The 144,179-nt window shown below is 40.7% G+C and overlaps 3 protein-coding genes across 3 annotated transcripts in view; 1 reads left to right on the forward strand and 2 right to left on the reverse strand.

Moving 5' to 3' along the window:
- The first annotated feature begins 12,525 nt into the window (after positions 1-12,525).
- On the forward strand, positions 12,526-91,437 carry LOC125454480 (polypeptide N-acetylgalactosaminyltransferase 5). The gene is made up of 10 exons (XM_048535305.2): positions 12,526-14,287; positions 26,836-27,002; positions 30,738-30,857; positions 37,479-37,614; positions 54,802-54,921; positions 56,537-56,654; positions 72,747-73,082; positions 75,675-75,755; positions 85,653-85,811; positions 87,056-91,437. The coding sequence occupies exons 1-10, from the start codon at positions 12,831-12,833 to the stop codon at positions 87,194-87,196; spliced, it is 2,835 nt and encodes a 944-aa protein (XP_048391262.1). The 5' UTR covers positions 12,526-12,830; the 3' UTR covers positions 87,197-91,437.
- Positions 91,438-93,747: 2,310 nt separating this feature from the next.
- On the reverse strand, positions 93,748-97,405 carry LOC125454219 (zonadhesin-like). Its single transcript, XM_048534766.2, has 2 exons — positions 96,140-97,405; positions 93,748-94,978 (listed from the first exon to the last, which is right to left on the reverse strand). Exons 1-2 carry the CDS (start codon positions 97,203-97,205, stop codon positions 94,608-94,610), a joined length of 1,437 nt encoding a protein of 478 aa, XP_048390723.1. The 5' UTR covers positions 97,206-97,405; the 3' UTR covers positions 93,748-94,607.
- A 41,090-nt stretch (positions 97,406-138,495) lies between these two features.
- LOC125454185 (cytohesin-interacting protein-like) overlaps positions 138,496-144,179 on the reverse strand; it is a 9,077-nt gene continuing 3,393 nt past the window's right edge. The window contains exons 6-8 of the mRNA XM_048534685.1: positions 143,692-143,758; positions 142,911-142,977; positions 138,496-140,992 (exon numbers count right to left, since the gene is read on the reverse strand). Coding sequence (XP_048390642.1) covers positions 140,547-140,992; positions 142,911-142,977; positions 143,692-143,758 — 580 coding nt within the window. The 3' untranslated portion in view covers positions 138,496-140,546. The remainder of the gene's footprint in view (positions 140,993-142,910; positions 142,978-143,691; positions 143,759-144,179) is intronic.

Raw genomic sequence — 144,179 nt, forward strand, 5'->3', positions numbered from 1 at the left:
TGGTGACCTTTGCTTGGGACAATCACTCTTGCTCCCCATAATAAAATACCATTCTCATTTATGATCTGGTCTCTCCATGTCTGGAAAGGTTTAAGTTCTGGTTATGATGGCCCTTTTGTTTCCCCATCACCACCAGCTGCTTCAGTTTTGCTAGGACTGGATCTTTCTGTGTTGAAAGTCTGCTATTGTCAGCTGTGACTGAAAGTCAAAATGGAAACTACAGAGAGTTGATAACACAGCCCAGTCCATCACACAAACCAGACTCCCGTCAATTGACTTCATCTATACTTCCTGCTGCATCGGAAAAGCAACCAACATATTCAAAGACCCCTCCCACCTGAGTAGTAATCTTTTTATCCGCTTCTGTTGGACAGAAGGTATAAATCTTTATGTACACATATGAACAGATTCAAGAACAGCTTCATCCCCATTGTTATCAAATTTTTGAATGGACCTCTTTCATGTTAATAGTGCAGAGAGATCAACTTCTTGACAGCTGTAACATTGTATCCTGCAGTCTGATATGTAATGCTGATGCACTTGTATTATATGATGTGCCGATTAAGCATGTAAAACAACATTTTTCATTATACCTCAGTACATGACAGAAAAAAAATCAAACCAAATCACAGTGTGTCCATAAAATTTAAAACCATTGCGGATTCTTCCAATGGCCACACCACCGGTGGTGTATCTGCCAGCAGGAGGCAGCTGAATTTATCCACATTTGCTACTTGTCCCCCTGGATGGTGTTCCAACTTGTAATTATATGTACTTAGTATTAGTGCCCACTACTGAATTTGGTCTGGAGCTATGGGACGCACTGCCTTGTCCTCTTTAAGTAGACTTAGCAGGGGTTTGTGATTCATTATTGTTACAAGTTTACATTCTTAAAGGCATTGGTAGAACATCCTGACTCCAAATATGACTGCCAAACCTTCCTTCTTTATCTGGGCATATTTACACTCTGCATTAGCCAAAATCCTGGATGCATACACTATTGGATGCTCATCTCCTTTGGGCCAGCTATGAGCTAATACTGCCCCGAAGCCGTATGGGGAGGCATCGCATGTCAATACCAGATCTTGCTTGGGGGTCATAGTGTGCCGACTCCTTAGAGGATGATAGCCGTTTCTTCACCTCCCTGAAAGCTATAGCTTGGCTACATGGCCATTTCCAAGGCTGCCGCTTTTTTAAGAATTGATGCCAAGATGCCAGGATGGAGGCCAGGTTATGTATGAACTTTCTGTGATAATTCACCAGCTCAAGGAAAGACCTAAGCTCTGGTACAGACGTTGGAGCCATTGTGCTTTTAATTTCCCATCACTTTATCTTCCAAGAGGTGTAACCCAGTTTTGTTGCTTCTGTTGCCAAGTAGGTCATTTGGGGTGCCTGGAATATACATTTCTCCCTTCTAAGGCATATACCCACCTTGGAGAAATGTCTAAGGACTACGCCCAAGTTTTCTAAGTGTCCTTTATTGGACTTCCCTGTTGTTAGCATATCTACACCTTAGATAGACCTCTAAAATGTTCTCCATTATCCATTGAAAAATTGCACAGGCTGACTATACCCCAAATGGAAGTCACTTTTACTAGTACAAGCCCTTATGGGTATTAATTAAATCATGCTTAATAAAAACCAAAACAACTTCAGATGCTGCAAAACAGAAACAAAAACAGAAGTTGCTGGAAAAGCTCAGCAGGTCTGGCAGCATCTGTGAAGAAAAAGATCAGAGTTAATGTTTCGGTTCCAGTGACCCTTCCTCAGATCCTTGTAGCACACTTCTTAGGATCCTCATCCAACTGCAATTGCCAGTACGCACGGCCCATGTTCAGTTTTATGAAGGACAATATCCCTACAAGCTTTGCACATAAATCCTCCATGCGATGGATGGGGTATTCAACTAGCTGCTAAAAAGCGGTTTACCATTTGTTCAAAATTTCCGCAAAGGTAAACTGACCCATTGGGCTTCAAAATCCATCCAACCAATGCTGCCCACTCTGTAAACTGGACTGGTTTGATGATTTGTTCACTTTCCAGCCTTCTGATTTCTGCCTCTACTTTTGCCTGTAATGCAAATGGTACTGTGGAGGCTTTGCAGAATTGTGGAATTGCTTCCTGGTCAATATGCATAGTGGCTTTTTCTCCTTTAAGAGCCCTTTAACCATTCTAAGCCAGGTGTAGGTAGATTTTCCAGGGTGTGATTTCTCCCTGGATACCAGCCCATGAGTTCTCTTACTCTATTTAGGTCCAGTGGGATACTTTTGCTGTCTCGCGTCTGCATACTGGCAGCAACTACTTTCCTTGGGCAGCTTGCCAGCCCAAATCCTGAAGAAAATTTTAAATGTTTGGCTTTGTTTTGGGATTTTGCTGTGAGGTGACCTCGAGTCCCACTGCTTAGAATATGTCCTGAGTGAGGCTATGCAATTGGCTTCACTCAAGTGGTGTTCCCCAAGCTCATTTGGACTGGTGAATCCACTAGATCAGAATACCTTGAAACTCAAATGCTCCACTTGCCACATTTTCCAATGATAAAGCCAGTTGTACCGCCAGTTTGAAGTCCATTTGGGCTTCAGCTAGTAGGCACTTATGCATGGTTATATCATTAATCCCACAAACCAAATGGTCCTCAGTATCTCATTAAGGGTTAAACCAGTCATATGCCTTTGGCAGTCATCTTCACCTCTTCAAAAATCCTGATACAGATTCCACTGGTTCTCGAATTGCCACGTAAAACCGATAGTGTCTCAGAAGTAGAGGAGGTTTCGCGTCTTAATATTCCTCAACTAAATCTGTCTGTTCTTGAAAGGTTTTAGTATTTGATACTTCAGGGAAAGTCAGGCTCCTAATCACTGAAAAAGCTGGAGGTCCACAAACTGTCAGGAGAATTACTCATTCCTTTTCATCCATCCCAATGTCATTTGCCCAGAAAAAGTAATGCATTCTTTCTACATACCAGGTCCAGTCTTCAGCAGCAGGATCAAACAAGTCAAACTTCCCAAATAACGGCATGATGCCAGAAATGCTTACCCCAATTAGAAGACAACTGTCACAAGCAAATTTCTTCAGGAGCATGCTTTTCTCTCATCACCACTAAAATAACTTCACAGAGGCTGGTTTTCTATCACCAAGTCACCTTTTATTTACTCGTGGAGAGCCCTTGGCATTGATCCAGCTTCCCCAAAGCCATCTCTAAGAGTGAACAGGATGTCTGACACTTGTGTTCTTACCTGTCAGCTAGAGCTCCCTGATTGGACCAGAATAACAGTGCCAATCAGCGAACTCATATTTCCATGAGGATCACCTAAATATGTCCGTGAGGACCACCTAACTGAACTTGTTACAGTCACTTCAGGCGACAGGATGTAAATATTGCAGAGGGTATCAGACATCAGAAAGGGAAGCAGATATAGTCTGAGAAAGCGATGTTCCATAGCTAAAAATGTCCTAATCTTAATCACTTTGCATGCTAGTGTTTAACTGGAAAGTTGAAAATAAACCTATACATACAGCTGCTAGCAAGATATAGGCCGATGATTGTGATGTTTTAAAATTTGTCATGTGATCTGCGTATCACTAGCTAAGCCAACATTTGTTGCCTATCCCTAGTTGCTAGAGAGCAATTAAGATTCAAACACATTGCTGCAGATCTGGAGTCACATGTAGGCCAGACCAAGTTATGTAAGGATGGCAGATTTCCTTCCCTAAAATTTATTCATGATCTAATTGGATTTTAATGACAATTAACAGTGGTACATGGTCACCATTGGGTTACTGTCTTACTTCAGTTTTTCTCTTTTTGACTGAATGTTACCATAGAAAATTCCAAACCATCTCCCGAGAAAATTAGCTTGGGATTCTGATTTTGCGAGTCCAGTGATTCTACCATTGTGGTATTGCCTCCCCAAATCACTTTATGCCACATAACTGATTGGTGTCATCTACTTTAAAAACGACATAGAGTTTATGACTTAGAATTATGGCTACAGAAGAAAATATTCAATGAACAGTCAGATGGATACAGGATCTTTTAGTAACATAACAGATCACTTTAAGTTCACCCAAGATGGTGACCTGAAATGAAAACCCTCAAAGGTATGATGTGCCAAGATGACAAATAGAGCTGAGTGCCCAATGCATTAAAATGACTGAAGATCTGGAGTTCCAGTTCTAGCTGAAACATGACTAAAGTTTAGACTGCTAACCCTAAACCTGCTATATGAGATTTGCTGAGTTTAATGGGCCACTTTTGAAAGTCTCGGATGCCCTCCTGGTGAATATCATTTCAAAATACATGGAAGTATGAGACCAACACAGCATCTACTGTGGAACACTCCAGCTGCCCTCGAGTCCAGCCTGAAAGATAAAATGGAAGGGATGGAAAAGAAAGGAGTAGTCAAGACAACATTTACACCCTGGATTAGTAGCATTATCATAAGGGTCTCAATAAAACTTTGAAGAGATCTTGCAATCATTGAAGAAATGTTGCCACAAATTGCCAATGAAAAAGTTCTTTACTACCCTTGATGCAAAGACTTTTTACTGTCAAGCAAAGCTGGGTGAAAGCTGTAGGTTTTAAACTACATTTTGGATGTTATTCAGGACATACACATCGTTTTGTATGCCTTTTAGCATTTCTGCTGCACCATAAGTGTATTAACACAGACAATACAATATAATTAGTGATCATCATGGTGCAGAAGCTGTTATGGATGATCTACTAATCTATGGATTTGGAGAAAGAATGTAAGAAGCCATCTCAGATCACAATTATAATCTGGTGCAACTACTAAAGAGAGCACACCAGGTGAACCTGAAGCTGAATAAGAAAAAGAAGCAATTGCGAATGCCTCATAAGTTGTGTCATGACAGCATAGAGATTCTTTATTGGATCTGACAAGGTGAGAGCTATAGCAAGGATACAACAACCAACAGATATTAAAGCAGTACACAAATTTGTTGGATTTGTATACTCTAACAAGGATTTTGCTTAATTTTTCATTGAAGAGTGAACATCTATGCAAGCTATATGTGGGGGAGAGCTTTCCTGCTCCAAAGATGCTGCTTGGCTTGCTGTTTTCATCCTGCTCCACACCTTGTTATCCAGATTCTCCAGCATCTGCAGTTTCTATTATCTATGCAAGTTCACTGTTTAGGACTTGCAATAGTACTGGGGCACAGAATAATAAGCATTGTTCACTAACATCAAACAATTGCAATGACTAGACTGGTATTGATGTACTAAGTCTTCAGTGATAAAATCGCCTTGCAATTTGTTGCCCGTAAAACAGAATTTGGAACAATTAGACAACCAGTTTCATTTGCATCCAGGATATTAATGCACACTGAGGCTATGCTCAGATTAAGAATGTGTCCGGCTATTCTCTTTGCTTGTAAGCATTTTAATTTAATACCTGCCTCGAAAAGGCAAAATTACAATGGAATCTAACCTCAAGGCATTTCAAAACATCTTCCTGAAACTACTTCCATCAGCTCTAAAAGTGTCAGTTATGAATTTGACTTTGTTTGCAGAGATATCATCAGGCTGTGGCATACAAATAAGGGGAACAGATGTACATATTAGACATGCTGCTGACAGCAGTACTTCCTATGTAGAAAGTTGAAGAAAGAGCAATAAATCTTCCAGATTCATCAAAAACCAACAGCTAAGTGCAGGCTCTGGAAGTCATAAACACAACAGAAACTGAATTTGAAAGATGAATGTTTTGAACACGATCTCTGATCCTCGCCAGTTGCAACCATCACTGAATATATTTCAATGAAGACTGGAGTAGGAAAGGTTCTGCATTGTATCAACACTCTTATATGTGGAGCCACATAAGGTTTGTGTAGTTAAAGGATATCAATAAACTTTGTGGAATTCTTTGACACATCATTTGGGATATTTGCAATGATAGCTAATCACTAGAAGGTGACACTGTAAACGCTTAGCAGACGCATTAATTAATCATTGGTGCCATCTCATCTGGTAAAGATCTATGGAATTAATAAGCAAAGAAGGACAAGCTGTTCTAAAAGGGACAATGGTAGAATCATTGGCAGTAAAGATTGAATGAGCTATTTAATCCATAGCTAGTAAACTAACGATCATAATAATTAGCCCATATTTGGCCCAGAACATGATGATTATTTTGGTACTTTGAACTGCTTGAAATTCCACATCCTTGGAAATTAACTTGATCAAGGAAGAAATCCACCTAGATGTTTCCCTCCCTACCCTTATCTGCTTTCCGGAGGGACCACTGTCACTGTGACTCCCTTGTCCGCTCCACACTCCTCTCCAGCCTCACCACCCCCGGCACTTTTTCCTGCAACTGAAGCAAGTGCTATGCCTCCTATACCTCCCCCCTGCCACCCATCCCAGGCCCTAAGAAGACTTTTCACATCAAACAGATGTTCACCTGCACATCTGTTAATGTGATGTACTGTACCCGCTGTTCCCGTTGTGGCCTCCTCCATATCGGGGAAACTAAGTGGAAGCTTGAGGACCACTTTGCAGAACACCTACGCTCAGTTCGCAACAAACAACTACACATCCCAGTCACAAACCATTTCAACTCCCCCCACCACTCCTCAGACAACATGTCCCTCCTGGGCCTCCTGCACTGCCATGATGATACCACCCAAAAAATGCAGGAACAGCATCTCGTATTTCGCTTGGAAACCCTGCAGCCCAAGGGTATCAATGTGGACTTCACAAGCTTCAAAACCTCCCATCCCCAGACCACATCCCAAAACCAGCCCAGCTAGTCCCTACCTCCGTAACCATTCCTCCCCCCTCAAGCCCCACGTCCATCTCCTACTCACTAACCTCATCCCACCTCCTTGACCTGTCCGTCCTCCCTGAACTGACTTATCCCCTCCCTAACTCCTACCCACATTCACCTTCACTGGCTCTAGCTCTGCCTCTTTGACCTATCTGTCTCCTCTCACCCTATCTTCTCCTTTATCCATCTTCTATCTGCCTCCCCCTGTCTCCCTATTTATTTCAGAATCCCCTTCCCCTCCCCCATTTCTGAAGAAGGGTCTCGAACCGAAACGTCAAAGTTTCCTGCTCCTCCGATGCTGCTTCGCCTGCTGTGTTCATCCAGCTTCACACTGTGTTATCTCAGATTCTCTAGTATCAACATTTCCTACTATCTCCATTTAGATGTTGTCATGTTCATAATTTCTCCTTCCTTTATGTTTTGTATCTCAGCTGAGACAGTGGTCTATGCTGTGGCACTTGGTGCCACTTGGAAAGAGGTGGGTGTGGATGAGGAATGGAGTAGGATACAGCTGACTGAAGGTCTAGGAGTACAACCTCTATCACTCAATATATTCCTGGCTCAGTTAGCCAGCCAAAAGAAGAAGAAAGCCTCTGATCAAACATGCAGCATCCTTCAATGTAAACTGACGATTATCCAAATCAATTGCAGAGAGGAAAAAAATCATATCCCGATACTAGTGACATAAGAAGTTTCAATCAAGCACTATGATCTGTCAATGGTCTAGTATTTCAAACCAAAATCATAGGGAATCACCAATGGCAATATAGGAGACACCAAAGGATCACTGATCAGACAACTGTGAAATACTCTTCGATGTTAAGTGAAATTAGATGATACTACCATCAACTAGAAACAACAAGAATCTGCCAAAAACAATCCATGTGACAGCCCAACTCTGGAGGAAATTGTAACTGCCATCAACTAGGTAACAATCGAAATCCCTGGAGGTGACAGAATTCAACCTGAAGATTTTAAGCATGTTAGCCCTACCCTACATTCCACGCTCTTTGAGTTTTTTGTGACCTGTTAGGAATTCGGCAGGATTCCACAAGATCTTCAGGATGCCATTATCATTATCTTATACAAAAACAAAGCCAGAATGATCCAACGACTACGCGATTACCCTTCTTTCTATTGACTGGGAAGAGCCTGGCTAAAGTACTTATGAGTAGTCTTGCGCCTATCACACCGCAAAAGAACATCACAAAAACAGACAGTCAGTGCAGTTTCAGAGCAAAAGAGAAACCAATGGTATGGTAATTGCATTCAGACAAAACAAAGTGTTTTGAGACTGCGCATCTGCACATCACTTTGTAGACTCACCCAGTCAATCAACACCATGAGTGCAGATGAGCTGTGAAAAATCTTTGAAAAACATGGATGACCACAGAGGTTCTTGGCCGTGGCAAAGCAGTTTCATGAAAATTACTACAGACAAATCAAGCACAACAACAATCTCTCAAATCTCTTCCAGATCTCCAGTGGTGTGAAGCAAAGATATGTGCTGGCCTGATCTTATTCACCATCTTTTTTATTATAATGTTTCTCTAGACATCAGAAGACCTCAAAGATGACAGAGCTTACGCACACCTCTGGACTGAAGGACGTGTTTTCATTCTCCCTTAAACATTTCAGGCTCACACAAAGACAGGAAAAACTCATGCATAAACTTTTTTGGTTGATAATTGTGCTCTCTTAGCTCATAATCAGTCAGAACTGCAAAATATTAAGTGCATTTTTGTGAAATGGCATGACCCTTCACACTAAAAGAAAACTAACATACTGCATCAGCCTGCACACTAGGAAGCATCGGCATTGAGGGAACCAAGACAAATGCTGTCTCCTTTGACATCAGCATACAGACAGAAGTGAACAATAGGCATTATAAAGCAAACAGTGCATTCAGCAAAATCTGCAAATGTGTGTCAAGCAACCACAGCCTTTACAGCACGGAGTAAATTCAAAGTGCACAAAATCATAGAGATCACCACTCTTCTGTATGGCTTGAGTTATGTACTGCTGACACTTATGCCATTTAGAGTGCTTTAACTAGTGCTGCCTCTGCACTAGTCTCGAGATGCATTTCCAGGTATGCATCATAAACACTGAAGTTGTGGAAATAGCTAGTGAAGTGCATGAGAAGAGTGGGGAGGGATCACATTACCCAGATGAAGGGTAGACATCTGCTGAAGATGGTGTTTTATGGAGAGCTGATCGCTGGTAAATAGAATACAGGGGCCCATACAAATGTTTCAAAGACTGTCTTAAGATGTTGCTTTCTATGCATTGCATCAACCACTGCCAATGGGAAATGCAGGCCACAGATTGTGATGCCTGGAGATGCTGTGTCAGGAGAACGGCAGAAGATCTTTTGAGACTGAGCAAACAGCAAGTCGATAGAGAAAAGGAGAAGGATAGATTTAATTGTGCCAAACCTACTAAAGTAACTAAACTTACTTGTGCCTGCTAAGGGAGAATCTGCTGACCACGGATATTCCTGACTACCCTCCAGCAGCCTGCAACCAATGAGTACACATTCATAAAATCTTCATCTACAAAGAAATGCTGAGTAGAGATAAATCACATCAAGAGCTTCACCAAAGAACTTGTAATTGACTTCTCAAAAGACTGGCATAAGCCAGTGGGTTAAGTTAAAAAAAATGCTTTAACTAACAGTATATCAGTAAAAATCTCTGAGATTTTTACATCGAGTCAAATACTTTTTGGAGGGTAGTCACTGTTGTAATGTAGAACAAGTAATGAAGACCCAAGAATGGCAATGAGAAAATTGCCAAAATGATCTTTTTAGGAAAACCAAAAGAACTGCGGATGCTGTAAATCAGAGACAAAAATAGAAATTGCTGGGAAAGCTCAGCAGGTCTGATAGCATCTGTGTAGAAAATTTAGAGTTAACGTTTTGGGTTATTTCTGAGTAAGGGTCACTCAACCTGAAACATTAACTCTCTCTACAGATGCTGCCAGATCTGCTGTTTCCAGCAATTTCTACTTTTCTCTCCTTTTTAGGAATATTGCTTGAGGAATAAATATTAGGCAAGGGTTCAAGGAAAACATCCTGTTCCTCTTAGTTTAATATGATCTTTTATATTCACCTAAATAGGGCTTCATTTTATGATTTCATCCAAAAGATGACACCTTCAACAGTGCAATATTCTGGGGTGGCACGGTGGCTCAGTGGTTAGCACTGCTGCCTCACAGTGCCAGGGACCTGGGCTCAATTCCACCATTGGTGACGATCTGTGTTGAGTTTTCACGTTCTCCCTATATCTGTGTGCGTCAATGCCAGGTGCTCCAGCTTCCTCCCACAATCCAAAGATGTGTAGGCTGAGTTGATTAGCCATGGGAAATGCAGGGTTACGGTGGGGGGGGGGGGGGGGGGGGGGGGCGGGGGGGGGGGGGGGGGGGGCGGGGGGGTGGTGTTTGGGTCAGAGTGGGGTGCTGTTCAGAGGGTTGTTGTGGACTCAATGGGCTAAATGACCTGTTTCCACTCTGTAGGGATTCTATGATATTTCAATGCAGCAATAAAGCATTAGTCCGGACAATTGCAGCATCACCTGTAAGATCTTTCAGGTGTGCCCAGACTCTCTGTGCCACTGCATGCTGCCCTTGAAGCATCAGTTTGGGGGGCAGGGGGGTAGAGACTATCATACATACTCTTCTGGAATGTGCCTTTGCAAAGGAAGTCTGCAGAGGGATACAGTGGTTTTTGTCGAGGTTCGTCCCAAGCAGCTCTGTGACCCAGGACTCTGTGCTCTACGGTCTGTTCCCCACAGTGCACATTAAACAAACATTGGCTGCACCTGAAAGACAGTCTTTGGTCTGCCAGAGCAAGGAGCTGACCTCGACTGTGTGTTTCAGACTGGCTCATTCCAAAGTCCAGGACTATGTGATTAGGGACACACTAAAGCTTGGGGCAGCTGCTGCGAAGGCACAATGGGGAAAGACAAAGTTAAACGGGGTTCTGCTCAGTTATTGGACTGTCCCAGTCTCGCAAACGTATGCAAGTATGGTCTTGTACAGGTAAGATATGAATGAATGAATAAATTAGTTTTATTTTCATGAACACTGGAATGAATGCAGTGAGAAATTTGCAATATCGCCACTCATGCCACCATCTTAGGTACAAGATATCTAGGTATAACTTAAGTATTTTGTAGAAAATTGAAAGAATAATAAATTAAAAGTCCAGCATAAGAATAAAAAGGAAAGTACTTTCACCCCAGTCTGTGCCAGCACCTAGCCTCCAGACCACACTGGGCCAAATCTCCAGACCACGCCAGGCTTCAAAACTCGAAGTCTCACCTCCAGTCTGCACAGGGCCTTGCCTCACATGCCGACCTCTGGTCTGGGGCTCGCCTCCCATACTGGCCTCCAGTCTGGGACTCATCTCCTCCATTCTCCTCTGAGTAAATTTAGAAAGTTAAAAGTTTTTTAAAAAATTCAAGAAAAGGAAAAAAATTGAAAAATAATGGGCAGAGCAGAGAAGCTCTGGCTGAAGTGTCTTCCTCTGCTGCCACCTTGGATGATATTGGAGTGTCTTGGATATGCCTTGGCATTGTTTACTGGATACAGTCATTCTCAATTTGTTTTTGTCTCTTCATGCTCCCCAGATTGACCTATTCCCTCCCTACCTCCCCACCTGCACTCACCTTTACTGGGTCCATTCCCGCCTCTTTGACCTGTCTGTCTCTTCTCCACCTGTCTTCTTCTCTATCCATCTTCTGTCCGCCTCCCCCTCTCCCCCTATTTATTTCAGAACCCCCTTCCCCTTCCCCATTTCTGAAGAAGGGTCTAGGTCCGAAACGTCAGCCTTCCTGCTCCTCTGATGCTGCTTGGTCTGCTGTGTTTATCCAGCTCTACACCTTGTTATATTTGTCCAGAACCAAACTGTTTTAGTGACTATATATGTATATAAAGGTTTTTTTATGAATAAAGTATATTTTTGAAATTTAAAAGAAATCAACCCAGACAATTGCTGAAGTCTCTGGGCTAATTCTTGAATCCACCACCCTCTGACAGAGGTGTGAGTGCTTTCAACAAGGCTGACAATGAAATTTAAAAACAAATATACCTGAGCCCTTACACTTCTGTAATTACCAATTGAATCTTCTACCCAGTTATATAATGAACCTTCATTATCCAGCCAGGAATTATAGCTCAAAAGTTTTGTCTGTTTAGCACCCGTTGAAATGAACTTGGGCAGGCTCCCTCCAATTCCTGTTTCACATGAGCATACTGTGTAAAAATCTCATAATTTTGTTGTGTCTACATGGCGACTGAAATGGAAACAGTAAAAGTGAGTAACCGGGCCAGTTTTCTAAGATTGAAAATGAGACAGGAAAAAACTGTGCACTGCACTTAATTGTGCTGTCGATAGTTTCATAGTGCATTATTTAACACAACTGACAATGGATGGTTGAAATTGTTTTTCTGGCCCAGACTTTAGACAAAAGGAACGGTCTTACCTTTCTACACTAAAAGTTTGACGAAACCTGAGAAGACAATTGTTAGCTAAAATGTTGTCAGATCAAACTAAATAGGGTTTAATAATAAGATCGCGTTCATATTTCTTTGCAGTAGTTCGGCATTTAAACTTTCGTTGACCATGCAAATACAAGCGACGCTTAAAATATCAGAAGAAACGAATATATTCAAACCAATCAAACTCCAGAATTACACTGCAAGTCTTTCCTTGTTCCCGAGAAGGATACAAACTTGACACGTGGCCGGTGCACCTTAAAGGCAGGAGTAATGACTGTATGGTTCGAACACCTGCTTCAGGATTGAAGTGGTTGTAAATATTTATTATTATACTTGAAGGTGTTAAGTGTCTCGATGTGTTATTGCAGCATTATCACCGCTGCACAGTTGGCTCGTTCCGGTGAAGCCGGTTGCTGAAATGCCACGCAGGCAGGCAGGGGCTGAGTGGATGAGACGCCGTGAAGCAGAAAGGGGCATCGCCACTTCATTGCACGGGTGAAAAGGGAGGGACAGCCCGTATTAAGGTCAAGGAAATAAATGGTCAATAAAATGAGGAAACTCTTTCGAGGCAGCGGCAGGATCCTAGCGATTATTTTTGCCGCCTCAATTATCTGGTTGATCTTTGACATGGCAGCGCTACGGTTTTCCTTCACCGAGATCAACAGCAGAGTTTCCAGGGAAGAGCTGGTACGGCTGGAGCGGCTGAGGGCGAAGGTGCTGCAAGACCAGGAGCTGCACAAGATGTTCAGGAAACGGGCCGGAGGCGTTTACGGGCTTGCCGAGGAGGGGGACTCAGGGCGGCGGGCTCGCCATGGAAACCGCTCCGTCCCGGCCGAAGATCTTGCGGCTGAAGCCGCCGAAAGGCTGCCGGCAGCCGGCGGGCGGCAGATTGAGGGGAAGCGGGCGAAACACTTCGTGCGACTGGGCACGCGCCCCCCGACCAACGGCCGCGCTCTCTCTGTGCCCCCCAGAACATTCTGGAACCGGCCAACGGCTCCCCAGTCTCGACACCGCGGAGATCACGGCCGCCTCCACACGCCTGCATGGCGGCCCCGGCCGGTACTCGCAACTTCCCACCCCGCCTCACTACCCGGGAAGGTATCCGACGTTCGGAGGCCCGATCTCAGCAAGCCTTTTCAGCACCCCCCAACAGGGGCGAAAGTGATGGTCCAGCCGGTGAGTCCTGCTGGTCAAAAGTCGCAGTTTCAGCCCGACCAACGGGGCAGGTCGGCCAAAGGAAGCCGGCAACAAAGTGTGAAGCCGGCGGAAGAAAAGCCCGATAGCGACCGCACGGTAGAGGCCACCCCAGGCTCCCCACTTCACCCACACCCCTTACCAACTGAAGCAGCAGAAAACGCTGAAAGTACCGCGCTGGAAGAAAAGCTCAAGGTCAATTTATCTGCCGTGGCAATCGAACCAAATACAGTGGCTATACCGGTCAATGATACAGTAAAACAATCCAATGGGAAAACAGCCCCCACTTTTAAAGTTTGGAACGGAACAAAAAATGAATCCGCCACTATTAATGGCATAAAGGGTCTTGTATTGAAACAGGCTGAATTTAAGACTGTTGTAAGCGGTTTATTAACCAATGCCACAAACACACAGACTGAACTTGAAATTAACGAAACGGCAATGAACAATTTAATAAAAAATCAGACGTATGCCATTGAAGAAAGCGATTTTTCGAAAGATATTACGATGGAAGCAACTCTTAAAATCAACGAAACAAACGAATTACAGAGCGATAGCAATATTCTAAACCATTCATTTACTCATTTAGATTCTGTTGTCGGAGTGCATAAAGTTTTGGGCATTGACATAACCATATCCCCTCGTGATTCCAAAGCCGTTGGTCAATTCGGGCATCGAGCAATTGTGCCAAAGGAACATGAAAAATTAGCAAAGGAGAAATGGAACGAGGGACATTTCAACGTATATCTCAGTGACAAGATTCCACTGGACAGGGCTATTCCGGACACCAGACCTGAAGGGTGAGATAGTAATTACAAAATCTGTGATCTGATCTGTGGCACTCCATGGCTTAATGACGTTGACGGGTTCAGATTTTATCCTCAGACTGTAAGTTAGAGGTCTGCTGTAATCATTCTACAGGTTCATTTGAAAACACAAGTTTCCAGAATGTAGCCCCTTCAGATGAAGTAACAAAGAAGCACACAGAACACAGAATTTATAAAGATGGAAAGGCTACACAACTGATGAGGATGTATTAAACAAACCAAAATCTTTAATTACTTAGGAGGTTTTAATTGATTAATAATAATTACTTAAATTCTGTGTTCAACCTGCTTCTTTCTCACTTCACCTGAGGAAGGAGCTATGTTATGAAAGCTTGTGTTTTCAAATAAATCTGTTGGACTATAACCTGGTGTCATGTGATTTCTGACCTTGTCCACCCCAGTCCAACACTGGCACCTCCACATCATGGTAATCATTCAATGCAGATGGATAGGTCTGATCAAATTCAGTGAAGCCAAACATATCAGTGCCTATCCTGATGAAGGGTCTAGGCCCGAAACGTCAGCTTTTGTGCTCCTGAGATGCTGCTTGGCCTGCTGTGTTCATCCAGCCCCACATTTTATTATCTTGGAATCTCCAGCATCTGCAGTTCCCATTATCTCTGATATCAGTGCCTATGACTGTTATGTTCTTTTTTGGAGACAATCTTGTGATACAATGATAGTGTCCCTATCTGTGGGTCAGAAGCCCTGTGTTCAAGTTCCACCTGCTGCAGAAGTGTATGTTTGAACAAGGTAAGAGAAGAATATTTATTGTTTGGAAAATGCACAATCAGTAGCATCCTTATGCACTGCAGTAATCTGATACTCACTCTGTGAAAGGCCTTTGTGCTGAGGTGGTGCACCTAACTCTCGGCCAAAAAATCGGGTTTAAGTCTCGCTTCCTTCAGAAGTGTATCTAACGTAAGATAGAACATAGGTGTAGAACATAGAACAGTACAGCACCATACATGCCCTTCGACTCACAATGTTGTGCCAAGCTTTTACCCTAAACCTAAGGTCTAGCTAACCTCCACCCCTACCTAATACTATTATCCATATACCTATCTAATAGCCGCTTAAATGCCCCTAATGAGGCCGACTCCACTACCTGTTCCGCCAATGCATTCCATGCCCCAACCACTCTGAGTAAAGAACCTACCTCTGAGACGTCTCCCCTATATCTACCTCCACTCACTTTAAAACTATGCCCCTTCATAACAGCTACCTCCACTCTAGGAGAAAGTCTATAGGTGTTCACTCTATCCATACGTCTGATCATTTTGTATACCTCTATCAAGTCACGTCTCATCTTTCATTGTACTAAAGAGATAAGCCCTAGCTCTGTCAACCTTTCCTCGTAAGACCTTCCCTCCATTCCAGGCAACATCCTGGTAAATCTCCTTTGCACCTTTTCCAATGCTTCCACATCTTCCTTGTAATGAGGCGACCAGAACTGGATACAATACTCCAGATGTGGCCAAACCAAGATGTCTGAATAAGTGGATTAATAAAATATTTAATCTCGCTTGTTTATATGCCAGTGTCTATAATATTGTGCTAAGTGGGTAGACATTTTGAATCAGCTTGTTCAGATATTCTATAATACACCTCTGGAGCAATTGGAGCTTGATCCCTAGGTTTCCAAGCACAGAAGTAGGGACACTATCAATGCATAATGACATGGTGTTTATCACTCACGTTAGTTTGTTACTTTTGCTGTACATCTAGAATTTAGCATTATTATTTTCTGTACTCTTAAATCCTAAATTTATATCAACCATTTTGCACATCAGAAGTTTTATTTTCCAAGATTTATATAGCTCCTGTTAGAATTTTTATTGGAACATTTCTCATGTTAACTCACCAATTTCAGGTGGTGGGAAGCAATTCAAATCACAAAACAATTTTCAAAGGCTGGAACTAATTAAATTTGTATTATGCTCAAAGAGAGACGTTGCCAAGTCATATTTTTGCCAGTCTATTAATCCAGAGACCCAGGTAATGTTCTGGGGACCTTGCTTCAAGTTCCAGATGATGGAATTTAAATTCAATAAAAATCTAGAATTATCATAATTGACAGAAAAAACAATCTTACCTGATCTACATATGATACCAGCCCTCTTTGAAATGGTTTAACAAACCATTCAATTGAATAAAGCCCTAAAACGGAATGAAAACACATCGACCTGAGTACTGACAATGGCAAAAACAACCAGGCCTTCCTTACTAATAGCTGGAGACTAGTGCTGAAGCCAGGAGGGCTGTCAAGTAACAGCCTGGCATAGTCATACTCTTGGAATCATACCTTGTTGATGCCCCAGATATCACTATCTCCATTCATGGATATGTCCTGTCCCACTGGCAGGGAAGACTCAGTGGAGATAGTGGCACAGTGGTATACAGTCATGAGGGAATGCCCGGGAGTCCTCAACATTGACTTTGAAGAAACTTGCCATCAGATCAAACATGGGGAAGGAAATCTCCTGCTAATTATCATGTACAATCCTCTAACAGCAGAGGAATCAGTGCTACCCGATGTTGAGCAATATTTGGAGGAGACATGAAGGGTGGGACATCACAATTTCTACTGCAAAGAGTGGCTCAGAAGCAATGCTCTTGATCTAGCTGCTCAAGTCCTAAACAACATTGCTGCTAGAGTAGTCTACAACAAATAGGGAGGGGAAAATTATACCCGATCTCATCCTCACCGATCTGCCTTCTGCAGATGCATCTATGCATGATGGTGTCAGTAAGAATGACCAGTACACAAACCTCATAGAGACAAAGTCCTCCCTTCATTGATAAACCTTATATCATGTTGTGTGGTATTATTACTAGGTGAAATGGTACAGACATGAAACAGACCGAGCAACACAAGACTGGAACTCCATGAGGCACTGTGGGCAGCAGCTGAATCATACTCCAATACAATTTGCAGTCTCATGCCTCGGAATACCCCGACCATTTCCATTATCATCAAGCCAAGTGATCAACTCTTAATCAATGAAGATTGCATGAGGCCATGCCAGAAGCAGCACCGGACATGCTAAAAAACAAGAGATGTTGTCCTGATGGAGGCTGTATGTCTAATTGCACACCAAACAGCATAAACAGCAACTGATAGACAGAGCTAAGTGATCTCACAACCAATGGATCAGTTCTAGACTCTGCAGTCCTGCCACATCCAGTTGCGAATAATGGTGGACAATTAAACAATTCACTGGAAGATGACAGTCCGCAAGTATCCCCATTTTCAATTATTAGAAGCCTAGCATATCACTGGAAAAGATAAAGCTAAAACATTCGCAACAATCTTCAACCAGACGTGTCCAGCAGATGACCCATTTTGGCATCTTCCAAAGTTCCCCAAAACCACAGATGCCAGTCTTCTGCCAATTTGTTTCAATCCACATGATATCAGGTTGGTGGCAATGGATCCTGACAAAATTCTCGCAACTGTATGGAAGACTTGTCCTCCAGAACTTGCTGCACCCATACTATGCTGTTCGAATATAGCTACAAAATCTACCTCACAGTGTGGAAATTTGCTCAGGTGTGTCCTGTGCACAAAAAACAGGATAAATCCAATGCAGCCAATTATCACCCCTTCAGTCTACTCGCGATCATCAGTAAAGTGATGTAGGGTGTCATCAACAATGCTGTTAAGCAGAACCTGCTTGGCAACAACCTGCTCAGTGGTGCCCAGTTTATGTTCTGGCAGAATCACTCGGCTCCAGACCCCATGATAGCCTTAGTTGAAACATGGACAAAAGAGCTGAATTCCAATGTGACGTGAGAATGATTGCCCTTGACATCAAGGCTGCCTTTGACTGAGTGTGGTGTCAAGGACTTCTGGCAAAACTGGACTCAGTAGGAACCAAGGATATAACTCTCTGCTAGTTGGAGTCATACCTGACAGGAAGATGTTTGTTGGAGGCCCATCATCTCAGCTCCAGGACACCTCGGCAGGAGTTCCTCAGGGTTGTGCCCTAGCTCCCATCAGCTTCAGCCATCCATGTCTAAATGCTGAAAGACCTGTAGAATATCCAGGCTTAGGGTGAAAAGTTGCAAGTAACATTTGCACTATACAAATACCAGGCAATGACAATCTCCAGTAAGAGACAGTTTAATCACCACCGACCCTTGATGTTCAATGGTGTTACCATCTTTGAATCCCCCACTGTCAACATCCTGGAGTTACTGTTGATCAGAACCTGAACTAGACTAACATATAAATAACAGTGGCTACAACAGCATGAGAGAGGCTAGGAATAATGCAGTGAAGAACTCACCACCTGACTTACTGTTCTGAGGAACGGTCACCGAACCCAAAATGTTAACTCTGTTTTCTCTTCCACAGATGCTGCCAGACATGCTGAACGTTTTCAGCAACTTTGTTTTTGTACCTGACTTACTAAAGCCGATCTACTACCTACAAGGCTCAAGTGAGGATTGTTATGGAATACTCCCCACTTGCCTGGTTGAAAGCTGTTTCAGCAACACTCAAATAGATTGGCACCATCAAATACAAAACAGCCTGTTTGATTGGTACCACGTCCACAAACAGCCACTACTGACAGTCAGTAACAGCAACGTGTACAATCTTAAGAGAGACAATGCATAAATTCACCAGTGGTCCTCAGACAGCACATTCCAAACCCACAACCACCACTGTCTAGAAAGACAAAGGCACATTAGGCACAGGGATGCCACCTGCAAATTCCCCCCTCTGAGACCACTCACCTGACTTGGAGCTATGTCATCCTTCAATGGGTTACAATCCTGGAATTCCCTCCCTCAAGGCATTGTTGGTCTACCTACACCACGTGGATTGTAGTAGACCACGAGGGCAACTGGGTGCCACCTTCTCAAGATCAATTAGGGGTAGGCAGTGACACCTACATCCCCTGGTGAATTAAATAGAAATATATGGTCATTATTATTTTACTATTGAAAGGTATAAATTGTATTTATAGTGCATTATTTACTTCAGATGCCTGAGTTTGGTTTACCTACTCTATAATGTTTATTTCAGACATTGGTGAGTCTGTATGCTGGATAGATGTATGACATATTGCATCGACAAATGGATACAAAAATTATAAGAAAATTAACATTGTAAATTCAGAAGTAGTTGCAGTTTCCTACTTAAGACTTAGAAGGAATCACCCACATTTTGCTGTAGTCTGAAAAAGACTATTTCAATTTAGTAGATCTGCAATTCAAAACTAGTTTCGCTTGTTAGTTTCTTTTTGTGAAAACTTCCAGAAGTTATATCGAAGGATCCTATTAATTATAGAGAATAAGCAATATCAGTAAGCATCAAATATATTTAGTTTTATACAGTTGGGACTAACCCAGGTATGATCAGTTTTATGACAGGAATATAAACAAAGCTTTTACGGTCATGCTGGTAATAATTACATTCCAGCACAGTGCAGACAATGCCTTTTGCTTGCGTGGGCCTCACCTGCTGAGACTTGAACAGGAATAAGAGTTTATGTCAAAAAGCACACAATTTTTGTGATAGAGATAACAAAGTGTGGAGCTGGATGAACACAGCAGGCCAAGCAGCATCTTAGGAGCACAAAAGCTGACTTTTTGGGGCCTAGACCTTTCAACAGATGAAGGGTCTAGGCCCGAAACGTCAGCTTTTGTGCTCCTAAGATGCTGCTTTGCCTGCTGTGTTCATCCAGCTCCACACTTTGTTATCTCGGATTCTCCAGCATCTGCAGTTCCCATTGTCTCTGCTACAATTTTTATGATAGCACAATTTTGATGTGAACATGGATTTTTCTTCAAATGGAACGGATTTTCTATTCTGATGAGGTCAAAGCTGGGAAAACATAATGACATTCACTGTGTTTAGAATAACTACATTTGTTACATTCCCCTCCTGAAGAAATCTGGAACTGGGGAACAGTTGAAACATGAGTCATGTCGCATTTAAGTCCGCGATTGGAAAGAGTTTCTCCTCTGTTAGGTCCGCAATTAGATCAGCCAGGGTCTACTTCTATCCTAACTTCGTACAATCTTAGGACAGCAAAAATATTTTAATCCATTCATTTGATCTTATCTCCTATAATTGTTTGCTTTACAATTCAAATCAGTATTGATTACAATATGGGCTGTTTGCAATCGGTCTGACTCCATTGAATAGTAGACAACATAGTGGGCTATGATTTCCTACAGTGGATCATGTAATGCTGTCAGCCATCTGCAGACTGTAGTACACCCAGTATCAGATTGTATGTATCCAATTAAAAAATGGCAGTATAGAAAATAGATGTATCTTTCAAAATTCTCCTTTTCGTAACCTTAAATGGTCACAGTGATTGGAAAATAGCAAATACAACAGTTTTATTCAAAAAGGAGACAGACAGAAACCTATAAGCCAGACAGCCTAGCATCTGTCATAGGGAAGTTGCTAGAATCCATTGTTACGGAAGTTGCAGCAGGATATTTAGAAAATTGCAATTTAGTTAGGTAAAGCCAACACAGCTTTGTGAGAGTGAAGTCAAGTTCAAATAATCAGTTATGAAATACAAAATGTTAGCATGCTGGGACAGCAATTAACTAGGACAGCAAATGAAACATTGGCCATTATTGCTAGGGCATTGGAGTTTTAACATAGGGAAGTCTTGTTGCAACTGTACAGGGTCTTGGTGAGGCCACCCCTGGAATACTGTGCACAGTTTTGGTCCACACATTTAAGAAAAGATATACCGATACTGGAGATCATGCAAAATAGATAGACTAACGTGATTTCTGGGATAAAGGGGCTGACTTATCAAGAGCACCTAAATCGATTAGGCCTTTTATTCATTACAGTTTAAAAAAATAGGTGGTGTTCTTATTGGAACATGCAAGATTCTAAGGAGGCATGGCATAGTTGACAGTGAGAAGACATTTCCAACAAAGAGATTGTCTAACTACATTTACAACAGTTTTTTTTATTCACCTGTGGGACATGGGCTTTGCTGGCTGAGCAGTTTTATTGCTCATTCCTAACTACCCTTGAGAAGGCAGTGATGAGCTGCCTTCTTGATCCACTGCAGTCCATGTGCTGTTGGTTTCCCCTGCAATGCCCTGAGGGAGGGAATTCCAGGATTTTGACCCAGAAGCAATAAAGAATCAACAATATATCTCCACGTGAGAATAGTGAGTGGCTTGAAGGGGAGCTCGCAGGTGGTGGTGTTGCCATGTATTTGTTGCCCTTGTTCTTCTAGATGGAAATGATTATGGATTTCGAAGGTTATGTTAGAGGACCTTTGATGAGTTTCTGCAAGGCATACTACAGATAGTACACACTGCTGCTACTGAGCACTGATAGTGAAGGGAGTGGATGCTTGTGGATATGGAATCAAAGAGGCTCTAGGGAGTCAGGAGATGAGTTACTTGTTGCAGTATTTCTAGTCTCTGACCTGCTGTTGTAGCACTTTGTTTTTATGTAGTTGACCTTCTGATCAATGGTAATCTCAAGGAAGTTAGTAGTTGTGGATTCAGGGATGATCACACCATTCATTAAATGTTGAGGGGTGGTGGTTGGATTACTTCTTTTTGGAGCTGGTCATTGCCTGTCATTTGTGTGGTGCAAAGAAATTTCTTCTCCCAGAAAATATCTGGAATTCTCTAAAGCGGTGATTTTTGGAGGCTAGATCATTAAAAGTATTTAAAGAGGAGCTAGATGGACTTGTGAAATATCGATGAGTTGAACGCTCTGAGCGCTTACACAAAAGAGGGGCTGAGACCTGGGGAAAATCAGCCATGACCTTATAGAATGCCTGGACAGATTTGAGGGGTTAAATGATCTGCTCCTACTCCTATGTCTTATGCTATTATTAGAGCTTTTGATAAAGCAACATCTAAGGTAAATAGAGATGGACTTGTTAATGTGGTGAACTTGACTTTCTAAATGGCATTTGATAAGTAGCCAAATCAAAAGTTCCTACACAGGATAATACCACATAGAGTAAGTTTTGATGTATTGGCATGGTTAAATGATTGGTTTGCTAACAGGAAACACATAATAGCGACAAATAGGGTTTTTTGAGTTGGCAAGCTGTCAACTGGTGATGTGCCACAGAAATTAATGGTAGGTCCTCAAATACTTACAATCTACATCAAGAATTGCTAAAATCCTTTCTGAAGAAGGGTCCGGACCCGAAATGTCAGCATTCCTGCTCCCTTGATGCTGCCTGGCCTGCTGTGTTCCTCCAGCGCCACACTGTGTGATCTCTAACTCCAGCATCAGCAGTTCTTACTATCTCTGACACAGCATGCTTGTCTTTATTGGTCAGTGAATTGAGTACAAGAATTATGATGTCATGGTGCAGCTTTATAAGATTTTGGTTAGGCCACCCTTAGAGTATTATGTTCAGTTCTGGTCAGCACATTACAGGAAGATTGTGGAGGCTTTGGAGAGGGTGCAGAAGAGGTTTCCTAGGATGTTGCCTGGAGAAGCCAGAAAAACTCAGGTTGTTTTTTCTGGAGTGGCAGAGGCAGCGGGGAGACTTGATGGGGTTGACAGTCGGAATCTTTTTCCCCTAGGGCGCAGACATTTAAGGTGAGAGGGGGAAAATTCAAAAGTGATCTGACAGGAAAGTGGTACAAATCTGGAGTGCACTGCCAGGGGTGGTAGTTGAGTCAGATACGATAGGGGCATTTAAGGGACTTTTAGATAAGCACATGAATATCTAAGAAATGGAGGAATATGGACCAAGGTCAGGCAGAAGAGATTAGTTTAATTTGGCATCCTGTTCGTGAGCTGAAATGCCTGTTGCTATGCTATACAGTTCTACATTCTATGAACAGAGATTAGTACCGTTGTAGCGAATAAATGTAAAGGTACTGTTAACATCCTCCAATCTTGCTCCATCCCTCCATATCCCTTCCCATTGTCTGTAGTGAACTGCTGTGGAAAGGTGGAAGAGGACAGCCATTGCATCTACTATAGTTGTTTGTGAAAGTGTAAAGAACAATCAGTAGGCTTGGAGGGCTTGTTGAAGAAAGGCAGAGTCATGTTTTTCATAGAAGCAATTCTTCACTCAGAGCCCCTCTTGCAGTGGATGGGGTGGAGTGAGGTAGAAAGGAAATTTGTGTCTAGAATAATACTGTTTTCAAGACTGATGCTCCTAAGGTATGTTCTACATTTTGCAATTTCCTGTTTTCAATTTGGATATTTTAGGAGCAAAATACTTGAAACACTCAGTATCTGTGGAGAGAATGGATGGATAATGTTTCTGCGTACGTTTGGTCAGATTTTCATTGTATTGTTTTCTTCTGAGCACGTTGCTAATCATTGATAAAAGAGCAAATTACTGCTATCGATTGAAATGCAAAATGGGAAAATTCTGTATATTCTCTGTCTGGCAGCATCTTTGGAGAGGGAAACTGAGCTAATGGACCCCATTTCCCAGCATCATGGGAACCCTGCACAAATCAGTGGGGTGCTGACAAATCAAGTCTTTGAGGAGTTGGCAAAAGTAGAAAAAACTTGAACAAAGGGTTGTGGGAGAGCTATATGGGATTATCAAAACAATCATCATGAATTGCTTCTGAAAACTTGGGGACAAAGGTTATGATTTGAAATTGTTAAAATAAGTTTTTGTCCAGAAAACTTAAAAGTGCTGAATCAAAAGCTGAGGTACTACTCTCAAGCTTAGCATTTATCTTCAGAGCAGAGATGTCAGAGTGGACGTGAAAATGAAGAATTTAAATGGGTATGATTGAGATACAGAACTAATCTGAAGTGGTTTGCAAAGTGATCTCCCAAATTGCATTAGAATGGCATCATAGAATTGTGCAGCATGGAAACAGACCCTTTGATCCAACTGGCTCACGCTGACCAGACAGCCCAGTCTGTATACTGTATCACCTGTTCCCGATATGGCCTCCTGTACATCGGGGAAACTAAGTGGAGGCTTGGAGACCGCTTTGTGGAACACGTATGTTCAGTTCGCGACAAACGACTGCACCTCCTAGTCGTGAACCACTTCAACTGTCCCTCCGACTCCTTGGATGACACATCCATCCTAGGCCTCCTCCAGTGCTACAACGATGCCACCCGAAGGTTGCAGGAACAGCACTGCTTGGGAACCTTGCAAGCCCAATGGTATCGATGTGGACTTCACAAGCTTCAAAATCTGCTCACCCCCCCCCCCCCCCCCACGCATCCCAAAACCAGCCCAGCTCATCCCCGCCTCCCTAACCTGTCCGCCCTTCCTCCCACCTATCCACTCCCTCCATCTCCACCCTCTAAACCCTTCCTATTCATATAACCATCTGATGCCTTTTAAATGTTGTAATTACACCTGCATCCATCACCACCTCTGGCAACTCATTCCAAACACACAACACCCTCTTCATGAAAAGGTTGCCCCTTAGGTCTCTTTTAAATCTTTTCCCTCTCACCTTAAACATATGCCTTGTAGTTTTGGACACCCCCACCCTAGGAAAAAGACTTTGGCTATTCATCCTATCCATGCTCCTCATGATTTTATAAACCTCTACAAAGCCACCCCTCAGCCGCCGATGCTCCAGGGGAAATAGCCCCAGCCTGTTAAGCCTCTACCTATAACTCAAGCCCTCCAGTCCTGCAACATCCTTGTAAATCTTTTCTACACCATTTTGACCTTCAAACATCATCCTATAGAAGGACGACCAAAGTTGTACGCAGTATTTTAAAAGTGGCTTCACCAATGACCTGTACAGCTGCAACATGACCTCCAAACATCTATACTCACTGTGCGAACTAATGAAGGCAAATGTGTCAAATGCCTTTTTCACCACAGATGTTTTTCTATGTTATACTCCATTTGCCAACATTTTACTCACTTACTTAATCTATTACTATCTTTCTGTAAATTGTCTGTATCCTTTTTCCACCCTGGCTTTCCAGCCGTTTTTGTGGGAGCAAATTACTGCAGCTGCTGGAATCTGTACTGAAAACAACAAATGCTGGAGATTGCAGCATGTCACACAACATCCATGCAGAGAGTGCAAGCTAACATTTCGAGTCTAGCTGACTCTCTTCACCAGAGCAGTTATTTTTGTGTTATTTTGTTTTATCCCATATTTCTGACCTCCACCCATATGGATTTTTCATCAAGTGATCCACTTCGACTGTAACTCAGATTTTGTTTACACCTCAGCCCACATCCCTGACTTGTGACTAAATGGTGCAGACGGGCTTCAGTTATATTTCGGACCTGATTGTACTCTGTGACCTGGCTGAAGTGTCAATAAACAGGTCTTTGAGACAGTCATTCCTCTTAACTGCTTGGCCGTCTTTTCTGTTTACATCTGCATTAAGGTGTCCTTAGAGAGAAACCATGCCATGTTCACCTGAATGTTTGATACCTTTTGTGACTTGTTGCTGTCTTAGGGGCTAGAGTGCATCATCAGTCTCCAAAATATTATTTTAACTAGATAGATTTCTTTTACATTTTGCCTTGTGTCTCTCAAGAATATCAGTAGTCACCTACATTTTTGTCTCCTTCTCAGGCTGAATAAGCTGGGCCTATTTTCTTTTGGAGCATCAGAAGCTCAGGGGTGACCCTTATAATCATGAAGGGCATGAATAGGATAAATAAGCAAGTCTTTTCCACATGGTGTGGGAGTCCAAAACTAGAGGGCATTGGTTTAAGGTGAGAGGGGAAAGATTTAAAAGGGACCTAAGAGGCAGCATTTTCCCGCAGTGGGTGGTGCATGTATGGAATGAGCTGCCAGAAGAAATGATGGAGGCTGGTGCAATTGCAACATTTAAAAGGCATTGGGATGTGTATATGAGTAGGAGGGGCTTAGAGGGAAGCAGGCCATTTAGGATATCTGGTCGATTATGGACGACTTAGATTGAAGGGTCTGTTTCTGTGCTGTACAACTCTATGACTCTATGAGGTAGCCTGAGCTAATATTGCTTACACTTAATATTTGAAATTGGAAATTTGGAAATTGTTGTAGCTGATGGTTAAACCTGTAACAGAAATAACTACATCTGAGAAATTAAATAAACAAAGATTTTCATTTGTTTTATTATAGGAATGTGTAAGATGAAGGTCTAATGAACTAACTACAGCATTTTAATAGGAGTGAAGATTGGATAAATTGAGGGTGTGTGGTTAACAAGCCTGCACAAATGATTGCCAGCAAAACATAAACTGGTTCACCCAGCTCCTCGCATACAATTATCGTTTTCTATGTATTGCTAGACAGGCACTTCCTTTCTGAAATCACGTAAACTCCTGGAATTGAGTAAATCACACAAAAATTCAGAAAATTTTGTAAAGTTGTTCTCCAATTCCTATAAGTGATTTAATCTAATTCAGGAGGTTACTTAGATTTGACCTGTATGCAGCATATTCACCTATGGTGTGAAGCAGATTCAGTTCTCTCATTTGAAGAAATCTTTTGAATTTAGAGAAGAATCAAGAATTGGTAGAACTCCTTTGTATCTAAACAACATTGCACATGCCATGACTCCACTGTTTAAACTTTATACCCCTTGGACATATTTCTTCCAGGTGTTCCAACCAGGTAGTTCACAACAACCTTCCAACGACCAGCATCATCATGTGCTTTGTGGATGAAGTATGGTCCACACTTCTGAGGTCAGTACACAGCATCTTCAACAGATCACCAGCTCATCTCATTAAAGAAGTTATCCTTGTGGATGATTTTAGCACCAAAGGTAAGAAAAAACTATTTCAGTCAGTGTAACTAAAACATATATTTCTCAAAAGACTCCTAGATATTATTACCTTTAAATGTGAGTGAAATGGAATGAATTGGTCTTTCTGAAACCTCAATAAAACACTTTTACTTGTGAATGTCACTTTCTGAATTATAAGAATATTTTTCTGCGACAGTTGAGGTCTTCTGAAATGTTTATATTTGCTGTGTAAGCACTGAACTGTCCCTATATTACATAGTAGGGGACGTGCTGCTTGAATTAGCAACAATCCTGCTGTTACAGAAGTAAACGTAAGAAGCTGCATTCTTTCCAAATATTTGTTGTGAAGAATTTCATTGAGCAGATCTCCTGATCAGCCTCCCAAAAGTTGGTCAGAAACTCAGTTTATCACTGGCATTTCATCCAAACTTGCACTGAAATTACTGCAACCAATTTGGAAAATTGCTAAGGAAATGCCTAGCTGTCCTATACTCTATCGGCTATACTAGTTTGAGTTTTAATTGTCTTTCATACAGTAATGCAGGCCCTTCAGCCCATCACATCTGTGTTGACCAACAAACACCAGATGGCACTGATCTCATTTACCTTCACTTGGTCAATAGCCTACTATGCCCTGACATTTTAAGTGTTTGTCTGGATGCCTCTTAAATGTTATGAGGGTACCTGCCTCCACCACCCTCTCAGAGGCAGTGCGTTCCATATTTCTACTACTCTGGCTGAGAAAATGTTTTCTTTGATCCCCTTTAAACTTTTTCCGTCTGGTCTGAGACACATCTGCCATGGGGAGAAGATTCTCATGATCTAACTTGTCAATGCCTCTTATAATTTTTATACCTCAATCAGATACCACCTCAGCCTCTTCTACTCTGGGGAAAATGAACGCAGCCTCTCCAGGTTCTCAAATTAACTGAGCTTTTCCATCCCAGGCAGCATGCTAGTAAATCTTTTCTGCATCCTCGCCAGTGCAGTCATGTCCTTCTGATAGTGTGGCAACCAGAACTACACGTATTATTCCATCTCTGTCCTCACCGATATTTTATAAAGTTGTAACAAAATTTCCTTGCTCTTCCATTCTACACCTCAGCCAATGAAGGCAAGCACCTCATTTGCCTTCTTCATCACTCTGCCTACAACTTCTGGCATCTTTAAGGATTTGTGGACTAGCATACCAAGATCCCTTTGTTCTTCAGCACTCCGTAAGGACCTACCGTTCATTGTGTAAATCCTTATTTTATCAGACCTCGCAAAATACATCACCTCAGACTTATCAGGATTAAATTCTATCTGCCATTGCTCTGCCCAATTTACCAGCTGATCAATATCAAGTTGTAGCCTGAGACGATCCACTTCACTATCACCAGTACCACCAATTTATGTGTCATCTGCAAACTTATGAGTTAAACCTCTTACTTTCAGACGTTAAATACACAACAAATGGGCAGGATCCCAGTACCAAGCCCCGTGATACATCGCTGGCCATAGACTTCCAATCATAAAACAACCCTCCAGCAGCACCCTTTAACTCCCATTTGCGAGCCAGTTTTGGATCCAATTTGCCAACTTGCCTTTGATCCCATGGACCCTTACGTTTTGGATGAGCCTTTCACGTGGGACCTTGTCAGAGGTCTCACTGAAGTCCATGTAAACCACATCAATTGCACTATATATTTAGCCACTTTTTCAAGAAACTCAATTAAATTAGTCAAACAGGATCTTCTTCCAAAATTATGGTGCCACAGTGGTTAGTACAGCTGCCTCACAATGCCAGGGATCCAGGTTCAATTCCAGCCATGGGTGAGTTTGCATGTTCTCTCCATATCCGCTTGGGTTTCTTCTGGATCTCCAAGGATATTTTCCTACAGTCCAAAGATATACAGTCTTGGTAGTTTGCCCCAGTGTCTCCAGAGATGTACAGGTTATGAATGCGGGGTTACAGGGATGAGGTGGCTGCTGGTGGGATGCCCTTCAAAGGGTTGGTATGGATTAAATTGGCCAAATGGTGACTTTTCACACTGTTGGGATTCAATCATTATAAATCCATGCTGACTATCCCTGATCAATCTCTGCCTTTCCAAGTGCTGACTGATCTTTTCTCTCAGAACTTTTTCCAATAATTTCCTCACCACTTACGACAGACTAACTGGCCTGTAATTTCCTGTCCTATGTCAGCTACCCTTCTTGAACAAAGGAAGCACATTAGTTAACCTCCAGTTATCTGTCATTTCATCTGTGACTAGTGAAGTATCTCCATCAGGGTCACTGCAATCTCCTCCCTCACCTGCCATCGTAGGCTGGAGTACATCTCATCAAGCCCTGGGGATATGCCCATTAAAAACATCTAACACAGCCTCCTTATTAATTTTAATACGCTCTACAGCCTCACCATTCTAGCTGAATTCTGGAGCTACAATGTCTTACTCCTTTGTGATTATAGGTAAGAAATATTCATTTAAGACCTCACTCACATCCTCTGGCTCCATGCATAGATTGCCCCTTCGGTCTCGAGTAATTTATTCTGTGTTTGATTGAACCTTGCTTCTGACTTTCCATCTACTCTGTACCCCATTCACGTCCCCAATAGCCAGGGCAAATCTCCCAGCAAGGATTTAGACCACATTCTGGTTCAGTTTATACAAGTCCCACCTATCCCAGAAACTGTCGCAGTGATCCAAAATTCTTATGCACTCCCTCGTACACCATCCCCTTAGCCACACATTCATCTGAGCTTAGCCACACGTTCATCTGAGCAATTTTCCTAGTCCTTTACTTAGTAGCAAATGACACTGTAAGTAATTTAAAGATTACAACCTTAGTAATCTTCCTTTTTAATCTATTATCTAAGTCTTTAAATTCTTATTGCAGTTCCTCATTTTTTTTTTTACCCATGTTGTTGGTACTGACATATAGTACGACAGCTGGTTGCTCACCCTCCCCCTTCACATTGCCTTGCAGCTTCTCTGAGCCATTCTGACCCTGGCACCAGGGAGGTAAAGAAGCAGTGAAGAATCTCGTTTACGACCACAGAAGCATGTGTCAGTTCTGCTGACCGTTAAGTCCCTATCACAAGAGCTGTCCCAATCTTTTCCTATTTGCCCTCATTATGAAGGTATTTAGTCCCTGTCTTTGTGTGGTCTAGAATGTTTCCAATGGTGCTGGGAACTCCTGCCAGTTACTTTTTAAAATTCTGATTCTGCAAAGTTCCTAGGGTTGCCTAGGAATTACTTCCACTATCCTTCCTTGAAATGGGTCATCCTCATTCCTAATGGCATTTTTTTGCTTCACTGTAATGCAGTGAAATCCCAGTGGAACCAATTTGAACTACCCATCTGGCAATTCCAATGAAGTTACATCCTTGATTGATATTTTGGAATCAAAGTGTGATAATAAATAGATTTTCTTAATTTCACTATTATTTCTAATAAATAATTTACAAAAAGATTCTGTATTATGCAGTGAATAATAACTTGGAATATTATATTGTTTAATGAGACACTAAATCACCTACATTGTCAGTTGCTATGTTGGATATATGGCATTGAATTATCATCTTTTCTTCCTTAACTTCTGTATTTATGTCATGAGAATACTTATATCGAAGTTCTTTTTGCATCTGAAGTAAGTAAGGTTATAAATACAATTTGATGTTTTTTAGTGTCCAAATGCAAAAATATTATGTAATTATTTCTTTGAGAAATCAGTTAACCAACAAATTCTGCTTTTCTACTTATATAGAATATCTGAAAGAAAATTTAGACAAATATATGTCACAATTCCCAAAAGTTCATGTTATTCACCTCCATGAACGTCATGGTTTAATACGTGCCAGACTTGTAGGTGCGGCTGTTGCTACAGGTATCGTGTGCTTATTTTTCTCTAATTTTATTTTATTTCTGTCATTTGTCTAATGAATCATTGAGATAAAGAGGTTCGATTGAACTTCTTACTATTCACTGAAATGATAACATGTCAAGATTTTGTGTTTAAAAAGAACTTCTATTGTGTAAATGACTAATGACAAAACATCATAAACCAATAATTTGTTTAGGTTTGCAGATGTTAAACATTTTAAACATCCATACAAAGTTTTGTACAACCCTTTTATATCTGAAAACTCTCATTTTTGTTATGCTACTCAGTCTGTTATGTAGATTATGATTTCTCCTGGAACCAGCCCACAATGCTTTTCCAGCACCCCAAGAGTTTTATTTCTGCTCTTTTCTTTTCTATACTATCTTCCACATTGAGAGTTTCCCTCAGGATTTTCTTTTTACCCCCAACTTGGCAAACATCCCTGCTTTGTTCCAATTCACCATGAATGTGATTTACAAACTGAGCATGAACTGCGAGCCACGTTCCATTTAGTGAACAGTAGAGCCAGCAGTTTCTCTATTTAAGGTGCAGGCTCGGCCAACATCTGTCTTTTGTTCATTTCCCTCAATTATCTGCACATCAACCAAGATTAAGACTACAACAGCCTCCTGTCAGTGATATCTCCAGATGTTCAAATAAACCTGTAATCTGATCTCACAATTTCCTTCTCTGTCCTCCAGTCCATGTCACCATGAAACTCCTTTAATTCTGTATGCAAGCTGAAATAGTGATCAACTATATCTAGTAACTGCTGCTTATCAACTTCGAGTCAAAGGAACAGGTTCCAACGTATCTATTTATTCCCCAATTCTCAAAACAATTTTTGGGTTTTATACTTAGCCCTCTGTTGCTGACTTGGAAACATCTGTCATTGTGTTAACATTTAACATCTCTCTTTCAGTACGACAGTGTATCTCTTGCTAAGTGACCTGGCGTACTGCCGGTCATATCCCAGCATAGGTCATATTACACCTTTTATTTTATTCTAATTTTGCAGTCCAAAGCTATGAAAAACCTTTGAATCAAAGGATTTAGAACTAAAATATAATTAGAATGTAAACCTCACATTTGTAACAAACCGCTTTGGCCATCAATCTCATTTTTCATTGATAAACCCTGTTTATCCTTTATGAATTATGTTCAGTTCTTGAAGGAACATGTTCAATGCTGTTGTCTTTTTTGTGCCTTCGTGTAAGTCGAATAAAATGCAGAATATCTCTTATTTTAAGACTCACTCCAGACTTGGTAACTGCTTGTACTAACTGATTGTGTTACGGAACCACCAAGACGAATGCAGATAGATTTAGGGTCTGGTTACCTGCCTACTTTTATCCATAAAACAATTGCCTAGAAAGAGGGAGAATATATAGTGAAGGAAATTTTTTTTTTAAAATGGCCAAAAGTTGTAAATTTCTGATATTGCAACTGAACTTGTACTGATGTTTATAATGGAATGGAATGGAACAATATAATGCAAAGAGCAAATGCTAGAAATACTCAGCATGTCTGACAGTATTAATATTCAACCTAAACCTTTTGAATATTACTAATTTGTTTTTGCTCTGAGCTGTTGGTACATACTTTGTGTGTTTTCTTTTTCTGTGAAATCACATAGACTGGGAGATAACTATGTCTACTCTGTTGCCAGAGATTTACTAGAAATATGGTGCAACCATCATTTAGGTGCATAAGATGAGCTTTACCTCAAACTTGTGCTGAAATAATGCTGAAGATGCAAGGGCAACTCAAAGGAATTTTTTTCTCTGTAGCCTGAAGGTTGATGCTTTTTCACAACTTAAGTTTGCTTATGTTCACTGACCGATGCTGTGAGAACTTTTAGAGAAAAATGTTTTCTAGCTAATTGTTCCTAAATTGTTTATCTTTAAAGGGGAGGCAGTGATGTATTGGTGTTATCACTGGACTAGTAATCTGGAAATTCAGGTTCATGAACTGGGGGACAGATAGTGCAATTTGAATTCAATTTATAATTTTGGAATTGGAAGCTAGTCTGGTGGCAACCATGAAACAATTTCCATAAAAACCCATCAGCTTCATTAATGTCCTTTAGGGAAGGAAACTGCCATCTTTGCCTGTTCTGGTTTTACATATGATTTCAGGTCTAGCCTCTTAGATATCCATGGCCTAGCAAACAACTTACTTGTCATGAACGGCTACAAAGTCTGATTTTAAAAAAAACAAATAGATGGACCATCTGGTATTGGCCAAGCCAGTTAAAACAACAGTTGCATATACAGCCATACAAACCCTGCAAACTCCTCCTTTCTGATACCTGGGGGCGTGTGCCAAAATTGGGAGAGCTGTCTCACCAATAATCCAGTCTTTCTCACAGAATCTCAGATTTTACAGATATTGTCTCAAACAACACCATCATCAACTCTGGGTATGTTCTCAGCATTTACTTTGGATCAATGAAAGCTGATGGCATCACATCAAACATGACGAGGAAAATCACCTGCTGACTACCATCACTCCCCATTTTTCCATTGAACACCACTTGGAGGTGGCAAGAGCACAGAGTATACTCCAGATGGGGGAGTTCAATGTCTATGGCAAGTGGTGGGGGAACCAACTGAAGGAAAATTGCATTTGACGTTGTCCTCATGTAGTTGCCAGCTCAGATGCATCATCCAAAACAGTATAGGTAGGCATGTTGGTTGTACAGTCCTGTGGAGGCAGACACCGTCCCTACATTTTAAACAAAGCCTCCATCTTGTTGTATGGGACAATCATCATGCTAAAATAGGAGATCTTGCATTGATCTCCAAAATCAAAACTTGACATCCATTACACATAGTGAGGCAGCAGCAGCAGAATTGTATTAGACTACAGTCTGTAACCTCATAGCCTGGATTATTACCTTTACTACTAAGCCAGACATCACCCTTGTTCAATGAAGTTTTCAGGTAGGCACATGAGGATTAGCACTAGTAATAACTAAATATGAAGTGCCATCCTGCTGAAGCTACCACACAGGATTGCTTGCATGCAAAGCTGCAAAAGCAGCATGCGACAGACAAAGCTAGACAATCCTGGAACCAACAGATCAGATCTAAGGCCTGTCAACAACTTGCAGAAGGAGAAGGCGTCACAAATACACCCGTCTGTAATGATAGGTGAACCCAGCACATCCAAGCAAAGCACAAGACTGAAGCCTTTACAAGCATCTTCAGCATTTTATGTCATTCTCTCGTATCCTCTCTCAGCCTCGAACACCCCACACCAGCCTCTGACTCTTGGCCTCTGAAGCTGTCTCAACGTTTGGCAGGAACGCTAGCAGTCAGTTGCTAAAGTAGGGATGATGGCGACCAGGGGGTCAAAGTGGGGATGTCAGTGACCAGCAGCCAAGGCGGGGAAGCCAGCAGCTCAGAGCAAGGACGCCAGCAATCAGTGACCTGAGCAGGCAAGCCAGCAGCCCAAAACGGGGACACAAGTGACCAGTGGCCAGAGCAGGGATGATAGCAGCTTGGTACAGGAGCATGGCAGCAGCCAGTGGTCAGACCATGAGGCACCCTGCGTTGGTCTGCTGCGGAGAGCTTTTGGAGAGACACTGTGATGTTTGTCTTTGCTCCTTGTTTTTTCTGGCCTTTAGTCATACTGTGTATAACTAATGTAACTTTTTTCTTCATTTCTCTATTCTGTACCTAGGTGCCTTTGTACCTAAAATGGCGCTGTAAGTGGCGACTTATAAACTTTTCACTGTACTCATTCGAGTACCTACGACAATGAAGTTAATTCAATTCAGTTCAGTTCAAATCAAATGGATAATTCATGTTCCCTCCAGAGGACTCCAGCATCATAGATGGAAGTCTTCAGCCATTTTGATTCATTCCATGTAATATGGAGAAAAAGCAGAAGGCACATGATGTTGCAAAGGCTATGGAATCTGACAATATTCTGTCTATAAAATTGAATACGCCAGAACCTACGCTCCCACAGCCTAGTACATCTACACCACACAGCAGCTATCCAGCAATGTCGAAAATTGCTCAATTATCTCCTGTCCGGAAAAAAGCAGGATGCATCCAACCTGGCAAATTACCGCTCCCTCAGCCTGCACAGTAGTAGGAAGTGTTGCCGACAATGCAATTAAGTCTTGTACTCTCAGTGACTCACAGCTTTGGTCCACCAGGCCCACTCAGTTCCTGATTTCATTACAGCCTTGGTCAAAACATGTACAAAAGGACCCTCCTTAACATCAAGGTAACATTTGACCTTAAAGGAACCCAATCAAAGCTGATTTGAATGGAAATGAGGACAATATTTGCTGGAGTCATAACAAGAAAAAAGATGGTTGTGGTTGTTGGAAGGCATACGTCTAAGCCGTAGAGTTGCTGCAGGAAGTCTTCAGCATAGCATCCTAGCCCAGTTCGCATTAGCTGCTTCCTTAATGACATTCCCTTCATCATAAGGTCCAAAATAGGGACATTGGCTGATGATATCACAATATTTTGCATAATTTATGACTCTTTGGATACTGAACTGTCCATGTCCTGATGCATGAAGACCTGAGCAATATTCAAGCTCGGAGTGGAATGGCTAGTAACATATGTGTCACAGAAATGACAGAGAATGACAATCCCCAACAACAGAGAATCCAGATATTGCCTCTTATAACATTCAGTTACAATACCGAAGCTATATCTCCCAGTATCAGCATCCTAGAATTTATGATTGATGAAAAACTGAACTGGACCAGCCAAATAAATATTGTATCTACAAGAGCAGTTCAGAGGTTCAACTCCTCAAAGCCTGTTGATCAAATACAGTGCACAATGCAGGAATGCAAAAAATATTTTTCGCTTACCTGAATGACTACACCTCCATTGACACTCAAGAAGCTTGACACAATCCAGGTCGAAGCAGTTTGCCTGATTGATATCCCATTTAACAACTTTGTCATTCACTGTCTCCACCACCGATGTGTAGTGATAGCAGTACGTAACACCTACAAGATGCACTGTAGCTTAGCAACTCACCAAGGCTTCTTAGGCAGCATCTTCCAAACCTATGACGTCCACCACACTGAAGGTCAAAGGCCATAGATACATTGGAACACCATCACCTACAAGTTCCCCTCCAAACCACATAAAATCTTGACTTAGAACTAAATGGAAGTACAGAAAACAGGATAAGGAGTAGGCCATTCAGCCCTATGAGCCTCCAACACCATTCAGTATGATCATAGCCGATCATCCGACTCAGCATCCTGTTCCCACCTTCTCCCCATATCCTTTGATCTTTTTAGCCCTAAGAACTATACCTAACGATACATTCTTGAAAACATTCAATGTTTTGGCCTTAACCACTTTCCGTGGCAGAGAATTCCACAGGTTTACCACTCATCAGGTGAAAAAGATTCTCCTCATCTCAATCTTAAATGGCTTACCCTGCATCCTTGGACTGTGACTCCTGGTTCTGGACTCCCCAATCATCGGGACATCTTTCCTGTGTTTACCCTGTCTAGTCTTCTTAGAATTTTATAGGTTTAATTGAGATCCTGTCTCTCATCAGGTCAGTCCTCCCATTCCGGAAATCATTCTGGTAATTTTTGTTGCACTCCCTCCACTGCCAGAATATCCTTCATTCGATAAGAAGACCAAAACTGCATGCAATTTTGTGTGGTCTTACCAAGGCCCTGTACAATTGCACCAAGACATTCCCGCTCCTATTCTGTAAACCATTTGGTATAAAGCCTAACATACCACTTGTTTTCCTCACTGCCTGCTGCTCCTGCATGCCTACATTCAATAACTGGTGTACAAAGACACCAAGATCTTGTTACACCATCCCCTTTCCCAATATATCATTGGTCAGTTAATCTACCTTCCTGTTTTTGCTATCAAAGTGGATAACCTCATGTTTATCCACATTATACTTCGTCCACCATGCATTTGTCCACTCATTCAACTTGTCAAAATTTTTAAAATTCATTCATAGGATGAGTGTGTCACTGACCAGGCAGTATTTATTGCTGATCCATAATTGCCCAGAGTGCAGTTCAGAGCCAGCCACATTGCTGTGGATCTGGAGTCACATGTAGACCAGACCAGGTAATGATGGTAGTTTCCTTCCCTAAAGGACAGTAGTTAACCAGATGGATTTTTCTGACAATTGACAAGGGGTTCATGGTCATCATTAGATTCTTAATTCCAGACGTTTTATTGAATTCAAATCCCAACATCTGCTGTGGCGGGATTTGAACCCAGGTCCCCAGATTATTATCTGGGTCCCTGAATAAGCAGTCCAGAAATAATACTAGTAGGCCATTGCCTCCCCAACACCCCAAAGCATCTCTGTATCCTCCTCACAGTTCAACCATCTACCAAGTTTTAGGTAATCTACAATATTGCAATTTCAATACTTCTGTTCCTGCAAAATCCTGGAATTCTCTCCCAACTACACCATATGGACTTCAGCAGTTTGGGAAAAGTTCATCAAAGATAATAAAGGATTGGCAGTAAATGCTGGCCTAACCAACAATGCCTACGTCCTGTGAATGAATGGAAATAAAAAGGTATTCATAATCATTTTGAAGACTGCATTATATGAATCAAAAGCTCACACTTCCTTTTTCACTTTTAGGTGATGTGCTGACATTTTTGGACTCCCATGTTGAATGCAATGTTGGCTGGCTGGAGCCACTTTTAGAAAGAATCTATTTAAAGCGAACAAAAGTAGCTTGTCCTGTGATTGAAATCATTAATGATGAGGATATGAGGTATATTTCTGGATACTTTGTATTGACTGTGTGACATCAATAGAATTAACAGTAGAGTATTGGGATTTTTTTCAGGTGCACTTCTAATGACCACATGAACTTAAGGAGAATGTTAGCTGAGACCCTAGATAAATACACTAATGTGGCTTCTGAAGTTACATTTACTTGTTAACAATGCTCAGTGGAAAATTTCCTACATTCAGTTTCTGCAACAAAGGGTGGAATTTTAGAGAGTCTGAGCAATGTGGACTGTAGAGGGATATGTGGCATGATCAGATGAGAAGTCCCAAAAGCCCAAAACATGCACCATCGTTTATGGTTTCAACAAGTAATTTGTCAAGACTTTCACTAGGCTGCAGTGTATTGACAGTCGATGGTGAATAGTGCTTGTTAAACACATCTTGATGGTACATCTCACCTTATTAATATTCATCCTGCATTCTTAACAAACTTGCCAGACAAGCTAGGGGTCAGGAAAGCTCAACATGGAGACAGGTGCAAGCAGCTGATGGATAGAGTTCACTACTTGCTCCAATCAACTTCCATGTTGCCAACAACCAAACCACAGACCAGAGCACCAGCCATATGTGCCTTCCTCTGTAGACATTGGCATGCTGCACCCAGCTACCACTTTGGACCATCTTGGTACCTCTCCGCTGCATTGTCAGTATACTCTGGAAACATAGCTTTGCATTGTAAGGCAGATTGGCATTGAAAGGCTGCAAACAGTGACACTTTGCACAGGCGTTGTGTTCAAAGAGTGGACTAGGCAAAATCTCAGGGCTAACAAGGTGTAGAGCTGGATGAACACAGCAGGCCAAGCAGCATCAGCGGAGCAGGAAAGCTGACGTTTTGGGTCTAGACCCTTCTTCAGAAGTGAGGGAGGTAAAGGGGATTCTGATATAAATAGGGAGAGGGGGGAGGCAGATAGAGGATGGATAAAGGAGAAGATAGGTGGAGAGGAGACAGACAGGTCAAAGAGGCAGGGTTGGAGCCAGTAAAGGTAAGTGTAGATGGGGAGTTAGGGAGGGGATAGGTTACTCCAGGGAGGACGGACAGGTCAAGGAGGCGGGATGAGGGTAGTAGGTAGGAGATGGGGGTGGGGCTTCCAGTGGGAGGAGTGGATAGGTGGGAGGAAGGACAGGTTAGGGAGGCGGGGACAAGAGGGCTAGTTTTGGGATATGGTCGGGGGAGGGGAGATTTTGAAGCTTGTGAAGCCCACATTGATACCATTGGGCTGCAGGGTTCCCAAGCTTCATTGTGGCACTGCAGGAGGCCCAGGTTGGACATATCGTCCAAGGAGTGGGAGGGGGTGTTGAAATGGTTCACGACTGGGAGGTGCAGTCGTTTGTCATGAACGGAGCGTAGGTATTCCACAAAGCGGCCCCCAAGCCTCTGCTTGGTTTCCCTGATGTAGAGGTGGTCACATTGGGAATAGCATCTCAGGGCTGCTTGCTTGCTGTCTTAACATTCACTCACATAGTTCTAACCACTATGCCTGCCACATCCATGTCTTGCATTGCCTTGCCACTTATCATGGTATCACAACTAAGCAGCTTGCCTTGCTGCTCAGCAGCATTATGGGGATCCACATCTTGTTGTACGATAATGTGTAAGGTCAGTCTCTTGCCTGCTTCGTGTGCTAATAATTTATGTAGCAGGGATACTTCACGAGTAGCAAGCAAGCAGCCATGTCTCAAAGTCTTAGGGGAATAGTCCTCATTGAAGTCCATGAAGGTAACCACTCATTCTAGGAGTCCCAGCACAGTAGGTCACGAGGCAGCATGCCATACCAGTCCAGAGGATTGGCCGTAAATAAACTTCCAGTTTGGCTTTTGTCAGTCAGGTGATCCATGCTTTCTTAGTCTAGGGAGTTAGATATGTTCTGTCCTTTGACTCCTTAGTAGCCAGCCAGGATAATGTAGAACCAGTCAATGGGATGGGCATATCTTGTCTACCGCTATCCGGTCACGTTGGTCAAATAATCACAATCAGTTTGTCAGATCCATCCCCAGAAAACAAGGGGTATTAATAAAAGAACATTTGGGAGTGTTGTAGAATAGGGAGGATGTTGATGCAACAAGTTATTCTTCTGCACTTTAGGCCCTGGAAACAGGCACAGTTCACTTGTGAAGGTTGATGGGGGGGGAGTGGGGGGGCGAGCGGAAAGTTATGATTAAGCACGGATTGGGAGGAAGAAATCGTCCACTGTATGGAGCATCCTGAATTAAGTTGGAGGTGTGCGAGGTGGGGAGGAGTGCAGGGCATAACTACAATTGACATGGTCACCCCATCTGCCATGGATTGGGTGGGAAAGGTGGGCAGGAGTGGGTACATGTAGATGAGTTGGAAAGGGACTTGGGAATGTGTGAATTACTGGATGTGATACTAATGAGGAGAATGTGGATGTTCGACAACTCACTGCATATTCAGGCTGAGGCTGGAAGGCACAGTAGAGGAGTTCTCACTGTCACCTTCTAAAGTGATGCAAATGAAAAGTGTGCATTAGTGAAGAAAATGGTTGCAAACCACACTTGCTTTGGGCAGGCTACGTGCCTCCACCTGTGAATGAGAAGGCTGCAGCAACCGCCCATCATAGGGTTTTTACAGGGAACGAACATTGGCCACAGAGCCCGGCAATGTACGTTACACAGGTATGCAAGCTGTCTGCTTCCAGGTGTTGACCCTCTCTGCGTGTTGTAGTTCCCTGACACAGCCACTGCTGATTATCTTATTGCTAGCTACATCTTTGCACACAAAAGGACCTAAACACAAGGGGCATCGTGCTAGACCTGCTGAGCTTTCCCAGCAATTTCTGTTTTTATCTCTGATTTATGGCATCCGCAGTTCTTTCAGTTTTTATTTAAATGAAGGATATTGGATGAGGAGGTCAGTGGTCCCAGCATGACCCATTGCTACATACACACATTGTTTCTCCTGCTTTCAGATGATGCACTAGGCACTGAGCACAGACTGAGAGCCATTAAGCCTTGACTAGTGGTCATGAGGTGATGCTAGATGTTGTAACAATGTGTATGGCACTTCCGCAGAAAACTAACATGTAAGGTTAAAGGACAAATATTAATGCATAAGCTGAGGATAAATGTACTAGCCATTGTAACCCAAGCCACCAAAGCACCTGCAATATTGCCTCCTCTTTCTCGCTGTCACGCTACATTGCCCATCAGTACTCCCTTGTTTTACTGCTGGTGGATCCTGCCTAGCTGTGGATCCCATTAGTCCTGCAGATTTGGTGAGCAATCAAAAGGGATCCTTGTCATGTTTTGCCCATCGACATACAAGTGTCTTCTTGCCAGAGGAAAGTTGACTCTCCTCAGCTTGAATTTCCAAGAGTCAGGGGATGTGGGTGAGCAGGATGGAGATGGAGGGCCCGCCACCAACGTTCTAAGTGAAAGCTATCGAAGGGCCTGTGTGTCATTCTTCCTTTGACAAGGTGCCTCCTGGCATTGCCCTGCTTCCTTGTGAGGAAAGGGCATCTGGGGTGGAGTCAAGATTTCCTGTCACCCTGAGGACAAATGGATGGGATAACGCATATCTGCAGCATGCTCTGAGGGTGCTAGTCTTGGCTCTTCATGGTAGCCGCCATATGGATTAGACAGATGATCACATTATTTGCTGCATTAATGCAACTCCTGGGCATTGAGATTTGTTGCTTCTTCAATGCCTGTCTGGATGCTGCTACCGCTCCTTCACCCTGTGTATTTTGAAGAGGTGCCTGATCACTTAACATTATCCAGATATTTCCTACCTGGGGCTGAGGTGCATGGTATCTGGCAGTCCTCGGAGTGGTAGTAGCCTGGGGCATTTCCTCTTCATCAACCTCTGAGCTGTTGCATTTAGGTGCTCGCCAGCATGTGCTCCTACACTTCCTATGTACAACTTTGAAAACAAAGCGTCATTTTGTTGTTGGCTGCAGAAGGCAGCATTGTGGATTCTTCCTCTCAGACCGCTGAACTGTCATCTTCAGAGATTCAGGCAGGCTCTCCCACATGTTTCTCCGCAGAGATCACGGGGAGTCTGCTGCAAGACACAAGAGAGACTGTATCGCAGCCAGTATTTAGAAGTTGTGTGCAATGAATAAGATTGTCAATACAGTTACTGAGATAGTGGCGGGACATGTATGTTTCTGCATCCCTACAGGCATAACCCCAGTCTTCTGCAAGGCAAGGTTTCTGTACTGTTGGTGGTTGATGTTCCGAATGTCAGGCATCCCCCACTTGTACAACTTTGCTGTGGCCTGTTCTGTAATGACAGAAATATTGGAAATGTGTGAGATAATGGTGGGTGACACAGCTGTTAGTGTTGAAGCATGCAGGGGAAATGTAGTATTCTGATTGGATAAGCATGTAGCTTGAAGAGTGTGCAGAGGTTATGGAAAAGGGGATTGAGTGAGGTGAGATCAAATGCGGGAGATTTTTGCATTCTATTGTGACAGGGCATGAACACAGGAGAGAGACAGACAGACAGGCAGACAGAAAGGAAGAACAGCAGTGTGAAGAGTGCGGAAGGTACTCTGGGCGAGCAGAAAAGGTCATTGACCTTATTGCACCACTGTTAGCTTTTCCTCCACACCCTGAAAATGGCTCTGACCTGCGTGGCAACCGTGGACTAGGCTGGCAGGGTCTGGCAGCATGAGCTCCACTGCCAGTCCTCTGGAAAATAGATGCATCCCTTCTAGACCACAACATTCACCGGACCTTCATGTCCTTGTTAGAGAATCATGATGCCATCTTTCCCTTTTCATCACGTTCTGACTCTGTCTTTAACCAAGCAGAGGAACTTCAGATTGCTGGTAATCATTCAGGTGCGCAGGAGTCTTTTAGAGTCGACATCTAAGAAAGACAAAAACTGAAAGAACTGTGGATGCTGCAAATCAGGAACAAAAACAGAAGTTGCTGGAAAAGCTCAGCAGGTCTGGCAGCATCTGTGAAGGAAAAAAGAATAAACCAGAGTTAACATTGTGGGTCTAATGACCCTGCCTCCGGGTCCCTTGAGAAGTGTCATCAGATCCAGAACATTAACTGTCTTTTTCTTCACAGATACTGCCAGACTTGCTGAGTTTTTCCGTCTATGTGCGCGGTGCCAGTCCTGCAGCAGATTGTACTGAGCGACCAGTTGTTCTGGAAATGGCCTGTGGAGTTGAAATTGGACGTGAGATGTCCTGGGGCATGGTAGGTTATTCACGCAGCAAGTCAAATGAGATATAGTGGTACAATGTGATAGGTCTCACTGGAAAAAAAACCTTCAAAATAATTTGATGTTGCTGAGACAGAGCCAAAACAAAATATGTACCCTAATACACATATAAGTAATACCCCTAACTTCTTTTCGACCTTAATTTGATCTTAGTGAGCATGGTTCAATTATGGTTATGATTCTAGATGGGACTTAAAATATTATTGGTTTGGTAGAAGTAAACATGTGTTTTCATTACATTCATGGATGTGTTAGAGTTTTTTTAATCCATTCATGGAATGTGAGTGTTGCTAGCTGGCCAGCATTCATTGTCTTTGGCTAAGGACCTTTCACTTTTTACTAGTATTTATTTTCAAAGCTATAAATTGCATGTGTACATCATAACAAACGATTGCTTGGACAACATGAATTGCCCTCAACAATTAAAATATCCCAAGGTGCTACACAGTCATAAAATTGGACACAGAACATGGAAGATGACAAGTCAGAGAAAGACATTGGTTTCAAATTGGTTTTCAAAGAGGACAGAGACGTGGAGAAAGAAAGAGAAGTAATGCCAGATCCTAGGACCCAGCAGTTGCATGTTCTGTTGCCAGTAGTGGAGGATTTTCTAAAAATTATTCATTCACGGAAATGTGGTCATCACTGTCAAGGGCAGTGTTTATTGACCATCCTTAATTATGCTGGAGAGGGTGGTAGTAAGCTGCCTTCTAACCACTGCAGACCTTGGGTTTTAAGGGCACTGACAATACTGTTTTAAAAAAAGAGTTCCAGGATTTTAACCCAGAGACAGTGAAGGAACAGAGACCTAGTTGCAAATTAGGATGATGTTTGACTGGGAAATTTGCAAGTGGCTAGATTTGGAAAAATGGAGGGGCTGATAATGTCTGGGAACCAGAGTTTGAATCCCACAAAGGGCAGATTTTGAAATTTGAATTCAATTTTTAAAAAATCTGGAATTAAGAGTCAATGACAACCATAAAAACATTGTCAATTGTCAGGAAAAACCCTTTTGGTTCTCTACTGTATGAAAGACAACTTATCCCTACCTGGTCTGGCCTATATTTGACTCTAGACCCAGAGCAATGTGGCTGACTTAACTGCCCTTTGGTCAATTAGGGTTGGACATTAAAATATTGGCCTGATCAGCGATGCCTATGTCCTATGAATGAATAAAAGAAAATAATGCCCTAGATTCTAGAACAGTTTCTGTGGACTGAAATACCCAAACAAAATGCCACTTTCAAGAAAGGGAGAGAAAAACAGGAATTATAGATCATTTAGTCCAACTTTAATAAATCAGGAAAATGATAGAACTCAATAGATGTGTGATAATAGGAGGTCTTAGAGAGAGTGGCAAAAGAACTAGTGAACAGTGTATATGAATTTTCATAAGAAAATTTGATAAGGTGCTAAGCAAGTGTTATAATTTTTTGTAAAAATGGCTTGTAGGATTAGGAACAATCTTTTTGGATGGATCACAGTTTAGTTAAAAGGCAAAAGGGAGAGAGTTCCAGAATTAGCAGGTAACTTTAGGTAGGTGGACTTTAATGTGGTACAGCAAGAATTGGAGTACGAGCTGCAGCCATTTTGTCCTGGTTTTTTTTTAAACTGTAAAGAGGTTTAAAAATAATTATGCCTTTAAAATAAAAAAAAGGTAGACGCTATCTCCTTGACAGGTTTTGAGAGGGTTTGGTCTAGTCCATGACGTGTAACATAGCTGGATATGTCAACTATATAAAGTTAGGTGGAGAGTTAGCTGTGAGGGTGTACAGAAAGTGTGGAGTACATAGAAATTTCATTTTGGCAGAAAATGTGAAAAAGCAAAATCTTTTTAAAATGATGAGTGAGTAAAAATTGTTAATATTCATAGGGACCTAGGTATCTTTTGTACAAGAATCACAGAAATTTACCACATTGGTACAAGTAATTAGACAAGCAAATAGTATTTATGCTTTTGTCACAGAGGGATTTGAGTGTAATTATATGCTTGAGACCATACCTGGAATACATTTTACTGTTTTTATCGACTTATTCAAGGAAGGCTTGGAGGGACTAAGATTCCATAGGCTGAATTTATCAATGAAAACAGTGAGGAGAGATTGATTAGATTGGGCTTGGAATCCTTTAGAATTTAGAAGAATAAGATGTAATCTCATTGAAATATGTAAAATTGTAAGGGATTTAACAATATGTGCTCGTAAAATGTATCACCTGGTTGAAGCTTATGATCAGGATTCCATTTGCAAACTAAAGTCTCTGCCATTTAGCATTTGTGTGAGGAGAAACCTATACAGCAAAGGGTTATAGATGATTGGATTCTGTACCCAAGGGAGCAGCAAATTCTCAAGATTGGATATATTCAAGACAAAGGTCAATAGATTTTTGCATATGAAGGAAATTACAGGTCGTGGGGAAAGTTCAGGAAGGTGGAGTTGAAAGAGAAGATCATCCATGATTGTATCAAATAGCAGAACAGGCAAGAAGAACAACTAGACAATTCCTGCTCCTGTTTGTTGCTTTCTTATCTTAGAGGATTGTACAGCTAGAGGAGGGTACAAAGATAAAGGGAAAGACTATGAAAAATTTATAAACAATGATGAAAAGTTTAAAATTGAAACATTGTTGGATCACAAGCAATGTAGGTCTTTTCAAAGAGGGTGATGGGAGATGTGATTGGTGTGAGCTGAAAAAAAGGGTCAAAATAATGTTTTTTCAACAGACTGTTGCAATTTTCTGTTGGTTTGTTTTATTTTCAGGGGCTCCTTTTTCATTCTCATCACCTCCTTATAATACATCACGCAGAAGCAATATCTTCCCTATTTCAAAACCTGCTATACACATGAGGTAAACACCACAAGAACAGCAGATGCTGTAGGTATTTGGACTCAAAAAAAGTGTAAGTGTAATGAAATGTCCCTGGCACTTCCAATGAATTTGATAAAGCAAAGTATGATGACAGCCACAAAAAAAAATTTGGCCAGATATTGGTTAAAGATGTAAATTTTGAGGAGTTTTTTTAAAGAATTAAACCGAGGTAGAGAGCTGAAGTGATATACTGAAAGCCCAGAAAAAAATGGAGCAATTAAAATTGTACATCCACAAAAGGCAAAATTGGAAATATATGAATATCTTAGAGAGTGCTGGGATTAGAGGAGACTACCAAGCCAAGGTGGGGCAAAACATTGAAGGAATTTGAAAACAAGGATGAGAATTTTAAGGTTAAGTCCAAGTAGAGGTGGGGCAGTGCTAGACCTAACGGTAAGGAATGAAACTGTTCAAGTGGTTAAAATGTTATGAGTGAGAATTTGGGGAATAGTAACGATAACTCTAAGAATCAAAAGGCATGGAGAGGAATAATGATAATACAGAAGTTAAGTGCATAAATTGGAGGAAGGCCATTTCAGTATCATGAGACAGGATCTGGCAACATAGTCTAGAAGCAGCTATTTGTAGGTAAGTCTGTACTTGGAAAGTGGAAGTCTTTTAAGAGTAGCGTTGTGAGAGTTCAGGGCCTCATGTTCCTCTAAGAGTGAAGGGGAATAGAAACAAGTCCAGGGAACCGTGGATATCAAGGGATATCAAAGATAAATATAATTAAAAAAGGAAGTATATGTTAGGTGCAGAGTATTAAAAAACAGGGATTCAGAAGTAAAGAGAGTGCAGGGGGGTACTTAAAGAAAGCAGGAGGATGAAGAGAGGCCACAAAATATCTTAGGATTAGGGAAATCCCCAAGGCATTTTATAAATTTAATAAGAGTAGAGGATTACCAGGGAAAGAGTGGGGCCTATTCAAGACCAAAGAGGCTATTTGTACATGAACACAGAACATGGGTGAGGTCTTAAATGAATATTTCTCATCTATATTCACAAAAGGAGAAAAACATTGTTGCTGGAGATTTTATTCAGAATGATGAGTTTCCAGAGATGTTAAGATTAATAAAGAGGATATAGAGGGTATTTTAGGAGGCATAAAGGTATATAAAACTCCAGCAACCAAGGAGATATATCCCAGTATGCTATGATAGGCAAAGGAGGAGATTGCTGAGGACCTGGTTGAAATATTGAAGACTTCACTGGCCACAGATGAAGTGCCAGATAACTGGAGGAAAGCTCCTGTGGTTCTATTGTTCAAGAAGGGTGGCAGGGATAGGATAGAAATTACAGACCAGTTAGCTTGATGTCAATGGTGGGAAATTATTGGGAAAAGAGGAACTGGATTAACCAACATTTGGGGGGGGGAAGAAAAAACAGGGATTGATCAAGGATAGTCAGCACAGATTGAAGGGCAATCCTATTTGACTAATTTAATTGAGGATGGTGCAGTTTATGTCATTTACATGTACTTCATTGAGGCCTTTGACGAGGTCTCACATGGAACACTGATCCAGAAAGATAAGAGCCTACAATATCCAAGTCAGCAAACTGGATCCAAAATTTCCTTGTAAATAGGAGACAAAAAGGTGATGGTGGGGGGTCGTTTTTGTGATCGGAAGCCTGTGACCAATGATAAATCACAGTGATCGGGGCTGGGGCTTTTGCTGTTCGTTATGTACATTAATGACTTGGATGTGAAACATAGAAGGTATAACTCAAGTTTTCAGGCGACAAGAAAATTTATGGTGTTGTTGATAATGAGGAAGATGGTCTCAGGCTACAGTCTGATATTGATTGGCTGGTAGATTAGGCAGAGCAATAACTGATGAAATTTAAGTGTGATGGGCATTTTGTGATGTCTATTAAGGGAAGGATTTACACATATGATAGGTCCTTAGGGTGTACAAAAGAACAATGGGACCTTGATGTACAAGTCCGTATAAATTTTTGAAGGCATTAGAACAAGTAAACAGGATAGCATATGTGATGCCTGCCTTCATTAACCAGGTGTAGAATGTAAAAGTAGGGAAGTCTTGTTTCAATTTTATAGAGCATGGGTTAAGCCACAGGTGGGAAACATGTGTACAGTTCTGGTCTCCACACTATCAGAAGATTGTGATCGCACTGGTGATGGTGCAGGGGAGATTCAACAGGATGTGATTCACCAGGATGTTGCCTAGTATGAAAAGTTTCGGATGTGAGGAGAGACTAGATAGGCTAGGTTTGTTTTCCTTGAAGTAGAGGTGGTGTAGCAGGTATTTGATTGAGGCATTACAAGAGACTTAAAAACAGAAATTGCTGGAAAAAGTCAGCTGGACTGGCAGCATCTGTGACAAGAAGTCAGAGTTGACACTTTGGGTCCGGGTGACCCTTCCTCAGAACTGGAGTTTTTTCCCCCCTTTAGCAGAATTGTCTAAGGCAAGAAGGCCTAAGTTTAAGGTGAGGAGTAAGCGGTTTAGAAGGGATTTGAGGAGACCATTTTGTCAGCCAGAGGGTGGTTGACATGTGGAATGTGCTACCTGAGAGGTTGATGGAGGCAGGTGGTCTTGCAATATGTAAGAAATATCTGCATGAGCACTTAAAATGTGAGGGCATAGTAGGCTATGGACCAAGTGCAGTTAAGTGGGATTAGTATAGTTGAGGTTTGTTGGTCAGAATAGACATGGTGGACCAAACGGCCTGCTTCTCTGCTGTATGAATCTGTAACTCTAAGAAATTGTTTGATTTGGAGCTAGTGTACTGACATGATTTGAGAATTGGTTAACAGACAGAAAAGATAATAAACCGATCTATTTTTAGTGGGACACCTCAAGATCAGTATGTGATCTCAGTTATTCACAATCTATAATCAATGATTTAGTGGCAAGATCCAAATGTTGATATACTTCAAAGTTTTTGCTGATGAAACAACAAGGTAGAAGTATATGTTGTGAGAAGGATGCAAAGAGGCTGCAAGAATCCTAGAACCCCTATAGTTTGGGAACAGGCTGAATAAGTCCATGCCAACTCAGTATCCCACCCAGACCCATCCCCCTATAACCCACCTAATCTACACACCCCTGAACACTACAGGCAATTTAGTATGGCTAATCCACCTAGCCTGCACATCTTTGGACTGTGGGAGGAAACCAGAGCCCCTCGGGGAAATGCACGCAGACACAGGGAGAACATGCAAACTCCATACTGACAGACAGTCACCAGAGGGTAGAGTCGAACCTGGGCCTCTGCTGCAGTGAAGCAGAAGTGCTGACCACTGAGCTGCCCACTTCTCCCCCCTCTTTAACAGAAGCCAAGACTTAACCAACACAGGTTGAGTGAGTGAGTAAGTACGTAATCAGTGTCATACTGTATGGAAAAATGCAAAGCTATCCACTTTGGTAGAAAACACAGAAACATCAAATATTTCTTAAAGTGAGAGTTTGGGCAGTATTGGTTTCCAAAGACACCTTTTTGGTCTTGTTTTAGTTGCTAAAGCTAAAATGTAGATACAGCAAAAAAAATTAGACACAAATGGTATATTGGCTGTTACTACAAGAGCATTTGAGTACAGGAGTAAAGCGGTCTTGCTGCAATTGCATAGTACCTATGTGAAACAGCATCTGGAGTATTGTGCACAGATTTGAATTGAATTGAATCATCTGTTGCCGCATGTATTTTATATTGAATACATGTGAAAAGTTTATACCATCACCGTGCATCAGTGCCATTCTCATTAACCTAATATAAAAAAAAATTCAAAAAGTCCAAATTTTTCATCGTCACTGCCACCGTCTTGCTCTGGGCTCATCACCCAATGCCACATTGCTGCCAGAGTCCCACTCCAGGCTGATCAGCACACAACTCTGCAACCAATCCCACTCCAGGCCATGTCATAACATTGCCAGAGTCTTGCTTCAGACTACATAGCCTATGCCATGAGGAAGCTAGCTCTGTAGCCATGAAGCTGCCACTGCACAGGACTCCATTGAAACCGCTTTCCTAATGAAATAGCTGTCTTTAGAAGGTAAGTATAAGTGAAAATTTAGAAAAAAACTAAGAGGAGAAAATAGAAAAGGGAAAAAGAGTGGACAAAAAAAAAGGACAAGCCTGGGCACTGGAGCCCAGATGTTGCCTAATCTGCTGCTGTCATCTTGAGTTTTGGACTCCTCATCTAAGGGAGGATATTCTTTCCTTGAGGCTTATCGGACTGATTTCTGGGATACTGGGATTGTCCTTTGAGGAGAGATTGAAGTGACTGGACTGTAGTCTCGAGTTTGGAAGAATGAAACATCACCTCATAGAGGCGTTCAACATTCTTTAGGTGAAGGATCACAGGACTCAAATGTTAACTCAGGCTTTCTTTTCACAGATGCTGCTGAACCTGAATTTCTCTAGCAATTTCAGTTTTTGTTTCAGATTTCCATCATCTGCAGTTCTTTATTCCATAGGAATTACAGGAATTTCATAGGTACAGGAATTAACGATTACCTTGACTGGCAGCATCAGAGAACACTTAAGACTCAGAATAAGGCGTGACGGATTCACTCAAAAGTGGTGAATACTGTAGCCTTTGAGGCTCAGTCACTGTGAACATACTCAAAACAGTAATGGGTAGGTTTTTGGAAAATGGTGTAGAGATAGAAGATCGACCATCTTTTCATTGAATGGCAGAACAAGTCTAATCCTGCTATTTCCTGTGTTCCTAAGTGACAAAAGTTACATATGTACATTGACAACACCCTGTTCTACCTCTGCTCAACTGTCAGTGTCATTGTCTTCTAACACACTTAGTTGACATTCAGTTTCTTCCATTTAAACATAGGAATGAAGCCCATGGATTTAATAATCCCAGACTTCTAACACTACAAATGAAATTCCCTCCCTCCCTGTTCCATCTCTCTCAGATTGAAGCCAACTGTTTGCAATTGATTTCCACCTGCAAAATATTAGCCATCTATAACTAAACCTGGGCCCTGCTTCTATCAAAACCTTGAGTCTTGTTTTTGCCATCTGCTACCTTTGACAGTTCTAATACTACCCTGACTAGCTCCTGCCTTTCACTTTGCAGAAACTTCTGCTACCTGCATAGTATTATGCATCAAGTTAAAGGAATGATGAAACTTTGTTCTCAGTGCCTGCTATGGCATTCAGCATTATTTTACGTTAACATAGCTTTACAAGTGTAAGTTGTGAAAATTGTTGTTCAAAAACAGTAGACTCAATTTGCTAATGCTACTTGGGGGTGATGTGAAAAATGTTTGAACAGAAGAGTTACTCTGCTTTAAGAGCTCTGGTATCCACTGGTAAAATGTGCTTCCAGTTTGCCTGACAAAGTGGTGGGCAGAGCCAGCAGTTAAAGTATATGGGAGCTAGTTAGAATCTGACATCATGAGGATGTCAGCAATAGTAAGACTAATCTATTATTCCTCAAATAGATGAACAGCTCATGTGTTCCATAGTAAATTTTCTCACATTCTGATAAATCACAACCAAGGTTGCATATAAAGCCCTTTGGAGTCATAGTCATGCAGCACTGAAACAGGCCCTTCAGTCCAACTCATCCATGTCAACTTGGTTTCCTAAACTGAACTAGCCCTATTTGCCTACTTTTGGCCCATATCCCTCTAAACCTTTCCTATCCATGTACTAGTTCAAAATGTCTTTTAAATGTAGCAATTGTATTCACCTCAATTACTTCCTGTAGCTTGTTCATAAATGCATCACCCTCGGTATGAAAAAATTACCCCTCAAGTCCCTTTTAAATCTTTCCTGTATAAAAAGTCACCCCCAGGCACCTACACTCCAAGGAAATAGTCTCAGCCTATGCTTATAACTCAAACTTTCCAGTCTCAGTAGTATCCTCAATTATTTTTGCATCATCCTCAGTTTAATAACATCCTTCCTACAGCAAGGCAACCAGAATTGTATGCAGTATGCCAAATGTGGCCATACCAGTGCCCCAACCCCTGTACTCAATGTTCTGGTTAGTGAACGCAAGTGTTCCATTCACCTTTTCACCCGGTCTATCTGTAAAGCCACTTCTGAGGAACTATGTACCTGCACTCATCAGTCTGTTTGACAAAAGAACATTTCTTCAAGCTTTGACTGCAGCAAAACCTAAGTACGATTTCTTATTTCTTTACTGTGGTTGTTAAAAAGAGAAGAATGTAGTTTTAGATTCATTGTGGTTGTGTCTGGAAATTAGTTTGCATGCATTTAAATGAAGTCTTAAAAATATTGAGGTGTATAGTTCACTGCTTTTAAAAAAAACAAAAGATAGAAGAGAGGAAATAATGGCCTATTACCGAACAAAATGATATCCTTTGACACGGAGACAAACCAGATGCCTTTCCTTTAACACTTTTTTAAAAAAGTGTAAAGAATGGTAGAAAGTCAGGGGGTGTACAGGTTTCTTCCAGTGAGAAGTATCATCTGCTTAGAGTTCTCACACCAGTCAGGGCAGAAGAAAAGAATTCTTCAGTGAACTGTTAGTTGTTTGTTCAAGAATTTCAAAACAAGACATTGACTAAAGATAGCATTGAGTATAGATGTTTGCCAAAAAGCAACCACATCATGTAATTTCCAGTGAAAAAGGAACTTCAAAGTGGAAACAGCGTTTCTCCCGAGTTTGAGTAAAGAAGCACCTACAGACTAGATAGAAGCCATTTGGTCTGTCAATTCTGCACTGATCCTCTGAAGAGCATCCCAATCAGACCCAGCTCCTTACCCTATCCTTTCATTTACCATGACTAATCTACCTAACCAGCACATCCCTCATCACCATGCACACTTCAGCATGGCCAATCCACCCAACCTGCACTTCTTAGCACGGTGGGAAAAAAGAGCACCCGGTGGAAACCCATGCAGACATGGGCAAACATGCAAACTCCCCACAGACAGTCACCCAAGTTTGGAATCAAACCCAGGTCTGTGGACTGTGAGGCAACAGTGCTAACTACTGAGGCAACGTGCTGTTGTTACTGAGAATAAAAAGAGATTGAATCTATGTTTTAGATATGTGTAAAAGAGTTTCAAGTAATTTCTCTATGGCATAGTGTTTGTCCTTTTTGTGTAATAAATTTTGATGTTCTTTTGTTGAAAGTACATTAGCAGCTTGTGTGAATATGTTCAATGACTGAAAACATGGAAAACAAATTAAAAACAAAGCTCACGGTCTGTCAAACTAGATTTCACTCTGATTTGAGTTGTCCAGTTTTACCATCACCTGAGTTCGTACACCAACTGCCCAGTTTGAAGTTATCATTATTTGGAAAGATGGTCTCAGTCAACTCTTTAATACAATCTGGTTGGATGATGTACTTCCATTTACTCCTACACAAATTACAGTGCACTTGAATCCATTATTTTTCACACTCAAGGTGGGTGGAGGTGATGTTTTCACACTGTATTAGTCTGTCAGCAATCATTGTTTCAAAATGCAAATGAATGGATTTCAGCTAAACTTGGTACACAGTTACAATTTGGGTCAAGGAAGAATCAATTTGTTTTTGGAAAAATTATGAATCGGAAACCTGAAATCTCAAAAGATCTACACATTTTAGAAGTTGGAGCAAGTTTGTTTTTCAAAATGTGGATTATTTTGTTTAGAATGTGGTTGATTGTTATAAAATCTTGTTAATAGTCTCAAACACCATGGTGCAATTTAATAGCTGTCAAATTACAAGCCGTTTTAATAGTAAACTGTTCAATAGGGATTACCCCAGAGTAACTGTTAGAAGGTTCCTTTTAAAAAATTCACTTCTTTAGAATCTGAATCCTTACAGCACAGAAGGAGGCCCATCAAATCCACACTGACCTTCCATTGAGCATCCCACCCTATCCCCATAACCCTACACTTACTATGGCTAATGCACCAAACCTGCACATCCCTGGGCACTACAAACTATTCTTCGTAGTCAGTTCACCTAACCTTTGGACTGTGGGAGAAACCGTAGCAGCAACCAGAAGAAACCCACACAGACACAGAATGTCTGTGAAGTTTGCAGTCACCCAAGACGGGAATCAAAATCAGGTCTCTGGTGCTCTAAAGACGGCAGTATTAACCACTATGCCACTTTGTCTGTTCCTTGTCATTCAATCTCTCCTCTTTGAGATTAAAATTAAGCTTTTTCCAGAAAGTAGAAGGGACAAATAACATTGATACTGACATTTCAAAAATCAGGCATGCATCTGTTACTGACTTGGAAAATCCTGCACAGGTTACTTGATTAAAATCTTGCATCTAGCTCCTTTATGGACCTCCTCTTATGTGGAAAGTGAAATTTCTTAAGTCTGGTAAACTCTTAAATGGATAGCTGGCATTAAAATATAATGCCTTTTGCTTGAACAAGTAGTCCTTTAGTAAGAATTAGACAGCAGGGAGAAATATGGGGAAACAGTTATTATATTGGAAGTCCTACAGTTGAAGATGCAGTAATGGAGAGAAGTGCTACAGTACTTTAAAACAAATACTCTGGTACTTTGAGAGTTGCCAAAAGAGGGTGAAATCTATTGCATCTGAACAAACTGAAAACAAATGAACAAATTTTCTGGTATGGAACAGTGTAGAAATAATTTGCAGGATGCATTTAGAACTGGTACTGCAGCTAGAGATTATTTGCATACAGCATGGAACACATTGCTGATTAGGGATTAGACTCATCATAGGATGAGCAACTTCATGGAGGTTGACAGAAATACAGTACATTGAATTTTAGAGAGCTTTAGAACCAGTACAATCAGCAATTAATCAATAGAATTTAGTTCTGACACGCAGTGTTACTGCAGACTATGTCATTATGAAAAATACTAACCTTCTGAATGAGTTAAAGCATCTTTTTTACAAGCATGTAGGACCACAGTTCTTGCTCCAAACCCCACATGTGAAAGTAACATTCTCCTCTTGCTATTGTGATCTGCATGGAATCATTGTGGTAGATTTAATATTTGAAATAAAAATGTTCCTATTGACTTTTTTAAAGAAAGTGTTAATGGACTTATGATACATTTTGTTTATTTTAATTTTAATGGCATTGCCTCTGCTATTTGTTTTCTAGAAATGTCTTCATTCATTCAGTAGTGTGTTAATATCTAAAATTTTTGTTTCTACTTTAGCTATGTAGGAGTAAGTAGTTTTCTACGGGGAGTATTTACCTGGCCCATGAATTTTGAGTGGAAGGCGATACCTGATGAAGTTATTAAAAAATATAACCTAAAAGAAATGGACCCAATTAGGTAAATTGAGAAAATAATTGTTGATAAATTTATTTTTGCAATTCCTTGTAAACTTCTTTGAAATTGTCCTGTCTGTAAACTCCTCATTTGAGCTGTTTAAGAAAGCCAGAATGAAATTGACAAAAACCTACTTCCATGATAATGCTACATTATAACTTACTGAATCCTACAAAATCTTACTTGCTAACTACCCAGTGTAGGTTATTGCCCAGCATGCACTTTGGAAAGTCGGCTGCAATTTGGCACTTTGTCTATTCCTCCTGTGCTAATCTTTATTGTTTCTCACCCTGTATTTCTAGCTGCCTGTTCTATTTGTTCCCTAGCCTAGCAATCAGTGCCCAGACTTTGATGGCCAGACTGTAGACATTCTAGCATAGATGGAAGTTACACATTAGGACTTAGTGCAATTCCTGATGTAGCACACTGAAGAAATTGCCCATAAAATTGAAACTCCCCAGGGCCTGAAGATGTCTAAAAGTCTCCATTTAAATGCAGATTTGGGAGGGTTCCAATGAAGTTAAGTGAGTTGTTATTCATGAAAGGTCGGACTATTACATATATCGTCTAACTCCTGCATAATTATGCAACAGACCCTGTATGTAACTTACACACCCACAAACATCCAACCTCTTAAAACCTTCAAACCAAATCTCACTTCCCTTACTGCCAGACTTTGACAACCTTACCCCACCACCTGATGTGCTCCCTTCTTCCCAGCTGCACACCTAAACTGACCCCTTCCCCCAACCCAACTGATCCAACCCAAGCCACCTGCTACCAAATCCAGAACTCCCCATAATTGACACCCACCCTTTCTGATCCCCAGCAGACCTAATTTTGCCCATGGATCCCAACCTACCCTAACACCACACGTACCTGACCACCTTATATTAGTACCTTATACACTTGGCAGCCTACCTACACCCCAGCTGGTACCCTACTTTCCTAGCTCCCTGGTACACTACCCACTTGGCACCCTAATTAGCTATCACCCATACCTATATCCATCTGGAATCCTACTACCCACCTCTACCCACTTGACAGTCTACTAGCCTGACACCTGACACTCATTATGCACCTTACCCTCCCAGGACCCCAACATCACACACCTTATGTACTAACCATTTGATAGCAGCTGTCAGGACCTTAAATTCAAATATAGCTGTTGACCACTGTGAAAGAGGTGCATGGCTTGCCTTCCACTGACAATTCTGCATTACGTCAGACTGGAAGTGTGGCCCTGCACTTCTGAAGGAACCATACTTGGAACTGACATCTCCTCACAGAAGTGTAGTCCTCCTTTCTTTTGTAAATTTAAAAAGGAGCAGGGTGGTTTTCTGTACGAGATTGCCACCCCTCAGAAAATCCATCCTCTACTTATCTCATTCAGTACTTTTGTGATAGTATTAATTTCCTCTGAATACCTTTCCTTGAAAGTTGACCAATAACGGAGTCTGAGTGAGTAATGTTGGAACCTGGCCACATGCTGTTGGGATTAACTATCCCGGTGAAATTATAGCTGCAGTGATAATAATGCATTCTTCCACTTTTTGTGTTGTCCAAAAAAGCTGATGAAATATATAATACTGCTTCAAATCTATAATTTGTGTTTTAGGTGTCCAATAATGGCAGGAGGATTATTTTCAATTGATAAGAAATATTTTTACGAATTGGGTACTTACGATGCAGGTTTGGAGGTCTGGGGTGGAGAAAACATGGAGCTGTCATTTAAGGTACCATCATACATCTTTCACCAGGAATCCAAGTTATGTTTGTCAAAATTTAAAACTATTAAGGTTGAATGTAATTTTCTAACATTTAAGTGAACCACAACCTGTCCTCAGCAAGGTGAGCTGAAGTAGACTAATTTCTAGGTTCAGGAGTATCAAACTTTGGATACACCTGAATACAAGTATTGAGAAAATTGAAGAACTTTCTAATTCAGGAAGTCATTGTTCTTCCTCTTTGGTTTCTCGCACCCTACTTATTTTCTTTTAGAAAGATCATTTTAAATAATCATCTTAAACAAGGCTAGTAATAAAGATTATTGTCCATACACTAAAGTGATCACTTACTGAGAAGGAAGAGGAATATTAACAATCAAAAGCCTAACTTACTCATTAAGAAATGAGGGTATGCTTGAATAATCATAGCTTGATGACAGACAACTAGCATAATAGTGAAGAAAATTATATAAATTGATTTATTTTGAAGTGTTACAGCAGTTTGGGAAGCAGAATTGACTGAATTATCAAAGTTTCTCCAGATTGCAGTTTAATTCATTGAAAAACAAAATTGATGAAATGGTGTTATTGCAGTACATTAACAATAATTAGTCCACATGAAATTGTAGGTGAGGAAGAGGAGAAGGCTCAAGGGGTATGGGAATGAGAGGTTTGCAAGGAGTTGGAGAGAAAGGGAAATTGCAAGGAGGCAGAGAAAGGCTATACAGCATAGAGAATGGGGATGGGGACACTGCACCAGATGGGAGGGTGAGAGAGGAAAGCTGAAGTGGGGAGAGGGAGTGTGTCTGCAAGTCGAAAGGACTTTGTTTAAAGCCAACTAAAGGTAGAGATAAATGGGAGCCGGAAAAATCTGAAATCACTGAGGTAATGTGTTGCTTGCAAATGAACATGAAATTTTTAACTGCTAGTGTAAGCTGTTTAGACTATTAATACTCAGCAACTACAAAATGGGGGAGGAAAAAAGTGTAGTGGATGCTATTGGCAGTTGTTAATTTCAAACTAGAGCTTGAGAAAGGGGTATTAAACACCTGCTTAATATCTTCCGGCTTTAAGTATGTGATAGCTTTTGTATGTTGAAAGTGTATGTGCAATTATTTTCAAGATACTTTTGTTGCTCAGTAATGCTTGTTGCCAAAGACAGGGGAGGTAAGTTGATTGGTTAGTGCCTGTTTACAACTTGTATGTAGAGGAACTGCATTGTGGCTGGGCAAACTGAACCACGATGTTCAATGGTTCTTGATGCCATTCAAATAGGCTTAATTCAAGTGAAAGGCATGGAAAAGATTGTGGTAGTGCTAACAGCCAGTATAGTCAGAGTAATTGACATTGTTCCGTTCAGCCATGACCATAAGTTCTGAAGGTTGTGTTGCTTGCTCAGTGTTGCGATTGACATGTCCTTATGGCAGGAGATGTACTTGGGGGAATGATCAGCTATTTTCTTGACTGAAGTAGGAACTAATGACACAAGTAGAACTAGGAATGATGATCTGCTGAGGAAGTTTGAGAAGCCACAGTTCAAAAACATGGAACCTTAAAGACAGTGTTTCCTGGACCATAGGATCAAACAGATTAATGAATTAAACACCTAATCAAATGTGATGTGGAAAGAAGGGAATTAAATGATTCGCAGAGCAATGGCACCAGAACTGGGGAAAGAGGAAGATGTTCCATTTGGATAGGCTTCTCTATTACTAGGCTGGTACCCAGTGTCCAGGCATAGCATATAACTAGGGCTTTAAACTAAAAGTCTGAGGAAGGGATCATTGGAAGATAAAATTGGACACAAAAGTCAAGACACGACAGTATTGTAATGTTTTGAGCAACAGTGTTAAACATAAAGTACGGAGTTTGATGTTAATACTACAACCTCAAATAAGGTCCAAGAAAGAAAGGTTAAAAATTTACAGTATGAATTTATACCCTCTTGTCAGCTGGGTTTACCCATCACCTTAATTCAGCTATTTATGCCCTTTTAAGGGATCTTTTCCTACCAGAATTGGTATTGAAATGTGCAACAGGAAAGACCCACAGCAAGCAGTCAGTAGATTGCCTGTGCTGGCTGGTGGCAAAATGTTGGTGAAATAATTGCAGAGGCCAGCATCCTGACCCCATGTTACCATTAAGTTTACATGTGCTCTGTACCCTGGCTGTGGCCAGCCAACTCAGAATCCCTCCCCTGACCTGAGGAGATTCAAATCTATTATTATTTGTGGCCAGGTCTTTCTTGATTTGCCCAGGTTAACAACCCCAATCAAGGACCTTGTAGAAAACAAGGCCCACCTGGTTCAAATCACTACATCCCTCACCCTCAAGTCTGTAAACGTAGGCCTGGCCCTTCTCAACTTTTCTTGCAACATTTTTGCCCCAGGTCTGATTTCTCTGATTCGGACTCTGATACAGGTGGTGTGCCAACCATAGTCTATCTCTTGCATCCAGTATCTTGGGAGAGAGAGTTTCCTGTTCTTCCAGTGGTAATAATATTGATGCTGCATCCATCTTGGACTCTTTCCTCAACAGTAGACAGAAGGAGAGTAAGTACAGTTTTTGACAGGCCTTCTAGCTGTTCTGTCAACAATGGATTCATTATCATTAGATAATTAATTCCAAATATTTGTGGAATTCAAGTTCCACCATCTGTTATTGTGGGATTTGAACCTGGTCTCCAGAACATTTTGGGTCTCTGGATTAACAGTCCTGCAATAATACCACTAGGCCATCACCTCCCCTCACCCATGAACTCTGCGAGGGAACTCAACCTCAACCTTGCCTCAGATGCATACAAGGCCATTTCCATGGCTCTAGTACCAGACTTCATCCCCCAAATTAAATTGTCATCACTCACTTAGAGAAGGCCTGTCACTGACATCGGCATTCCTGCTGCTGTTTCACCCACCACTAAGCCTGGGAATATCACGTTTAATCTGGTGTGAAGTGTTCTTTCCATAAGCAACACTGCTGGAACTATCCCTGTTGTGTGGGGTGGGCCTATGATTGAACAGGCACTGGGACCATCTGGTCTCAAGTGACACTGTTGGCTGCTTCTTTAAGCCTGCTTTCAACATATGGACCACTGATTCCACCAGACCATTGGACAGCGGACGGTATGGAGATGTCCTTGCATGCCAGGTGCCATTTGATTTCAGGAAACATTTGAATTCCCTGTTGATAAGTGACACCCCATCATCTGTGATCAATACTCCCTGAGTCAGTGTATCACAAAATGATGTTCACAGCTTCTCAACCATCATCCCTGAGTTTTCTGAACAAACTTTATACGCATCCAAACAGATTTCACAACGACCAGAAACATTGAGCCCATGTAGTGACTGACATAGTCGACATGCAACTAAGTTAAGGGTTTACCTGGAGTGCTGCTGGTGGCAGTTTTGGTCCTTGGTGGCATTCTGAGTGCTGCTATTTCTGCATCCAACCAAACAGCTTCTTGCTAGCATCTTCATCTTGGAGTTCCCTGGATGACCCTGCTGGAGTTCAGCCAGTATCTGGCAGCAACCGTTACTTGCAACCATTACCCTTGCTCCCCACAGTACTATGCCATCCTCTATGGTGAGCTGGTCTTGCCATGTCCAGAAAAGTTTGAATCTGGTTACAATGGCCCTTCTGTTACCGCCAGCTGTTTTAGTTTCACTAGGACAGGATCTTTGTGTCCACAGTCAGATAGTCTGTGGTGACTGGAAGGATGTCCAGCAAGTTTAAAACCAAAATGGACTCTTCCAGGGGAGGCACCACCAGTGGAGTATCTGCCTATGGGACATGACTAAAAGCATCCTCATTAGCCATTTTGTTTCCTGGACAGTGCTCTAACTTATATGCACTGAGAATAAGGGCCCAACACTGAATTCTACCAGAGGCTATGGGTGGCATGGCCTCATCCTCTTTGTACCCCTAGCAGAGGTTTGTCATCTGTTACTGTGAAAATTCCTGTCAAAGTTACAGTTGGAACTTCCTCACACCAAAGTTGATTGCCAACCTTCCTTCTCTTCAGATATATTTGTGTTCAGCATCAGCCAAGTCCAGGAAGCTTAGCCATTGGGCAATCCTCTCCATTGCGCCACAGATGAGCCAGCACTACCCTGATGCTGTATGGGGAGGTATCACATGTCAGCACTACCTCTCACTTTGATTGCAGTGGGCCAATACCTTAGATGACAGTGGCTGCTTTTTCACTTCCCTAAAGGCTACTTATTGGCCACATGACCATTTCCGAGGCCAATTCCTTTTCAGTAGCAAAACTAGGTGTATGGGTGCCAAGATAGAGGCCAGTTTACTCATGAATTTTCCATGATAATTCACTAACCCAATCATAGACCTAACCACTGATGCAGACATAGGAGCCAGAGCTCCTTTGAGCACCCTCACTTTATCCTCCAACTTGGGGCATTGGGAACACACACTCTTCCCTTCTAAGGCCTGCCTGGGAGAAATGTTTAAGCACTATGTCCAAGTTCTCCAGGTGCTCTTTATTTGTATTCCCTGTTAGTCGAATGTCATCCGGATAAAAGACAACCCTAGTAAAATGTTCTCTGTGGTTCACTGGAAAAGGGCACAGGCTGAAGTTACCCAAGTGGCAGTCTTGTATATTGTTATAATCGTTATGAGCATAAATTGGAGCATACTTTTGGGACTCTTTATCCAGTTGCAGTTGCAGTTAGTCTTGGCTCATGCCCAGCTTTGTAAAGGACATTTCCGCCACCAACTTTACAAACAAGTGTTCTACACAAGGATTCAGTATTTATGCAGTTGCGAGAAGCAGTTTACAGTTTGCTTAAGATGCTCACAAAGGCAAACTGAGCCATTTGGCTTCACTGTCAGCATGACCAGTGCTGCCCATTCTACAAACTGCACTGGTTTCAGGATCTCTTCACTCTCCAACCTCCTGATTTCCACCCATACTTTTTCCCACAATGCAAATATCACCAGGCTGGCCTTGCAGGATCTTGGAATTGGTTCCTGGTCAACATGTAAAGTGGCTTTGGCCCCTTTGACAGCCCCAAGCTCTTCCTGAAAAGCCCTGGGTATTTCTCTAGGACTTCATGGAGGTAGCCACTTTCTAATCAAGAAGTGATCAGCCAACCTAGGTGAATCTTTCTCAGCCAATTCCACCGCAATAGGTTTGGACCCAAGCCTTTTATTACCATCAGTGGTAACTGCACCAACTGCTTCTCATAGCAGACTGGAGCCAAAGTCATAACCTTAATTTGCAGTGGTTCCCCAGTGTATGTTCAATCTGGCTGAGGTCTTGCACAAACCCAAGGGGAGGAGTCCTGAGTAAATCTTGTTAAAGACAGCTTCTTCAACCAAAGAAACAGCTGCATGGATAGACCTCCATGGGAACTAGTTGACTATTTAACCAAACATTAATTTTAAATAGGTTCCAATTTAGATGTTGCTATAAAATTTATTTGTTCCAACCCACATGTAGGGGGACTTTCCAGGGCGTGCATTCTCCTGGGTACCAGCCTACAAGTTTTCTTACTCAAATCAGGTCTTGTAGGACTCCTTTGCTGTCTTGGACCACATACCAGCAGTAACTGCAAAGGCTTGCTGGGCCAGATCCTAAAGAACTTCTTAGCCGCTTGGCCGAGGCTCACTTTTGTTACGGGGTTTTTCTGTGGGCTGGCCTTGGGTACTGCCTGAGACTCTGCAATTGCCTACACTCAAGTGGTGTTCCCTAAGCCCAGACAGACGGGACAGGGGGTCCACTTTCATTGAGATACCCTGTAGTTCAATGCTCCACTTACCACATTTTCTAATGACAAAGCCAGTCCAATTGGGCATCAGCTAGTAGACACTTCTACATGGTTACATCATTAATCCCACATACCAAATTGTCAGCATCTCCCTTAGGGTTAACCCAAAATCAGTTGCCTCTGCCAGCTTTCTTAATGTCAAAAATCCTGATGATTCTGCCAGTTCTCTAGCAGCTAAATAAAACCAATAACATCTCAGGATGAGAGGAGGTTTGGAGTGGTAGTATTCCTTAACCAACTCAGTCAACTCTTGGAAGGCTTTAGTGTCTGGTGCCTCTGGGAAATTTAAGCCCCTTATAACCAGAAAATGCTGTGGGTCCACAAGCAATAAGAAAGATTAGAACACAAAACAGCACAGCCCCTTCAGCCCATATTGTGCTGAACTTTTACCCTAATCCTAAGGCCTGTCTAACCTCCACCCCTACCTTATACTATCATCCATATGCCTATCTAATAGCTGCTTAAATGTCCCTAATGAGGCCAATTTCACTACCCACTCTGGCAATACATTCCAAGCTCTGACCACTGAGTAAAGAACCTACCTCAGACATCTCCCCTATATCTATCTTCACTCACTTTAAAACTATGCCCGTCTAACTACCTCTACCCCAGTAAAGAGTCTCTGGCTGTCCAGTATCTATACTTCTGATCATTTTATACACCTCTCAAGTCACCTCTCATCCTTTGTCGTTCTAACGGGAAAAGCCCTAGCTCTCTCAACGTTTCCTAGTAAGACCCTCCCTCCATTCCAGGCAACATCCTGGAAAATCTCTTCTGCACCTTTTCCAACGCTTCCACATCTCTCCTGTAATGAGGCAACCAGAACTGGACACAATACTCCAGATGTGGCTGAACCAGGCTTTTGTATAGCTGGAGCACAGCTTCACAGCTCTTGAACTCGATCCCTCTATTATTGAAAGCTAACACACCATACACCTTCTTAACAACTCTACCCACCTGGGTAGCAGCTTTCGGGGAACTGTGAACATGAATCCCAAGATCCCTCTGTTCCTCCACACTGCCAAGAACCTTTCCATTAACCCTGTATCTTGCTTTCAAGTTTGTCCTTCCAAAATGAATCACCTCACTTTTCAGGGTTAAACTCCATCTGCCACTTCTCAGCCCAGCACTGCATCCTGTCAGTGTCCTTTCGTAACCTAGAACAGCCCTCCACACTGTCCACAGTACAACCCACCTTCGTATCGCCCACAAATTTGCTAATCCACACTTCCATTCCTTCATCCAAATCATTTACAAAATCAGAAATAGAAGAGGACCCAGAACAGATCCTTGTGGTACACTACACATAACCGAGCACCATGTTGAATATTTTCCATCCACTACCACCCCTTGTCTTCTAAGGGTCAGCCAATTCTGAATCTAATCTACCACATTTCCCCCTGCCCCATGCCTCCTTCCCTTCTGCATGAGCCCACCATGGGGACCCTTATCAAACATCTTACCTAAATCCATGTATACCACATCCACTGCTCTACCTTCATCCACATATTTGGACCCCTCTTCAAAAAATTCAGTAAGGCTTGAGGCATGATCTACCCCACAAATCCATGCTAACTATCATGAATCAAACTGTGCCTTTCCAAGTGATCATAAATCCTACCACCGAGCCATTTCCAATAACTTGCCCACCACTGATGCAAGACTAACTGGCCTGTAATTTCTGGGGCTATGCCTATTCCTTTTTTGAACAAGGGAATGATGTTTACCTCACTGCAATCTTCTGGCACTATACCCATGGAGAGTGAGGACAAAAAAAAAATCATCGCCTAAGGCTCTGCGATCTCTTCCTTCACTTCCCTACGCTTTGGATAAGCATATGGATGATGATGGAATAGTGTAGGGGGAGGGGCTTATATTAGTTCACAGGTCAGTGCAACATTGAGGACCGAAGGGCCTGTTCTGCACTGTATTGTTCTATGTTCCCATAGATTCCTTGGATAAATCCCACCAGGCCCAGGGGATTTGTCTATCTTCAAGTTCCTCAAAATTGCTAGTACATCTCCCTTACTCACATCCACCTCCTCTAGCCTACCAGCCTGTTTCACACTGTCCTCTTCTACAACTAGGTCCCTCTCAGTTGTGAATATCGAAGAAAAGTATTCATTAAGGACTTCTATCTCTTTAGACTCCATGCATAAATTCCCTTTACAATCCTGGATCAGACCTATCCTGTCTGGTCATTCTCTTATTCCTCATGTACATGTAAAAATCCTTGAAGTTTTCCATGATCCTATCCGCCAAGGTTTTCTCATGCCCCCTTAGAGCTAGAAGCCCTTTCTTCATCTCCTTCCTGGATAACTCCTATCCCTCTAGAGCCTTTTCTGTTTTGTTTCCTAAACCTTAGGTAAACATCTTTCTTCCTCTTAAGCAGTCGTTTGACCTGAGAACCAAGGCTCCCTCACTTGACCACATCTTCCCTGTCTGCTAGGGACAAACATATCATGCAATCGTGCTGTTCCCTGACCCCTGACAGCATCTGCTCCCATTTTATCTTACCCAGCTCTTGCCTAACAATTGTAATTAGCCTTCCCCCAATTATAAACCATACCCTGCTATATGCACCTATCCTTTTCCTTGACTATGTTACTTCTACAAGAGTTATGATCGCTAGCACCAAAATGCTGTCCTACCAAACAGGTCTAACACTTGGCCCGGTTCATTGCCAAGCACCAGATCCAAAGTGGCCTCTCCTCATTTTTGGTCTATCTACATACTGTGTCAGAAATCCTTTCTGAACGTGCTGGACAAAATCCACTCCATCTAAACTATTAGAACCAAAATGTTTCCAATCAATATTTGGAAATTTGAAGTCACCCATCACTACAACCCTATGACTTCTGCACCTTTGCAATATCTGCCTCCCAATCCACTCCTCCACTTCTCTGCTACTATGAAGGCGGCCGGGGGGTGGAACTCTGTTTTAATAAAAAAACCTCGAATTGACTGCTCCTTTCTTGTCTGGATCTCAACCTGAACTAATTCTGTAGACATATTCTTGAACTGCCTTTCAGTAGCTGCTATACTAGGCCTGACTAGCAATGCCACTCTCATCTCTTTCCACCCTCCCCATTTCCTTTAAAGCATCTAAATCCCAGAACTTCCAACAACCATTCCTGTCCCTGAGTTACCCAAGTTTCTGTAATGTCCACAACATCATAGTTCCAGGTACTGACCCATGCTCTAAGTTCATCCGTCCTATTTCTGATACTTCTAGCATTGAAGTAGATACACCTCAAATCATCTGTTTCCACAATTACGCTGTATCGACCGTATTTCTTTATTAACAGCCTCACTCCCTGTTGAGGGTGTTGTAAGGCCAAATACCTCATCCTCTGAATTAGAAATCTGGTTCCCCACCCCCTGCCAATTGAGTTTAAACCATCCCATATTGCTCGAGCAGACCTCCCTCCCAGGATATTTGTGCCCTTCCGGTTCAGGTGTAACCCATCCTTACTGTACAGGTTCCACCTTCCCCAGAATGTGCTCCAATTATCCACAAAATGGAAGCACTCCTCCTACACCAGCTCTGGAGCTACACGTTCAGCTGCACTCTCCCTATTTCTTACCTCATTATCATGTGGCACTAGTAATAATCCAGAGATAACTACCCTGTTGTCTTGGACCGCAGCTTCCAACCAAACTCTCTGTACTTTTCTTTCCGCACCCTTTCAATCCTTTTTCTACCTATCTTATTGGTACCAATGTGTACCATGACTGCTGGTTGCTCACCCTCTCCCTTAAGGACCTTGAAAGCAGGATCCGAGACATCACAGACCATGGCACCCAGGAGACAACATATCACCCGTTCAGAGATAATGGGAACTCCACAGAACTGCCTGTCTGTGCCTCTTACTATTAAATCCCCCACTACAATTGCTCTGCTATTCTCCCCCCTTCCCTTCTGTGCCACAAGGCCAGGCTCAGTGCCAATGACCTGTCTGCTATGGCCTTCCCCTCCCCCCCACAAAAAACAGTATACTTATTGAGGAAAACACAAGGGATCCCTGCACTGTCTGTCTATTCCCTTTCCCCTTTCTGACAGTGACCTTCTTCCAGTACCTTGGAAGTGACCACCTCCTTATAACTCCTCTCTATCCCCCCCTCAGCCTCCCAAATAATCCAGAGTTCATCCAGCTCCAGCTCCCAAATGCTGTTTTTGAGGAGCTGGATGCACTTGTCACAGGTGAAGTCAGCAGGGCCACCAGCAATGACCCTTACCTCCCACATCCTGCAAGAGGAGCATGCAGCTGCCCTACCTTCCATTCTCTCTACTCTAGATTTCCAGAAGGATTAAAAACCTTACCTGACCAACCCTCCACAGTTTTTTTGGTTTCGAGGAGAAGAATGGGTAGGAGACACTACACTTGTATTAGTGCATTAGTATTAGTGTATTAAATGTATTAGTTCCCTCCTGGTTCACATTCTGTCCACAGAACTACCACAAAAGAAGGCAGCCACTGCTGCACAAGGTAGGTTTTTGTAGAGAAAAGAAACCCAACAACAACAACTTACCTTCCCATTAGCACCCTGGCTCACACTGCTGCCACTGATTATTTGTGACTTCTCATCTGCCCCAATGTTTTTTGCCCAGATAAAGTATCACATTCTTTCTACACATTGAGCTCTGTCTTCAAAAAGCAGGATCAAAGGAATTAAGCTTCCCAAATAAAGGCATGATGCCAGAAATGCTTACCCCAACTCCACAACAACTGTTGTAAGCAAATGTTCTTCAGGTACATACTATCTAACTCTCATTGCCACTGAAACAACTACACAGAGGCCAGCAGTAATTATATATACTTTTTGTGTTTCTTTTTGTATGTTGTGTTTGTTTTGTTTTGTTTTGGTTTGTTTTGTTTTTGTCTTGTGCACAGTACACTGGCTGTGACCAGCCAGCCCAGAGTCAGTCCCCTGAACCAAGGTGATGCTAAATCTCCTGTTTATATTGGTTGGCAAGGACATTCCTGATTGGCCCAGCTTAACAACTCGAATCGAGGATTTTGCAGACATTGATGTCCACCTGGTTTTAATCAATACCGTGGGCAATGTTCTTTCTCGGACGGGATCTATGAGCCCACGATAAAGCCCCACAGAGTGTTAGTTCCCCCGTGGTTTTCTTCCCATTTTGAGGTCAGGGTGAGAAAATAGATCCCAAGTCTACCTTAGTGAAACTGGAAGTTAAATCTGTGCTGTGGGTTTTTTCTAAGCCTCATGCTATTCATCTAAAAATATTATGGGCACCACAATCTTTATATGTACTGGATAAGTCAACTGTCAAATATAATCTGGAAGATGAGTTTCTAGAATATATCTGTGACATTTTCCTGAAGAAATATGTTCAGGAAACAATTGGGGAAATAGTTTTGTACAAAGAGGCATGTTTAATTAGTAACCTCATGACGTAAGATCCTCTGGAGGAAATGTGATCATAGTAAATTGAATTTCATGTCAAATTTTAAAACAATATGCTTTGACACAAACACGGGTGAGACTGATCATGTGCCCCCATAATATTAGATTTACAGCGAGACAGAGAATAAGTCAAGATTCTTGAGTAGATTTGTAGCTCAGGTTATGAACGCTGTGGTTGGCTCACTCGCCGAGCTTTGAGAGTTTGCAGATATCTCATTACCCTGCTGAGTAAATAGTCAGTGCAGCCTCCAATGAAGCGATGTTGTATTTTCCAGTTTGTTATTTAAACTCTCCGGCATCTGTTGGAGTTGCTTATCTCACTTCCAGCTTTTCTTTGCAGTGCTGTGTATATAGGGTCTAGTTCGATGCATTTATTGATGGCCTTCTTGGTGGAGAACCAGTCCGCTAGAAATTCTTGTGTTTGTCTCTGTTTGGCTTGTCCTAGGATCCTAACGTTGTCACAGTCGAACTGGTGGTTATCATTGTCTTGTGTATAGAGACACATGAACATTGGTCATGTCTTTTTGTTGCTAGCTGGTGTTCTTGAATTCTCGCAGCCAGTTTCCTTCCTGTCTGTCCAATGTAATGCTTGCTGCAGTCTTTGCATGGAATCTTGTATAATACATTGGTTCCATCCATAGTGGGTAAGGGGTCTTTGGTTCTTGTTCACAGTTGGCATAGGGTTGATATAGGTTTGTGTGCTAACACTGATGCCTAGTTGCTATAGGAGTATTGTGAACAGTTCAGACACATTCTTGATGTACAGTAACATGACAAGTGTTTCAGGGATGTACTGTATCTTCCTGTTGTTGTTGGTGTGACAGGCATCGTCGAACCCAGCTGTTCACATATCCATTGTCTCTAAATACTTGGTGGAGGTATTCTTCTCCATTTTGGCATAGTCCTGGGCTGCTGCAGTGTGTTGTGGCTTGTTTGAACAGTGTTTTTAAGCAACTCCTTTTGTGGGTTTTGTGGTGGTGGTAGTTGAAATTTAGGACTTGATGTGTGTGTGTGGCTTTCCTGTATATTTTGGCTAGCAATTCCCCATTGGCCCTGCATTCTACCATCACATCCAGCAATGGGAGGTGTTTGTTCATTTCGTCTTTTCTGGTGAATTTGATGCAGCTGAAAATGTTTATAAGTTGGTGTGTTTTGTCTAATTTAGTCCGTTTGATGATTTGTCTGCTCTGTTTGAGTCTCTTTAGTGTATGGATGATTTTATTTCCCTGTTGCGGTGTCAGGTCTGTTTCCACTTGTCAGTATGTATTTTGTGTCTGCTAGTAGTGTCTGTGCTTTAGAGAATAAAACAGGAAATAGCGAGGGCATGTAACAAAGGTAGTACTTTATTCATGAATGACCTTAATCTTCATGCAGATTGGAATAGTCAGATTTACAGAGATAGCTAAGAGGAAGAAATCTTAAAGTTTATTCAGGAATGTTTCTTGGAATAATATATCATGGATCAGGCTATTTTGGATCTGGTGATGCATAATGAGGCAGGCTTAATAAATGGTGACAGAGTAAAAGGTTTGTGAGAAAACAGGTGACCATAACATGATAGAATTTAGCACTCAATTTCAGAGTGAAAAACCTAGGTTGGAAATAACAGTTCTAAGCTTAAATAAAGGTAATTAGAAAGAACTTACAAAGGCAGAACTGGCTTGAGTGAACCAGGAAAGGAGTTTAGCAGCAAAGGTGGTCGAAAAACAATGGCACTCGCTTCAGAAAATAGCCAACGGTTCACAACAAAGATATATCCCAGTGAGGAAACAAAAGACTGTAGGAAGGGGTTAAGCCAACCATAGTTAACCAGGGAAATTAAAAAGAGCATCAAATTGAAACAAAAATAATGCAGTATGTCAACAAGTATGAAAGTAGTAATTCCAAGAGTAGGAAAGTTCTAAAAAGTTAAAAAACAAGCAAAAAAAATTTTTGAGGGTAAACTCGCAAGTAATATTAATATGGACAACCGAGAGCTTCTTTAATTATATAAGAAGGAAGAGAGAAATTGAACAAATTGAACATAAAGAATGAGGCTGAGGAAAGAATAATGGGGAACCAGGAAGTGGCAGAGGAGCTGAATAAATACTTTACATCAGTCTTCACAGTAGGAGACACTAATAACATTCCAAAATTACTGAGTAATTAAGGAGCAGAGGAAGAGAGGAAATACAATAATTATCACTAGAGAATAAGTACTGTGGAAACTAATTAGGGTAAAGACCGATACGTCCCTTGGCTTGATAGCTGTATCCTGGACTATTAGAGGAAGTATCGAAGAGATAGTGGTTTCACTCGTAATATCTAATTTCCTTAGCTACTGGAAAAGTCCTAGAGGATTGAAAAACCAATAATGTAACATCTTTACTGATAAAGCAGGTAAATATAGGCTGGTTAGTTTAACGGCTGTTATTGGAAAAATGTTAGGGTCTGTTATCACAGATGTAGTGGCACAGCATTTAGAAAAACATAATATAATGAAGCAGAATCAGCATGGCATCATGACTGTATGCCTGACAAATTTGGTTAGAATTCTTTAAGAAGATAACAAACCGGTTTGATAAAGGGGAAGCAATGGATGTAATTTTTTTTTTGCTTTTCAGGAGGCATTTGATAAGGTACCACATGTTAGGCTATTTCACATAATAAGACCCTATGGTGTTGGTGGTAGTATATTGGCATAGATAGAGAATTGACTAACTAATAGAAGGCAGAGTTGGGATAAGGGAACATTTTCAAAAAGCAGCCAGTAACTGGTGGAGTTTCACAGGAATCAGTGCCAGGGCCACAATTATTTTCAATGTATGTTAATAACTTGGATCTGAAACTGATTATAAAAGTTTGTAGATGACATGAGTATAGATGGGAAGCAAAGTGGTGAGGATGGCGCAAAAAGTTTTCAGAGGGACATAGACAATTTAAATAAGTGGAAAAGTCTTAGCAACTGGAAATTAATATTGGAAATATGAAGTTATGCACTTTAGCGGGTGTTGAATATTATTCACATAGAGAAAAAAGGCAGAAAGCCACAGCACGAGGTAGTAAGGAAGGGAAATGGAATGTTGGCCTTTATTTCAGAGGGAATAATGTATGAAAGAGGAATTTTGCTATAATTGTAATAGGCACTAATCAGGCCACAGCTGGAATACTGTGAATAAATTGGGCCCCTTTTCTAATAAAAGATATACAGGCAATGAAGGCAGTCCAGAGGAGGCTCATCAGATTGATACTGAGTAAGGAAGGACTGTCTATGAGGAAAGGTTGAGTGGGTTGAGCCTGTATTTATTGGAATTTAGAAGAATGAGAGACAACCTCATTGAGTATATAGGATTCTTAGGGGACTTGGCAGGGTAGATATGGAAATATCGTTTCCCTTTTGGGAGCGCCTAAGATCAGAGGACGTAATCTCAGAATAAGAAATCAAACACTTAAGACAGGGATCAAGAAGAATTTCTTCTCTCAGAGGGTTGTGAATCTGTGGAATTCATTAGCACAGGTGAATGTGAAGGCTGAGTTGTTAAGTATGTTTAAGGATGAGATAGACAAAGTTTTAGTCAAAGAGAGAATCACAGCCTTTGGGGAAATGCAGAAAAATTGGGTTGAAGATGATCAGTTCAGCCAAGATCTCCTAGAATGGCGGAGCAGTCTCGATGAGGTAAATGAGTTACTTCTCCAATGTTTTATGGTCTTATGTGCTAGCCATGTGTTGGAAAACCAGTCAGAGTTCAGGGATACCACTGAGCTACATTAAGGTAACAACAAGCAGATAAGGAGTAACTTTTAGTAGCCAAGCATACAACAAGAAGTAAAAAAAGAAAATAAACTTCTGTAAATGGAGCAAGAGACTAGCACCCTGTCAACCAGACATTGTGAGCTGGTGTCCGAGAGTAGACTGATTTCACTGCCTGTCTTTATGGTTGGCTCTCCCAAATCTGTTTATCGTTGTAATTGACTTAAATCTTACAATTAATGATAATTGAATACTTTATGACTTGCAAGTTTGCTGATGGTGCAAGGTACACTGCGTGGCAGTAAAATATAAACAAGTTAAGTTAGTGGACAATGCAGTGACAGATGGAAATCAATGTTGGCAAGTGGAATGTTATTCACTTTTGTAGAAAAATGGAAAAGTAGCACATTTTTAAAAGGTATGGAAGTGTTATAATTGATGTTTGGAGATATTTATGCATACTCACATAAGGAATGTAAAGTTAGCATGCAAGTGAAGCAAGAATTGAGGAAGACAAGTGGTATGTTGACCATTATTGCAAGGAGATCTGAACACAAGAATGAAGTCTTGTTAAATTATGCAGGAATTTGGTGAACTGTGTGCTGTTTTGGTCTCCACATTTAATCTTACTTTGGACACAGTCGAACAAAGGATCACTAAATTGCTTCCTGGGGTGAGAGGGTGGCCTGTGAAGAGAGGCCAATTAAATTACCTATACTCTGTGAAGTTCAAAATATATGACAGGCGATTGCTTTGAATCAAACATTTCAGGAAGAAATTAACAAGATAGATATTTTCCCTGGTTGAGGATTCTAAAACCCATGGGCCTACCGTCCGGATGAAGGGTGAACGTTTAATAAGACTGAGACTTGGAGAAATCTATTTAACTGAAAGGGTCTTGAATCTTTGGAATTGCCTACCTCAAAGGTTCGTGGATGCTCCGTTTTTGAGCATATTTCAGGCTGTGGTAGGCAAATACTTTGTTTTTCAGGAAATCAAAGAATACGAAGAGTGGGTGGCAAAACAAAATTGAGGCAGAAGATCAATAATTAGTACAATATATGACAGAGCCTTCTTGAGGGCTTGTTTTGTTTACTCCTGCTGCTATTTGCTATGTGCTTAAATATTTTCTTCATGTTCGTGGAGCAGGTCTGGATGTGCGGAGGAGAAATTGAGATTATCCCGTGTTCAAGAGTGGGCCATATTTTCCGTGATGGCAATCCATACACATTTCCAAAAAACAGAATTAAGACAGTGGAGCGGAATCTGGCCCGTGTAGCAGAAGTTTGGCTGGATGAATACGTTGATGTTTTCTATGGTCATGGTTACCATCACCTTCTTAACACAAATAATATTGAATTTAATATTGGAAACTTAAGGAAACAAAAGCAACTCCGGAAAAAACTCCAGTGTAAGAGCTTTAAGTGGTACTTAGAAAATGTCTACCCTGATTTCCGGCCATCATTAGTGAGAAGTGACGGCTTGGTAAGTTCTTACAGAGGGGCATTGTTTTTGAGGTAAAATCAGGAAGGGGAACCTGGGAATTTATTGGCAATTTCCTATGAATTTAGAAAGCTAGTCTTAAAATATATGAAAATTATCAATCACAGTGCCTAGGATCTGGAATGCACTGCCTGAGAATGTGGTGGTTGCTAGTTTAATCATGGCTTTTGAAAGACATTTGGACAATTGTAGGAGAAAATCACAGTGGGAGACATGAGTAATATCAAAAATTAAGGAGAGTTGGGGGCAGAGTTGAGTATGGTAAGCATTACAAAAGAGAAACTGCTAGAAAAGCTAAAAGGTCTAAAAATTGATAAATCGCCTGCCCCCGATGGGCTACATCCTTGAGTTCTAAGGAAGGTGGCTGAGGAAATAGCGGAGGTTTTGGTTGTGATCTTTCAAAAGTCACTGGATTCAGGGAAAGTCCCAGATGATTGGAAAATTGCTGTTGTAACCCCCTTGTTTAAGAAAGGATCAAGGCAAAAGATGGAAAATTATAGGCCGATTAGCCTAACCTGGGTCATTGGTAAAATTCTAGAATCCATTGTTAAGGATGAGATTTCTAAATTCCTGGAAGTGCAGGGTCAGATTAGAGCAAGTCAGCATGGATTTAGTAAGGGGAGGTCGTGCCTGACAAACCTGTTAGAACTCATTGAAGAGGTAACAAGCAGGTTAGACCAGGGAAATCCAGTGGATGTTATCTATCTAGACTTCCAAAAGGCCTTTGATAAGGTGCCTCACAGGAGGCTGCTGAGTAAAGTGAGGGCTCATGGTGTTCGAGGTGAGCTACTGGCATGGGTTGAGGATTGGCAGTCTGACAGAAGGCAGAGACTTGCGATGAAAGCCTCTTTTTCCGAATGGCAACCGGGGACAAGTGGTGTCCCGCAGGGTTCAGTGTTGGGACCGCAGCTGTTCACTTTATATATTAATGATCTGGATGAAGGGACTGGGGACATTCTGGTGAAGTTTGTCGCTGATGCAAAGATAGGTGGACAGGCAGGTGGTACTGAGGAGGTGGGGAGGCTGCAGAAAGGTTTAGACAAGTTTAGGAGAGTGGTCCAGGAAATGGCTGATGAAATTCAACGTGAGCAAATGCGAGATCTTGCATTTTGGAAAAAAGAATACAGGCATGGATTATTTTCCAAAGGGTGAGAAAATTCATAAAGCCAAAGTACAAAGGGATCTGGGAGTGCTAGTCCAGGATTCTGTAAAGGTTAACTTGCAGGTTAAGTCCATGATTAAGAAAGCGAATGTAATGTTGTCACTTATCTCAAGAGGGTTGGAATATAAAAGCAGCAATGTGCTTCTGAGACTTTATAAAGCTCTAGTTAAGCCCCATTTAGAATACTGTGTCCAATTTTGGGCCCCACACCTCAGGAAGCACATTGTGGCACTGGAGCATGTCCAGCAGAGATTCACGTGGATGATCCCTGGAATGGTAGGCCTAACATACGATGAACGGCTAAAGATCCTGGGACTGTATTCATTAGAGTTTAAAAGGTTGAGGGGAGATCTAATAGAAACTTACAAGATAATGCATGGCTTAGAAAGGGTGGACACTAGGAAGTTGTTTCCGTTAGGCAGGGAGACTAGGACCCGTGGGCACAGCCTTAGAATTAGAGGGGGTAAATTTAGAATGGAAATGAGGAGACATTTCTTTAGCCAGAGAGTGGTGAGCCTGTGGAATTCATTGCCACAGAATGCAGTGGAGGCCGGGACGTTAAATGCCTTCAAGGCAGAGATCAATAACTTCTTGATCTCTCAAGGAATTAAGAGCTACGGGGAGAGTGTGGTTAAGTGGAGTTGAAGTGGCCATCAACCATGATTAAATTGTGGAGTGGACTTGATGGGCCGAATGGCCTTTCTTTCTGTCCTATACCTTATGGTCTTATGGTCTAAATTTTGTGGGCATCAGGAAATAGATGGAGAAATGTGAATTGGTGAGTAATTGTTGCTGAGAACTAGCATGGACGCAAAGCACTATATGGCCTCCTGTTCCATAACCAAGCTATGATTTTGTGGTTGATATAGAAAATATGTTTACTGTTATACATAGAATAATGGTCAATTTAATACATTATTGCCTTCTAATGCCCCTAACAAAAGCCACATTAAGGCAAATGAAAGTTTTCAGTGATATTTAGTTATGGCACACTACCATTCGATACAAATTGTGATAATATTTCCTGTAGTTGTGAAATATTTCCTGTATTTGTTACATTATGAATTTAAGCTCAGGCAATGCAGAATCTGTGTTTCTGAAACTTTCTACTATCAATCTTTATTTCTATTCTCTGTTTCAAACAATTGAAACTACAGATGTGACACTCTACTCTTAAGATATTACTGGAAAGAACTGTCAACAAATTTGTGTAAAGAGAAATGGCTTAAGCTTTCATCTTCTGGCAGTAAAGCAGGTCACCACAGTAGTTTTAGATGAATAATTTCAAAATAGTGGTCAGCGTAGTTAGTATTATTATACAGACAGGTGGATATTGATTGTTTAATACTTTCTCAGCAGCATTTAATAATAACCTGTTCCTATGTGAAGTAATGATTGTTATCAATTTCTAGCTTTTTAATGTTGGAACAAGAAGATGTCTTGCTGTTGGAAATGGCACATTTTCATTTGAACTGTGTGACATTAGTAAAAAGGTAAGACAACAGCTATGTTACTTTGAAGCCAAGTTGATCAATCGCCCTGATTTTCTTAAGAACAAAATTACAGTGTAAATCTTATTGCTGTTTTCCTGTCTATTTTTCTCTTTGCTCTCACTTTGGTCCAGAACATTATATAAACCATCAAGGCTTCAAGAAACACAAGAAGCCAATTAAAATTGCAATTTAGAAGCCCAATAAAAATCTGATTTGCAAATCTGTGGGGGCAAAACTGTGAAAAATTCATGCAAAACAGCACAATGAAACATAGCCAACTTAGCAAAAAAAACCCACAAATCAGAATTCACTGGCAGCCGTTGATAATGTAAAACTGCTTGCATTTTTTGCATTTATGGCAAGTATAATAATATTGCACCTTTTATTGCCCTCATGCTAATCAGTCTAGAATTTCAATAGTTCAACTCCATAAAAGGGCTGCCAATTTTTCTACCCTTTCTGCTGGCAAATTATTGATCAGCACTGGGAAAGCAGACACATCTCATGTTGTTAAATTTAAATTTTGCCTCATCACCTTTTCTTACTGGTGATCACCGACTTATGTACTGTTCTTTTTGCATGTTGTCTGCCTGAACTATCCTCTACCTCAAAATAGTTTCCATAGATGATTATTTACTGTATTATCCCAGTTCTAATAATGGAAAGCTGCAACTTTCCCCAATAATATTTTATATATAATATACAGTGCTAAGACAGTGCTTCTCTTCTTTTTTCTGAATGTGACACAATTTTAGAGCACAGGTCTGGAGAATGACCCCAGAATCAAAATTTGAGGAGGCAGCAGGAAAATTAGAACATAGAACATAGAACAGTACAGCACAGAACAGGCCCTTCAGACCACAATGTTGTGCCGACCATTGATCCTCATGTATGCACCCTCAAATTTCTGTGACCGTATACATGTCCAGCAGTCTCTTAAATGTCCCCAATGACCTTGCTTCCACAACTGCTGCTGGCAACGCATTCCATGCTCTCACAACTCTCTGCGTAAAGAACCTGCCTCTGATATCCCCTCTCTCCTTTCCACCAACCAGCTTAAAACTATGACCCCTCGTGCTAGCCATTTCTGCCCTGGGAAATAGTCTCTGGCTATCAACTCTATCTATGCCTCTCATTATCTTGTATACCTCAATTAGGTCCCCTCTCCTCCTCCTTTTCTCCAATGAAAAGAGACCGAGCTCAGTCAACCTCTCTTCATAAGATAAGCCCTCCAGTCCAGGCAGCATCCTGGTAAACCTCCTCTGAACCCTCTCCAAAGCATCCACATCTTTCCTATAATAGGGCGCCCAGAACTGGACGCAGTATTCCAAGTGCGGTCTAACCAAAGTTTTATAGAGCTGCAACAAGATCTCACGACTCTTAAACTCAATCCCCCTGTTAATGAAAGCCAAAACACCATATGCTTTCTTAACAACCCTGTCCACTTGGGTGGCCATTTTAAGGGATCTATGTATCTGCACACCAAGATCCCTCTGTTCCTCCACACTGCCAAGAATCCTATCCTTAATCCTGTACTCAGCTTTCAAATTTGACCTTCCAAAATGCATCACCTCGCATTTATCCAGGTTGAACTCCATCTGCCACCTCTCAGCCCATCTCTGCATCCTGTCAATGTCCCGCTGCAGCCTACAACAGCCCTCTACACTGTCAACGACACCTCCGACCTTCGTGTCGTCTGCAAACTTGCTGACCCATCCTTCAATCCCCTCATCCAAGTCATTAATAAAAATTACAAACAGTAGAGGCCCAAGGACAGAGCCCTGTGGAACTCCACTCACCACTGACTTCCAGGCAGAATATTTTCCTTCTACTACCACTCGCTGTCTTCTGTTGGCCAGCCAATTCTGTATCCAGACAGCTAAGTTCCCCTGTATCCCATTCCTCCTAACCTTCTGAATGAGCCTTCCATGGGGAACCTTATCAAATGCCTTACTGAAGTCCATATACACCACATCCACAGCTCGACCCTCATCAACTTTTCTAGTCACATCCTCAAAGAACTCGATAAAATTGTTGATTTGGTGGGGTGGAATGGGGGTGGGAGGTGGTCATCACTTGAACATAGCCATGCCCATCTAACTTCAGAAAAATAAGGCAAGAATTTAAACAGACCTCAGAGCTGCAGTCCAAGCTTCGTGAAACTCAAGGGCCTAAAATCTCATTTTGTGACCCCACTAGAAGTCAAAATCCATAGCTTGGAAGCTTTGTAATTTGGGTTGAAAACTAAAAATACATGTTCATTGGGTAGTAGAAATCATGTGGAAAGCAGTAGGGAACGGTGTGATGGTTTTGTCACTGGACAAGTATTATAGAGACAAGGCAAATGAGGGAAGAGTTTAAATCTCATTGCAACAAATGTTGAAAATTGAATTGAATTGATAAATCTGGAATTAAAAGATATTCTAACAGTAACCATGAGACCATTGTTGATTGTCATAAAAAAGCCAACTAGTTCATTAATGTCCTTTAGGTGCGGCATGGTATATACTGGCCTCACAGCACCAGGGACCCGGGTTCAATTCCAACCTCGGATGACTGTCTGCATGAAGTTTGCATACTCTGTCCATGAATGCATGGGTTTCCTCACACAGTCCAAAGAATATGCAGGTCAAGTGGATCAGCCACTCTAAATTGCCCATAGTGATCTGGGATGTGCAGGTTAGATTGATTAGCCATGGGAACTGCAGGGTTATAACAATAGAGAAGGGGTGTGTGTCGGGATGCTTTTTGGAGGGTCGGTGTGGATGCAGTGGGCTGAATTGCCTTCTTCTACACAGTAGGGATTCTGTAATTCTATGATTTAGGCAAGAAAAATCTGCCATCCTTAACCTGATTTGACCTAAGCCTGACTCCAGAGTCACAACAATATCCCCTTATATTCAAATCCCCCGCCATTGGGAAAAGATGCCTGCCATATTTATACCTGCCACAATTTTATAAACCTCTATAAGGTCACCCCTCACCCTCCTGCACTGCAGTGAATTAAGTCCCAGCCTATTCAACCTCTCCTCATAACTCAAACCTTCTATTCTCAGCAACATCCTGGTGAATCTTTTCTGAGCCTTTCCCAGCTTAATAATATACTTCCTACAAAAAGGCAACGAGAACTGAATAGACTGAGCAAGTTCAAAAAGAAATATAAATATTGAAATTGCCAATTAGTGGGATAACTGTTGGAGTTGTGAACTTCTCCCCTGTGTCTACCTCACCATGGTTAGTACTTAAAATCACTCTGAATTGGCCTAGCAAACCTCTCAGACTTCTAAGCCAAAAAGGTCTGCTAAAAGGAATGAAAGGAACCCAACGTCGATCACAGTTCCAGAAATGACAACGGCACTCAAAGCCCTGGTCAATGCTGCAAATATCTGCCTACTAACGTTTGAAGACTTGTGCCGAAGTTGGGAGAGCCGTACCACAACTAGTCAAGTAGCAGTCTGACACAGATTCATACATTATAGATAATGTCCAAGACATCACCAAACCCAGTCTTAGTATTGCTGATGGAACAGAACATACCTGATAGTCTGGAAGCAGCAGCACCATGGTACACGTTTGGAAGAATTTTACACTGGGAATCCTCAAAATTGACTCCAGACTCCATGAAGCCGGAGTCATACAGCACAAAAACAGACCTTTCAGTCCAACCAGCCCATGCCGACCATAATCCCAAACTAAACTAGTCCTGCCTACCTGCGCTTGGCCCATATCCCTCCAAACCTATCTTATTAATGTACTTATCCAGATTTTTTTTTAAACATTGTAACTGTATCCTCATTCACCACTTCCTCTGGAGCTTCATTCCACACATGAACCAGTCTCTGTGTAAAAAATGTTGCCCACCATGTCATTTTTAAATCTTTTTTCTCTCGCCTTAAATTTGCCCCCTTATCTTCAAATCCCCTGCCATAGGGAAAAGATGCCTGCCATATTTATACCTGCTACAATTTTATAAACGTCTATAAGGTCACCCCTCACCCTCCTACGCTGCAGTGAATTAAGACCCAGCCTATTCAGCCTGTCTGCATAACTCAAACCTTCTATTCTCAGCAACATCCTGGTGAATCTTTTCTGAGCTTTTCCCAGCTTAATAATATACTTCCTATAACAGGGCAACAAGAACTGAATAGACTGAGCAAGTTCAAAAAGAAATATTTAAAAAATTGTAATCACCAAATAGTGAGATGACTGTTGGAATTGAATACTTCACTCCTGTGTCTGCCTCACCATGCAATGTGCCTGAGTTAAAAAGGGTTGCTGCAAATCAGTCAAGGTTAATCAGAGTACATTTTCCCACCATTCACTGTACAACAATTGTGAAAAATGGGTGTGAGAAACCACAGGGCTGATGGTGAGTGTGAATGTTGACTCCAGATTAGAATGTTGACTCCGGATTTGAAAGAAAGAAAGTTAGCATTAAGGCACTTTATCTAAATGCTCATAGTGTTCGCAACAAAGTAGATGAATTAACAGCGCAAATCATCTTGAATGATTATGATGTGGTAGGCATCACAGAGACATGATTGCAGGGAGTTCAGGACCGACAGTTAAGCATCCAAGGATTCACAACTTATCAAAAAGATAGGGAGGTGGGCAGAGGGGGCTGGGTTCCTTGTTAGTTAAGAATGAAATTAAATCTACGGCACTGAATGACATAGGATCAGAGGATGTGAAGTCTGTGTGGGTGGAGTTGAGGAACCACAAAGGCAAAAAAAACCATAATGGGAGTTATGTACAGACCTCCTAACAGTGATCAGGACCAGGGGCGTGAGATGCACCGGGAAATAGATAGGGCATGTCAGAAAGGCAAGGTCACTGTGATCATGGGGGACTTCAATGTGCAGGTTGACTGGGTAATGTTGCAGCTGAATCCAAAGAAAAGGAATTCATGGAACGTTTACAGGATGGCTTTTTAGAACAGCTTGTGATGGAGCCCACAAGGGAGCAGGCTATTCTGGACTTAGTGCTATCTAATGAGCCTGACTTTATAAAAGATTTTAAAGGAAGGGAACACTTAGGAGGCAGCAATCATAATATGGTAGAGTTCAGTCTGCAGTTTGAAAAAGAGAAGGCAAAATCAAATGTAATGGTGTTACAGTTAAATAAAGGTAATTACAGGGGCATGAGAGAGGAATTGACGAAAATCGACTGGAAGCAGAGCCTAGCGGGAAAGACAGTAGAGCAACAATGACAGGAGTTTCTGGGTGTAATTGAGGACACAGTACAGAGGCTCATCCCAAAGAAAAGAAAGATTATCTGGGGTGGGATTAGATAGCCATGGCTGACAAAGGAAGTCAGGAAATGTACCAAAAAAAAAGAGACAGCCTATAAAGTGGCCAAGAGCATGGGGAAATCAGAAGATTGGGAAGGCTACAAAAACAAACAGAGGATAACAAAGAGAGAAATAAGGAAGGAGAGGATCAAATATGAAGGTAGGCTAGCTAGTAATATTAGAAATAATAGTAAAAGTTTCTTTCAATACATAAGAATCAAACGAGAAGCAAAAGTTGACATTGGGCCGCTCCATATTGATGCTGGAAGGCAAGTGATGGGAGATAAGGAAATAACTGGAGAACTCAATGAGTACTTTGCGTCAGTCTTCACAGTGGGAGACATGAGTAGTATGCCAACAATTAAGGAAGTCAGGGGGCAGAGTTGAGTATGGTAGGCATTACAAAAGAGAAAGTGCGAGAAAAGCTAAAAGGTCTAAAAATTGATAAATCTCCTGGCTCCGATGGGCTACATCCTAGAGTTCTGAGGGAGGTGCCTGAGAAAATAGCGGAGGCTTTGGTTGTGATCTTTCAAAAGTCACTGGAGTCTGGGAAAGTCCCAGATGATTGTAAAATTGCTGTTGTAACCCCCTTGGTTAAGAAAGGATCAAGGCAAAAGATGGAAAATTATAGGCCGATTAGCCTAACCTCGGTTTGTTGGTAAAATTCTAGAATCCAATGTTAAGGATGAGATTTCTAAATTCCTGGAAGTGCAGGGTCAGATTAGATCAAGTCAGCATGGATTTAGTAAGGGGAGTCGTACCTGACAAACTTGTTAGAATTCTTTGAAGAGGTAACAAGCAGGTTAGACCAGGGAAACCCAGTGGATGTTATCTATCCAGACTTCCAAAAGGCCTTTGATAAGGTGCCTTACGGGAGGCTGCTGAGTAAGGTGAGGGCCCATGGTATTCGAGCTGAGCTGCTGGCTTGGATTGAGGATTGGCTGTCCAACAGAAGGCAGAGAGTTGGGATAAAAGCCTCTTTTTCCGAATGGCAACCGGTGACAAGTGGTGTCCCGCAGGGTTCGGTGTTGGGACCGCAGCTGTTCACTTTATATATTAATGATCTGGATGAAGGGACTGGGGACATTCTGGCGAAGTTTGTCGCTGATGCAAAGATAGGTGGACAGGCAGGTGGTACTGAGGAGGTGGGGAGGTGCAGAAAGATTTAGACAGTTTAGGAGAGTGGTCCAGGAAATGGCTGATGAAATTCAACGTGAGCAAATGCGAGGTTTTGCACTTTGGAAAAAAGAATACAGGCATGGACTATTTTCTAAACGGTGAGAAAATTCATAAAGCAGAAGTACAAAGGGACCTGGGAGTGTTGGTCCAGGATTCTCTAAAAATTAACTTGCAGGTAGAGTCCATGATTAAGAAAGCAAATGTAATGTTGTCGTTTATCTCAAGAGGGTTGGAATATAAAAGCAGTGATGTGCTTCTGAGACTTTATAAAGCTCTAGTTAGGCCCCATTTGGAATACTGTGTCCAATTTTGGGCCCCACACCTCAGGACTGGCGCTGGAGCGTGTCCAGCGGACCCTGGAATGGTAGGTTTAACGTACAATAAATGGCTAAGGATCCTGGGATGGTATTCATTAGAGTTTAGAAGGCTGAGGGGAGATCTAATTGAAACTTACCAGATAATGTATGGCTTAGAAAGAGTGGACACCGGGAAGTTGTTTCCGTTAGACGGGAAGACTAGGACCCGTGGGCACAGCCTTAGAATTAGAGGGGGTAAATTTAGAATGGAAATGAGGAGACATTTCTTCAGCCAGAGACTGGTGGTCCTGTGGAATTCATTGCCACAGAGTGCATTGGAGGCCGGGACGTTAAATGCCTTCAAGGCAGAGATCGATAAATTCTTGATCTCACAAGGAATCAAGGGCCTCGGGGAGAGTGCAGGGAAGTGGAGTTGAAATGCCCATCAGCCATGATGTAAATGGCGGAGTGGAATGGCCTTACTTCCACTCCTATATCTTATGGTTTTATGGTCTTACGATGTGTGAATAAAAAATGTGCATATAAAATGAGTATATTGCATATTAATTGAGCAAATGACCTCCTCCTCTGTCATTGAGTCACAGAGTTTTACAGCATGGAAACAGACCTTTCAGACCAGCTCATCCATGTCAACCAGATATCCTCAACTGATCTCGTCCTGTTTGCCAGCATTTGGCTCATATCCCTCCAAACCTTTCCCATTCATGTACCCATCCAGAAGTCTTATAATATCTGGTCAAATATGAACAAAGAAACCTCTCGCTCATTATGACCTGGCACCCCCTTAAGCTGATGAATCGGTTCTCTTTTCATGCATACAACTCTTCGAGGGTTCAACGACATCGCAAAGGGTACTGAATTTGAGTGAGTGACTTTACTGTCCATTATCCAGCATAGCTTAGCTACTGCACCACTGACTGAGCTTGATAAGTCCTAAAAGACATAGTTGCTTGACTGTGCTTGCTGCAACTGGTGAGGGAACCAGCAAGAGGCAACAACATACTTGGTCTCATCCCTACCATTTTGCCTGTAGCAGATACATCTGTCCAAAATAGTGTTTGGTAAGAGTGAACATTGTATTGTTCTTGTGGAGATGATGTCTGCCGTTGTATTTAGGATACCATCCATCAAGTTCTGTGGCGCTGCTATCATAGTGACTGGAATAGATTCTAGCAACAACAAACAGATCTAGAAAGGCACCGGAAAAATAGTATTTAATCACAATCTGCAACCATATGGCCAGCATATCCCCAACTGTACCATTCCCAAGCAATCCAGGGAGTCAAACCCGGTTTAATAAAGAGTGGAGGACAGTAAGCCAAGAGCAGCACCAGGCATACCTAAAAGTTTGACATCAACCTGGTGAAGTTACAACACTGGACTGCTTGCATTCCTAATTACTCTCAGTTCTAAAGAAAGATCACTGGACTCAAAATGTTAACTTTGCTTTCTCTCCACATATGCTGCCAAACCAGCTAGGTATCTTCAGCAATTTCTATTTGTGTTCTTTCTTTATCTGGTCCCTCCCTGTGACTGAATTTTCTCAAATGTATTGTGAGGGCAAAGGCACCTACCATCCCTATGTGTTCTGAGTCCTGAGGCTGTGTTCCTTAAAGTTTTGGTTGAAGGATTTCTTTTAAAATGGATTAATCATCATGCACCCCAATCTAAATCGTCAAATGTAAGTGCAACATATAAAGTGTGTTTTAATGATCCTTTTAAGAGAATGGATATTACAGACACTGATGAGATGGGTGTATCTGTTTCTTAGTGTAGTGCCTATCTTTGGTAATGGTGCAAGGAGAGTATGAGCCCCTTGAATGTATAACATAGAGAACAGGAGCTGAGGGAAAGGACAGAAGCCCATAATGACCAGAACATAGTGAAAGCACAATCCAGTGAGTGCGCTAGGCTTGCAGGAAGTATGCATGAATACAGGGAGAATAAAGCAGGGATGCAATTACTACTCACTGATGTATTCCTGTTTACAGCAGCCTGAGCAGTTTCCTATACCTGCGTGTTATCCGTACACAATAGAGACAGTGGAAGGTCTTTGTGGGATCTTTAATTGCGAATCACTGAATTAGAAGAAAAAGAGAACACCCTCAGTTTATTGAATAGACCACTTTTTCAGTGGTGCTTCATTTAACAATGGGCTTTTGGCAATGACAAAAAATGGACAGTCACAAATCAGTGCCCTGTCTAATCTTCCCACTGACTACAACCATGGCTACAGTAAAATGTTAAGAACACAAAGTTTGGAATGGAAAAAGCCTGAATGGTTACTTATGCCAGTATGTCCCATAATGGCCTCTGCAGTGTATTCCTGGGGGAATCTCTAATTTGAATGTATTTAAATGAAGCCCTAGAGTATGTGTCCATCTCCACAGGTACACTGTCCACAACCTAACCTGCTGCCTTCCAGAGATGTTCACCTTCCACCAGCTCAAGTTCTAGCAGTAATGGTATGATTCTTTGTTTTGAATCAGGCGCAGGCATACACTCCTTTATTATGATAGTGAAATAAATGATAACTGGGCACTTCTATCAACATTTTGAAGCTGTATTCTAGCATTATTAAGTTTGTTACCAATAGCTTCACATTGTGCACTTTCCTTGAACTATTGATTAATTCCCCACAATTCTTTTACTTTTCTGGCTCTACTGTTATGCAGCTGTTCATTATTACGTGTGCAGTTTCCTATTCCAGTAGGATTTATTTCACTGTGACCTTCACTAAAATTCATCTTTCTTTCATTGCATCACCTTTGGAGTTGAAATAGCATGATTTTTTTCCTCGCTTTTGGGAAAAGAAAGAGTGCACCATTTTTTTTCTAGTTGGAGGTGTGTATTCACCTCATTACTGTTTAATTGGCAGTGCTGTTTCACTGCATCCAGCCTAACTCCTCAGCTACCAGAAAGCATCTTTGAATGGTATTCAGTGGGCAAATATGAAAAGTTGTTCAAAGCAGTACCATTTTCTTCCTTCATTAAAATGTACCTATTTATAAGGTATTGTCATGACCAGGATGAATCATTCTTCATATTATTCAAGAAGATTGGCTGAAATATTTCTTGCCCAAATATTTGAAATACTTATTTTCTTCACAGAATCAGCATTTTAGTCATTCATGGTTAAGACTAATTAAACAGATGGATATGTGTATTGCTGTATTGGATGTGAAGCAAGTGTTGGGAATGAAACCCTGTGACAAAAAGAACAATAATTTAAGGTGGCTGCATCGGTCCTTTACAGATGAATCAACATTGGTAAGTGCCAACTTGACTTTGAAGACAGGCTTTTCCACTTCTGAATATCCCCTTCGCATCCCATTCAGAATTGAAAGTATACAATCTTGTTTATTGTATGAACTTTTTACTCCAGAACATGTCACAGCAAAAAAAACTTAGAGAACATGAAAGTTATTCATTCACCCGCTGAATCCTTCAACTGGGAACATTCTCAGTATTTTTTATTCAGATTATTTTGAAAGTCTGTTTAAATAAGTAGTCGCATTCTGCCAGAGATAGTAGGAAATGCAGATGCTGGAGAATCTGAGGTAACAAGGTGTAAAGCTGGATGAACACAGCAGGCCAAGCAGCATCATAGGAGCAGGAAAGCTGATGTTTCGGGCCTAGACCCTTCTAGGTTCATCCAGCTCCATACCTTGTTACCTCAGTTGCATTCTGCCCTTCTTTTATCTTTGGGAATAGCAAATTCAAGAGTGAGACCTGTTCACATAACATTTTTCAAATAGTGATAAACTATCTATTTTAGCTTTACACATAATTTGAAATCCATATAGGTAGTTTAATCCACCCTACCAGAAGAAATTTGTTTTTGTAAATCAGCAATACATTAGGCTCTAAACAGCTAGGGTGTGCATGTTGAAGTGCAGGACTGGGAGACAATTGGAGCAATGTGGAATCATCACTGAAATAGTGCCTCTCAATGCTCCAGTATTAATTTCACCCTTTCAGATCACATGTCTGTGAATAACTTTTAAATGGATCGTTTAAAGTGCTTTTATATACTTCTGGATGTTGTCCTTTTAATAAAAATGATCAAAAATGAATTCAAGCTACACTTTAATTTGTTGTCAGCTGACTTTCAGCATTATATGGCAATGTGAAATATCCATTTTTCTGTCATCTGGCTTTATAAATGCAGATAGGCCACTTGTTCGCTAGAAAGGTTGTCTTCCTTTTCATGGATTCTGAATGATCCTTCACCAAAGTCCAAAGCATTAAGTATGACCCTCCAACATATTTAATTGTTCTATATCATAGTTTGCAAAGAGGTTTAAGGTTTGTTCAGCATCAATATCAAAGATGTTTTATTTCTTTAGTATCTTAGCTTCCTTCGTTTCCACCCATTCAACACTGAAGTAAAAACTTTAAGAAAGGAGAGAGGGTTATCACATTTAGAAATGCAAACATTGCTTGCTTATAGTATAGTACAGAATTCACTTTTATGTTGTTAAAACAATGCTAAACAATACATTATTTTATAGATGGACCATATTCTTTGGGAGACGTCTCAGTTTCCTGTGTGTTTGGAAGGAAATCCATTTGGAAACATCTTGACAATAAATTCCTGTAATCCAGTCAACAGTTACCAAAAATGGAAATTCACCAACTATTATGAAGATTGAAGGACGTAACAACAATGATAGTATCACAAGCATTTTCAAAGTGTTGTAATTGAAACTATATCTGATCAGATGGATGCCAAGATCAGTGCATATTAAACAAAGGACATCGAGCCATTCTAAATAATGTACAAATATCTTTTAAAGAGCAAATCTTTCCGGGTGGGATTCTGAAAGAACTGGAACACGGGCTGAGTAATACTTGACTTCAAACAGTGGCAAATAGATTTCTGCTCTTATGGAAAAGTCAAATCTTATTTTGGTTTGATCTACAAAGGTGGTGTATTTTTCTACCTTGTTTTTTAGAAGACTGTGGAAAATAATTTATTGTAACAAGACAAATGTTAATCTGTGAATTAATGTAATTTGGACACTTTCCCTTTGTTAAGTGCCTTTAAAACTATTTCTTTCATATTTATAGAAAAAGGGAAAGTTTTAACATTCAAATCCAAAAGACAAAATGACAAGATTTGGTGAGATGATAAGAAACTAATTTTAAAAAATATAGTTTTAATTTTAGGCTTTCAAGTTTTTATTTCACTCATTATACCCCTTCCACTCATTAGTTTTTTTATTAATTACTTTTCTGTGTAATTTTCTGACAACTTAGCTTGTAAACATTTTCTTTTAAAATAACTTTTAAGGTGCCTTTATAGCAGGTTTTCACCAGAATGGTTTGTTGATCAATTGCAATTCTATACACCTTGTAGAACCTGTAATTCCAAACTTATAGTCAAATCCATTCCATAAACAGTCTGCAATTAGCAGAATGACAACTGACTGGGGCAATAAAGATAGAAAGTAAAAATATTATAAGTTGCAAAATATTGCATGTGTTGTTCAAGAACAGGTCTACATAAAGATCAACAGAGCAAAGAATAGGGTGAATTTCCTTAGGCTGCAAACAGTATGTTACAGTAGAGAATGCTACAACATACATGATTTTGGTACATCATTAAAAGAGGTACCAAAAGAGATAACGAGAGAGACAGCGGATGCATTGGTTGTATTTTCCCCAAATTGTTAAATTCAAGAGAAAAGTACCAGAGGGGTAGAAAACTGCCAGTATGACATCCCTAATCAAAACTAGAAAAGAAGCATAAAGCAGGAAACTATAGACCGAATGACCTAACATCTACTATTGGAAAAGAATTGGAATCAATCATTAAGGAGGTTAATATCAGAACATTTGGAAAACCATAATCTAAGCAAGCAGCAACAGCACAGTTTCGTGAAAGGGAAATCGTGTCTGACTAATTTATTAAAGTTTTACAAGGAAATCTCAATCAGGAGTGGATAGAGGAGAACCAGTAAATGTATTGTATGCGGACTTCGAGAAGGCATTTGACAAGGTACCTCACAAAATGTTAAGCCATTAGATAAGTGCCCACAATGTTGGAGGTTGTGTGTTGGCATGGATAGAGAATTGGCTGAGGAGCAGGAAACAGCGAGTGGCAATAAGGGGTTGTATTTCACATTGGCGACCTGCGACCAATGGCATTCCACAGGGATCAGTTCTGGGACTGCAACTGTTTACGATATCTTCTAATGACTTGGAGGGAGGAAGTGAATGTACTGTAGCCAAATTTGCAGACAACACAAAAATAGGTGGAAAGGCAACTTGTGAGAAGGATACAAACGGAGAGCGATACAGATAGTTTAACAAAGTGGACAAAAAAATTGGCAAATGGAGTATAATGAGAGAAAATACAAATTTGTTTATTTAGGAAGGGAGAACAAAAGAACAGAACCTTAGTTAAATGGTGAAAAACTGCAGAAAGCTTGTAACATAAAAGGACTTGGGGTTCTTATGCTGAAAACACGGAAAGCTAGTATACAGGTGCAGCAGGTAATCAAGAAGACAGTGGAATGCTGCCCTTATTTAAAGGGACTTAGAATGTAGGAGGAGTGAAGTCTGACTGCAATCATGTAAGATGCTGGTGAGACTGCATCTAGAGTACTGTGAGCAATTTTGGTCCCCATATGTAGAGAACATATTATTTCATTGGAGGCAGTTCAGAGAAAGTTCAATTGGATGATCCCTAATATGGAGAGATTGTCTTTTGAGCAAAGGCAAAACAAATAGAGACTGTCATCCCTGGAGTTTGGAAGAATGAGAAGTTATGTCATTGAAACATGGGATTCATAAGGGGCTTGACAGAGTAGTTGCTAAGAGGATGTCTCCCATCATGGAAGCATCTACAACCAGAATGCATAGTCTCAGAATATGGGAGTATCAATTTCTGACTAAGATAAGGAGGAATTTCTTCTCTTAGAGGATTATGAATCTTTGGAACACCTCATCACACAGAGCTTTAAGAACAAAGTCCTTGTTTATATTTAGACTGAGATAGATTTTAGATCAGTAGAAAACCAAGGGTTATGAGGAAAATTTCAGGAAAGTGCATGTGAAGAATATCGGTCTAGCCATTATGCTATTGAATGGCAGACAGGCTTGAGGAGTTGAACAGCCTACTCCTCTTCCTATTTCTTGTAGTGTTATAGATCGTCTGGTGCATCCAGTAGAATTGTTACCTCTGAGCCCAAAGTTCTCATTTCAAGTCCCATTCCAGGACTTGATAGCCAAGGAAGGTGCATTCACAACAAAGTCAAAAAGCTTGAGTGTCAAATTTGCAAATCCTTCTAATGTATGCCAATGGCAGGCAGAGCAGCCAGAGAGATTCCTGGTTAGATAAATGATGGAAAAGAAAATAGATAGTTCTGCTATCATTATTCAGCACTTCAAACAATGACATGTATGTAGTAGCACATGTTGCTACAAAACTTCAAGTTGGTGCCTATCAGATTTGTCCCAAGCACCATTCCCATCCCCCATTCTAGTGATGATTTCAGGACCATTCCTTGCCCCACCTATAGTAGAGGTTGTGACACTGGGGAAGTACATTATGCAAGGATTAAATAAATACTTGAGCTTTTCATTAATCTGTAGCAGAAAACTTTAACAGGCATTTTAAATTAATATTTGCTATTGATAATCAAGATACCGTTTTTTTAAAAAAATATTTTAGGGGAAATTTTCTGCTTCATAATTGTAGCAGAATGTGTAGTTATTTCCTTAATGCTCCAGTTGGTGTCACCATTTCACTTGCAAATACAGCTGTGCTGTTTGTTACACAGGATCTACAAATTAAAATCTAACAGTAAGAAATATTTTTAAAATAGGGGAAATAAAGGGCTTTTGTGCACATTTGTTTCTTTCATTGTAAACAACTCCCAGTCAACTAGAATGATTCATGTGTTTCTTCTGCACAATAATTGTTTCACTTATTTTGTTCATGGAAGAAGGCCAAGGCTAGTTGTGGACATAGGAATGTGGTTCATTTTCTCAACTTTGATTGCTAAACAATCTTTTCATAATGTGACATTTTAGTTGATATTAAATAATATAGAAATTATCAGGCAGGTTTTCCCTTCTGTAAGAAAAAATAAAATTCTGTTTAATTTGTGAATAACTTATTCATAAATTATTGTAAATACGTTGGCCATGGTGATTACTGAATGCTTCGTTCAGGAAATATTTTGTGACGGCCGCAGACTGACACTAATTATCAATGTTTGTGAATCTAATAAGTCAGAGTACTGCATTGTGTTTCTTGTTTTTAGCCATTTTTATCTGGAAAGCTGATGTTAGTTAATGGGAAACGTTCATTTGATACTTACAAAGCAACTAATGGTTTTATAAAGCCATTAATTTTAGCAAAGTTTAATGTCTTAAGTTCCTTAATTTTAAATATATTTTTACTTTGCCATTTTCCAAACAAGATTTATACATTAACCTGCTTTTAGACCTTTTTTATAGCCTCTGACAGCTTCATGAAGAATTGTATACAACTTAGGATGACTCCAAACCTCAAACAAGCCACTAAGAGACATAATGAACAGGTAGAGCCTTCTCTCACTAACATGAACAAAAGTGGAAAATACTAATGTGGGAATTGTGAGCACCAACATATGTCACATTGTTCTGTGGTACTATGCTTTGGAGTGCTGGCCTACTTCACACTTCTAACAGCTGGCTGAGTAATATTTCACACAAAAACGTCGCTGATCACCAACAAATATATTTAGTTTTGTACTGTTGAGATGAATAGAAGCCCGGAAATTTGGATTTTAAAAACCAGTGCCTGTAACTGCCAGTATATCTACTAAACTGATTTACCTGACAATTCCAAGTAAGTTTAGGAAATGCTAAATAAAATTAAGATTATTGTCTATGTTAATAGAATTATATGACATATGCATATTAATTTGATACAGTTCTCTATAACTTGCGAAACTGTGACACATCAAAATGTCAAAAACAAAAAAGTACTTTCGTAGCAAAGTAAAATTAAACAATAAACAGCAGAATTATGCAGCAGATGTATTTAGAAAGATGCTTGAAAATGATTTGCTTTATTTGAAATAGAGCTTTGAAGTTCATTGCACAATTTATGAAGGACTCCAGGATTTACTGTAACATGTAACATTGGCTTAGCACTGTCATCATTGAGCAAGACTAAAGATCTCCTTATGCCCCATAAGGATTTGAGCCTAATCAATACTGGCAATTTTAGTTTACTAATTGCTTTCATGTCCTTGTGCTCATTTTAGATGAGATTATTATACCTTTACAGATAAATATCCCATCATTCTTATCAACAAACATTGAGCTCTCCTGATACCTTGGCCAGTATTCCTTCAAAACAGATGAAAAGTCTCACACCTGAAATTTTAACTGTTTCTTTCTCCAAGATGCTGCCAGACATGCTGAATATTCCATGGTGTTCATGTACTTATTGTAGATATCCAGTGACTGCAGTATTTGTTTTTACACAATTTAATCTGAGGTTATTTCTTGTAAAATTGACAGCGCTAGGTTTAGTGTGAAATTAGAATGCAAGGAACATGCCATACATTAATACATGTAACTCCATAAAATTGTTTTTGAAATGCTTTACTGGCATTTTTAATGCTCAATGTTGAAACTACTGTTGCTTTATTGGGGTGATTGATGAAAGTGGCCTCATTAATATTGGCACTCTACAGTCGAAAAGAAGCACACATTAAATATCTTCTACTGTATGCTTCACGGGACAAAAATTATTTTTTCTTATTAATTAATTATTATTAATTCTTCCAATACAGTCTTTTGTAATGTGTGTTATGCTAAATTTTTGGTTATGTGATGTTCGGCATGATATTCCCATCCTATCCCGGACATGAGTTTCATGAAGACAAAAACTATAGAATCCACTTGCTTTTGTGATATCCTTCTCCTTCGCTCCTCATAGGAAAATATTTAAACTTAATTGCCCAAAAAGGTGTTCATTCAGTGGTGAAACTAGAGGAATATGAAATTTTTAATTTTCATGATTATAACATTTCCAGATTTATCTTCTACTTGGAAGGGGGGGACATTCGTCACATTGTACTTTTTTTCCATGTTACTCAGTTTTTGTGTTCAATCAACAAATAGATAAAGTGCACAATAGCTAAAGTGTTAGTGTGTTGAATTCTGATGGAAACTCTTGAATATAGATACAGAAGCATAACTGTGCCTGTACAGAGTGAACATCTATTGGAAAAAGGTTGATATTTGAATGAACTAAATTCTTTTAAAATGTTTTCAGTATTGCCGCCAAATTATTACCTCATCATCAAACATCGAACATTACAGCACAGTACAGGCCCTTCGGCCCTTCATGTTCTGCTGACCTGTCATACCGATCTGAAGCCCATCTAACCTACACTATTCCATGTACGTCCATATGCTTATCCAATGACGACTTAAATGTACCTCAAGTTGGCGAATCTATTACCGTTGCAGGCAAAGCGTTCCATTTCCTTGCTACTCTCTGAGTAAAGAAACCACCTCTGACATCTGTCCTATATCTTTCGCCCCTCAAATTTAAAGCTATGCCCTCTCGTGCTCGCTGTCACCATCCTAGGAAAAAGGCTCTCCCTATCCACCCTATCTAACCCTCTGATTATTTTATATGTTTCAATTAAGTCACCTCTCAACCTTCTTCTCTCTAATGAAAACAGCCTCAAGTCCCTCAGCCTTTCCTCGTAAGACCTTCCCTCCATACCATGCAACATCCTAGTAAATCTCCTCTGCACCCTTTCCAAAGCTTCCACATCCTTCTTATAATGCGGTGACCAGAACTGTACCTCATGTTAAATTGCTTGTAAAAATGTTAACATTATTGCATTCTGAGCAGAAATATAGCATCTATGAGTTAGAGCTATTTGACCCTAAGGTGATGCAGAACCAGCAGTATCACTTTATTTTAATGGTTTGTACTACTCTAAAGCAAGTACTGATGTTAAGCTGATAATTGCAGAATGATAGGTGCGCTGGATAGAAACCGGTTTTGACTGGAAAAAAAAGTTTGGTAAAAGCACGCCTATACAACCGAGAGCTTGTTTGCTCCAAATCTGCTTTCAAAGGCAGCAATGTCAACTGTTTTTCATTATGTGCTATGGTATAAGATAAAAATGTCAGGATTGAAATCGCAAACAAGTGAAAGAATTATAAAAAATGTTCAAAATTTTTGGTATATGGATTTATTATTTTTAAGCATAGAATGAGCAGCAAAGATAAAATCAAAAACACGACTTGTTAATATTACAGGAAGCAATACTAAAATGTTTCAAGTCACATTTATAACTATTTCATCTTTTAAATCTCCAAGACAGCAGCCAATTCAACATCCTGTTCATAGTAACAGCAGAAAATCACAAAGGACTGTACTTGATCTTTGAAAATAAATTCTTAGAACAGCAAGAGTTGTACCTAAAGTATGCATTCAACCTAATTAAGTATGGTCACATGAAATGACTAAGCTTTAATTCAGATTATCCACTTGCACAAGGAACAATTGTGCTGCATTTTAATGTGGTAACCTTGCAAATTGTATTGACTCTTCAAGTGCCATTCATTATTATTGCACTGAATGAACTTATGATTTATTCAGCTGAGAATGAATTAAGATTTTTTTCCATCATCATGCTTTAGCCTACCTGCTTATTAGACCTAACAAGCAATAGTGATAGAATAACCTCCAAAGTTAAAAGTCAGATTTGAAGCAAATAGCATGTGGCATAGCCTTTTGCTAAATCACATTTTCAGAGGTTCAGTTACTGTGCAATACATTGTGCACTGAGTATTCTGTGCCCAAAATAGAGTGTTTGAATTACTACTAAACAACCTATGTTTCTCATTTATTTGATAACTGCTGTAATAATGCATTTCATATACTTTGTAGGTTGAATTCAAGGAGCAATATTGATTTTACATTTAAATGAAATGCTGAATTATTTTCTATTCCAACTTAAGAAGTGAAAAGCAATCATATTAGCTAATTAAAGTGACAAAAACATGTTACCATTACAAATTTGTTTATGGTATCTAATTTATGTTTAACATTGATTCAAATTCATCAATGCGCTGCTTTGTGTTTCCTTTTTTAATTTTGCGATAAGAGACGGTGTTGTACCTGGAATAGCTGTGTTTGGTAATATCAAGCCTTCTTGAAGACCCTGGATGGTCCTCAGCGGAATCAACATTAAATGGTGACTCTGGTTGCGAACTGAGAATGGAACTAGTTGATGGAGACCCTGATGATTCATTTCCCTGTTGGAATTCTGAGTAGATCTCTTCTTCGGCCCCAGCATCATCATCATTATTATCAGTGCTTGGATCTTTCACATTTCTATCTGTTCCATTCTCCTTATAGACTTCTCCAGTAGATAAAGACATCACCTCCTTGCCTGCAGAGACTAAAATTTAAATGTTAGTACTTGATATTTTGATTTAGCTATAGATTCTTATCACTATTTATTAGTTGAAAATGTAATACTGTCAGATCCCACCTGTAAGGTTTGCAGGAACATACCAAATATATTGGGAAATATAATTCATTTTAAGCAATAGTACAAATCACATTGATCATCTATTGCATACTCCAACTCGTATTCCTCACCATTGAAGTCAATGGAATTTAAATTTGGGACTATGCATAACAGGCAGCTGATGGTCATTAGCATAGATTGGTTGAATAAAATGAATTTCTACCCTATATCTTGGTTGTGAAAAGAAATCCTATCTTCTATCACTATCAGAAAAGAACAGGGTCATCTGATACAATATTTCGGTCCTTTATATTTTTAACCCAAACTTCTTTAAAAACTAATGATGAAAAATGAGAAGCAATTTGAATTTCTTTCTGTTTGCTATGAACAAGACCAGAAACAATTCAATAATTATTCACTTATTTTGCTTTAGACTCAATTTGTGTAGGTAGGACGTAAAGGCCAATGATAACTTCTTGGAAAAACTACAAAACTAGTGCTGAAATTGTGGAGAGCGAAACAGAGGACTGACTGAATAGGTTTTACTAGTATGATTAACTTTCAATAAATTGAGTATCATAAGTCTCTTACAAAATGTGTACTGTTTCAGTTGAACATAAACAGATTAATCAGCTAATCAGGGTAGATAGTTAATTTTATTTTAAATGTGGAACGGAAATCACTAAAATGTTGGCGTAACAATTGTATTTGATGTTTCAGTATAAAACATGTACATAGACATCCAAAGTTGGGTGATAATATATCTGATCCACAATTGTTACAACCAAATATTTCTTTGTTAAAATTCAAAAGATGCTTTATTCTTGCAAGATACCTACCAATTGTAATTAGGGCAGCAGTTTCTGTTTCATTGTACTCTCAAGTTTATTTTTAAATATGGATTATCTGTTTTTGTGCAGGTTGAAGGTAGACTTTATTCTGTTGATATCGCGTACTGACTATTAACTATTAGTTCAAATGAACAGTTACAGTTAAATAACAGGGTGTTCTATCCAAAGATATGTAGTTCATTATGGACATGAACCATCAACATTGTTCCAAAAAGAAAACAAATATAATCTATTTTACCTGCTTCAGTTCTCTCACCATGAATATAAATTTCCAATGGACGATTTTCTACCGTTGTATCTTGTTTTATTGGAGAACATGAAGTTACTAACTCAGATTCTGGATTTACATCCTGAATAGTGAATACTGTAGGGATAATAGTTCTTCCTGTGGAGCAAACATTTTCTTCTGTAGGTGAGTCTATTTCATCTGTAGCTTGATTTATTTTCTCATTCAGTTCAGTAGGGAAGCTGGTTTCCTTTTCAAATGGAGTAGCCTTATTAGTAGATGTCTCCCAAATAGCCATCTCTGAAAGGACATAGGCCTCAGTACATGGAATAATCTCTTCTGCAAGGTAATGAATTTTCTGAGTAGTTCGAATAACCTGTTCTGTAGATGAAATGGTCTTCTCGATACACGGAATTATCTCACGTACAGATGAATTGATTTCCTGAATATGTTCAGTGACATTCTCCGAAGAGGGTCTCATTTCATTAATGCATAGAGAGGTCTCTGCAGCTAGAATATTTCCCTCCCTAGGAGAATTGGTCTCCTCAGTACATGGAATAGTCCCCCATGCTTGTGAACTAGTTTCCTGAGCAGATGCATGTAATTTTTCTGTCGGGGAGCTTGTTACTTCAATACTTGAAATGGTGTCTGCAGTTGGAATATTTTCTTCTCTCGGTGAACTAGTTTGCTGATCACTTGGAATGGCCTTTTGTGCAGGCAAAGTGATTTCCTCAGCAGATGCATTGACTTTTGCTGTAAGGGAGCTGGTTTCGCTAATACATAGAATGGTTTCTGCAGCAGGTATACTATCTTCCCCAGTTGAATTGGTTTTCTCAGTGTTTGTAACAAACATTTCTGCATCAGAGCTGTTTTCTCCTACAATGAATTTAGCTCCCTCAGTGTTTGTCATAGTTTCAGTTAAAAGGAATTTTTTTAACTCACCAGTTGGTAATTTTTCTTCTGTTGTTTGAACACTATCTCCAACTCCTTCTGTATTATCAAGTTCTGGATGATATATGTTAGTTACAATTCCATCAGCTTCAACTGAGTTGGCTAAAATAGAGTTTTCTTCAGCCATTCTCTGCTCCCCACACAATGATGCTGTCCACGTAAATTTTAAGAATACACAGTTTGCCTTACTTCTTGCTGCTTGAGCCAAACTCAAAAAGGAAAAGAAATGACTTTAAATTATACAAAACTATTTAAGTGCTGTCCATGCTATTAGTTACAGCAAAAACTAAGAGGAGAAAGACCACGTCGTACATGCCTCAATGCTTTTTGGGAATATAGCCAGCCAATCATCAATTACATGCCAAATTAAATGCATCGGATTGGACAATGAGGAGAAAGTCCCATTTTACAGTTTAATTAATACACAATGTTAGGCGTTGATTGCTCGCCTGTTGTGGCTCATTTTCCTTACTGCACCATCGGTAGTAGCCTTCACTAAAACTATAATGGCTCTTTGTCTCTTTGTTCCTGTAAAAAGAGGAGATTGTTCTAGATCTTTAATTCCTTATGAGTAACCACCTTGTATCCCAGTGTCGAGCTAAAATAATTTTATGTAGCCAGATTAAAATTCCCAGTCATACTGGCATTTGTAATGTTTCTAGTCATCTTAGCTACTCCAAAGGAGATTAATTCCAACAATGCTCCAAGAATTAGTTTTAGTCTGCAAAGAACTAAAACTGATTTGTAATGTATAAACATGCTTGATCAAATTAGAATTTTAAAAACTGATATCTACATTATTATTCATAAAACCATGGATAAAGGAGCAAAATTAGGCCATTTAGAATGAGTTTCACAGATTCACAACCCACTGACTGTGTCCTGGGTCCTATCCCCTCATAGCAGTGGAAACATTTTCTCCACATTCACCCTAATCAAGCGTCTCAGCATTCATAAGTTTCAATGAAATCTTTCTCATCCTTTTAAACTTCATTGAGTACAGACCTAGAGTCCTCAGCTTCCCATATGTGACAAGCCCTTCATTCCCATGATCAATCTTGTGAACCTCCTATGGACCCCCCTCCAAGACCAGGACATGTTCCTTAGATATGGGACCAAAAACTGCTCAAACGTTTCCACGTATGGTCTGACCAAAGCCTTATACAACCTCAACAATACATCACTGATCTTCTAGTCTAGTCCTCTCAAAGTGAATGCCGACATTGCATTTGCCTTCCTAACTACCAAATGCAGCCACATGTTATCCTTAGGAGCCCTAGTTCAGGATCTATTAAGTCCCTTCAGATTTCCAATGACTTTCCAAACCAAGATCAAAATTGGTCACCATGCTGCTCGATGCACTATACTCCCATCACTTGTTTTTAGCATTCAGGACTCATGACTAAAATCCAGAGATGCTCTACTCAATCTCACACCAATTAATACAACCAGCTTCAATCCCATCCCTCACTATCTCCAGAGACCTCAAACTATTCAGCTAGGGCAGGTTATTGCCCAAGCACACTGCTACATAACCACAGTGTTAATATGCCTGTCTTAGAAAAGCAAAAAGGGAATAGAGAAGAACCAGCAAACCATAAGGAAGCCTGTATCTCTTGAGCCCTGTAAGAGAACCTCTCAAATCTAACATTGTGGCAAAAGTTAAGAATAATCATTTGTCATTGAGCGGGCTGCAGATGTTGTGACAAAATGCATTGTGAATTTGTTTCTTTCCACTTAATCTAACTTCCCACCTCAGATTTTCTACTTCCATGCAGCCAAAGCTTGCCACCTTGTCAGACAGCAACCAGGCCAGGGGTAAAGAATAATTGATTTGACAACTGATTAGAGAAGGAGGTCACAGTTGTGCTTTGCTACAATGAACTGGAATGAAAACTTTGTTGGAGCTGCATTCAAGGGTAAGGATGTACACAAAGTTGCTGGTGAACTGGTTAGCTTGCTAGAAATCCTTCTGTTATTGTGAAGATGCATGGAGTAGAGTGACTTTATGTTAGTAAAGGACATCAGACAGTTTCTGTCTATCCACAACCTCTGTTCCATGTCCTTGTCATGTTCAAAACCCAACTGGATCACTAAATTCTCGTTATAATGTTCCCTGTCAAATTTAGGAATGTGCCACACCTTAAAAAAAGTGGTGTTTGTTCTTTGGTAACTTATTTTCCGATACACAAAATAAATGGTCTAAATCAGGATAATGGATGTCATGTATGCCATAGGTTTTGTGGCATCAGGATACCATCAATTTCTGGCATAAGCTAGGGTTGTCACTTTCTCATTAGGATGTGCCAGTTAGAATCAGGTGGGTAGTGTAGTGCATACCCTAGAAAGATTACCTTCCATAGTGCTGCCTCCAGCATCAATCTAAATGTTAGTGTTCTTATCCGTTGTAAGACTAGCTCACAATGAATGGTGCCGTTGTAGTTCCTGTAGAGTTTATAATTGTTGTACTCAACATAATATGATTTGCCTCAAGCAAATGGAAAATCACTTTATTTCAGTAAAATAATTTGAGTTCAATATTTGCTCCATGTTTTCACGAGCTTTTTTTTAGCTTATAGAACATAGAACATTACAGCACAGTACAGGCCCTTCAGCCCTCGATGTTGTGCTGACCTGTCATACTGATCTCAAGCCCATCTAACCTACACTATTCCATGTACGTCCATATGCTTGTCCAATGACGACTTAAATGTACCTAAAGTTGGCGAATCTACTACCGTTGCAAGCAAAATTCCCTTACTACTCTCTGAGTAATGAAACCACCTCTGACATCTGTCCTGTATCTTTCACCCTTCAATTTAAAGCTATGCCCCCTCGTGGTCGCCGTCACCATCCTAGGAAAAAGGCGTTCCCTATCCACCCTACCTCAGCCTCTGATTATTTTATATGTTTCAATTAAGTCACCTCTCAACCTTCTCTCTAACGAAAACAGCCTCAAGCCCCTCAGCCTTTCCTCGTAAGACCTTCCCTCCATACCAGGCAACATCCTAGTAAATCTCCTCTGCACCCTTTCCAAAGCTTCCACATCCTTCTTATAATGTGGTGACCAGAACTGTACGCAATACCCCAAGTGCGGCCGCCCTAGAGTTTTGTACAGCTGCAGCATAACCTCTTGGTTCCGGAACTCGATCCCTCTATTAATAAAAGCTAAAACACTGTATGCCTTCTTAACAGCCTTGTCAACCTGGGTGGCAACTTTCAAGGATCTGTGTACATGGACACCAAGATCTCTCTGCTCATCTACACTACCAAGAATCTTACCATTAGCCCAATACTTTGCCTTCCGGTTACTCGTATCAAAGTGCATCACCTCACACTTGTCTGCATTAAACTCCATTTACCACCTCTCAGCCCAGCTCTGCAGCTTATCTATGTCTCTCGGCAACCTACAGCATCCTTCTTCACTATCCACAACTCCACCGACCTTAGTGTTGTCTGCAAATTTACTAACCCATCCTTCTACGCCCTCATCCAGGTCATTTATAAAAATGACAGACAGCAGTGGACCCAACACCGACCCTTGCAGTACACCACTAGTAACTGGTCTCCAGGATGAACATTTCCCATCGACTAACACCTTCTGCTTTCTTTCAGCAAGCCAATTTCTGACCCAAACTGCTATATCTCCCACAATTCCATTCCTCCACATTTTGTACAATAGCCTACTGTGGGGAACCTTATCGAACGCCTTGCTGAAATCCATATACACCACATCAACCGGTTTACTCTCATCTACCTGTTTGGTCACCTTCTCAAAGAACTCAATAAAGTTTGTGAGGCACGACCTTCCCTTCACAAAACCGTGCTGACTATCCCTAATCAATTTATTCTTTTCTAGATGATTATAAATCCTATCCCTTATAACCTTTTCCAACACTTTACCAACAACTGAGTTAAGGCTCACTGGTCTATAATTACCAGGGTTGTCGCTGCTCCCCTTCTTGAACAGGGGAACCACATTTGCTATCCTCCAGTCATCTGGCACTATTCCTGTAGACAATGACGAGTTAAAGATCAATGCCAAAGGCTCGGCAATCTCCTCCCTGGCTTCCCAGAGGATCCAAGGATAAATCCCATCTGGCCCAGGAGACTTATCTATCTTCACCCTCTGTAAGATTTCTAATACCTCTTCCTTGTGAACCTCAATCCCACCTAGTCTAGTAGCCTGTATCTCAGTATTGTCCTCGACAACATTGTCATTTTCTAGAGTGAATACTGTCAAAAAATATTCATTTAGTGCTTCCCCATCTCCTCTGACTCCACACACAACTTACCACTACTATCCTTGATTGGCCCTAATCTTACTTTCGTCATTCTTTTATTCCTTAAAGACCTATAGAAAGCCTTAGGGTTTACCCTGATCCTATCCACCAACAACTTCTCATGTCTCCTCCTGACTCTTCTGAGCTCTCTCTTTAGGTCTTTCCTGGCTACCTCGTAGCCCTCAAGCGCCCTAACTGAGCCTTCACATCTCATCCGAACATAAGCCTTCTTCTTCTTCTTACCAGAGATTCCACCTCCTTCGTAAACCACGGCTCCCGCACTCTACAGCTTCATCCCTGCCTGACACATACATACTTATCTAGGACACACAGGAGCTTTTCCTTGAATTAGATCCACATTTCTAATGTGCCCATCCCTTGCAGTTTCCTTCCCCATCCTATGCTCCCTAAATCTTGCCTAATCTCATCGTAATTGCCTTTCCCCCAGCCATAACTCTTGCTCAGTGGTATACACCTATCCCTTTCCATCACTAAAGTAAACATAACAGAATTGTGATTGCTATCACCAAAGTGCTCACCAAATTCCAAATCTAACACCTGGCCGGGCTCATTACCCTGTACCAAATCTAATGTGGCTTCGCCCCTTGTTGGCCTATCTATATACTGTGTCAGGAAGCCCTCCTGCACACACTGGACAAAAACTGACCCTTCTATAGTGCTCGATCTATAGTGTTCCCAGTCAATATTTGGAAAGTTGAAGTCCCCCATGACAACTACCCTGTCTCTTCCACTCCTATCGAGAATCATCTTTGCTATCCTTTCCTCTACATCTCTGGAACTATTCAGAGGCCTATAGAAAATTCCAAACAGGGTGACCTCTCCTTTCCTGTTTCTAACCTCAGCCCTTACTACCTCAGTTGATGAGTCCCCAAACATCCTTTCTGCAACTGTAATACTGTCCTTGACCAACAATGCCACACCTCCCCCCCTTTTAGCATCTTCTCTGTTCTTACTGAAACATCTAAATCCCGGAACCTGCAACAACCATTCCTGTCCCTGCTCTATGCATGTCTCCAAAAAGGCCACAACATCGAAGTCCCAGGTACTAATCCATGCTACAAGTTCACCCACCTTATTCCGGATGCTCCTGGCGTTGAAGTAGACACACTTCAAACCAACTCCTTGCTTTCCAGTGCCATCTTGCGTCCCTGAAGCTTTATTTTGGACCTCCCTACTCTCAAACTTTTCTATATTCGAACTACAATTCTGCTGAATTAGTTTAAATCCACCCAAATAGCCTTAGCAAATTTCCCCCCAGGATATCGGTACCCCTCTGGTTCAGGTGAAGACCATCTTGCTTGTAGAGGTCCCACCTACCCCAGAAAGAGCCCCAATTATGCAAAATATTTCAACAAGATTGTGAGTTCAGTAGATCCATACGAGAAAATATTAATGCTAGCTCACGCTTGATCGTCCGTAAACAAAAATTTAAAGTGCACGCATTAAACAACTGTGATACAACGTACAGATACATGGCAAAAGCCAGTAGCAGAAGTCATAGAGTTGTTACAGCACAGAAGAAAGGAGGCCATTTAGCCATTTTATCTGCAATGGCTGTCACCATTGACAGTGTCATTTTCCTAACTTTTTCTTTTACCTTTGTGCAATATTTAAATGGAAACAATCATCCAATATCTTTTTGAATGCCTCAATTGAACCTGGTCCCATTATACATCCAGTCAAGTTCACTTGAAATGTGAACCAAAGATTAAGTGACCATAACTCACTCTCTCATTTGAGAAAGACTACTTGCAGTGGTTTAACCCAAGGGTCACCAAGCCTCATAAGCTGAGAGGAGAGCTTGTCATGGTAATGTCAACCAGTAAAGGAATTACACCCAATGCTGTTTCAACAATCAGCATTATAAACTAGCCATCTAGCTAACTGATCAAATCAACCCCTACTAGAAACGAGGAAAACAAAGGACTCCAATACGAACTCTTGGAAACGCACCACAAACTTTCTCCATCCTGAAAAATTTTTATTAGCCACGATTTGTTGCTTCCTATTGTTCAGTAAATTTTGTATCCACATAGCTACTGTCTCTTTTATTCCTGACCTATAACTCATGATTATGCTGCATAGCACTATGTTGAAAATCTTTTGAATGTCCATATGCACCACATCAATAGCAAATGCCTCAACTTGTTCAAAAAATTTTAGCAAGCTAGTCAAATGTAAGTTCCCCTTTAGAAATCTATGCTTGCTCTTCCTAATATTTTTTTCCATGTGACTACTGATTCTACCCTGAATAATTGTGTCTAGAGATTTCCCCACCACTAAAGCTAAACTAATTAGTCCGTATTTACTGGGCATATAATGTTTATTGGACAAGGATATATTATATGTATTTATCTAAACCTCTTTCACCTACTCTGAGTCTAAAGAACACTATAAGATTATGCCCCTAGAATTTCCACTCATGTCCTTCAATATCCTGAGCGCATGTCATCTGGTACCAGTAATTTGTCAACTTTAAGTATAGCTTAATACTTCCTCCTTATCAATTTTGAACCCTTCAAGTGACAGACCTTCCTCATGTCCTGGGTACTATGTGCCTTCATGATAAAGACAGAAGTAAAAAACTCATTCAACACCTCAACCATATTTCTTGTCTCCTAGTGTAAATCCCATTTTTGATCCCTAATCAGCCCTACTCCCATCTTTTACCTGTTATGTGTTTCTCGAAGAGTATGGGATTCCTATTTAAGAGGGTGGTCATTACCGTATGGTACTGTGTTAAACCAATGACTCACCTGATGCATGTGCCAGCAGCTTATGTGACACATGCACTGCATGTGTTTCAACCAAATGGCCATGTCTCAAAGTCTAAGGAAACTGGTTCTCAGTCATTGAGGGGGACCATCTTAAGCCAGGGGATCACAGCACAGCAAATCACTGGCATAGTCCTATCTCATTCCAGGGATCCCTCGTGAATATATCTAATGAGCTGGCCCCAACAGCTTTCTGTGGGTGAGAATTGCATAGGTTCACAACTCTCCGAGTGAAGAAATTCTTCCTTATCTCAGTCCTGAATGGCTTACCACTTATTCTTAGACTGTAACCCTTAGTTCTGGACTTGTCCAACATCGGGCACATTCTTCCCACATCTAGCCTGTCCAGTTCCAACAGAATTTTATATGTTTCTACGATATTTGCCCTCATTCTTCCAAATTCCAGTGAATACAAGCCCAAGCAATCCAATCTTTCCTCACAGGTCAGTCCTGCTATTTTGGGAATCAGTCTGGTGAACCTTTGCTGGACTCCTTCAATAATAAGTATGAGCTTCCTCTGACTAGGAGACCAAAACTACACACAATACTCAAGCTGTAGCCTCACCAGGTCCTGTATAACTACAGCAAGACATGCTTACTCTGATATTCAAATCCTCTCCCTCAGAAGGTCAGTATGTCATTAGCTTTCCTCACTGCCTGCTGCACCTGCATGCCAACTTTTAGCGACTGTGCCACCGTGGAACCCAAGTCTTGTTACAGCTCACCTTTTCCAAAACTGCCATCATTCAGATAATAATCTGCTTTTCTGTTTTTACAACCAAAGTGGATAACTCCACATTTATCGACAATATATTGCATTTACCAAGTATTTCCCCATTCACGTAGTCTGTCCAGGTCATCTTGCAGCCTCTTAGCATCTTCCTCACAACACACACTGCCAACCAGCTCAGTAACATCTGTAAATTTGGAGATATTGCACTCAATTCTTTCATCCAAATCATTAATGTGTATTGTGAACAGCTGAGAACCCAACAGCACTAGCGAACAGTCATCTTGCATGTGGGTTCCAGTGCTGCCCCACTGCAGACTGTACAGTTTGTACTGGTCCCACCTCCTCCAGAACTGGTTCCAATATCTCAGGAATGTGTATCCCTCCTCTTGCACCATCCTTCAGACCACATTTTCATCTCAGCTTTGCCATTCCTACTCTGACGAGCACATGACACGAGTAGTAATTCAGAGATTACTACCTTTGAGGTCCTACTTTTTAGTTTAATTCCAAACCCCCTAAATTCCACTTGCAGGGCCTCAACCTGCTTTTCATCTATATTGTTGGTGCCTATATGTACCACGACAGCTGGCTATTGGCCCTCCCCCTCCAGAATGTCTAGCAGCCACTCAAGACATCCTTGACGCTTGAACCAGGGAGGTAACATACCATCCTTAACTCTCATTTGCAGCCACAGAAATACTAATTTATTCTCCTTACAATTAAATCCCCTATCCCTATAGCTCTCCCACTCTGTCCTGCAGCAGAGCCAGCTTCAGTGCCACAAACCTGGCTGCTGCCACCTTCGCCTGGTATGTTATCTCCCCCAACAGTATCCAAAACTGTATACTTGCTTTGGAGGGAGATGATCGCAGGGGATTTGAGCACTACCTTCGTACTCTTCCTCGGTCTTTTGGTCACCCATTCCCTTTCTTCCTCAGTAGTTTCTGTCTGCAGTGTGACCAAATTACTGAATGTGTTTTCCATGATTCCCTCCGCCTCGCAGAGGCTCCAAGTGAATCCAGCTGCAGCCCGAGAACAGTCAAGCAGTCAGCTATAGGAGCTACAGCTGGACATACTTGTTGCAAGTGAAGGAGTCAAGAGTATCATAAGGGTCCTTGAATTCCTAAGTCACAGAGTTGGAGCATGACATGAGTCTGGGATCTCCTGCCATGACTTAACCCTTAAGTTAACAACAGTAGCAAAGCAAAGAGAAAATAAGGGAGAAGAAAATCTGCTCACCAGTCACCAGCCACTCACTTACCTGCTGCCTGTGACTTAACAGTTAAATTCCCTTCTACCTCTCCTTTACCCTCATGTCTTCAGCAGCTGCAGCTGTTTGCTTCTCCTCTGACTGCATTACCTCACTGCTGCTCTGTCATCCCCACCTCCAGTTCAATATTCACTTCTTGTCCTGGGCCAACTGCTCCCTTTACCCCAGCTCCTTAGCAAGTATTTCATCGCTTTGTTACCTGATAGAAACCTAGAATCTCCACATTGAGTCTGCACTGACTCTCCAAAGAGCATCCCATCCATACCCAAGCCTGCTTCGGCTCTGACCCTCTTCAGATCCTAGATTCACCACAATTCACTTCCCTTTGCATTTATTGAGTCCAAAATGTTTAGTCTTATTTCTTTCCATTGATGCTGCTAGACCTGCTGAGCTTTTCCAGTAATTTCTATTTTTGTTAGTTATTTCCTGAGATTAGAAAACATTGATTGTCTTGGGGGTTGCTAAAGGAAACTCAGTTAAGGACTGGAAAGATAGAAGCTTTTGGGCAAATGAGGCATTGTGAGGAGAATGGGACTGTGTGGATTGTTCTAGAAAGTCATCACAGATACAATGCATCAAATGACCTCCTGCTGCAGAATTATGACTGACTATTGTGAAACTGACCATCTGATCATGCTGTTCACCCACTTCACCTGACTTGCTTTAAGTATCGCTTCTACTTATTTAAAATGAAAATGTTCCACGTTGTACTTAGCGACAGTAACATTTTTCTGACACCATCTTATTAACTCCAACTTGAAGCTGAGACCATAAAATGTAGGAGCAGAAGTAGACTAGTCAGCCCATGAAAACAAAAATAGAAATTGCTGGGAAAGCTCAGCAGGTCTGCAGCATAGAACAACTCAGCGCAGAACAGGCCCTTCGGCGCTTGATGTTGTGCCAACCTGTGGACTAATCTAAGCCTCTCCCCTTACTCTAGCCCATCATCATCCATCTGCTTATCCAAGGACTGTTTAAATGCCCCTAATGTGGCTGAGTTAACTACATTGACAGGCAGGGTGTTCCACCCCCTTATCACTCTCTGAGTAAAGAACCTGCCTCTGACATCTGTCTTAAATCTATCACCCCTCAATTTGTGGCTATGCCCCCTTGTACAAGCTAAAGTCACCATCCTCGGAAAAAGACTCTCACGGTCCACCCTATCTAATCCTCTGATCATTTTGTATGTCTCTATTAAAGCCCCTCTTAGCCTCCTTCTCTCCAATGAGAACAAACCCAAGTCCCTCAGCCTTTCTTCATAGGGCCTGCGCTCCAGAGCAGGCAACATCCTGGTCAATCTCCTTTGCACCTTTTCCAATGCTACCACGTCCTTCCTGTAATGAGGCAACCAGAACTACATGCAATATTCCAAATGAGGCTGCACTAGTGTTTTGTACAGTTGCAGCATGACATCATGGCCCCGGAACTCAATCCCTCTACCAATGAAACCTAACACACCATAAGCCTTTTCAACAGCACTATCAACCTGGGTGACAACTTTCAGGGATCTGTGTACATGGACACCAAGATCCCTCTGCACATCCACACTACCAAGAATCTTTCCATTGACCCAGTAATCTGCCTTCCTATTATTCTTCCCAAAGTGAATCACCTCACATTTATCTGCATTGAACTCCATTTGCCACCTTTCAGCCCAATTCTGCAGTTTATCCAAGTCTCCCTGCAACCTGCAACATTCTTCCACACTGTCCACCACTCTACCGACTTTAGTGTCATCTGCAAACTTACTAACCCATACACCTATGCCTGCGCCCAAGTCATTTATAAAAATGACAAACAGCAGTGGTCCCAAAACAGATTCTTGAGGCACACCACTAGTAACCGGACTCCAGGCTGAATATTTTCCATCAACCACCACTCATTGCCTTCTTACAGAAAGCCAGTTTCTAATCCAAACTGCTAAATCTCCCACAATCCCATGCCTCTGTATTATCTCAAATAGCCTACCATGTGGAACGTTATCAAAGGCTTTACTGAAGTCCATGTTCACCACGTCAACTGCTTTACCCTCATCCACATGCTTGGTCACCTTCTCAAAAAACTCAATGAGGTTTGTGAGACATGGCCTGCCCTTGATGAATCGATGCTGACTATCTCCAGTCAAATTGTTGCTTGCTAGATGATTATAAATCCTATCTCTTATAATCCTTTCCAAAGCTTTCCCTACAACAGACATAAGGCTCACAGGTCTATAATTACCTGGGTCATCCCTACTGCCCTTCTTGAACAAGGGCACAACATTTGCAATCCTCCAGTCCTCTGGTACTAAACCTGTAGACAATGAGGACTCAAAGATCAAGGCCAAAGGCTCTGCCACCTCCTCCCTAGCTTCCCAGAGAATCCTCGGAAAAATTCCATCAGGCCCAGGGGATTTTTCTACCTTCACACCTTCTAGAATTGATAACATCTTCTCCTTACTAACCTCAATCCTTTCAATTCTAGTAGCCCATAACTCGGTTGTCTCCTCTACAATATTCTCCTATTCCTCAGTGAAAACAGATGAGAAATCATCATTTACCACCTCTTCGATCTCCACAGGGTCCACACACAACTTCCCAGTTCTGTCTTTGACTGGACCTATTCCTATACCCTAGTCATCCTCTTATTCCTCACACACCTATAGAAAGCTTTAGGGTTCTCCTTTTTTCTACCTGCTAATGTCTGCTCATGTCCCCTCCTTGCTTTTCTTAACTCTCTCTTTAAATCTTTCCTGGCTAATCTGTAACTCTCCATAACCTCATCTAAACTATCTTGTCTCATCGTCACATAAGCCTCCCTCTTCCGCTTAACAAGAGATACAATTCCTTTAGTAAACCACGGTTCCCTTACCTTATCGCTTCCTCCCTGCCTGACAGGGGCATACCTATCAAGGACACGCAATATCTGTTCCTTAAACCAGTTCCACATTTCGATTGTCTCCACCCCCTGCTTTTTGCTAACCCAATCTGGGCCTCCTAAGTCTTGCCTAATCGCATCTGTGGCGAGAAATCAGAGTTAACATTTCGAGTTGAGTGACCCTTTCTAAGAAAGTTTACAACATCTGCAATACTTTCAGCTTTTATTCAGCCCATCAAGTCTGTTCTGCTGTTCAATGAGACTATGGCTTATCTGATGATTCTTAACTTCACTTTCTTGTCTTTTTCCCAGAACCCTTGATATCCTTATGCATTAACAATCTGTCCTCAGCCTTAAATATACTTAATGATTCAATCTCCACAAACTTCATTGGTAAAGATTTCCACATAGTCACTACCTCTAAGAATAAATTCCTCACCAATCTTAAACAGAATACCACTTATTCTGAAATTGTGCCCTCTTGTTTCAGTCTCTTCCATGAGGAGAAATAACTATTTTGCAACTGCCTTGTCAAGTCCCCTAAGAATCTTGTATACCTTTCATTCTTCAAAACTCTAATGAGTACAAGCCTAACCTACTCTGTCTCTCTTCAGAAGACAATCCCTCCACATTTGGTATCAGCCTGGTCAGCCTTCTGTGGACTGCTTCCATAAATAAGGGGACCAAAATTGTTCACTATCGTGCTTCTTATAGTTGTAGCAAGACTCATCTACTTTAATACTCATTTCCTTTAAAAAAAAGGCCAATGTTCCATATGTCTTCCTTCTTACCTGCTGAATTTGTTTGCCACTTTTTTGTGATTTATGGACAAGAAACCAGCATCCCTGTGCTGTAACTTTCTGCAATATTTTTCAATTTAAATAACATTCAGCACCCCTAGTCTTCCTCCGAGCACAAAAGCTTATGTTTCGGGCCTAGACCCGGCTCTCTGATGAAGGGTCTCGGCCCGAAACGTCAGATTTTGTGCTCCTAAGATGCTGCTTGGCCTGCTGTGTTCATCCAGCTTCACACTTTGTTATCTTTAAATCCAACATACTACTTTTCTCCTGATTCCTTATGCAGTCTTCTCTGATAATTTGTTACCTTAATGTTCGGACAACTACAATACTTTAAGAAAATTTATTAAGTTCGGTTTGTAGATGGATTTGTATGGTAGGTAACGTCTTTAAAAGAAATCATGAAATGTACAAAAGTAGGCAGTAACTTCTGAATTATAATCAAGTGTAAAATTTACAAGTACGCAACTAAGCATCCCCAAAGCATAATTCAAGCAGAAAGATCATATTTAAATAACAAGGCTAGCAAGACGGTCACAATTACATTGATTTTAAAAGTGGTCATAATTTGTGTTTTGCTATGAAGTTGACAGCTAATAAAAGGATTTAATGTCACAAATGCTCTAACACTAATCCATCAGTAAAGACCCCCTTTTCATATTTCCCTACACACTGACAGCTGGTACAGTTACTAAGGCGACACAGTTTCAGCAAAGAAACGATGAGAAATTGGCATTGGGTACCATTAATACTAGACAACAGAATGAAAATGTAGCAGCTGAAGACTAGACCAGCAGTACACTGCAGCAGTCAAGCAATTTAGGATGCATCAAGTCATGCAAAATATATCACTCCCTCCTCAGTTCGTACAATTTCAGTGCACAGTTCTTTGTTATTCCTGCAAAATAGAGAACACGTCTATTTTGATTCATTTTGGCAGGCCAAATTTGAATGCAGAATACAGGGTTAATGGCAGGATTCTTGGAAGAGTGGAGGAACAGAGGGATCTTGGGGTCCACGTCCATAGATCCCTTCAAGTTGCTACCCAAGTTGATGGAGTTGTTAAGAAGGCATATGGTGTGTTGACTTTCATTGGCAGGGGAATCGAGTATAAGAGCCGCAAGGTTATGCAGCAGCTCGATAAAACTCTGGTTAGGCCACACGTGGAATAATGTGTTCAATTCTGATCACCTCATTATTGGAAGGGTGTGGAAGCTCTAGAGAGGGTGCAGAGGAAATCTATCAGGATGCTGCCTGGACTGGAGGACAGGTCTTACAAGGAAAGGTTGAGGGAGCTAGAGCTTTTCTCATTGGAGTGAAGAAAGATGAGAGATGACTTGATAGAGGTCTACAAGATGATGAAGAGGCATAGGTAGAGTGGATAGCCAGAGATCTTTTCCCAGGGTGGAAATGACTATTATGAGGGGACATAATTTTAAGATGACTGGAGGAAGGTATAGGGGAGATGTCAGAGGTAGGTTCTTTTATACAGAGAGTGGTGGTTGTGTAGAATTCGCTGCCGGTGGTGATTGTGCAGTCAGATACATTAGGAACATTTACGTGACCCTTGGATAGGCACATGGATGATAGTAAAATGTAGAGTGTGCAAGATAGTTTGATCTTAGAGTAAGATAATAGGTTGGCACAACATCGTGGGCCAAAAGGCCTGTACTGTTCTATGTTCTATGTGCGTCCTCCTAAAGAGTTATTTACCTCTCAATTACAACAAAACTATGATCCAATCCAATACTGTCCAACAGTTACTTTTGTAGAATTAACAATGTTGCACTTGTAGAATACAACTTAAAGGAAACAATCTCAATATACCTTAAGTCTCATGCTCCAAAATGAAATCTATAAAGGACCGAAGTGATCTCAGAGTTGTAGGCACGTGTTAAGGATACAAACAGTAAAGCTTGTCAATTTGTAGACTGGAATTGCTTGAATTCCGAGCTGGGAGCTGGACTTTTGTTATTAAGAGAAGACAGGTGAAATTTTAATAATGAGCAACATGAAGACACATTCTCAAGTTAACAAGATAAAACACAAGTAATACTATTTTCAGAGTGGTAAGGGCGTGGAACGCCCTGCCTGCCAATGTAGTTAACTCAGCCACATTAGGGGCATTTAAACAGTCCTTGGATAAGCATATAGATAATGATGGGACAGTGTAGGGGGCGGGCCTTAGATTAGTTCACAGGTCGGCGCAACATCGAGGGCCGAAGGGCCTGTTCTGTGCTATATTGTTCTATGTTCATGAACTTCTCACCCAAACTAGCTGTTGAGTCTAAAGAGTGAATTAATCTGTATTTACGTTTTACCGTATCCTAATTAATTTGAAGTGCAGTACCTGCCATTTGTAGACACATAGTAATAATAAAAATGATGAGATAATCTGTTTATGACAGTATTGTTGAGAGGATTATTGACTAACTATCAGAATATAAACATGTTCTGCAAATATTACCAGTATATCAAACTTAGAAGAAAGAAGGCAAAGATAACTGACTGAGAGTACTATAAACAACAACAAAGAAATAAAAGGAAAATCATGAGATGCAGCTTGAAAATATGAAATAAAATTTGCAGAGTAGGGAATATCAATGCTATCAAAAATTTTATAAATATGTTGAGAAAGAGTGGTAAAGTTGGATGTAAGGAAGTAGCAAAGTATCCTCTGGAGTTTAGAAGATAAGAGATGACAAAATTGAAACATGCAAGAACCGGGAGTGGGGGGGGGGGGGGGCGCGGCTGCAATTCTTGATAGGGTAGATGTGGCAAGGATGTTTCTTCCTGTGGGGGAAACTAGAAGCAGAAGCCACTGTTTATCATGTTTAACAATAAGGGGTCATGCACTTAATGCAGAAGGGGAGATTTTTTCTTCCCTCAGTCTTTAGAACTCTCCTTAAAAAGCAGTGGAAGCCCAATCTCTGAATATTTTTAAAGTGGAGATATACAAACTCTTGATAAGCAATGGGGTGAAAGGTTGTTGGGGGTAGTCAGAAATGTTGGATAAACAGATGAGCCATGATTTTCCTAAATGGCACAGCAGGCTCAAGATTCTAAGCAGCTTACCTATTTCTTAATTCATATGCAGGCTCAGAAAAGACAGATGTAGGATAGTTGACACCAGTAAACAAGGATTTACTAAATACATGTTTTGTATCTATTGTGAGTCAAGAAGGCAAAATATCATTGATGCAAAGAAATCTAATAACAAGGGGAGAAACTTTGTGGAATTAACACAAATTTTAAAACTGGCAATAGAGAAAATAATACAGTAAAAAACTCTGCAGGACCTAATAATTGCTGTCCCAAACCAGTCCAATTGAATTTTCTGAGTGGATAGATAATGCCTGTCTGACTAGCAAGGTAGCACGCTCTCTTTGTCAAAGCACACTGATTAGCAGTATTTTTTGTTACAACATTTTGGTTACCTTCATAGAAGTGAGACTGGAACTGAAGGTCTCTGGACTGTTAGCTCTGTACCAAAAGCCTACTGCACATCTAGATAATAAAAGTGAAATGCCAAACAATGTTAAACGTGAGCAACATAATCAATGATATCTGTCTCCTTTAATCTGTTGCACGCATTTTGAGACGCAGTTGATCTTGTAACGATGAGGAAAAGTACAAGAGACTTACAAATTAGAGATGGGCAGTAAATGTTGGCCTAGCCAGCGACAACCTCATCCTGTGCATGAGAAAAAACATTGAATGCTTTTCAGATGGAGGTAGATGTAGTTCTTAGGGTTAAAGGGTTAAAGGATCAAAGGGTATGGGGCAAAAGCAAGAGCAGGCTACAGAGTAGAATAATCAGCCATGATCATATGAATGGTGGAACAAGCTCAAAGGGCCTATTTTCATTACTAGCATCTAGTACAATACTTCAGACTTCGACTGTTCTTGTTAGAAATATATTAATTTTATCAACCACCTATAAAAATACTTGATCAAATTCTCAGATGCACACCCATAAAAACAGTCTTATTCATTATTGTGTTTTACTTTTCCTTCATGTCTTCTCTCCAACTTGTTAGACAAAAGTAGAATGCATGCTTCTGAGTTTGGACAAGCTTGTATTTTTCTGTAGTGAACCATGCTGCAGTTTTTTTTCCAGACTCCCCTCCTACCTTAATTTTTTTTAAAAATTCATTCACAGGATGAGGGCATCACCGGCTAGGCAGCATTTCTTACCTATCCCTAACTGCCCGGAGGGCTGTTAAGAATCAGGCATTTTGTTGTGAGTCTGGAATCACTTTTAGGCCAGACCAGGTAAGGATGGCAGTTTTCTTCTCTAAAGGGTGTTAGTGAACAAGATGTGTTTTTCCTGACAATTGACAATGAACAATGGATTCATGGTTATGGTCATCATTAGACTCTCAATTCCAGATTGTTTTTATTGATTCAAATTCCAACACCTGCTGTGGCAGGATTTGAACTCAGGTCCACAAGACATTACCCTGAGCTCTGGATTAACAATTCGGCAATAATACCACTAGGCCATCACCGCCCCCATGATCATATTTTGAAAGCCATTCTTATAAGACTTTTTTTCACATATCTTGCAGTTTTACATTTTTAAAACAGTACACATGCTGCAAATTATCACTTGGCATAAAATAAATTGAGTCAAATTTTGCATAGTTGAATTTTTAAAGACTAATTTTATTTCCAGACTAGGTTTATATAGTTTTTTAGACATAGGTCCTAAATTGAGCTAAATCACTGTATCCTTTGTTCTGTTGCAAGAGAGATGCAATGTTGAATTTGGAAGTCATTTTAAGAGACGACTTCAGCATGATTCCCCTACTTTAATTTGGTGGGTGAACTCATTTGGCAGGTGTTTAATTTTGTTTTGCTTTTTGTTTTTAAATGCACTGCCATAACGCAATGCAAAAATGATTTAGAAATACTCATGCTTTTCAACTTCAAAGTAAGTTTTTTACTAGAACTATCATGCCTGGTGGTCAGGATATTTGACATGCTTGAAATGCAGTGGATGCTACAGTTGCAATTACCTGAGGCCAAACAGCTTTCCCTCATCTTTCACTGTCCTGCAGAAGAATCATTAAAGGGGCACAGTTATCTTATGCCTTACACTTCAAATCCAATCAAATAGCTTTCAACAAGAACCGAAATTTAAGAAGAAACACCTTTATCCAGAGAAATGCTATGAATGTAGAACTTGCTAGCACAGGAACTGTTTAAGTTATTTCAGAGAAATGTAGACAACTGCACAAGATCAAAGAAAATAGAGTGTTAATCTAAAAATGTTAGATAAAGAGTATGAAAGGAGACTATAACAGTGCATGAAGATCTGTAACTGAGGTTTATATCCTATGTAACTATCAGCAATTATGTCTACCCAAAATTGTTTACACTTAAATGTTAAATGAAATTTTTTTTCACAAGAAAAGAATGTTACAGATGATTTGTTGCCACTGATCCTTATAAAAGAAAGATTCCTAAAGGAACACTCATCTTTCAGCTGTAATGTTTAGAAGCTGCAGTGAGTCAAGCAAAGTTACTTTTTCGTTGGAGTCAGGAACGCCAAGTGAAATCTGGCACCCAATTGCAATCAAAACATGTAATGTTAGTTTTCCCCACCCTAAGTTCTGCAAAGGCATGCTTTGGTTAAAAAAAAAATTGACAGATTATGAAATCATCAAAAGTGTGCTTGATACTCCCTTCCCCTCCACCCTAAACTCAGTGAGAAAAATAGGAAGGAGTTCTGTGTCAAATTAAGAAACACTGTTCATATCTCAGATCACAGCATGCCACACAGTTTTACAAAGATGAAGGCAGTTGCAACTGTCCAGGATATCCACATCACAAGAGAGAAAATAGTTTTTCATCAAGTCCACATTCAGCAATCAAGACTTCTCCAAATCTAATCTAGATAACGGTTTATAAATAAATTGCCTGCTGTGGAAATGAACCTTAAGCAGAAGAACTCAGTTTCAAATTGAATCTGTACCAAATCAACAAATATCGGTGGGTTCAGCAAGCTAGGCCCTGGTGATATAAATGCAAATTATCACAGTTTAGTCAGAAATGAGGGAGAGGAGCTCAGGATAAAGAGAAAGGGTATGCTTCTATAAGAAAAGAAAACAGTTAAGGTGGGGAGAAATTTTAAAACTTTTTTTAATATACCAATGTGTTTTTAGGCCCAAGGAAATTAGTTTCAACAAAACAGGCAACAATGAAATGGCAATCCACTTAACACCCAAACATCGGAAGAACATTGGAATGAGTCTGAAGCAAGCTACTAATACAAGTAACAACTGTTTAGCACGATTGTCAAAGATCAATTTAATCCACATTTTATACACAGAAAATGGAGCAAGAATGACATAGCATTCAAGGCTGCAAGCAAGTGCTAGAAAATGGAATCAGAATAGATGGATGTTTGATGGCCAGTTTGGACGCTGTAGACTGAAGGTCTTCTTTCTATGACTCTCTAAGACATTTTAACTTAGACAATATAATCCTGAACTTTATTAAAGGCTTCGGGACTTGACAGAATGATTTCATAATTCATCAATCACTTTGCATTTATGAAGTACCTTCGGCATCAGTCAAAAATCGGAAAAAAGTCATGGAATTTTAAGAGAGATGTTTTCTAGGGGACATTGGATTTAGGAGGTAATGCATCATTTGAGAGGAAGGGGGGGTGACTGATTATTTCTTGACCAGGGTGTCAATAAACATTTTTTGAAATGGAGAGTGACACCACCTGAGGAGAATGAAACAGTTACAATGGATCAGTGATGGAGACCTATAATATCGTAGGATGGAGTCTTGCACAAGTTATTACATTGGCAAAGTATGAGAACTACACCAGATTATAAAATACCAGTGAAACATGTATCCTGAACCAGACGTGTGGTCCAAGCTAATTACTAAAGCCAAAATAATAGCAAACGGCAGTAAATGCTGAAAATCAGAAATACAAAGTGCTGGAGAAACGTAATAAATCTGGCATTATCGGTGGAGGTAGAAAGAGCTAACATTGCTTTAAACCTGACTCTTCTGCAGATCATCCATTTCTATAGCTGTCAGTTGTGTTTTCGCTTTAGAAATTATTCATTTCCAGACTTGAACACATTCCTGTCTGAAGTTAATACCACAATTAACAAAAAAAACTTGAGGAAATATTTCACACACCAAAAAAAAATATTTTAAGTAAATTAGCAGGTTTCTGTGGAATACTTACTTGAAACAGCAGTGCAATCAGCTGCATTTCCCTTGCTGTAGTGGAGTGGAAATTAAGAAGATATGGAGAATTGGCATTAATATGATTTGCAGATATAGAGAGTCAGTTCACCGTGCAGCATGATTGAATAAATTTATATTTATCCAATTAATTACTAAAACTGGGTTGATGAACCAAATACTACTTAATGAACATCCAGTTTATTTCCAGTATACAGTGCTAATATATAGATCTATTCAAAGATCATACAATTTAACATTCTCATTTTACTTGTCAAAGTCAAAGTGATGTACATACCTAAGCTACTCAATCATCCTAACTTTGCCACATCATTCAAATCAAAAAAGGGTCACAAATTATCCTTGGGATGTCGGCAACATTTGTGTAACAGTATCACAAAATGGTACCGCACAGACTTGAATATTCAAGCTCAGTCATGTAAAATGATGGAATCCATTCGGAAAAGACCAAAGGAAGGTTTGTAGAATTTTCACCATTAGTTTGCTCCTACTATCCTTTCTCACTCTATGATCTGCTCCAAAGACATACTGGCATGACCAAAAGTAGATATTCTTGCCAACACATCCCCATCCCCCACCCCCAACCCACAACCAAATCACCCATAATGCACTCAAACAAACCAAACACCTCCCAAAGCTGAGAGCTGGAAGCAGAGAATTGATAAAAGCTGGGAAAGGAAGCATGCATTTTAACCGACAAGGTCAAAAATCACACAACACCAGGTTATAGACCAACAAGTGTTGTCTGATTTTTGACCTTGTCCACTCCAGTCCAACACTGGCTTCTCCACATATCATGGCATTTTAATGGATGCTCCTCTCTGCTCTCAAGTGCTTTCCAACAGAAACACATGCAATTGTAAGCTTGAGATTGCATTCTACTCCAAGATTGTGCACCTATGACATTGTTTGAATGTGAGTACACTGGTTGCCATGTGAAGATAACAAAACGCTCTAGAACAAAATCATGAAGTAGTTAGATTCAAGCAAGCTCTGACCAAATTCATCAGCATTTCATTTCCATAAAATGGAACAATTATTTCAAAATCTGACCTATAGATCTTCAGGTGATGAGATTGAAAGTCTTCAAACAGTGCTCTTTAAAAAATTCACCTCACACGTAACTACCCCCATCAAACAAATACAAACCAAATTGTGACCCGCACTACATAAAACTATTCTTCAAACTCTGCTACTCCAGAATTAATTTGCTGGCCCTCTAAGATGTGGTTTTTCTACCTGAGCACGCTCTCCAAAATACAAACGTGCACTGGCTTTGAGTAATATACTTCACTGAGACATTCACTCAGCTTTTTTTCTGTTTTTGGTTTCTCCAATTTGCTCTATTTGTATAGTCAGGTAAGTCAACAGAGGTAGTGATGGGGAACAGGTTATGGCCATTGACCTGCTGAGCCAATTTGGAAGAGATGTTTTTAAAGAAACTCAACATCCTACTGTTCTTACATATGTAATAAAATAGTATATGAATGATATATGATTTAACTTAATGTAAGCTTTGAGGAGTTTCTACAAGTTGCAAGTGCCAGACAGATTATTTCCTGTTTTTATCAACAGCTTGAAAAATGACATCTGTAGTCAATGAATGGCCAACAATAGCCGTGTTGTATGCAGCACTATTGTATATCGAGAGCTACATTTTCACACCAGCATAGAATTGACATTGTGCCTCAAAGTTGGTGAACTAAACAGATTGGACTCATTGCTATTGATATATATAACCTTTAGAGACAAGATCTAAAAATTGGCATATGCATCACCTGTTGAGCATAGTCACAGTCTTGTTCTTAAACTTGACATCGGAAACAGCCGAATGAGCAAAGCTGGCGAAGTTGTACTGTGACGATGCTGTGGCTTTAAGAAGTGTGTTTTGTCCTGGTTTCTTTTTGAAAGCGAGACTGGGGAAACAAGTGCCCAGCAGTCTATGAGAAGATAAACAACTTTTGAAGCCTTGGGTTTTTTTTTAAGTGAGGACAATAGAAGCAGCCTGAATGGGTGTGGTCAAGCTCCCACCCACAGAAACAAGAACTTTAGTTTTTAGATTTCAGCAGCAGTTGCTGTTGGGAACTTGGAGTGGAAGCTATTTTTCCTCACTCTTGATTAAAGCAAAAGCTGGGGGTTCTTTTCCTTGGCTGCTGAATTGCATATGAGACAAAATTTATTTTTGGAATTTGCCTTTTGCCAAGAGTGTGCTTATGGGATGTTATTATATTGGAACAGTTAATTAGTAATAGTTAATGTAACTATTATTCCATTAGGTTTTCCAATAGAGTGATGTTATTTTGAGTTCTTCTTTCCTTTGTTGCATTTTAACAACATGAATAAATATAGTTTACATTTTGACTAAATTGCGTGTTGCTTAACATCAAGTAGTTTGACCAATCAACTTGCATCTGCAACACAGCACCTGACATTTACCTATAAAATAAGAAAAACCTAGGCCCTAAGCTACCTTCTCAACAAGCTGTGGTTGGTTCGCTCACCGAGCTGGTTTGCTAGTTGGCAGATGTTTCATTACCCTGCTGAGTAACATCATCAGTGCAGCCTCCAATGAAGCACTGTAGTGTTTTCCCGCCTGGTATTTAAACTCTGGAGTCTGTTGGAATTAGTCACCTCATTTCTGATTTTTCTTTGCAGTGGTGTATTTATAGGGTCCGGCTCTATGTACTTATTGATGGCCTTCTTGGTGGAGAACCACGGCTCCAGAAATTCCTGTGCTTCTCTCTGTTTGGCCTGTCCAAGGATCCTGATATTGTCCCACTCAAACTGGTGGTTCTCCTAATCCATGTGAATGGAGGTGAATGAGTACTGGTCATTTCAGTGTTGCTAGTTGGTGTTCATGTATTCTTGTGGCCAGTTTCCTTCCTGTCTGTCCAATGTAATGTTCAGCACAGTCTTGGCATGGGATCTTGTAGATCACATTGTTTCTGTCTGTAATGGGGAAGGGATCTTTTGTTTGAGTTAGCAGTTGGTGTAGGATTGACATAAGTTTGAGTGCTACTCTACTGCTCAATAGTCATAGGAGTCTTGTGGCCAGCTCGGATATGTTCTTGATGTACGGTAATGTGATGAGTGTGTCAGACCGTGCTGTATCTTTCTGTTGTTGTTTGTATGGTAGGCATCATCAGACCCAACTGTTCAGGTATTGTCCTTAAATACTTGGTAGAGTTTTCTTCTTCATTTTGGCGGAATTCCAGGTTGCTGCAATGTGTTGTCGTTCGTTTAAATAGTGTTTTTTAATGCAACTCTGTTTGTGGGTGTTGGGGTGGTTACTGTTGAAATTCAGGACTTGATCCATGTATGTGGCCTTTCTGTATATCTATGTCAGAAATTCCCCGCTGGCCGTCCGTTCTACCATGACACCTAGGAATGGGAGCTGTTCATTCTTTTCTTCTTCCCTGGTGAATATGATGCCAGTGAGAGTATTGTTTATAAATTAGTGTGTCTCCTCTAGTTTAGTCCATTTCATGGTGACGAAAGTGTTGTCCCACGTTTCAGATCCATAGTTTAGGTTGGATCTGCAGAAGGGCTATGCTTTCAAGTCTCTGCGTCATCACTTCTGCTATTAGTCCGGCTATAAGGTGACCCCATGTGTGTTCTGTTGATCTGTTCATAGATTTGGCCATTAAAGGTAAAGTGGGCCGTAAGGCATAGGTCCAGTAGTTTCAGCATGTTGTCTGTGGAGATGGTGTCACTCGGGTCATGTTCTTTTATAAGTGTTGCTAGTGTTTCTCTTGCCAGTGGTATGTTAATCGATGTGAATAGGGCCGTAACGTAAAGTTTAAATATCAGGTGGGAAAACACAACAGTGCTTCATCGGAGACTGCACTGATTGTTACCCAGCATGTTAATGAAACATCGGTGAACTAATGAACCAGCTCGCTGTGCAAAACCAGCCACAGCATCCACACCCTGAGGTACAAATCTAATCAAGAACCTTAGATAACTTCTCAATGTATTTTGAGGGGGTCTGGTCTGGATATAACAGTACACCAATAAATTTAGATTAATATATTGCATCATAAAATGCAATTGAGCTATTGGCAGCATTAGATTGTTATTTTCACCCTCTGCAGGGGTAGGTTATCTGTTGGTCAGGATCAGTCAACAGTCAATGTTTTCTAAAAAGAGGGTAATGATTGCCTAAAGTTAATCAGAAAAATCCAGTGTATAAGAATACGATTGATGTTTTGGCGCACATTAAAAACATTTGTCAAGCTACAAATGCCAGGGCACGTGATATTAAAGGAATCAGGCACATGGATTGGAAGAATCAAGGGTAGGTGTGATGCATAGAGATTGACTCATTGCTAGTGATATATATAACCTTTAGAGACAAGATCTCAAAATTGGCATATGAGTGTTTGTTACTTCTGTGAAGATTTCTTGAAACAAAAACAAAGTCAGCGTTCTTGCAGAACAGTAACCTAACCCATATGTATTAAAGAACAGGTGACCGTAAGCGCCTGGAGTGTAAATGGAACAAGATATATATACTGTGACGTTTACAACTGGCAGGATAAACATGGAAGACCATTAGGTTCAGTTCAGTTCAGGATAATGAAGAATTGATTTTAGCTTTTAAGATACAGATTTAAAGTTTTAAAGCAGTTTGGAGGAGACTTGACTGAGGTCAGAAGCAAGAATAGTCTAAGTCATACAAAGGAGGTTTTCAGAGTAATTCAGGGAATAAATTATCTCAGTAGGAAAGATTAGTTTGTGGGATTTTCAAGCCAGGTCCATTTGGCTAGAAATCTGCAGGTTTTTAGAAAGAAGGAAACTTAGACTCTGAGTATCGTGGAAGAGTTCACATCGACAGATTGGAAAAACATCAAATTGTCTCCACATGTCTCTTCATGACAAAAACCGTGAAGAGTCAGTTAAGTGGAATGCCGAGGAGTTGACAGGTGGGTGGACTTTCTGGATTTGAATCTCTGTAATGGACAGTTATTAGCAAACAGGCAGAAACTACCATCTGCTGCATATTTGAAGGTCTTTCCAATTGTTTTCTATTTTTAGATGGCTTGGTTTTTATTTATTTCTTTAGTGTAAAGAATATTTATTCTGTTGTTAAAGAAACTTTACAGTGTCACATGACTATGTTTCAGTGAATTACTATGACATAACCTAAAAATTCTTGTCAACTCAGACTTCATTCTGGGATCTGACTTGTCTAGTGGTACCATAAACCGGCACAACACAGAGATAATTAGACTTTGTTAGGACTGGTAGGATGTGGGTCACAATGGGTCAGAAGAAATTTGTGCTAAAACGTGGGTTTTCCCATTTATACAAATTATTTCGATCTGAGTTCAAAAATACATCAAGTTAATTGATTATATGAAATGGAAAAAAGGAATGATAAAGTATGTACACGGTCAGGTTGGGAGAGTTGGCAATTAGTTAACACAGATACATGAAGTTGTAGGCAGTGGTGTAGTGGCAATGTTACTGAACTACTAATCCAGAACCCCAGGCTAATGATCTTGGGGGATGGGTTTGAATCCCACCATGGCAGATGATGAATTTAAATTAAATTTAGATACCTGTATTTGAAAAATAGTGTAATGGTAATCAAGTAATGAGCATCGATTTTTGTAAAAATGCGCCTAGTTCACTATTAGATTGTAAGAACTGCCGATGCTGGAGCCTGAGATAACAAGGTGTAGAGCTGGAGGAGGACAGCAGGCCTGGCAGCATCAGAGGAGCAGGAAAGCTGACGTTTCAGGTCCCTTCTTCAGGAATAGTCTGATCTGATTTCTGAAGAAGTGTCCCGACCCGAAACATCAACTTTCCTGCTCCTTTGGTGCTGCCTGGCCTGCTGTGCTCCTCCAGCTCCACACTATTGTCACTGGTTCACTATTGTCTTTTAGGAATGGAAATCTTGCTTCTTTATCAGCTCTGGCCTACACACAACTCTAGATCCACAAAAAGTAGTAGACGCTTAACTGCTCTCTGAAATGGTTTTGCAAGCTTTTCAATTCAAAGACTATGAATGAATAAAACAAGTACACTAACACTTGAGCAGAATTTAAGTATATAATTAGCTAACAGTACTTTGTCAAGTCTCAAACAAAAATACAAACAATGACGTCTCAAATCACTGGTTCCACATCAATTGGTGTGACTATGTGAACATTAACTTTAAAAAAATCTTGCATTTAAAGATTATTTTTCCCAACAAATATGCAACATAGATTTGAGAATTTGTTGCATAGGCGATGAAGTATATTGGACAGTGCCGTGTGAACATTTAGCCATTGCAGGGGATACTGTTTTCATAACAGGAGAAGAACCAAGACTCTGTTTGTTTAGTCAGGTAAGCATGGTCAGTAATCACACCAAATCCAGCACCTTTCCCTGCAATCGCAGGAGGTGCTGCACCTCCTACACCTCCCCTTACACCTCCATCCAAGGCCCAAAACAAACTTTCCACATCCGACAGGGGGTCACCATCCTCCAACCTGTTCTACTGTATCTGTTGCTCCTCTACATCAGTGAGACCAAGCGCAGACTCAGGGACCAATTCGTGGTGCATCTGCGCTCGCTACACAATAATCAACAAAACTTTCCAATCACTAACCATTTTAACTCTCCCTCCCACTCCGTGGGTGGCATGTCCATCCTGGGCCTCCTCCAGTACCACAATGATACAACATGCAAACTGGAGGAGCAACACCTCATATTCTACCTCAGGAGCCTATAGCCCAATGGCCTGAACACAGAATTCTCCAGCTTTAAAATCTCCCCACCTCCAGTCTCACCTCATGTCCAATACTAATTCTCATCCCCATCTCCTTGACCAGACACAACCTTCCATCTTCTTCCCCACCTATCTGCCTCACCCTTCCCAATGACTAACCCCTACTACCCTCTACCTGCATCCACTTATCACTATCCCACCTCCCCTCCCTCAGCCCCACCCCTCTTCCACCTTGCCTCTTTGACCCAACACAATCTGTCCACCTTCCTCCCCAAATATCCGCCCCACTCTTCCCACTGACCAATCCCCACTACTCCCTACCTACATCCACCTATCACCATCCCACCTACCTTTCCCCAGCCCCACACCTCCTCCCTCTATTTATTTCCCAGCTCCCTTCCCCCACCACAGTTGTGAAGAAGAGTCCTGACCTAAAATGTCAACTTTTCTGCTCCTCTGATGCTGCCTGGCCTGCTGTGTTCCTCCAGCTCCACACTGTGTTGACTGCTTTACATTCTGCCAGCGCATGGTGGGTTTGTTTCTTACAAACAATAGAATCACGCAGCAACCTGAAAATCCACTCAGAGGCTACACAGTAGAGTGCTCATACATCCATATGAAAATTTACATGTGGATAACAGTGCCTAACAATACAACCATGTGAAAATTTTCATCTTAACTGTACAATATAACTGATGCTGATTTTTAAAAGTTTAAGGTTTAGTAAATGTGATTGTGTGAAATTTTATCATTTATATCTTTCTACATCACCATAATTGCAGATAAGTACTTAAATTGCTGATAAGAAAATTGCATTAAAATATTTCCGAATTTTTCTTCCAAAGTATGTGCTGCAAAATAATTTGTGTGATTAAGTGCATTGCATAAATTCTAACAAGTAAGTTTGAAAATAAACTTCCACTCAGTTTCTTTTTTAAAGGAAAGATAGAAAGTTTCTGCTATGGAGGTTTCTGTTTCTCCGCCTACTACAAGCGATTGCCTTATGATTGCAGTGCACAGTACTTCAAGTTTCACTTACAAGTCAATGACGTCAAACTTCCTGCCTAACAGTATGTGTAACGCAGAAAGAAATTATCTGAAGTAGTTCATCTGAAGGCCAGTTCACTGTGGTTATGAATAAAAGCAATTGTCAGAAGTCCAGAGAACTATTTCTCCATTCAGAGAAAAACATTCAAGTTTTTACTACATTAAATTTTCAAATTGAAAGAAAAGATATCAAACAAGCTGTTTCTGGAGTTAAATCAGTGTAATTAGTGATGAACATGATCACTGATAGATAACCTTTGTTCTGTTTTGTTAGTCTTGTGTAATTCTTGATTTCCCATTTCCAGCTGTCAGTCAGACTCTTGAATATTCCTGGAACAGAATTTTCACAAAGTACAAATATTTTCTAAGATTGTTTGACATTATTTCTTGCTACTAGAATTTGCTACTGTACATGGATCAGGCAAAAGCCCTAAACAGTAAACAATGTGTAAATTGTTTCTATTCTAATTAAATGGTCAGAGTGACCAGGCAGGACACTGCTGCATATTTAGTGCACTCTAACTTTTAAATGAAGCTATGCTTGCCTCTTTGTAGGTTACTTGGAACAATCCCTCTTCCATACCTACAAAGGCCCTAAACCCCATCTTTTCCTCCGTTACATTGATGACTGCATCGGCGCCACCTTGTGCTCCCACGAGGAGCTCGAACAGTTCATCCATTTTACCAACACCTTCCACCCCAACCTCAAGTTCATCTGGACTGTCTCTAACACCTCCCTCACCTTCCTGGACCTCTCTGTCTCCATCTCAGGCAACCACCTGGAAACCGACATCCATTTCAAGCCTACCTCCCTACCTCCCCACCTACACTCACCTTTACTGGCTCCATTCCCACCTCTTTAACTTGTCTGTCTCCTCTCCACCTATCTTCTCCTCTATCCATCTTCGATCCGCCTCCCCTCTCTCTCTTTTTATTTCAGAACCCTCTCCTCACCCCCCTTTTCTGATAAAGAGTCTAGGCCCAAAACGTCAGCTTTTCTGCTCCTAAGATGCTGCGTGGCCTGCTGTGTTCATCCAGCTCCACACTTTGTTATCTCTCTTTAAATGATTGTTTCCTTGTTTTCTTTAGAATGAACAAAATGTTAATTTTACATTGAAACACTAATGTATATGTTAGTTATATTTACACTTATTCATATATTAAGGAAGACCGGGATGTTTGAAGAAGTCTAAGGAAGTTTAAATCATGGCAGGTGAGGGTAGGCAAGTGGAATGTATGCCCCAGCACAGACTGTGCGTCTGCTTACAGGAAGTGGACTGCAGAGGTTCAAGAAAGCAGCTCACCACCACTTTCTCAAGAGCCACTAGAGATGGACAATACAAGCTGGCGACCCAGCAATGCCCAAGTCCTACACGTGAATTAATAAACCCTGCCAGCATCCAGGATAATCACGTGTGAAGGAAGTCCCCTCAACTAGACATACTTTGGTGTCAAATTTCAGCTGGAAACAATTTGGCACAGCTGTGAGGCTAAGAGTTACCTGGATAATACATTTGGAGAGGTGGTCACCCCTCAGCTGAAGGGGCTGGAGGAAAGAGGGGAATGGGTGACCATCAGGATAGCTGAGGAGAAACAGGCAGGTAGTACTGGAGACTCTGTGGTACCATGCACAAATTGCTTTTCCATTTTGGAAGCTGAGGAGGGCACTGGAAGCTCAAGGGAATACAGTCAGAGCTAGGCTTCTGACACTACAAACAGCCTGACAGTTCAGGAGGAGAGGAAGAAGAAAGCAGTGATAGAGTGTTAAGTGAGTCCTTCACATTGCTCTCTGTTTGGGAAAAGAAGGATGCAAGTATAGAATTCAAGAAGATGAACTGTGAAGTTCTTGAGCAGATTGATGTAAGCAGCCAAGACATGCTGGAGGGTTAGGCGGATTTAAAAGATTAGATTAGATTAGATTACCTACAGTGTGGAAACAGGCCCTTCAGCCCAACAAGTCCACACTGCCCTTGAAGCATCCCACCCAGACCCATCCCCCTATAACCCACACATCTCTGAACACTACGGGCAATTTAGCATGGCCGATCCACCTAACCTGCACGTCTTTGGACTGTGGGAGGAAACCGGAGCACCCGGAGGAAACCCACGCAGACACGGGGAGAATGTGCAAACTCCACGCAGACAGTCGCCCGAGGCTGGAATTGAACCTGGGTCCCTGACGCTGAGAGGCTGCAGTGCTAGCCACTGAGCCACTGTGCCCCCTGAAAAGTGGACAAATTCCCAGGTCTGGATGAGTTATGTCCTTGAATGCTGTGGGAGATGAGGAAGGAAATGACAGTGGCTCCAACCAAACTTTTCAAATAGATTCTGGCCACAGGGAAGTGCCAGAGGACTGGAGGACAGCTAATGTTGTTCCGCTTTACAAGCTGGGTGATACAGATAGAACTATAGACCAGTGAGTCTGTCATTTTTGGGAGGGAGGCTATTGAAGAAATTATTGAATGAGAAAGTTAATCTCTGTTTGGGGAGTCAAGACTTAGTTTGCAAGGCTTTGTCAAATGGAGGTGATGACTAAAAAAAATCTAGTGGTACTTTTTGAGAAAGCGACCAAGAGTCTGGATGACGATAGGACAGTTAATGTAATTAATACACTTTTCAGCAAGGCCTTTGACAAGTAACCACATGGTCAATTAATAAAGAAGGTAAAAGCTCATGGGATCCAGGGAAACTTGAAAATTGCATCCAAAATTGGCTTACTGACAGGAGACAGAAGGCGGTGAAACAGGTTCTTTGTGTAACTAGAGTCTGGTATACAGTGGTTTACAAGAAGAATCACTGCTGGGTCCCTGCTGTTTGGGATATTCATAAATGATGTGGATGAGAATATGTGAGGGGTGATAAGTAATTTTGTGGATGAAGGAACGAGACAAGAGAGTACTCAATGAAATGCAAGACGCGAGGAAGCTCAGAGGAACAGGCGATCCTGGGCTGCATGTCCACAGATCCCTGAAGGTGGCAGGTTCATAGAACCCCTACAGTGTGGAGGCAGCCCATTTAGCCCATCAAGTCCACACCAACCCTTGAAGACCATCCCACCCAGACTCATCTCCATAACCCTGCATTTCCCATGCCCAATCCACCTGGCCTTTGCATCCCTGAATACTACAGGCTATTTAGCATGGACAATTCACCTAATCTGGACATCTTTGGACTGTGGGTAGAAATCTGTGCACATGGAGGAAACCCATGGAGGACGTGCAAACTCCATACAGACAATTTTCCCAAGGGTGGAATCAAACCCATGTCCTTGGTGCTGTGAGGCAGCGGTGCTAATCACTGAGTTATCGTACCACCCCTAGGGCTGTTAAAAAGGCATAAGGAACAGTTGCCTTTATCAGTTGTAGCTTTTATCAAATTATAAGAGCAGGGAGTGTGGTACAGAGCTTTGGTTGGGCCACAGCTGAAGTACTGGCAGCAGTTCTGATTACCACACTATAGGAAGAGAACCCTCGAACGAAAAGTCACTCGACCTGAAACATTAACTCTGATTTCTCTTCACAGATGCTGCCAGACCTGCTGAGCTTTTCCAACAATTTGTATTTTTGTTTCACCGGAACATTGCCTGGAATGGAACATTTCAGCAATGAAGAGAAGCTAGATAAACTCAGATTATTTTCTTTGGAGCAGAGAAGTTTGGGCGTGTGTATAAAATTACAAGAGACATGGACAGGGCGAATAGAAAGCAGCTACTCCCCTTAATCAAATGTCCTGTAAAAAGGGGGTATAATTTTAACATAAAAGGCAGGAGGTTTAGAGGGGAATTGAGGAAAAATATTTTTACCCTGAGGATGGTGGGTGTCTGGAATGCACTGCTTGGGAAGATAGTTGAGGTGGGAAATCTCACAGGCTTGAAGAAAGACTTGGATGAATGCTTGATTTGTCATAACATTCAAAGCTCTGGGCCTAGTGTGGGAAAATGGGATTACTGTAGTAGTAGTATATTTTTGGCAGTACAGACTCAATGAGCCAAATGGCCTATTCTGTACTGTATGATTCTATGATTCCATGGTATATCTATAAATGTAAAAAATTCTTGATTTGTGTGCTTTCCAAATTGAGTCTTCTGTTTCACTTTCTCCATTTTAAGCTCTGCATCACTGTGACCTTTCCCATGGAACATGTAGTCCCTGTTGTTCCTGCATTTACAATTAATTACAGGCAATATTATGCCATGTCAGTTTTGTGCTAGAAACATAAATTTCTTTCACCAACTTGTGTTGAAATGACAGACTATTGTGGCAATCTAAATATGTGTATAGGCTGTCCACCGACCAAATATACCATAAAATCACGGCAGTGCGAATATGGCATCGTATTATTCAAGAAATAATCTTAACAAGTTAGAATTGGGATGGAAAGCTCTCATTGGCCTGAATTTTTTGCCACTGCAACTGTATTAGTGTAAGACACTTAACATCACCCAGGACAGCAAAATGTGAAGCTGGATGAATACAGCAGGCCAAGCAGCACCTCAGATGCTGCTTGGCCTGCCGTGTTCATCCAGCTCCATACTTTGTTATCTTGGATTCTCCAGCATCTGCAGTTCCCATTATCTCTGTTCACCCAGGATAGAGCAGGGTGTTTGACTGACAAAGATTGACTGGATTTTGCCGTGGCCCAATCTTGACCTACAGACACTTTGGCACATGAGTTGTGTCGTCCTGCGAGATAGCGACATCTGAAGTGCAACATTTGCTTTATTTTCCCTACTCTACTATGTTCTTCCTTAATTTAAAAACATTGTAAGGGCAGATGCCCTACTTAATACTAAATTGGGGCATTGGTATCTCTTAACCATCATGGCTTGTCCACTCAATTTCCAGAGGCCTTGGGAAAGATCCCGGTAGAAGTTGTGATTAACAAATTAATTCACTGGGTGTGGATTGCCCAAAAAAAATCTAACTTGACCAGTAGGCACATTCTGTGCAAGAACCGTTTTAGGGGATTATGTTCACTTTTGAAATTAGGCAGTTAAATTCATCTGTTTACCATCTATCGTGCCTGTTCAGTTATATGAAGATTCACGGCAAAAATTCTAAATGCTGGTAAGACACCATCTTCAAATTGAGAGCCCAAGGAACTTTACCATGTTGCCAGGTAACCAGTGTTATATCTGTACTGCAACAGCTTGGCTAGGAATGCAGCAACTTCAGGACTACAAGTCTTTTTTTAAAATTCATTCATGGGATGAGGGTGTTGCTGGCCAGGCCACATTTATTGCCCATCCCTAATTGCCCAGAGGGCAGTTTAGAGTCAGCCAAATTGCTATGGGTCTAGAGTTACATGTAGGCCAGACCAGGCGACAATGGCAGTTTCCTTCCCTAAGGGACATTAGTGAACCAGTTGGATTTTTCCTGACAATTGATGATGGATTCCTGGTTAACATTAGATTCTTAATTCCAGATATGTTTTGAATTCAAACTCCACCATCTGCCATGGTGGGATTTGAACCCAGGTTCTCAGAACAGTATCTGGGTCTCTGGATAAACAGTACAGCGATAATACCACTGGGGCATCACCTCCCCATACAGTACTATTGCCAGAATGTTGCCGGGGACCATAGCCTTTACAGCAGCAAATGCCTTCATAAATTTCTTGATATTATGTGAAGTAAATCGAATTAGCTGAAGACAGTATCTGTGATGATGGGGACTTCTGTAGAGGCTGAGATTAGTCATCCACTCAATATTTCTGGTTGTAGTTTGTTGCAATTGCTTTAGTTTTATTTTTTGCGCTGGCATAGTAGCCCCTCCCATCATTGAGGATAAGGATATGGTGGACCTTCCTCCTTCTCCAGTGGGTTGTTTAATTGTTCACTATCTGCAGAGGTTAGTTCTGATCCATTGGTACTGGCATTCCTTCACTCTGTTGATTGCAAGTTGCATACGTTGCTTGATATGCAAGCATTGAGGCTTCACCAGGTTGACACCTCAATTTGTACTGACTGGTGCGTCTCCTCATATGCTCTCCTGCAACCTTCATTGATCTAGAGTTGATCCCCCAGGTTGGTTATAATGATTGAGTGAGTGATATGCCAGGCCATTGTTTACAGATTGGATTTGACTATAATTCTGTTAGCGAGTTTTGAGAAGATTTGTAGCTCAGGTTGAGGTTCTGGATGTGAGTTTGCTCGCTGAGCTGGAAAGTTAGTTTTCAGATGTTTCGTCACCATTCTAGGTAACATCATCAGTGAGCCTCTGGTGAAGCGCTGGTGTTATGTCCCGCTTTCTATTTATCTGTTTAGGTTTCCTTGGGTTGGTGATGTCATTTCCTGTGTTGGTGATGTCATTTCCTGTTCTTTCTTCTGACCCCTCCCCCCCCACTTGAGTTCTGCTTACTCTGCTACAGGAAGGCTGTTACTAAATTGGAGAGTGTTCAGAAAAGATTTACCAGTGGGGCTGAAAAGTTTGAGTTATAAAATGACACTGTATAGGCTGGAACTTCTTTTCTCTATAGAGTGTAGGAGGTTGAGGGCTGACCTTTTGGAGATTTATAAAATCTTAAGGGGCATAGACAAAATGAATAGCAAAGGGTAGGATAGTTCAAAGCTAGGGGGCATATTTTTAAGGTGAGAGGAGAAAGCTTTAAAAGGGACCTGAGGGGCAATTTTTTTCACAAGATGGTTATTCACGTGTGGAATGAACTGCTGGAGGAACCGTTAGATGAAAGTACAGGTACAAAATGTAAAAGACATTTGGAGAGGTACATGAATAGGAAATGTTTGGAGGGATATGGGCCAAACTCAGGCAAGTGCAACTAGTTTATTTGGGAAACTTGGTCAGCATGGACAAGTTGGACCAAAGGGTCTGTTTCTGTGCTGTATGACTCTATGATAACTTCACCTTTCGCCTAGTCTGTACTCTTCACAATCCATCAGTGTTCTTAAAATGTTTAGAATAAAGAACCTGAATGGATTTCACTGTGACAATCATTAATACTAAGAATTATGCATGTCGTGGAGAAAGCAATATAATTGCCAATACTCCACCTAGATGTTGAAAAGAAATATAAGTTTTGGGGGGATAGTGCAGTGGACTGAGCTATAATAATTCCATGGTGTTGAAATTGCCTCATTCCTAACCATTACATTTGGTAGCATTATTTTGAGTTAAGCCTCTGAGTGTTGCCTGGCAAGACAGTGCGGATTATTTGCATGGAATGCAAATGTGTAAAAAGTTGTGCATGTCACCTGTGACCTAGCTGACCACATGTGCAGCACATCTCACCAGCTGCAAACACATGAATTTCAAGATCCTATTCTTGAGCTGGAGGCACATCTGTGAGGATGATAGTTATGTTGGTAGCCTGTCCAGAGAGCTTGTCATACTGCGGGCTGGAAGCATGGAATCTGCAATACAATGAGTTACCTCCAGGAAGTCAAAGGAAATGGGGCAAAAGATGCAAAAGTCCCCTGAGGTCCACTCAACAGTTTTAAATTTGGTTACTGGTGATGGTGTTGACTTCTTGGAGGAGTGCAGTAGGAGTCAGGTTTGTGTCACGACTGGTGGCTGAGCTGTACAGGAGAGGATGAAGAGCAGAGGAAGTGCAATGGTGAAATGGGATTCATTTGTTAGGTGAACTGACAGAATGATTTTAGGATAGTATGTTGCCTCCCTGGTGACAGGCTCAGGACTGTCATAGAACAGTTGAAAAAGGTTCTTCTGACATAGGTGATCATACAATATGTAAAGAAACAGCTAGAGGCAATTTTTGTTCAAACATTGGACCAGGTTTAGGTTGCTACAGAATGAAACAAATCACCATATGGAGTTAAACAGACATCTGCAATGTACTTTGGTAGTGAAAGCTGTGGAATTTGTGTGTGGAAACAGTTGCATTATTGAAATCAATTAATAAGTTTTGTTGATCAGAAATACTTGTGGTGTTGGAGCCCAATTAAATGTTTGTGCGGCCATGTTATTTTTGCATCTGTATTTTAAAACAGCCTCAGATTTGGAAAAAAAACATGTGCAAGCATTGTTCTGTCAAGGCAAGTTTAATTCCATGTTTGTTTCTAATATTATCGATGCCATCATGTTCGTACGTGGCTCCTACTTGGGCTGATTTTAGTCTCATGTTAGTAGGAGAAAGAGTCTAAGCTGATTCTATATATTGGAAAAAGATGCATTTGAAAAAGCAAGTGCATGTTCACCACATCCTGTTTTTAATCAAGTTCACAAACCACAACCTGATAGAACGATAGGTATGACGATTCCGGCTTCAAACGTGACCCCATTAATGAAATTTTTTTAAATTACTGCAGACGGTGAAAAGCTTAAATAATTTTAAACTTAAAAATACTGGAAACACTCAGAAAGGCATACAACATCTGTGAAAAGGAGGCTATGTTAACATTTCATGACAGTAACTTGCATCAAAATCTTTCTGTCAGAAATTTATCAAGCAGAAACATTCAGCTGGATTACCAGACATCTTAAGATGTGATATAGAAACATGGAAGCTGGGAGCAGGAGTAGTTCCTTCGAGCCTTCTCTGCCATTCAATATGATCACAGCTGATCATCTAACTCAACACCATATTCCAGTTTTATTTCCATATCCTTTGATACCCTCAAAATCTAAATGTCCATCAGTGATTTCTTTTGAATAAAGTCAGTCAGCTTTCTGTGGTAATGAATAAATTGGTCACCCTCTGAGTGAAAAAATGTTTCCTCATTTCAGTTCTAAATGGCCTACTCTATATCCTGAGACTGTGAGCTCTGGTTCTAGGTTTTGCAACCATCTGCCTGCATCTAGTCTATTTAGACCTGATAGAACTTTATAAGTTTCAATCAGATGTGCTCTCATTCTTATAGTGAACACAGGCTCAACTGAACCAATGTCTCCTCATACAAGGGTCCTGCCTTCCTCAGTGTCAGCTGAGTGAACCTTTGTGACACATCCTCCAAAACAAATATATTCTTACACATGTAGGGAGATGAAAAATGCACATAATACACCATGTGTAGTCTCACCAAGGCCCTGTATATCTACAGTAAGACAACTCTGCTTGTGAACTCAAATTTTCTTGCAATGAAGGCCAATATCTGATTTGCTTTCCTAATTGCTTGCTACACTATGTATTTGTATTCATTGACTGGTATACAAGGACACCCAGATCCTCACTTCCCATAATATCACCATTTGACTAATACTCTGCCTTCCTGTTTTTCACACCAAAGTGTATAACTTCACATTTACCCACAGTATACTGCATTTGTCATGTGTTTTCCCACACAGTGAACCTAGTCAAGATCACTCAGAAGCCCCACTTCCTCACAATTCACAATCACAGCGAATTTTGTGTCATCAACAAATTTGGAAATATTGTATATGATTCCTTATCCAAGTCATTTATATATATCATGAATAGTTAGCATCCATGTACTAATCCACGGACACCATGAGCTACCATCTGTCGCCTGGAAAAAGACTCATTTATTCCCACTCTCAATGTAAGTTCTAGCAGCCTATTCTCAATCCATGCTAGGGCATTACCCCTAATCCCACGTGCTTCAATTTTGCCCATCAGCCTTTTATTTGGGATTTATCAAATGCTTTCTTGATGTTCAAATACACCGTAAGCATTGGTTCTCCCATATTTAGTCACAGAATCATAGAACTATTATGGCACAGATGGAGGCCCTTCAGCCTGCCAAGCCCTCACCAGCTCTTCAGATGAGCATCATAATCTGGTGCCGATCTCAATACTAATATGAATTTTTTTTTGGCAATGCACAGAAAGGCAAAGCAAGGCAACGCGAGGGAAGGACATTGCAAGGTTCTGGGTAGGTTCAAAATCAGTGGGCACCCTGGCAGTGAACAGCCTGGAGATGCAACCTGGTCCAGCCCATGAGCTAGGTGCATGTCCCTGACAGTAGGGTTCTTGCTGCAGCATTACAATGATAATTACCGGTGCAGCATTGAAGTGCAGAAATATCATGTAAGTGGGTCAGAGATGTGTCATGAGGGTTCTTAGAGGCTGGCATATGTCAGATGTCAATGTCCTGGTATGTGGGACTTCTGTGGCCAGTGTCCTTGTTGCATATGTGGTATCCAACATGGAGAACTTCTGGAGCAAGCAATGGATTGAACTTACCAGAACCTGCTCTGCTTTTCATAACGCGTTTCTCCAATGACAAGTTTGTAGGTTGAGTCTGGTAAAATTTAATAAAATTACAACCTGTGGTGATTTAGATTGTTAACAAGGTTATTAATGAGGAATAATGAGTGTCAGTTGGAACTCCCCATTCCTTTCTGTATAAAACTTGGACAACAGTTAAACTTGGATTAATAAGTAGCAAGTAGCAAATACTTCACACAAGCAATAACCATTGCCAACAAGAGAGAATTCAACCAATTCTTATCAGCATCTAAGGGCATTGCTATTGTTGAATATCCTACCATCAAGATACTGGGCTCACCATTGTTACAAAACTTACTTGTAAGAGCCCAGAAATAGTTTTGATGACAAAAGCAGGTCAAATGTTTGGTATTCCGTAGTGAGTGGCTCACATTCTGACTCTACAGAATCATTCCATATCTTACAAGACACAAGTCAGGAGTAATGGAACACCCTCCACTTGTCAGGATAGGCTCAGCTTTGACAATACTCAGGAGAAATTAGATTTCTGGATGGGCACCTGTTAAACAGCTTAAAGAACTAAAGATCTAAAGATCCAGCACTGGTGAAGCGAGTACATTCCTCATCTGTCAAAGCTCCATTGAAGCATCTTCTATATTCCCATCATCCAACATCCCAAATAATAATGGCAGCAGTTGTAGGAAACACTACCCCAGAAATTTCCCTCCAAGCCACACACCATCCTGACTTCAAGCAAATTTCCCATTCCTTCAATGTTACTAGATCAAAATTATGGAATTTACTTCCTAACTTCATCACACAGACTGTATAATCCTAGAAAGTGCCTCTCCAGGGTAATTAGAAATGGATAATAAATACTAGCCTCACAATCAATGCCTACGTCTGGATCTATCTCCCAATGATCACCACTCATCACCCACATTTCCATTCCCACATTTGCACCTACCTGTTCTTAGCCAATGTGGTTTAGTACATTGAATATTTTTGAACCTTTGTATCTATTTTGGTGGTTCTATCTCAGCACTTCAGTTTTAATAAGCATAAATCTAGTCAGTTAATCTAAGCAAGAAGTACAAACTACAAGCTTCAGAAAAGATGTGATTCAAACAGTGCCCACAATGTTAAGTCTAGGTTATTTCATTGCGCCTTTTGGCCTGTGCCAAAAACAGGCATGTTGTCACTGCATAATATCTTTGCGCAAATAATAGTTTCCATTCTGACATGTAAACCATGTGTTATCAGGCTAGCTATGAACAAGGAACCTATGGGGAAAAAAAATTAAAGCTACAAGCACTCAGCAAACCTATGGTTACTAACATACACATAGACTTCCCAGTCTCAAAGCAGACAGCTTCCAACCCTATCCCTGACTCCCCTCAAAGTTAATGTCCAGGCTGAAATATGACCAAGTTTGTTTTTGAATTATAAGTTAGTAATATTTAGCTTTTCTATGTCTGAAGTTAATTAACTTTAAGCATTTCCATAGTCGTGGTGATTTCTTTTAACACAGCTTGTGAGGGCTACTTTGACAGCCTAATGGGCTTTTACGTACTTTAGGATTTTGCAAACTAGTAACGTATGTACTTCAAGATTTCTGTAGAAATTTCTGGACCAAGACTATTTTTGAAATCTAAGGCAAACACCCATAACTTACAGGAATAGATTTTTGTTTCAGTTTTACTTTGCTTTGGGCAGTTTTATAGAGTTCTTACATGAAGATGCATATATAGTGCAATGTTTCTGAGAAGAGAGGAGATCTAGATTATTTTACATTAAGGAGTGTGAGATAGTCCCACATTAGTGATGAGTTAAACCCGAAACAGGATTTGGAGCTGAGTACATTTAAGATCAGAAGCTCCATGAAGAAGCTGTCAGTGATACCATTCTACAGTAAGGTTACAGTGACCTTACACCTATCAAGGTGTTAGTGGAATGAATTCTGGTGTGAGTACTGTACAAGAGTTGCTGTTGTATAGTGTACAAGGGACTTTCTTTAATCCTGTAAAGGAGTGTTTTGGGATTAAATTACTTTATTTAAATTTCTCTTGCTTAATGAACCGCTTTAAAACTGTTAAAACAAAATTTGCAACATACTTCTGTATGCATGAGAGACTACCTTGTTAAAACAAAACTGAAACAAAAGATGAAATGTCAAACCAGATTTCAGTCTGGGATATACTTGCCCATTAATAAAATCAGCCCAGATCACGTGTATTTTTAATTTCATTTCACATCTAGTGATTCCCATTCTTAGATCAGTTAGACCACTAACTTGGCGTACAATTGTAACAGAAAACATTTATTTGAAAAGCCAAAATGTTAAAAAAAAATTTAACAACAGTATCAGGCTTGGTATATTCAATGTTCCAGATGGATAGTAAAACAGATAACATTCCACTTGTTCACACAATCATAACAGCTATCATATCTACCCATTATACACATTGATTATCACGGGTAGCTTTGTATAAAAAATAATTACAGGAAGATTACCTTCCAGGCCTAATGTTTTATTTTATTTTCTATATTTGTCACAGTATCTTACTGCACAATTAAATAGAATAATCTCGCAACTGCATTTAACAGTGAACTTCTAAAGAACAATACAGCTTTTTCTTCCCCATTTAAACTATAAACTGCTCTTCCCACCACAGGGAGCAGCAACTTTTAAATGGTGAATTATCTCCCTCAGACAGCAACTATTTTGTAGGGTCAAAAAGTATGATTATTATCATTCAGTATTGCTACAAACCAATACCGTGTCTAGTCTGCATTTCATCTAATATCCAGACTTCATGTTTGATTCTGTTCTTCCAAAGCACATTCAGGCAGAAAGACAAACTTTTTGTTGCGTCTGGTACAGTATATAATTTCCCAATAGTTGCACTCATGTACAATCAGATGTTACAGTGCATTCAATAATCACAATCTAAATGGATGTAGATCACATATAAATCAACATTAAGTATTTTTAAGGGAACTGAACTAATTAAACAATCCTAAAGTGATTATTGGTTTGCATTGTTTGAAAGGTAATCATTATACTGTCAATAAATTGCAAAACATTTTCCAGCTTTTCATCTAATTTGGCTGTTCTCTCCACCCAAACACTTCAGTTTACTTTGACAGCACACAAATCTACACTATGTGGCAAAAGGTGTTAATTCTCTGAAGTTTCATTCCAGAGAATACGTGATTTAGGCTGTGCTTGTTGTGTTGACACAACGCCCTTTCGTTATCACTTGTCCTGTGCCACAAATAAAATTAATTCCCTGCAGCCATTGCACAATATAACATGAGCATACACAAGTGCAAGAAATCAATATGTACTGTTGGTAACAGGCTAAATGGCCTCAATAACACATTTGAACCTGTTGTTGCTTTAGACACTTTTTTTTTCCATCTACACTGGATGGTTTCAAAATGAGTCCACTGGCCTTTTACAACATCAGATCTCTGATTAATTTTCCAAAAGAGCCATTCATTTTTCAATTGTTATCTAATATTACAATGCTAGTATTAATGTTACCTTTGAATAAGGACTTCACTGCTAAGTGGAAAATTTATTAAAGTATGCATTAAAAATATGTACACTTTCCAACATTGTTCATTCACAATTATCACTCATGTTTTCAGATCTCCCCACATAATCTAAACTGTTAAGAGTGCAAAGAATTTTTGTTCTAGTAAGCAAGAGCCCAGTACATCCTGTCGGCCAGTCATTTGGAACACTACTTTAAGAGAAGAAACAAAGTTAACAATTGTGTAAAGAATTCACCTTTGTTCAAAACTCACAATAATAAAACTCAAAAAATATCCTGAACTTGACAGCAGGTATGTTTGGATATGCACACAGCCAGTGATGCAAGCTCTTTTCCAGTTGTTCTGTTAACTCATTTTATTTCATTTGACAAATGGAGATTATTTGTGTTTAAATGTCGCACATAATCTTATTTGAAAATAATCAAAAATATGCCTGCATACCAACGCATTTTAAAAGGTCATTAAGTCTACATACCTTAACCTAAATGCAATTTGAAATGAATAGCTTCAGGCATCCCCATTTTCAAATTCCTATTTCTAAACCTTCTACTGACATGAAACACACTGAGCATTTTGCTAACTCAAACTATCTTAGAATGATTTGCAGAGGGAAAGAAATGAGTAAAAAATGGAACAAATGAAATTAACAATAAATCATCTCCAAAGAAAACAGTATCCATTCAACTACAAAAGTTACCAATAGTTAATGAAGATAAACCTGAGAAATAAATGCACAAGTTGGCCTTATATTTCCTCAAGTGTTCTTCTAGACACGTGCGACAATTGCTATTGAATTATCACTGGAAAACAAAATGACCTGTTGGTGCCAGTTCCCTGTCTATTCTTGCATTGTGTTTGGATTGGTAAGGGGTGAAAATTACCTCACTGCTAAAGGCTTCGGACATCAGAGGGGGTGGCCATGGGATGGTAATTCACTCTTCTGTTGTTTCACTTTCTTGGATTATCTAGTTTAAAAACGGAAGATGAGTGGGATAGTATGCAAACTTGTGGATGGGAGGAACTCGAATGGGATGATTGGAAAGTCCAGCTGCAGGGAGCCTAGATACCCTAAAGAATTATAAATAGTTTTTAAACATGGACAGGCCCCATTGCTGTAGAGGTCAGGGAAAAATTTAGACTGGAGCAGGTGGCTATGGAACACCCCTATCCCCCTGTGGGATTTTCACGGAACATGGAGCAGGTGCTTGCCGTAAATATACGTGCTTGTGGTTCAAGCATCTACTGGCCATGGGCAAATTAGATGCATTCAACAACTTTGCAAGCTCTAGAGGGTTAGTGTTTAATGACACCAAAGTATTTAATTGAATCTGCTCTTTTAAAGCCATGACTCGAATGCATCCAATTGGAAGTTGACTAAAGAGATTGATGTCAATCCATGTTCAGTTGCTGTTTGATGGGGAAAGTTTGTGAATTGCTGGCTATTTGTAAAATTTTCAATTCTAGATTGGAAGACTGGCATATTTTCCTTGCTGATTTAACCTATTTTTCTCATCAACCTGTTCAAAGATGTTATTAAATACCTGTGGAGCACTTGGGGCTTGAACTCAGGCCTCCCAGTGCAGGTGTAGGAAGATTACCATTGTGGCACGAGTGGACCCTTTTTATACGTACTTTAGAAAGACTGAGAAGTGACTGTAGTTTCCAAAATTCTGAGCAATCAGGTTATAGGAGTGCACTTCATAAGGCCACTTTAGAACAATCAATTAATTCTTGGACCATGACTTTTAAAATCATAACCTTATTAAAGCAACTGTTAATATGAAATAATGTAAACATATTACTCAATGAAAACACCTCAAAAACTTAAATCTTTGATTATACGAAAAACAGAGTGTATAATATAAAAATATACAGAAAAAATAATTTTTGATTAAAGCTATACAAATTTCCCTAAAAAACGTTTTACTATATTTTCACACAGATCCAGCCTGCAATCAAAAATATTTGAAATGGTGTAATGCCATAGTTCCTTATTGCTTCTTAATGCTATCATGAAACTAGCAGTATCACTACTGTATTAAAAAGTTACAATAAAATTCTAAAAATGACTCTCATCCTCTTCAACTGATCTATTTAAGCCTGGAATGAACTTCATAAGGCGTTTCCTAACACTTGGTTTCCTGCTTCTTCGAGAAATTGTCCCAAAGCCACTGTTTGAGTCCCATGATGGTGGCATGTGTCCACTCCCATTACTAGACAGGCTAATGCTCCTGCTCCTACTCAGATGGGTTTTTGGTGTGAATGTTTCAGGTTCCCTGTGGAAGATACATTCTTCATCCATACTGCTTCGCCTACATTGACTTCCTGAATCATCAAACACACTGAGTTGGAAGTCATAATCCTCACTGTCAACAGTCATCAGGCTGAGTTGACTCCTGCAGCTGCTGTCGCTGGAAAATCTCTCTTTGTTCTGTCTGGTTGATCCAAATAATGCATTCTTGTTGTATACAAAGGAGTCTGCTGTGCTACCATTCCTCAAGAGTCCTAAAAATTGAAATAACATTGCTGTATATGTGGATATATAAGTATTTGAATTATCTCAAGTCTACTATTGTTGTAATTCACAACATATTTCAAAGGATGCTTTGAATTTTCGAAAAATAATAGGATACCTTTTATTCTACAATTCAAGCAGCTGAACAGTGAGTGCTATGTACTGTTACTTATTACCAAAATTTGAATTAGAACAAGGTTCCTCACACACGCTTGGTTTGGACAGTGGAGAGATTAAAGTTTAAAATGCTATTAAAATATGCACTTCTGAACAGGAACTGTACAGCAAAATAGATTCAGCATGGCCACCATGAAAAAACTCTGTTCAAAACAGAAAATCATACAGCTCATGAGATTTCCGATATTGGGCTTTTATTTAAATTTGAATGCCAGGGCTAACACATAGGCCAGGATTTTACAATACTTGGGGTGGGCTGCCCTGTTGAGGGTGGGGTCTTTGCCACCTCTAGGAGGAGAGGTAGACTCTGTATTCAGCCTGCTAGATAAAATCTGATAGATAGGTATCCAAGAACAGGAAGTACCCCTTCCCACAGTAGAGGCATCTTCTTCCAAGGCATCCTGTTTCCATTAGAGATGCCATCTCCACAAGGTCATTTTCCTCTATTCCCTATGGTTTCTGCTTCCATCCATACCATCCAACCCTGGAAACTTCTACTTCCCCAACACCTTTGCTGGGAGCTGTGAGCCTGGCCCCAATGAGATCTAGAATTATGTTATACTCCAGTCCTCATCACATCTCCTCTTCAGGGATGCCTACAGTTTCAGAAGTGGTTACTCTTTCAGGTGGTGCTGCTGGGGCGACAGTTGTCAGCCTTCTGATTTACTGGCAACACTCAGGAGCTAGGCCCATCTCAGACGGGACCAAAAGTCTTTCCTGGAGCCAATTCAAGCACTAAAGGCCATTAAATGATGGCATGGTGAGCCAGCAAATGGGTTCAGGAAGCACTGATCGCACCCCCAGCATAAACTTCAATGCTTAGAATAGATGACGTCAAACATAACTATAACTTGTTGGTGGCATGGTGGCTCAGTGGTTAGCACTGCACCCCCAGTGCCAGGGACCTGGGTTCAATTCCACCCTCGTGCAACTGTGTGGAGTTTGCACGTTCTCCCCATGTCTGCGTGGGTTTCCTCCAGGTGCTCCAGTTTCCTCCCAAAATCCAAAGATGTGCAGGCTAGGTGGATTGGCCATGCTAAACTGTCCGTAGATTAAATGGTTTACAGGGGTCTTGGTGGGATGCTGTGAGGATGTGTGTGGACTTGTTGGGCCAAAGTGCCTATTTCCACACTGTAGGGATTCTATGATGATAAATGCATTCAGCTAAATATAAACATACTGAATAAATCAAACTACATTTAATGATCTGCTGTTACAGTAAAGCCCACACGAGGTCTTTGTCCACTCATATGGCCCTCACTCCCAATCAACAGTTCCTGTCTGCTGATTTTGAGGGTCCATTGAGACTTGGTTGTAAAGTCCCATTTCAGTTCCAGTAGCTACAGCCCATCTTGAATTATTCACAAATGGACGAGCATTCTTACCAACAACAATGATATGTTTGGGAAACAAAAAAAAGTCTCATTGGTTCAAGAACAATAATTTTTCTAGACACAGAGCAGTTACATTTCTTTAGAAGACAGAGGGCATTTTACTCTACATCTCTGTATGATAAATGTGCTCTGTTACCTTTGACGTACATTAAGTTGCGAGTGATGAAATCCTTTAATTGTGATAAAATATAAATTCATTGAAATAGAAATGCATAAAATTTTGAAGTAGCTTCTTCATTTTAACTTTGCCATAACATGTAAATGTTTAAAATTATATTTTGAAATTTGTGCTAGCAGTAAAATGTTGACACATTGTAGTCTCCCAGCCAGATCTTACCATGAACTAGGCGTTGTTCCTGTAGCAAAACTGATCTGTACTCCACCCATTTCTCTTGAAGTGTTTTCTAGCACACACAGGAAGGCAGAGTGTTGATAAAGTGTAAAAATATAGATGCTATGTGCAAATGCACCTTTTCTGCAATATATGCATCACCTTTTCATTAGAAGGTTGGACATTTCAACAAATTAACATGAACAAAGTACTGATTGATTATCTTTAATTTAATTAATTCACCAAAATCATATGACACTGAAGAAATAGTCAATAAAATAATCTTCCAAATCTATTCAAACAAAATAACAGAGATGCTAAAACTTTGAAATCTCAAATTCATTATTAAGTATATAGATATATTTTGATTCAGATTCAAAGGAAAATAAGGGATGAGTATCTTTATGTAAAACTGTACAATCAGACCACAAACTTAAAAGCACTTCTACGCTGTTTAGAAAGGTTGGGATATTGACTGTCTAAAATAACTACAGTTGATATAATTTATTTGAACTACACAGTAACTGGATTGGTGCATTTTTTTCTGGAAAGGAGAATTCCAAACTGGCTGATAAATTGAGTCGAGTCATAGCGATTCCATGATCAGTTATATACATGAATAATTACTTTACAGGTACTTATATTCGTTGCAATTTCTCATTATGTGTTTTACAAGATAATTAATTCAGTTTATATCTCCATCTTGCAAGCATGTTGCTGAATTGTTTGTTTGTTCTTATTATTCAACTGTTAAACTGACATTCAAAAAACAGATTGGAAAGAATACCTTTAAAAAATGCAATCTTGTTTCAAGTTGATCTCTTCTGATAGAGTCCTTATGAACAGTTAACACGCTGTAAAGTAGAGGTAAAGTTCAAGTACAGAAAACATTGCCTGACGCAGGCTTGCACTAAAAAGATATCCGTTCCCCCATAACTGTCAGTTGGTGGCTGAAATATGTAGTTTTCTACAGGATGCACTGCAGCTATGCAACAGAGATAGTAGGAACTGCAGATGCTGGAGAATCTGTGATAACAAGGTGTAGAGCTGGATGAACACAGCAGGCAAAGCAGCATCAGAGGAGCAGGAAGGCTGATGTTTCGGGCCTAGACCCTTCTTCAGACTCTTCCATTTCTGAAGAAGGATCAAGGCCCGAAATGTCAGCTTTTCTGCTCCTCTGATGCTGCTTAGCCTGCTGTGTTCATCCAGCTCTACATCTTGTTATCTCAGCATTGCAACAAGTTCACTTCAAACACATCTCAGCCTCCAAGCCAA

The sequence above is a fragment of the Stegostoma tigrinum genome, chromosome 7 (assembly GCF_030684315.1).
Source record: "Stegostoma tigrinum isolate sSteTig4 chromosome 7, sSteTig4.hap1, whole genome shotgun sequence".
Taxonomy (NCBI): domain Eukaryota; kingdom Metazoa; phylum Chordata; class Chondrichthyes; order Orectolobiformes; family Stegostomatidae; genus Stegostoma; species Stegostoma tigrinum.

Coding starts and splice junctions, on each gene's coding strand:
- LOC125454480 (XM_048535305.2), top strand. CDS start 12,831: ATGGTCAATAAAATGAGGAAACTCTTTCGAGGCAGCGGCAGGATCCTA. Junction 14,288..26,835: donor CCGGACACCAGACCTGAAGG/GTGAGATAGTAA, acceptor TATTTCTTCCAG/GTGTTCCAACCAGGTAGTTC. Junction 54,922..56,536: donor AAAGAAATGGACCCAATTAG/GTAAATTGAGAA, acceptor TTTGTGTTTTAG/GTGTCCAATAATGGCAGGAG.
- LOC125454219 (XM_048534766.2), bottom strand. CDS start 97,205: ATGGCTGAAGAAAACTCTATTTTAGCCAACTCAGTTGAAGCTGATGGA. Junction 94,979..96,139: donor TGGTGAGAGAACTGAAGCAG/GTAAAATAGATT, acceptor TTTAAATTTTAG/TCTCTGCAGGCAAGGAGGTG.